At 40.3% G+C, this 144,179-nt stretch overlaps 3 protein-coding genes across 3 annotated transcripts in view; 1 reads left to right on the top strand and 2 right to left on the bottom strand.

The window, feature by feature from the left end:
• GFM1 (G elongation factor mitochondrial 1) overlaps positions 1-27,666 on the top strand; it is a 45,662-nt gene extending 17,996 nt beyond the window's left edge. The window contains exons 10-18 of the mRNA XM_049629637.1: positions 1,705-1,806; positions 3,433-3,489; positions 6,410-6,547; positions 7,427-7,509; positions 18,398-18,560; positions 20,207-20,351; positions 25,292-25,452; positions 26,430-26,483; positions 26,639-27,666. Of these exons, the coding sequence (XP_049485594.1) occupies positions 1,705-1,806; positions 3,433-3,489; positions 6,410-6,547; positions 7,427-7,509; positions 18,398-18,560; positions 20,207-20,351; positions 25,292-25,452; positions 26,430-26,483; positions 26,639-26,770 (1,035 nt within the window). The 3' untranslated portion in view covers positions 26,771-27,666. The remainder of the gene's footprint in view (positions 1-1,704; positions 1,807-3,432; positions 3,490-6,409; positions 6,548-7,426; positions 7,510-18,397; positions 18,561-20,206; positions 20,352-25,291; positions 25,453-26,429; positions 26,484-26,638) is intronic.
• On the bottom strand, positions 7,541-13,557 carry LXN (latexin). The gene is made up of 6 exons (XM_049629644.1): positions 13,252-13,557; positions 11,860-11,922; positions 10,619-10,796; positions 10,189-10,325; positions 8,126-8,188; positions 7,541-7,864 (listed from the first exon to the last, which is right to left on the bottom strand). The coding sequence occupies exons 1-6, from the start codon at positions 13,378-13,380 to the stop codon at positions 7,766-7,768; spliced, it is 669 nt and encodes a 222-aa protein (XP_049485601.1). The 5' UTR covers positions 13,381-13,557; the 3' UTR covers positions 7,541-7,765.
• Positions 27,667-40,142: 12,476 nt separating the features above from the next.
• On the bottom strand, positions 40,143-97,702 carry RARRES1 (retinoic acid receptor responder 1). Its single transcript, XM_049629206.1, has 7 exons — positions 97,234-97,702; positions 96,616-97,172; positions 79,291-79,353; positions 76,399-76,582; positions 72,223-72,359; positions 41,524-41,586; positions 40,143-40,962 (listed from the first exon to the last, which is right to left on the bottom strand). Exons 1-7 carry the CDS (start codon positions 97,700-97,702, stop codon positions 40,813-40,815), a joined length of 1,623 nt encoding a protein of 540 aa, XP_049485163.1. The 3' UTR covers positions 40,143-40,812.
• Between the last annotated feature and the right edge of the window lie 46,477 nt (positions 97,703-144,179).

The raw sequence follows: 144,179 nt of genomic DNA, 5'->3' as shown, positions 1-144,179 counted from the left end.
AGATCATGACCTGAGCCGAAGTCAGACACTTAACCGACTGAGTCACTCAGGTGCCCCTGCTATAATTCTGATGTCGCACTTTGGTATGGGCTAAATTACTAGATGTTAAGGACACATTTTATGCCACTGTTTGTGATTAGCTGTATTTCCTCAATGGCCAAGGTTAAGGAGAAAGGACGATTAGTTCCCTAAGACTCAGAACACAAGATTCAGCACCTTTCTCAAGAACTGCCATCACAAAGAGTGTGTAATAGGTGTTAGGACAACGTAAGTGGTTTTCAGAGGCAATTGAGAGTAATTAGTTCATACACAGTGTCCAACATTTCAGGGAATTAACTTTCACAAGTATGGCCTGTGTGAAAGCCCTATTTAACCCTAGAGCTTTTTATTCCTATTATAGAACCAGCCCCCGCAGAAGGACCTTATTGGTGCTGAAATCCATCTGAAGATTTAGAGCCTCTCAAGATCTTATCTGGGAAATAAACTTTGGTTTATGGCTTGAATTTTTGAATTGGTTCTGAATCTATCCATGCCTTCTGTGGTCTTTTAGGATTAAGTCTTGGTAGAAATGCTAAGTGTGTGAAGTTGTCTCCTCCTCCTGCTCTTTCCCAAGTCACTTCTATTCCTAGAGAGGTTTATTTGTCAGCAAAAGCTTATGACATTCAGAAATTTGTGGTAACCATAACTTTGTCTCTCCTGGAAGGTGAGTGAGCAGTCTTTCAAAATTGGATGCAATTGCTGTTTTGTGAGATAGGCAGCAGGGGGCATTATAGAGGGATTGGTGATTGTCACAGCCGTTTGTTTTTATGGGCCGGCCAGAGGCTAGGAGATGTGTTTATCTGTGTAAATGTTAGACTCAGGCACACTTGCTCATTCACAGCCACAGCTGTTATGAATGAACTGTCAATATAAGTGGACAAAAACTAGGAAACTTAAGAGGCACCAGTGCTTTGTTCTTGATTTCCTGTGTTTACTTGACTGCTTGCATCTGTGAGAAATTAAAATTATTTTAAGTACATGAGCTGAATTCCCCTGCCTTTGTTTTCAAAACTTCCTTTGCAGTTTTTCCTCTTACGTCTTTGTCATACATATGTCATTGTTGGACTGTGGCAACACGTATAATATACATCCTTTTTTGTTTGTTTTTTTATTTATCTTGAGAGAGAGAGCATGCACGCACACAAGTGCAGTGGAGGGGTAGGGAGAGGGGGAGAGAGAGAGAGAGGAGAGAAGAGAGAGAAGTAGGCTGTATGCTGTCAGTGCAGAGCCCGATGCAAGGCTCGATCTCACGACCATGAGATCATGTCCTGAGCCAAAATCCAGAGTCAGACACTTAACCTACTGAGCCACCCAGGTGTAATACATCCTTTTTAATCCATAGAAATCACTTTAGAAGTGTGAGGCTCTGTGTACTGTCACTACTACATATCCTCCAAATAATGATGCCATAGCTCTAAATGTCCATTTAAAGTAAAATCTTGTCAATCAAGATACGGTTTAAATAAAGGCCCTATTCAAGCTATATCTTGCTGTGGTTGATTGTTGGTATTGCACTGGTTCTATAATTCATTTTCTGTAGAATCCATGGTGAGATGCTGCCATACTTGTTTATGTACAATGTGTTTATTGTGTAATTACTTTTTAGTTACTATGTCCTGATTTGTATTACTTGCAAGCATTATTTTGTGTTATTTCTTTATTTAGGATGTTGAGGAAGTGTATGCTGGAGACATCTGTGCATTGTTTGGCATCGACTGTGCTAGCGGAGACACATTCACAAACAAAAATAATAGTGGCCTTTCTATGGTATGTCATTTCATTTCAAAGCTGTTTGTCATTTGAGTTTTAAAAGTCTTTGTTTTTATATAGTACATTTAGTACTTCAGAAAAAACAATCACAGAAGTTTTTATTTATTGCCACAGGCATCAGTAGATTTGTTGTGGGTGACTCTTTGGATGTCAGACAAATGCTCTATGTAAGTTATCTGGTTTTTCTTAGTAAAATAATTCCACGGTCCTGTTAGGTTTAGCCTGGAGGGAGAACTCTTCACTAGATACACCGGGACTGTGTAGTGCCGATTCCTCTGCTCTTAAGATCTGCCTCCCCATAGGGGATTCCCTTCTAATTCCTGTTGCCATAATCAGGCCGGTCCCAGTGGAGTGCCCCTTACTTACTAATCTAGCAGCCAGAGTGGACCCTTGCCTCAGTCCCCCCAGAGAACTGGAACATGTAGACTAGGGGATAACAGAGTAGAACCCTGCTTGAAGGAGAGGTGCAACTAAACAGTCTTACTGCAGACAGGCTGCCCTGTGGAACTCAATGGCTTTTCATCGCTGAAGGATCCCAAAGGAAAGAGCATGCTTGAGTAGTTCCTGCCTGTGAATCCCCTTCACTCATTTCCCTTTTTTGCGCCTGTAGGAGAGCAGGTTCTCTGACAGTAAAATCATCTGTTCAAGCTGAATTCAGTAAAGAAAGAATAGGAATACACAGGGGGATAGGAATTTGCAGTGAAGGAATTTATAGTGGGTTCTTTACATAAGAACTGGTCTATCCCTAATAGATGAGCACTATAATAGTTCCTGTATTATGTGACTCAGTCATAATCTTATAATTTAGTTTTTCTGTATAAAATAAATATTCTCTAATATCTATGGTTTTACATTTTGACTTAAGATACTACAAAAAAATCAAAATCTGTACAGGTTTTTGGGGGGATCTAGAGAAGAGGCATGTTTTGTAAACAAATATTATTGATAAGGCCTTCTCTAAATATTTGTCACTAATAATATGAGGGACTGGAGGTTGTGGGAAGTGCTTAGGCTTTGAAGCAAATAGACCTTGATTAGAGTCTCACCTTTGCCCTATACTCCTTACTGACTCTTGGCCAAGTTATTTTGTCTTCTTTCCAAGCCCTTAATAATTTAATTTGTAAAATGGGGATAATAACATCTGCTTGTCAGAGTTGTGATTGATTGAATGAGGTATCATACGTATAAAGAATCTAGTGCCCTTTCTCTGTTTTATCAGTGGTCATGGTATATTTTGATTAAATAAAGTAACTTATCAAAAGATGGCAACAGTACATGTAGCCACTAGCCAATAAGAAATTCCACATCTTGGCATTGGGTTCATTATGATTATGTTTAAACTGAATGTGTCAGTAAACTTAGAGGTCTTAAACAGTTAATAAATAATTTATTTTTGTTATTTGGGGAGGGAGGAGATAATGTAAATGTGTGCATTTATTAATGTATTATATTGATACATTTAATATGAAACAGACCACACTATATATCACACTATATATCGTCTAGCCTAAACATGTTGACTAGTATTTATACTTTTGTAAGTAGCACATTAAAATTAATTCATTCCTGGACCAAACAGTACTGTATTTGAATTCTTCTCTGTTCTTTTAAAAAATATTTTAGGAGTCAATTCATGTTCCTGATCCTGTCATTTCAATAGCAATGAAGCCTTCTAACAAGGTAGGAGATGGGTGTCAAACTCAGTATATCGCAGTAAAAACTTGAGCTCACAATGCATATAGTATCTTATGATAACCAGCAATCTCATGGTCTCTATTTCTTCTTTTGGTATTGAGATTACCTTTTTTTTTTTTTTTAATGTTTATTTATTTTGAGAGAGAGCATGCATGCATAAGCAGGGGAGGGGCAGAGAGAGAGAACTCCAAGCAGGCTCCACACTGTCAGTGCAAAGCCCGACTCAGGGCTCAATCCCAGGAACCCACAAGATCATGACCTAAGCTGAAATCAAGAGCTGGACGCTTAACCGACTGAGCCACCCAGGCGCCCCGAGATCACCTTTTAAAACTACCAGTCTGGGGGCATATGGGTGGCTCAGTTGCTTAAGGGTCTGACTCTTGGTTTCGGCTCAGGTCATGCATGATCTTGTGGCGTCGTGGGTTTGAGCCCCACATCAGGCTCTATACTGGAAGTGTGGAATCTGCTTGAGATTCTTTCCCCCCCTCTTTCTGCCCCTTTCCCACTTGCTTGCTCACTCTCTCTCTCTCTGAAAATAAATAAATAAACTTAAAAAAAAAACAACCAGTCTGTTGGTAGTAATTACTTTTCACACTATATCTGAAAAAATTGGTGGTATTAAAATTGGTACGAGACTGTGCTTTCCAACTCTTTACAGTATCACTAGCTCCAAAGTAATAAGAATATTTTCCTAGATTCACATCATAAAGGAATGAAAAGGGGAAACAGGGACATTTGTCTTAAGTTGTAGTAAAACCCCACTGAAGTACATTAGATTACTGTATAGAATAATTGCCTCATGGATTATAATACATCTCTGGATTTGTGGTAGTTAGGAAGTACATGTCTGGTTATAATGTGGAAAGCCTAAAACAAGACTGTTTTTCTTTCTATGATTGGACTTGATGTCATTTGCTTTTTATGTAACCAGAATTGCTTGAATAGGTTTAATTTGCATTGCTGTCATAACTGAGTCTTAAAGTTGCTTTGACATTCATAATAGTCATGTTAATATCGTAAATTGAAGTGAATTCATTCATGCATTGAGTGAACATTTTATGACCTCTTGTCATTTGGGAGCTATTGTTTACAGAACATACTCTGGTTTATTGTCTTGTGAATACATTAACAGGTACTACTTCCTCTTTTTTGAGGAAATGAGATTTTCCAGACCCTTCTCGATACAGAAAAGAGGATGTTGAGGGAGTAAGAAACATTAAATCCTTCCATATCAGAAATTTGAGAAAAGGCAAACCTTGCATCTTACCACACAGTGAAATGCCACAGTTCTAGGTACTTTGCAAAATTGTTTGTTTTTCCCTTCAGAACGTTCAGGGACAGAAGTTAATGATACTGTGCTTCTTCATTCCTAATTTAGAGTCTATGTAAGGTATTTAACTGTTGATAGTTCACAACAGTGGAGGGAAATCAAAGGCATCAGTATCTAAAAGGTTTTTTGGTGTCTTAGGGCCATCTGCTTGCTGGAGTAAAGTCAAATTTAATTCAAATAATGAAGTCACTGCATAAAGCTGTGAATCTCGATAGTGGGGCAGGGATGATTTTCTAGTAAGTTGAAAATACATAGTGTAGCGAAAAGGCAAGAGACTTCAGAGATCGACTGACCCAGGATTCAGTCCCAGCTTTGCCATGCACTAGCTCTGTGGCCTTGAGCAAGTCACTTCACCTTTCTACACCTAGTTTCCTCACCTGTGAAATGTGGATAATTCTGTCTTGCAGCATTGTAGTTAGAATTTGAGGAACATACACAGAGCATACACATATAGAATGATTCCATGCACATGTGATAGCTGTTAAATACTGGTGATCCAGGGTGTGTTAGTTTCCTATTGCTGCTAAGAAAGTACCACAAACTTGGTGGCTTAAAATAACACAAGTATATTCTTTTACAGTGTTAGAAATCTGAGGTAGTTCTTAATTGGCTAAAATCAAGGTATTGACAGAGCTGTTTTCCTTTCTGGAGGCTCCAGGGGACATTTTATTTTTAGCTAACTCAGATTGTTGGCAAAATCCAGCTCTTTGTGGCTGTTAGAACTGGGGTCCCCATTTCCCAGATGACGGTCACTAGAGGCTGCCCATCTTCCTGGGCTTATGTCTTGTCTTCAATGCTGTCAACCATGAAATGAGTCCCTTTTGTGCTTCAAATGTCTTCTGCCTCTTCTTCACTCATTCTGTCTCCCTGACTTAACCTTCTGTACTCCTCTTCCTTTTTAAAGATTCTTCAGATTCTTCATGGTAATTTCCCCATCTCAGTGTCTGTAACCTTAATCATATCTGTAAAGTCCCCTTCACCTCATAAAGTAAATTCACAGGTTTGGGAGGATTAGGGCATATCCTTAGAGGACCATTATTCTGCTTACCATGTATGGAATTACATCTAAGAAGAATAAAGGCACATCCAGCCACATCCAAGCAGGTTGTTTTGAAAGGGGGAAGTCCCATAGTGGCATTTGCCTTATTCTTGGTCTTAACTGTTCTGCTTGAAGCTACAGTCAAGTCTTGGTAAATATACTGATTCCTTTGATTGTGTATAGGATTTCTAAAACGTAACAGTAACATAGGTTCTTCTTTCCCCTTCATGGGCAGTTTTCCCCACAAGTGGATAGTTTCTGTATATCTGAGAATAGGAAAGGGCATAGGTAAGTCTTGGACTCTTGTTTTCTATCTTGTTATAGAAAGAATTCTATCAGCCAGCCATTCACTGCTGTCTTGACTGTGTGGTGTCCAAGCTCAAATAAATATTGAAAGGGTATGGCCTAGGAGCTAGGTGGGGATCATTGTTATTTCCTAGCTGTTAATGTATTTGATTTCATTCAGTAAAGTTCTTTCAACAGTCCTATTGCTTATCATGCTTAGTAAAATGTGTAATGACTTTCTGTTTTTAAAGAATGATCTGGAAAAATTTTCAAAAGGTATTAGCAGGTTTACAAGAGAAGACCCTACATTTAAAGTCCACTTCGACACTGAGAGCAAAGAGACAATCGTATCTGGAATGGGGGAATTACACCTGGAAATCTATGCTCAGGTAATGAATAACAAGAAAATTAACTTAAATTCATTGTATTTATGTTTCTGTTTTGTTACAAGTCAATAGTTCTCAGTCTAATGACTGTAAACTAATAGTAGTTCTTCAGACTTCATTCTGGTTTCTATCCAGATGTGGCATACTGTGTTACAAATGTTACTATGTGTTACAAGTTAATTCTTTTTGATTTCTGAATCCTTTTATTTGTAAAATATTGCAGACTGCTAGAATCAAGGCTCAGTATTTGCGATAAGACCATCCATCCATTCCCTATGTCATTGTTAGTTGGGTCAGGTAAATTCTGGACCCAGCCTTAGGGAGACCTCCTGTTGGGAGAGACCTGCTGAGGAATTTGGCCCATCAGTATCCACTCTTCAGGCCATTTCTTGCCTGTTTTCTTTTCAAGTTAGTGCTTGAAGATCATTAGAATATAGATAATAGAGTAGATGGGCCATATTTTCCTAGGAAAGTTCTTCTGTATCTGTGAATGAAAACAAAAGCTGTATGACTTACGATTAAAAATTCTGGTTGTGATCACATTTTAGAAGTTAAGACAGTAGAAAACTGACAACATTCCAGTGAATATGTAATAGTATAGAAAAAAGGTGTGAAGTTTTAGTGGATAGATTAGAGGTAAGTGTAAGTTCATGAGTCTTAAGTAGAATTCATTTACATAAAATCTTTAAAAGCAGTTTGTATTACTTAATATCATGTCTCTAACCTTTCTAAGATACTTAAGTGATTTAAAGTTTGTCTTTTTTTTTTTTATCTATTATGTTTAGACAAGTGCTTCAGAGGTAGTTAAGATTCTTAAGATTGTTCTTCTTTCAGTTTATTTTTTTAAACATACCAAAATATTATCTCCCCTGTTCTTTTTAGAGGATGGAAAGAGAATATGGCTGTCCTTGTGTCACAGGAAAGCCAAAGGTTGCTTTCAGGGAGACCATTACTGCCCCCGTCCCGTAAGTATGCAACACAAACGTACTAGGAGACTGGGACTGAAGCTTTTTATTATGGGATATACATACCACTATTAGTATTGGGACACTTTTACATCATGACACCGTTACAGAATCTGTATAGTTCTATACTGTAATGAAGACATTTATACAGAGTGACACTTTGCAATTTGGCCCCATAAGCTAGGGATCCATGAAGATCTGGAATACACAGCATTTATAAGCATGTTGACACTTCATCCAGCGTTAGGATCTTCATTTATTCCAGTTGTGCTTCCTTTGGCAGACGGCTGTTATGCTTTACTTTAGTACCGTATTGTGGATGCCAGAGAACTTGCATTTGCCAAGGAATAATCTCCTGCAAGTAAAGGAAACTAACGCTGTGATAAAATTCAGAAAACATTTAAGAAAACAGTGTTGGGTTTATAGGACAAAATAGTCTTTACAAAGAACAGCATAAAAGAAGTTAAATGGCTACCAGTATAATATACTTCAGCCTGGTATCTATTTTAATTTACATGAATTCTTACTTAGAGTCAGAATTATGACTTAGGCATACGCTGTGGCTACAAGTCTCCGTTTTCAAAGTCCCAACAGATAAAGGTAATAGGTACTTTACCTGAGATGCAATGTCATGAAGTAGAATGGTGTAGTCGAATTCAATGAAGTCATCATTTCTTTGCTATCATAAAAAATAAAAACCTGGTGTTTGAAACTTCATATCTTTGGCAGAAATGATATGTTCATTTTAAAATTGAGCTTTCATTACTAGATGATTATAATACTTGCATTTAATAAGTAAAAATTAAAAAATTGAATGTTATAATTTACTTAGCCTGATCAGATAAACTGTGTTCTTATAAAGTAAGTTTTATTTCAACCTACATTTTAAAATCATGATTTTCCACCTGGTACTCTAAAAGTTGTGTACCCTTGGGGTGCCTGGGTGGCTCAGTCTTTTCAGCAGACGACGCCTGGTGGTTCGGTTCATGATCTCATGGTTCGTGAGTTCAAGCCCCGTGTCGGGCTCCGCCCTGGCAGTGTGAAGCCTGCTTGGGATTCTTTTGCTCCCTATCTCTCTGCTCCTCCCTCACTCACACACACTCTCTCACAGAATAAATAAATGAATTTCGTGTACCCTTTTTAGGTTCTGGGCTGCGGTAGCTGCTTTAGAGTATTATGATTAAAGAGTGTCATTTAAGATTCCTTAATGTTTCCATTATGCAGAAAAGCATTATTTAAGGGATAAACTACTGGAATGAGTGTTTACATTAAAGGAAACCAATTTTATAATAGAAATTTTCTTTTTAAAAATTGAGAATAGTGAAACTTAATGAATGTAGTTATCTGGTTTTATAATTAAAGCTTTGTGCTGCTTATTGCTTTGGACACACAAAGTATTTATACCATGTACACCATATACACAGAAATACTGCATCCACAGACTTTAAACTACATTCACCAGAGATTTGCTGTACAAGGTTCTTGGCTTATCATCAATGTATTGAAACAAACCCTAGCCTCCGAGGGACAGCACGAGCTGCTGTGGCTCCTTTGGTTAACAGGGATATAAATGTGCAATAAACCTTTCTGCTGAAATTTTAGTTAATGCTTTAAAACTTGGATGAACGGTTACAGGAGTTTTCTTTCATAAAACTACTAGTACTGTCTTGTGTATATTTTGCTACAAAAACATGCCTTGAAAACCATGATTATGACTGTATAATTTCTGTAACCTGGACCTGTTACTCAATTATTTGAGGCCTCAGTACCCCTACAGGAATGTTGTAACCAAAGTTGATATCTACAGAAGTGCATTAGAAAAAGGCTGTTTCTGAAAATGTTGTAGATTTGTTAGGGATTTGGCATCATGTTGTGACAACTGTGATAGGGTGTTCTGCCCCCCAGTGCCCGTAGGTATCATGTGGTTACAAAAGCCTGTGGAGCAAAGGTGCTCCAGTTGCCTTGCAGTTTGTTACCAGCAAGCCAAAACAAGTCATGTGGAAAGTCCTTTTCACTGACAGAGCTCAGACTGTTTGTTGTGGTTTCTTTGTACTGTTTTTCTTTGTATCTTTTACATACCAACAGTTGACTTTTTAACCTCTTAATAAGGCTAAAATGTAAAGCTGACTTTATCTCCTTAAAGTCTTGAAAGAGGCAGTTCTCAATAGTCCTATCAGACTTGGAACACCAGGCTATCAACAAGAAACGGAGGTTGTAGATTATGGCTAAAGGGGTTATAAGAGAAACTTATATACAGCAAGCCTCACAAAGATTAAGATGGTAATATTTTTGTTCCGGCTGATCCCTGGGGCAAAAAAATGCCAGCATGTCTCTGAGTAACACTGGCACCACTGTTTCAATAGAGGAGGAAAACAGAGGTAGTTTCAGTATTGCATACCTATAGAAATTTGAACACAAAATTTAGATTGCCAAAGATATAATATTTTAAGCTGAGCACAAGAACTGAATGCTGTACTGCCTATAACTCAATATTTCACTCTCTTGGAAACTGCAGCTTCACTGTTTTTAGCCTTGGTTGTAAGTCTCACTCCTTCAAAATAACAGGCTCACTATTTTTAATATAAAATGACTAAAGGAACACTGTTTATCCAATTATAAATCATCACACTTTCTGTAAAATGAACTTTGTTAATAGTATATGTTATACAAATCACTTACCACTTGCTTGACAGTTTGTATTTTTACCATTTTATACCATGTGTTTTCAGTAGAATTCTGCCATATTATATAACCACAGGCAACCCAGGCTAAATGTCGAACTGGCTTCATTTCTGGAGATACATTTCCAAAACTGTCTGGGGAGGGAAACATTTATATGATAAATGGAATTACTTTATATATGCAGTATTAACCTTTAAGAAAATCTAAATCTAAGTCATGTCTTTGTTTCCTTCAAATGTGTACAGAATATAATTTAAGCCCTGGATCTACAAAGTTGCAAGGCCCTTTTTTGTTGAATTAGATTGGTAATGAATATTTTTGCAAAGGCCAGTCTATTTCCAACATAATGTTAACATCTAACAGTTTTGAGGATAATTAATACTGATCTTAAAGTTGAAAGGAAATTTTCCATGCCATATTTATATACCTGGAATATTTTGTGCTTCAAGTGGTTCCTTCATAGACTTGAGTCTTTGATAAAATGTGTTATCTTCTTTATCTGGGTTCTTTCCAATTTCTCCTTCAAAAGTGAAGTTGACTTCTGGTGCAGTATCTTGTCCCGTTAGAGGGTAAAGTACTTCAGCTGTACAGTTCAGTGTAACTTGCTGTTTGAAACATTTTGCAAAATATCTTTACATGTAGAAGGCCATCCATCACTAGCTGTCATTCTTGAGGTACAACATTAAAAGTGTTGGCCTTCTAATGGTGTTTGAAACTTCAGAGTGTCTATTACAGAGGTATCTAATTGGGTGTGGCCTACAGTTTTCTTAAAGATATCTAAAATAGATAACTTATTTTGTAACTTACAGGGTTTCATAATCTCATAAGTTCTTAAAACTTTAACTATTTCAGTATTAATGGGGTGTCCACTTGGAAGGCTAGATTTTAGTCTGATTTTATATACTACCTCTAGCCTTTGGTTACTTTTTAAGTCTTTCTGTTACTCCACTCTCTGCTTCTGAAATAACAGAAATGTTCTCAAACCCAGATATAGTAATCTTATCTACATATAAAGTTAGAAAATGTAGCATTGGTTCTGCTTTGAAAGATGGCTGTCTAGCAGCTTAGATGTCTTTTAATAAATCTCATGTTAGCCTGTATCTCTTCTGAATTATGCTCAATAAAAGGGCAAGCTTTTTATAAAATTTCAAGATGGTCGTGTTACAAATTGCAGTTCCTTTCTTTTAAGTTTGTCTCACTGGTTATTTGGCAGGAATGTATTTTTTTAAAATTTCCTTGCCCCATTACTGAAAGATTCTTACCTGACATGGTGGTATCATTTGGTCATTTTATTGCTCATAAATATCTTTCAACTAAATCCAAAACAGAATGAGAAAGGCAGACATATAAGAAAGTGATAATGACTGGAGAGCAAATTACTTCACTTGTTCATATTAGGCATAAGTTCAGACTGTCCTATGAGTATATAACATTTTTTTAAGGGAATTTATTTGAACTGAAATGTGTAGAGTCTTTGCTAACTAGCTCAATAGAATTACCTCATGTATCTCAATATATTTTAAAAAGCATAAAATCTGACCTATGCATAGTCATTATTTTTTTCAAGGCAGGGATTTCACAACAACTTAATACGATTTTATCAGCAAAGGTGATCTAAAATATTTCTAGAATCAAATTTTATTTAATAATAAAGGACATTTCACTTACTTTTTGGATAATTTCTTCCACAGAAAATTTAAGGCAATACTTATGTCCTCTTCCTGGAATATCCTATTAAGAAAACGTGATGAGTTATTACAACAGTAACTCAGTTCTTTGTATTGTTGGAAGAATACACTCTCATTTGGTTGGGGGCAGAGGGCTGACTGGCGGGGGTAAATGATCAAAGCCTTAGACCTTGAAAAAGGCATGTCACCATGTATAGAACTTCAGATTCAGGAAGTCCTCTATCAGGTTTATTTTGGATGAGAACAGAGAGGGGATTAAAAACATATATATATATATATATATATATATATATATATATATATATACATACATACATACAGGTTATAATTCACTTTTAATCATCAGAGGACTTCAGCCTCTGGATCTGTGATCCTAAATTCTCTACAAAAGAAATTGTGAAACATCTTTTGATTCTAAGACGAAAAACAGGATATACCAAAGAAAAGGTTTTCAGAAAGCCCTGTGTACCTTCCAAATCGTGTTCAATGAAGGTGAATTCCATTTTGGGGCAGATTACTGCAAAGTGGCTAGAGATGTTAAGTATTATTTTTACTTACACATTAGTGGACCTACAAAATGAAACTTTAGCAAGTAAGACAAATGTTTAGGTATTTCACTTTTGAATCAAAGATACAATTAAGAGTTTATACCTCATTATCTGGTGCAGTTTTGAAGTAACATCTACTCCCTGTCAGCTCTTATAGCCTATTAGTTGTATTTTACATCAGATAACTAAGCTTTTAGTAAAATGGAAACAAGGCTGGTTAGTGGTAACTTTGGCCGTAAGCATTTAATGTAACCCTTTGCCAGAGGGAGCACATCTTTTACAGCAGTCAGTGGCAGTGGTGTTTGGGTAATTAAAGAAACGCTTCAGCCCAGAATGCTTTTCTCTGACTTAGGTTGTCGGTTTCTCTTGCTTTTGCTTCCCCTTCATTTCGGTCAAAGGGTCTGGTAAGGATTGTTCTTAAATTTTAGGCAAAGAAGAATCGTTTGGAAGACGAGTTTTTGTTCAGATTAGCGTAGTAGATGAGAAAGACAGTAGCAGTTTTAAGGTTCTTTTGAATGATTCCTACAGGTTTCACTCTGTAAAGGGTAAAATGCCGCCCCACATTTAGAACATTTTCCCATTTCTTTGTAATAGTGCCTATTAAAAAACGGCCTCTGCCTTGCCAAGAAAAAAACAAACCGCCCTCACTGCCCTGGAGTGGCAACTATCTCCAGAACTGTTAACTTCCCTAGACTTGCCTAGTCCCCAAACGGGCAAGGGTGAAGTGGAAGGGAAGTCGCACGAAGAAAGAGGCTGAGACCCTCCGGAGTGGAGGGAAAGCGAGTAGGTGCGGGCCCCCGCCCGCTGCCGTCTGCTGGACTCACCTCCATGCTGGCTTGTTTGATAGTCTGCACCATAAACACCTTGTGGGGGGTCCCCTGCTGGTAGTTGATGCAATTCTCCGCCACCGAGGCCGCCCTGGAGGCCGGGAAGTGGGTCGGGGGGATTTCCATTCTTGGTGAGCGGCGGGTGGGTGAATGCACCGAGGCTCTGAGGCTCTAGCTTAAGGGACGGGACCCAACCGGTGCACAGAACCGGGGCTTCGCTGGTCCAGGCTCCTGCCGGGTAGCTGAGGTGGAAGAGTCGGCACGCCTGGTTCGGGCTGGGTGTGGGCAGGCTCGCCAGCTCCTACCGCCCCCCCCCCCAAGCCCCCCCCTTTCCTCCTTCCCTCCTTCCGATTCGGGAAGCTGCCGCGGGGCGCTGGCTCCTGCGGCACCGCCCTTTTGCTGCCCACGTTTACTCGCTGGTTCCGGCCAGGGCGAGGGTCCTGGCCTCCTTTCCGGCTGGAGGGGGTGGAGGTGTGGGGAGGTGGGTTAGGTTGGCAGGGACGTCTTCCTTTCATTGACCTTTACTGAAGTTCCAGGAGGGCTTTTCTATCCTTTTCCTTTATGGAGCGCCTCTGGGGATTCCGTTTTCCTCTCCATGGAAGAAGTATGGTTGCTTCACAGCCTGGAGCACACCTTCCTTGTGTGCAAAGGGACAAAGTGCAAAGGAGCTCTAGGTAGTGAGTTCATTACTACTTTCTTCTTCCCATTCTGAGAGTCCCAAGAGCCGGCTCTGTTTAATCCCCCCTTTCTGTGGGGTTTGCACCAATGCTGCCCAATCAGGGTATGAGAAACTGCAAACCATAGTATTAATGGGGATCAGGAGAAGTAAAAAATACACCCGCACCCCTCTCTCCCTTACTAACCTTAGAAAAATGAGGTTTTGCTATAAACCATGCTTCTTACTTTATTAATCACTTTGAAAATTTTACTTTAAGAATTAAAGCATAGGGGCGCCTGGGTGGCTCAGTCGGTTAAGTCAGACTCCTGGTTTCTGGTCAGGTCATGATCTCACCTCACCATTTGTGAGTTTGAGCCCTCATAGGGCTCTGTGCTAACAGTGCAGAGCCTGCTTTGGATTCTGTCTCTCCCTCTCTGCCCCTCCCCTGTTCGCTTGCTTGGTCTCTCAAAAAAAAAAAATTTTTTTTTAAGAATTAAAACATACTTAAAGCACTGCACTGAAGTAATTTCTAACAAAGGCAAGAGTTTTTAAAGCTGCTTAAGCAAGCACAAACTTTCAGTAGACAGTGCATTTTCATTCTCCAGTTTTCTTAATTACCTTCTTGTTTTAGTTTTCAAGGGCCTGGCTGTTGTTTGGATTTGCTCTAGATCAAGAAGTTAAGGTTCCTTTTTATCTGTATGGCCAAACCTTCACTTTAGCTTGTTGGCTTGGAAATAAAGATTCTTTGCTTTTTTCCTCAAAATAGATTTTTGAAGATTCTTTGGGTAATCATATGTGTTGTGGCACTTTTAAAAATAAGTTTAAAAATGTATTTGTAATGTCTTCCTCAAATACCCTCTTTAATTTACTAATAAAGTCCTTATTTGGAGTAAGTATATATTTTTAAAAACGTAAGGAGTGAGGCATTTCTGTCTTTTCTAGTTATATTAGCCAATAGCTGTCAAGTAAGTAGGGGATGAAGGGTTAGTTTCTCCTCTTAAGGCTTTTTCTCAAAAAAATTGAAGGTTGTTTTCCTTTTTGCGGGTGAGGAGGTGAGTCATTCATCTATCAGTCAACATCTTAGGTTTTCATTATGTGTGTGGGGGTGGGGTGTGTGTGTGTGTGAATTGTTTGAATCATGTGTTTCTATGATAATGTCCAGGAAAGAAAGGCTGAGTACATTCTGATGATACTGAAAGAGCTTGTTGCTGATAACATTTTTAGTTTCACAATTGCTAGTTAACATCTCCTGGCTATTACCTGTTAGAGTTGTGAGAAATACAATATGTGAGTTTCCTAGATAAAGTCACCATTTGAAGCTTCATGAGTATGGTTACTATCTTTGCAGGTCAAAGCTAATTATGTAGGTTGTAACATATTAGACATTTACTAACAGCACACATGCTAATTTATGTTCTTTTGTAAGTATAATTATCACTTTAAAACTTAACTTTAAATTATCACTTTAAAATGTTTTAACATTACTAAAATCATTTAAATAAAACATTTATTTACCTGGATGTTAAATAAACTGCATTAAGAGACTCTCATTCCTATATTTGAGTCCTTCAAATCTTATTTACTAAAGCTTTATGAATGGTTAGTCAAAAGTCTGTTATCCTCAGATTTGAATAATGTATGGGCTACCTTTAAAGTAACAATCATTGTGGCCCTCCGGGATCAGGTAAATTATTATAATTTTATATAACTACATGAACATAAAACTAAGTAAAAATGTCTATGGCTTGCAACCTTAGTACAACAATAAAATCAAAATAAATCTACAAAATAGAGATAAAACCAACACAGTTCTAACTAACATTAATTTTATCGTGAGAGATGATGTTTTGCCAAAACTAAATTGCCTTTCACAGCATGCCAGTGGTCTGATGGCAGGTATGGGTTCTTTTACCTTCAGCAGGCCTATTAGCTGCCTACCAAGTGATGTCTTAGTTCTCTCACTTCTTTTTTGAGCTATTATAAAGTCTGTCTTAGTGTACCAGCCTCTAATACCTTTTGAAGTGAATGCATCATTTGCAGGTTACATAAGTTTATATTCTTGTTAGCCTTCTAGGAAAATGTTTGATTAAGAGTATTGGTTTTGGTGCAAATCCTGGCTCTGCTGCTTAATAGCCGTATCATGTTGGGCAAGTTGTTTAGCTTCTCTGACCACAGGCTTTTCATCTGTAAAATGGTGATAGAAATTGTACACACGTCATAGTTTGTGGTGAAGAGTCAATAAAACAGTCCATAAAAACTGCTTAGCACAGCCTGGTACCTACATGTTCCATTATTTGGCATCTGCTTAGTTACGATTCAGACACGGTCCCTGCAACTGCATAGATTACTTGTTTGTGAACTGGTCCTTCAGAGCAGTGCCGTCCAATAGAACTTCATGCAGTGATGGAAATGTTCTGCCTGTGCTGCCCTGGACAGTAGCCACTTCCCACCTTTGACTGTTGACCACTTAAAATGTGACTAGTACAACTGAGGAACTGGATTTTTAATTTTTAAAAATTTTTAATTTAAATGTAAGCATCCCTGGTTAGTGATTAACCTATAGATAGCACAGGTCGAGAATATATTTGTACAGATGTTATATTATTATGTCAAGTTGAAAACAAAATTTTAAATGTCTGAGAGAACTTGTGCATACCCAAGAATTTGTCAGTGGACCATGGTTTTGGAATCCCTTCAGTAATTCTGTGGTGCTTTGGCAGCTGTTTCTCTTCTGCTTCTGTTCTCTTAGTTCTGAAAAATGGTTTTTCCCCTCCCAGGAAAATTAACCTTTCAGCATTTTGTTTTTCACAGCCCATCCTGAAAGTCTTGGCAGCTGGAATATTATATAAACGCAGTTTATCAGGCACATTCACACTTAGGCTTTTAATGAAATCTGCGTATTCCAAGCTGGCATCTCCTACCAAAATTAACATTTACTTCTTCCAAACCACTCACAGATCTGTATGTAATACACTCATTAATGTCCATTTACCTGCAGTTATCTGAGATAATTTTGATAGCGGCTGGCCTCCTTCATCTTAGGGTCTTGAGGAAGGTTTCATTAAAAAAAAATTTTTTTTTAATGTCTATTCATTTTTTTTGAGAGAGAGCGAGCAGGGGAGGGGCAGAGAGAGAGACACACACGAGAATCCGAAGCAGGCTCCAGGCTCCCAGCCACCAGCACAGAGCCTGATGGGGGGCTCAAACCCATGAACCGTGAGATCATGACCTGAGCCGAAGTCGACTGCCCAACCGACTGAGCCACCCAGGCGCCCCTAGGAAGGTTTCATTTTAAAGGAAGAAATGCCCTGCAGACAGTAGATACTCATGACATTTTTTTTTTCAGTGAAATAGTCTATGTTTACAAATGTTTAATATGCATATAAAGTGCATATTCTTTTTACGTCATCATTAGTGGTTTGAAGTAAACACTGAGCTGTCTATATATGTGTCTCTTTAAATGACTTAATGTTGGTCATTATTTTGCCATTATTCTTTTTGGGTGTTTATCCATCTGCAACTCTCTTCTCTGGTGTTCTATCACTCCATAACTTCCAAGTAGTAAACACAAATAGAAACCATCTGATTAAATTAACTGCAGAGCTCCTATTTTCAAGTGACTGTTTTCAGTTGTGGAGATTTAAGAAGAAAACACTGTGTCCCAGGGAAGGGAGGCATTCCAAAAGAAGAGGGTGAGTTCTTTGGAATGTAGGTTACAAGAACAAGAACCTTAGATGGACTTTTAATACTTTTACTTTCCTACTTATGAAGTAAAGAATTGGCATAATTAAACCCATGAATTACTTTGGTGTTGTATGCCACCATACTTATTCCAAGTAAAAACAGGAAAGAGAGAACTTTTCTTCCAATTTATTTTATTTTTGAGAGAGACAGAGAGACACAGTGTGAGTGGAGGAAGGGCAGAGAGAAAGTGAGACACAGAATCCAAAGCAGGCTTCAGGCTCCGAGCTGTCAGCACAGAGCCCAACGAGGGGCTCAAACTCATAAACCGTGAGATCATGACCTGAGGTGAAGTCGGACACCCAACCGACTGAGCCGCCCAGGCACCCCAGGAAAGAATGACTTTTTAAATAAATTTTGTAATGAAGTTTTATGGCAAGGTCATTATGTTCAAAGGAAGAAGTAAAGGGGCGCCTGGGTGGCTCAGTCAGTTAAGCGTCCGACTTCAGCTCAGGTCATGATCTCACGGTCCGTGAGTTCGAGCCCCGCGTCGGGCTCTGGGCTGATGGCTCAGAGCCTGGAGCCTGCTTCTGATTCTGTGTCTCCCTCTCTCTCTGCCCCTCCCCTGTTCATGCTCTGTCTCTCTCGGTCTCAAAAATAAATAAAAACGTAAAAAAAAAAAAAAGAAGAAGAAGAAGTAAAAATGGTGAAATGCGGTTTTTCATTTAAACCAGTAGGAGTTATTTCGTTTTGGTAATTACATAATGCTGTCTTAAATTTTTTTTCCTCCCAAATCACTTTCAGGTTTGAATTTACACATAAAAAACAATCTGGTGGTGCAGGCCAGTTTGGAAAAGTGATAGGTGTACTGGAGCCTCTGGACCCAGAGAACTACACTAAGTTGGAATTTTCAGATGAAACATTCGGGGCAAACATTCCAAAGCAGTTTGTGCCTGCAGTAGAAAAGGTAAAAACAAAAATAACTTTCTTACATTTTTTTCAACAAGCTTATTAATAAAGGTATGAAATCATGTATTTTTTAACAGTTTTATTTATGTAATCTCTGCACCCAGCGTGGGGCTTGAACTCACAACCCCGAGATCAAGAGTTGCATTCTATTCCGACTGAGCCAGCCAGGCACCCCTCAAATCATATTTCTATCACATTGTCTCCCATAGTTCATTTTAGTTACAGTCCTGCTTCTTTATCTGATTGTTAAGCTTTCTATCTGATTTAGAATCTTCAATTCATTAAGTTCAAGAGCTATAAATATATGCTATGACAATGTGGGGGAAGTCATTGTTTCTTAATCATAGTTATTATATTTCTTTTGATAAATTGAACCTACCTCATTAATTGTAATCAATAATTAAGATTCCCAACATCTCGGTTCTCCTGTCATCTCTGCTACTTATTAATGTCATCTTTGGTAAATCATGGTGTTCAGAGGCAGTTTCTTCAACTGAGAGTAAATAAAATACTTAAACCTCAATCCCTCACAAACTTGAGGACCAGATAATACTCTATGACATCTCTTTGTAAATTGCCAAGTGCTTTGCACATACAAGGGGTTAGTGCTTTGTTGGCTTATCAGGTCACAGGCTTTAAGACTGTTGTAAACCTTCAGCAACTGTCTGTTCTCATAGATTGAGATTTTTAGGTTTTCATTTACCCTTTTAACTTAGAAATATTTACTAATAGATTTTAATTTTGGCTTTAGTGGAGGAAGCATTTTTTGGGGGGATCAGTGTATTTCATTCATTATACTTAATTTCAAGACAATATTTTGTCATTCTCATACTTTTAAGTTGTCTTCTATTCTCCAAGATAAATGTAGGTGAAGGAGAGCATATATTTTTTTCAACATACAGAGTGTACGGTCTTGCAGTGTCATAAATACCTTGTATTGCATGTGCAGCCATGTGATTGCCAAGAAAAACTAACTTGAATTGGGGGAGCTCTACAAATATTTAAGTGAAATGACTGAAAAAGAATTGCAAGCTTATCAAATTATACCTTTAAAATATGTTTAGTTTATTATTTATCAGTCATACCTCAGTGAGGCTGTTTATTTTAAAAAAAGAACTGCATTAGGAAAAATAAAATTACTTTTGAATTCTGGTTCTTACTGACGTATATAATGCTAAAGCTATAATGTATGATCTGCCAATGAGGCGCAACAGGGATGGGTGTATGGTCGGAGCTCAGGTCATAGCTGTTGAGCCAATGCCAATTTTGATGGAGGTACTCTTACTTGCCTTTCCTCTGTTTCCTCCTTTTAAGATTAAGAGTAGACTGTCTGTATAATGGGTTATGACAGGTATGCAATTCCTGAAGATGGTAAGGGTTAGCACTCTCAGCATCATTTTTAAAACAGCTCACACCTTTAAATGATATGCTTTTCCAAGGTATTGTTCATCTAGATGCCACAGTGATAAAACTTAAATAGTTAAGGTGTTGAACTTTTTAAAACTTTTCTTTTTTTCTTGAGGGATTAAATGTAGTATTCATAAAAATGCTTAACTTCTAAACAGTAAAATGTTTGGGTATTCTTGGTAATTCATCTGCAAGTGAAATCCATTCACTCCAGAGGTTGTGTTCATTCATTAACAGGGGTTTTTGGATGCCTGTGAGAAAGGCCCCCTTTCTGGGCACAAGCTCTCTGGGCTCCGGTTTGTTCTGCAAGATGGGGCACATCACATGGTTGATTCCAATGAAATCTCTTTCATCCGCGCAGGAGAAGGTGCTCTCAAACAAGGTATTCTGAGTCCTGGCACTTGTTCCAACACTGTGTCTGTTTTCCCTGATAGACCTTCAGAGCCTCAGAGGGCAGCCCTGCCTTCGGTTTCAGTCTTGTCCCCCCAGAGCACTAGGCAACCCACCAGGGAACATGGCAGGTTCTGGACATATATTTATAGAATCGAAGTGAGGACAGGTTGCTGTGTTCTCTTTCTTACAAAATTAAAAGCCTACCTTGTTCTCATAAATTATCTAGTAATTTTTGTCTGCTTAAAATTTATAGATAATCTGTAAGTTCTGTTTTTAATAGGGAAAATAGAAATGATCGGAATTCTAAGAAATATTTTATAGAAACATTACAGTCATGCTATTTTTAGTGACTTATTTAGATGTCAGGAATTCCATAATTTATAAGTAATTTTCTTATGTATGATATTGTAGGCTTTTAGGTATTTTGAGGAGGATGGCAAAGTATTTTGAAAGAACTCGGTAAACTTTATTTACAGTGCAGACCTTGTGCAAAACTGCTAACATTGTGACCCTTTCTCGCACAGAATAAAGGTGTATTAAAACCCTGATGAACCAGAAACCTAAACAATGGCAAATATATCTGATCCATTGCTTTTTTTTTTTTCATGTTTGTTTATTGTTGAGAGAGAGAGTGCAAGTGGGTAAGGGGTAGAGAGAGAGGGAGATTCAGAATTGGAAGCAGGCTCCAGGCTCTGAGCACTCAGCATAGAGCCTGACACGGGGCTCGAGCTCACAAACCATGAGATCATGACCTAAGCCGAAGTCAGACACTCAACTGACTGAGCCACCCACGCGCCCCTGACCCATTGCTTTTAAAAGAGAAAAGCAAGTAACACAGCAATTTCACATCGGGGTTATTCAACAAAGGAACTTGAAACTTGTATATTGAACCCAGAAAGTTTATTCTCTTTGTCATCTCTTCTGTAGTCATTATTAATAATGTCCATAAGTGTCTTAACACAGGGCAATTATATTATGATTCACAAAACATCTCAGAAATATTTTTATCAAAGAGTATCAAAATGGACAGTGGAAAATCAGATAAATCATAGCACATTTTTTAAGCATTCTATAAATCACAGTTTTATTGATTCTGTATGAATTTTGGACTTCGATTTCATGTTGTTCTTCCATTTGCATCTATGATCAGGTGTGGGGCAGTGGTTGGAGAAGGTCGCTCATTTCTTGACCAGGCTCTAATTCCTTATATTACTTAAACCAGTGGAAGCCATTCATAATTTGTGTTTTAGTTTTTCACTTGTGAATAGGAGAGAAAATCCTTCATTTTCTTTATTTAAAAATGCAGTCAAAATCTGTGGTTTGGAAATCTTGTCATAATGTAAAGATTGTGTTGATAGGAAAATGGGAAATTAAGTCACAAAGAAAATAAGATTTTGTTAGGCATGATTCACATTAAAACACCTATCTCTTCCCCTCTAGGATGTTTATCACTTTAATATATATTAAGATAGACAAATTAATTATAATCACTTTATGTACTTTTTTCAGCTTTGTTGCAGTATAACTGACAAAATTGTAAGATATTTTAAGTGTACACATGATGATTTGATATACATATATATTGTGATACATTCTACAACTACAGTTAAGTTAGAAATCACCAATTGTTCTATGCTGGTTCTTGACTGGAAATTGGTAGCTTTCCTGAAGATAGAATTTACCCAAAGCCAGATAATTGGTATGGTTGTCAGTTAACAACTAGCCTTATCATCTTTTTTAATTGCTCCTGTATGAAATATAATTAAATGTAGATATATATGCCCATTATATACACATACATATCCATGAAAACAGTCTGTATGTGAATATTAACTAAACAGTTGAATATGTGCCATTTGCTTTTTTAATTATTTAAGTGTGATTAACTGCCTGGTGGGTGTGCACTAGATGGTAATTGGGAATTTTGTTTTTTGCCAGGTAAATGTGTAAATAAGCAGGATACTGGCATGAAAATTAATTACTTTGCTGTTTCCCCATCTGTTACTTAATCACCCATGACTAAAAGACAAAAGTGTATGAGGGTAAAAGGAAGTTCTTAGTTCAGTAAGAAAATCAACTTTTCATTCACATTCCTCTGTTGAATGCCATATGAGAGTTTGGGGGTAAAAACGTTAATAAATGAACCCCGTATCAGGGTAGCTGAGGCTTATGAGCTATTCTCTGTTATCAAAATTGGAAGAAAAATAATTCAAATTCTCAGGTATTTTTTCATTAAAAAAAATGAAAATTGGAACTGTGTTGAGTCACAGTTTAAACTTCGTCCCGGAGATTAATCAGTGACGTAACTAAAACTGAAATATAAAATTGGAGGTTCTGCTTGGCCACAGGTGTGACCATTGCCATCATTTTCTGTGGCCAGGTTTTACAAAAAGAACTATGCTTGGTCTCCCCAGAAACATCACACTTGTGGCAATCTACAAGAGAAAAGCCTGGAAATAAGGGTTAGCTCATTTAACTTGACAGTCCCCTTTCTTTGATCTCCTGCCCCATTATGTGATGGGCTTTGAGTTTAAATCCCAGCTCTGCTCCACATTTACTGTGTGGAGATGTGCAAGTCATTGGAACTTCCCCCAGGCTGCTTGGAGATAGTAATTCCACAGTATTAAACGAAAGAATGTAAAATTAAATATAAGAATGTATTTGAAAACACTTGAACATGCAGACTTGGGCAGTGAATGCTAATCACTCTTTCCTTCACGTTACCTTTGACTTAGTACTGTGACATGCCACCCATTCCCCAGCTTCTTGCCTCAAGTGGTCACAATAACATGTATCGATCACTTATGTGCTATGTATTATGCTGAGCATATCTTAATGTTCACAATGACCTTACAGTTGAGAAAACCTGGGACTCAGAGCAGTTAATTGAATGGCTCAAGGTTACATAATAGTGGCGGAGCTGAGAGTTAAACCCCAGACAAAAGTCCTAGCCTTTGACTACCGCCTCATATGGCTTCTTCAGAATCTGGCCTGGTGTTATCAGTGTTATTCCTGGCGGGCTGAAATAAAAAATAATATCCTGGTGTTATTCCTGGTGGGCTGAAATAAAAATAATATCCCCCCTGCCCACCACTTCAGACTTAAAAGTTCCCACGCTGATACTGGTATCTTTACTTGTTATCGTAAAAAGCCGTAGACCACATACGTGGATCTGCTTGAAGAAAAAAATGCTTTTAGGAGTTGGCTGCCATGTGACTATTAAATCTAGCAGGGTGAATTATCTCTGGGGTGTTGTCACAGAGGGTTAGAAGAAGGCGTGAGTAAGGACAAGATTCTTTGGAAGTGAGTCAGCCGGTGAATTGAGGGAGGAAGAAGGGTGTAAAAGGAGAAAAGCAGGATGTGAGAATATGAAACTGAGAACTGGACAGGACATCCTCAACAACTAAGTATGGGCACTGTGTACTTAGCCCTTCCTTCCCTTTAAAACTGACCCTTTCACAATCTAGCTCTTTCATGTTACTCACCTATGGAAAATACTAGATAGTGTGTACTAAATCTTGTCTGCACACATCTTCCTGGGTGCCTTTTTCTGCATTAATTGCATTTATTTAGAGCCAAGGAAGCTCTGCTGTTGTGAGAACCCAAGACGTCATGAGAAATAGAGCTGTTTCTACTGCATAGAATTGTTAGTCTGCTGTTTTGGATGTCTGTATAGGGTTCTCCGGGGCTTAGATGATGGAGCTTAGGAGTCTGCAAAGTTCAGTTATTTCTCTTTTTTAGAACAAAATTCACTAATTAGGACTAATTAGTCAAAGATAGGTCTGAGCTTTGATTTGAATTAGAAAATATTTCAAAGAGATCCAAGTATATTAAATTGCCTTCCTTATAGTTATTGCACTTAAGCTAAGAGTGTCTTTAGGAGAAGTGCTTTAATTAATATACAAGAATGATTGCTAATTAATTATAAACAAATTAATGCTGGGAAAACTATGATTATCTTAAAATATTTTGACATCTTTTCTGTGTTTTGCTTACAGTTTTTATTTAGAGATAATTCATCCAGTCTAAGGCTGAAGTAATACTCCATACTATCATAACATTAAATTTAAATATGAATGTTTGAAATTTTATTCTATTCTCTTCACATTGTTACAGTTAAACCTCAGTCAGCATTTGTCACAGTAAGAAGTATTCTGGTTACATATTAAAGGGGATAAAAAAGCAGCCTGGACACACACATTGGACATACACATTTTAATGCTTCAGTGTCTCTTAGCATCCAGGGTCTTTATTTTGCAGGTGAAGAAACTTGAGGCCTGGTTTCTTATTAGGGGCAGGGCAGAAACTTATGAGGGGCATATAACTTATTAGGGGCATATAACTTATTAGGGACAGGGCAGAAACTAGAACCCTGGTCTTCTGATTCTCAATACCATGTTGGAATTGTTTAGAAAAGGAAAGACAGATCTCAGGTGTGACTTGATAATTTTCTCCAAATATGTGATAAAAGTTATTTGATGATAAAAATAATCATCTTCTAGGGACCAACCATAAAGAATCAGTTTATCTGGTCAAAGACTTAACAGTTAGTTGTCTTTATTCCTGAAAGTATTCAGAGGGAGAAAATAAGTAACCCTCAACTGGATAGTTTAGATGGTAAAGGACTTGATTGAATGTTGCGTGAAGACCTCTTTTATATTATTCTCTGCAGCTTAGTAATGTTTAAGGATGAAAATAAAGTAATAGAAATATTAGTACTATAATTATGTATTATCTTATTGGAATTTCTGTTTAGGAGAGGGACTATTACTGCTACTAGAAAAAAGTCCAGGTCAAATATTTTAACCTTGTCACTCATGTGTATACCTTTGGAGGACACCCTCTATTTCCTTTTTGTATATCTAGTAGAAAAGAGTTACCATTTGTCTAAAGATTAATAAACTAATTTGTAAATTTTTTTTAATCCAGCTTTGGCAAATGCAACATTATGTATTCTTGAACCTATTATGTCTGTGGAAGTCATAGCCCCAAATGAATTTCAGGGACCAGTGATTGCGGGAATTAACAAGCGCCATGGGGTAATCACAGGACAAGATGGGATTGAGGACTATTTCACGCTGTATGCAGAGGTAAGTACTATTGGTCACTGACAATCTTGCTTTTAGTAACTACAGAAGGAAATGAAAGTTTGTTTTGGGACAGTGTAGAGCAAATTGACACATTATCCTGGTTACTTGAGTGTTGTATTTGCAGCTTAGATATGTGTGGCAATTTTTATGATTTGCTATTAGAGCAACTCTTAAGTTGCTAAGCTAAAAATAAGATTTATGTGTGCCTTTATGAATATGTCGTTTTCTTACATAGTTATGTGTCTTTCTCATTATAAGCTTTATTTGTATAGCTGTTTTATCATTTTCTCCCTGATTTACTGGGATCATATTGAAGTCCATTGCCTGCATATATCACATTACATAAGGCCGCCTAGAACACACTACTATCAGCATATTGAGGTGTCCAGAGGGAAGCTGTATTGACATTTTTATGGGAGAAACACTTCTCAGTGCTTGAGCTGCAGCCAGAGTGTGGAGGTTCTGAGGAGGGAAGGCCGTCAGTAGTGTCCACCCTGTGAAACAGAAAGATTTGGTTTCTAGTTGTGACTGTCAGATGAGTGTGTGTGTGTGTGTGTGTGTGTGTGTGTGTGTGTGTGTGTGTGTGTTATTTATTTTGAGACAGGGAGGGAGAGAGAAAGAGGAAGAGAGGGAGTACACCTGAGCTGGGGAGGGGCAGGGAGAGAGGGAGAGAGAGAATCCCTAGCAGGCTCCACGCTGTCAGTGCAGAGCCCTACATGGGACTCTGACCCATAAACCATGAGATCATGACCTGAGCCAAAATCAAGAGTTATATGCTTAACTGACTGAGCCACCCAGGCACCCCTCAAATGAAATTATTTTTAAATAAGGCTTTTACTTGCAGTAAAACAAAAATAGATTTCTCTGTCTTTTAATTCTTTTAAATCAAGAGACACCTAAGTCTAAAGGAATTACAAATCTTTTCTAAAATATTTTTCAATAAACAATACTAAAATATCTACTGTGTTTGTTTTCAGGTCCCTCTAAATGATATGTTTGGTTATTCCACTGAACTTAGGTCATGCACAGAGGTAAGCAGGTGTTTAAACTTTACTTTAGTGTTCTTTAAGAAACCACCCTACACAGCACTCAAAAATGTGAAATCTTGTCTTTGCATGACTTTTCCTTGGTAGTTGTACCACAACAAACAAACAAAATCTCTTTTGTTGTTGTTTTAATTTCTTAGGGAAAGGGAGAATACACAATGGAGTACTGCAGATATCAGCCATGTTCACCGGCCACACAAGAAGACCTCATCAATAAGTATTTAGAAGCTACAGGTCAACTTCCTGTAAAAAAAGGAAAAGCCAAGAACTAACTTCCCTCACTTTAAGCTTACTAGCTGTAACTGAATCTGCAAGATTTAGATACTTTAATGGATTCCAGTGGAAAGAACTCACGCTGGAACAAATTTTAGAAGCCCTTCCTATTATATTCAGGAACTTCTATTATATTCAAAGACAATTCTATGTATATCTCAACTCTGTTGATTGGTTTTATAGTTCATTGAAACACCTCAAATAAAATATGATTATTACTGAAATATATTTAATATTAAGGGAAGAGACTGATTTCAGTTATACTTCTAAACTTAGAACGGTATGTCAACTTCCTTTCTGAATTTTTTGTCCTAAGAATTTTCAGCATCTAGAAAAGCTAAAACAGTACAAAGAACAGGCCTGTACAATCCTCTAGACCTTATAATAATGAACAACCTTGTTAACAGTTTGTTCATCAAGTAATTATTTTGTCATATTTGCTTTATCTGTTTATATCTCATACCTTGTATTTAATTTTTTTAAATTATTGTTTTGCTCTGAACAATAATTTGAAAGTGAATTGCATGTATCATGACACTTCTTGGGGTGTCCTCTTTTAATGAGCAGGCTTTTTTGTGGAAGGCAGCTGTGCTCACCACTGTACCACCAACGCACACTTGAACAAACTTTTTTTGTTTAAGAGTGGATTTCATATGTTCTTAATAGAGAACATTTCTCAGATTCTTCATGGGGATATTAAAATGGCTAGTAAATTTCTAGCTGTTTTATATATAGGTGATTGCTTCAACTTGTGGCTTCTGCACATTTGTAACTGCCTGTTTTTATGTCAGTTTCTTGTGGACCTTTGAAATGAAAAGCAGATGCTTGCATATTTTATTCTTACCTATTTTAATCTCTCCGAAACTCTGAATAATAAAATATAATTTACATAGTTGCTGCCTTGTCAGTTTCATTCACTTGGTAAATGCTAGTTGAATTGGGGTCTGTTGGAATTTATCATATATTGTATTCACTGACATGGTGAAAGAACAAATGTTAAGTTTTTGTTTCTAGAATAGGTGGGACTTTCCCAGACAGTTCTACCATGTTGTTTAGAATTACTTCATCCCCAAATCATCTGATGTGACAGACATATCCTGGTCCTTTCCCTTAGTGGATGATAGAGATAAAATAATTATGTTAAATTCCTTTTTATTCTTGACTTATAGGTTTGGCTTTATAACTTAAGGTTTCTAGAAAAAGATTTTTTCAAGTATTGAGCATGTTTTCAAGGCATCTGCTAAATGCTTTAAATGCGCTATCTAATATAGTTTTCACAACCCTATGAAAGTTAGTACTATTACTGTGTCTGTTTTGTAATAGAGGAAGCAAAAACACAGAGAAGGTAAGTAATTCATCTAAAACCACACAGCTTGTTAAATTTTCAAGTTGATAAATAGCTGTATTCATCAAACCAAGTTCATTTTCCCTATGAATATGTGTGTTGCTGTATAGTAGCATCAAGCCTGAATAATACTGTTGCTTTGGCATTTCATCAGCCTCTTGTACCATTAATGATGACTTTGAAAATTGTTCCTGATGAGGAAATACCTTCCTAGAATTTAGCTCAGTTTCTCTGGCTATTGCCAATAGTTAGGAATATCGGAACTGTGATGGATAAATTTTGATGTGTTTTTAACTTGGTAAACGTTCTGCTTATAAAGACAGACCATCAGAAAAGAACCTAGATATTTAATCTAACACCAGCATTTCATAGGCAAAAACACAGGCTGGCTGATGGGAGTAACAAGAGTGGGATCACGTAGGGACAGATGTAGGAACAGAACCTGCATCTCTTGCCATCTCTTGCTAATTAGTTTGGTTAAAATTGGAAGAGACCGCATCCGAACCAAAGTCTGTAGCCAAAAAAAAAAAAAAGAATATTCTTAAATGAGCGTTTTTATCTATTACTCTAATGAAGGATAATTGTTGGCTAATATTTTTTTAATGTTTTATTTGTTTTTTTGAGAGAGAATGCAAGCCGGGAGGGGCAGAGAGAGAAGGGGACAGAGGATCCGAAGAGGGCGCTGCAAGAAAGACCGTATCACTTGTGTTGGAGACAAGTAACAGCTCTAGGCAGTCAGTATTGCAGTGATTCCCAACCCACTAATTCTGACTGCACTTTAAAAGTCACATGGGGAGTTTAAGAAGAAACTCCCATTTCCAGCCCCTAGATACTTGGATCCTTTGGATTCAAGATCTAAAGTTTTCCACCTGAGAGGCGCATGGGTGGGTCAGTCAGTTAAGCCTCCAACTTCGGCTCAAGTCATGATCTCATGGCTCAAGGGTTCGAGCCCCGTGTCATGCTCTGTGCTGACAGCTCAGCACCCAACTCACTCTCTCTCTCTCTCTCTTTCTCTGTCTCTCAAAAATAAACATTAAAAGTTAAAAAAATCATTAAAAGTTTTCCACTTCATTCGAATATACAGGAAAGTTTAAAGACCAGTATATCTTGCACCTCCAAGACATGAAATGGAAGATTTGTTTAGATGTGTTGTATTATTAATGTTCTTTTGTATGATGTTAGAGTTTGGGATATAGGTTCTCAGTTTGATAACTTTACCTTTAAAGAAATATGGTCAATTTTCCGCCATTTCTTTCCTCCTTGCTCACTTGCTTAGTTTTAAATCACTAAAATTTTATCAATTCTGAAGTGTTAGACTTTTTCATCTTTAATATTTTTAAAATCCGGATGAGTTTTTAAATTGATGCAAATGGAACCAGACATCCACGAGGTAGTAGTAAATTGTGACATGCAGAAGTATATCCCTTTATAGAAGACACCTATTTGCATTGCTAACACTATAAATTGTTGAATGAGAGCATTAATTGTTGCTTTTAAAGTGTCTTCAAATAACTAACACTGGAGTGCATCCTTGAAATAGTCTGTTGTATTTACAATTTATTGTGAGCATTCATTCATTCATTTATCCATTCAAATAAGTGCCAGGAAGCAAGTTAGGTGATAGTATGACTTTGAAAGCTAGGAAAGGTCACAGAACAGGTCATAAAATTTTCTAACCTGAGGGAAACTGTAGAATAAACTCTTATGTCATGAAGAACTGTCATTCAGGAGCAAATATAGAAACTTCCAACTGACTTTCAGAATGTGTTTCATTTCTAACAATTCATAATCCAGGTAAGAAAAAAGAAACTAGAAGTCAATGGAATGCAGACAAAATCCTGGTATTATTTTGTGTGTCTTAAAATTTTGAAAGTTCTAGAGATAAGGAAAATAAATGTGATGTTGTATATACCTGTTATTGGCTCAGTGACTTGGAAGAATTTAGACTTTTTTTTTTTAATTTAAGTTTATTTATTTTGAGAAAGAGCACAAGTGGGGGAGGGTCAGAGAAGTAGAGACAGAATCCCAAGCAGGCTTTGCAACATCAGTGCAGAGCCTGATACGGGGCTTGAACTAACGAACCGTGAGACCATGACCTGAGCTGAGATCAAGAGTCGGACCCTTAACCAACTTGCACCATCCTGGTGCCCTGGAAGAATTTAGGCTCTTAATGAAAACAAGACTTAGGGATTTTAAGAGTTTTTCATTTTATGTCAAGGCAGATGAAGTAATTTTTCTCTACAGTTAGCTGACAAAATCAATACTAGTAAAATTTGGTCAGCAATTTAAGATGTTCTAATAGTGATATTAGGAATATTTAGTTGGTTTAAATTTTGGATGTTTTATAAATTTAGACAATTGTGTTTGTGTGTTGTTTGTATGTGTAGAATTCCTCTTCATAATCTGTTATACTGAAATCTGTAAAAGGGTTAATATCTGATTGAATAATGGTCATTTGTGAGCTTAATCTCACTAATTTAAAAAATGCTTTTATGAGGAAGAGGACTTTGAGATAAGTGAGACTAGAAAGCTGAAAGCCCTTTCTGGCCCTTAATGTGATACTAAAAAGTTGATTTAAGATCACAGGACATTGAATATGCTATTACTATAATGCTCTCCAGACCTTTTTTGAAGATTACTTAGAGAACTTCAGGTAGAGGTTTTGGTTTTGACTTGGTCTTGTCATGATTTAATCGTTGTAGACCGATATTTTAGAAAAGGCCTTTTCTTTGCATTATTATATAGGTGGGAGATCTGGTGTTTCATTTAAATGATTGTTTCTGGTGCTTCAGAATACTTAATGGTTCTTTAAATCAGGCAGATTTTGGGGCGCCTGGGTGGCTCAGTCGGTTAAGCGTCCGACTTCAGCTCAGGTCACGATCTCACGTTCCGTGAGTTCGAGCCCCGCGTCGGGCTCTGGGCTGATGGCTCAGAGCCTGGAGCCTGCTTCCGATTCTGTGTCTCCCTCTCTCTCTGCCCCTCCCCCGTTCATGCTCTCTCTCTGTCCCAAAAATAAATAAACGTTAAAAAAAAAAAACCAAAAAACTTTAAATAAATCAGGCAGATTTTGGGAAGGTGAATACAAAGGATTGGGGTTTAAATAGATTAAACTAGATCTAAAAAGTAAAAATATATAAACTAGATCTAAAAAGTGACTGTATCATCCTAGTTTTTATTTTGTGATAGTCCATGTCTATAAAAATTTTTTGCTTCAGTATAAACTCTTCTAATTTTCTAACAGTGTAGACTTAAAAGTAATATTTTGGTATATTTTAAAGCTGATGCCTCCTACTCAGTTACTGGCCAAGGAACCTGGCTAACAAGTTTTGAGACCGATATAAGCATTCCATTAAATGGCCAAGGGCAGGCCACCCCACAATGTCCCGCTTTGGTATACTGATTATTTTGAATAAAAGTTGCTTAAGGGACAGACTATGCACAAGGACACTTGGACCATACCGTCTATGCCCCTGAAAGCAGGAAATAAATCATGCAAAAAGGCACCCTCTCTATAACACAAGGTAAAGACACAGCCTATCACCAGAGATAGGAAATTTAGAGCCAAAGCCAAGAAAGCTATACAGATAACCCTTGTTACTTGTTACTAATTTACTACCCCAGCCCAAATTCAGTTTAGAATTCTTTACTAATTGAAGCTCCCAAAGTTTTCTTTATCCCGTTAATTCCTCACAGATTGTTTGTTTATAAACTAAAAAAAAAACAAAACAAAAAAAAACCCAAAACTGCCCATATTTTTAGGTCTCAGTTGCATTATTGGGCCTCTCTGCACATGTAAAAAAACCTTTTTTTTCCCCCCTCTTGTTAATCTGTCTCATACCAATTAAATTCTTAGACTAGCTGGAAGAACCTTGATGGATAGAATAAAATTTAAAATCCTCCCCTACAGTTGGCATATTTGGCAGGATCAACTTCCACTGGAGAATTGCTCTGAAGATTGCAGTTTTGAAATATTGGGACATCTGATCAACCAGCAGAAGGTAAGATTTTTTACCATGTTAGCCTCCCAGAATCTGCAGAATCTAGTGGAGTGAGAGTAATGAGAATCTTTTTTTTTTTTCCTTTAGATTAGCAGGAAAAAATAATGTGGAACTAAGTCATTGGGCTTAGCAAGTCTTGGTAAAAATGTGGGTGAGTACTCTCGGTTTTAGTGATCCGTTTCCTCCCAGAGATGGTCTTGGTTTTCCTTTGTCTCTTTTGTGTCTTTTGTGTCATTTGTTATGAAAACAATCATAGGGCAGAAAGCAGGCATAGGTTCTAGAAGCCTGCTGTTTGAGCCAACCTCACAGAATGATGAAATAATGGTTCTTATCAGACTGCTGTCTGTTTAGATAAACTTTGCTGTGGGTTAATGTGCACATGAGGGAAAGGCTGTTGCCAGAGGAAATCTTGGAAGCCAAAGCTTCAAAATGGGTGGGCATGGGTTGAGCACTTAAAAGCTGCTAGAGTGCTCACCACCGAACTCAGGGACTCCCCTATGTTAGGAAAGTTGGTCACAGAACAGGTTAGATTGACAGTAAGTCATCTGCCAAACACTACACAATCCACAACCGCACGGCACATCCCTCCTGGGTATTTGGCTCTGAGAGACCCAACACTAAGCTAAAGCTTAGAAAGACCAGATGAGATTTTCCCTTTTATTCTGTCATATGTCCTAAGAGCTTGACTTTGTGGTCAGTAAGAATATTCTCTCTGGTCTTCGCCGCCTAGATGGTACTTACGGGGGGCACCTTGGTGGCCAAATAGACCTGGGTTCTGATATGTGCAGTTACAAGCAGCACTTTGTACTTTTTACAAGAACTTTGGCTGTGCCAGTTCTCAAGGGGAGTTTCTCATAAAACGTCCTGGTCCATAAGGTCCTGAGCCTTTGTCGTCTCGTCCTTCATTGCTTGTTAGTGTTGGAAAATTCCATTGTAGTTGTGCCTGCCTGGTGTCACAGATTAGCAGATCTATTCATTTTTGTGGGAGACCAGCAACACCATTTTCACTACAGCATCCTTACTGCCTGTGCAACAAAGTCCTTTGCTTAATTAGATAATTTGGGGGAGTAAACTTTTGTATGACAGGGGTTGCATCATCTATGCCCTGTCTCGGGACACATCTTGTACCTTTGATTAAGCCATAAAAGGTCTTATTGTTTTGAGTTGCTACTGAAATTAATAAGATCCTACTTGTCAGTGTCCAGAAGAGAGATCCTTTGAATTGGCTGAATTTGAAAGAAAAAAATTATTTATGGAGAGTTCTTATCTGATTAGTGTAATGACTAACCTGAGGGACTCCCTGGATGAAACGAAAAAAAAATTAGACTTAAGACATTAATGTCCAGGGGTGCCTGGGTGACTCGGTTGAGCGTCCAACTTCAGCTCAGGTCATGAGCCCCCAGTTCACCAGTTCAAGCCCCGCATCGGGCTCAGTGCTGACAGCTCAGAGCCTGGAGCATGCTTTGGATTCTGGGCCTCTCTCTCTGCACCACCTCCCACCTTACTTGTGCATTCTCTCTCTCTCTCTCTCTCTCTCTCACTCTCTCTCTCAAAAAAAAAAAAAGGACATTAGTGTCCACATCCAACATAAATTCGCTTTTTAAAAATCCAGCCCCATCTGCCTGTGTTAACTTTCCCTAGAAGATTTACAGAGAACACTCTGGTCTAATCTCTAGTTTTAAAGTAGGCTACTCAGGCTAGTTGTGCAAATGCTGAAAGCTAGAAAGGGAATTCAGCAGAATCACCTGGGACAGGCCATAGGGCTCGCTTTGCTGCAATCAGGCTCTTTCAGCTTTAGGCATTTCTGCGCAGTGACCTTCACAGATGTATCCTAGACCCCGCCATTATAAAAACTGCATGTCTCCTGAACAGCAGCAGATCCTGTGAATTAAAAAGCCTTTTTTCCTCCACTTTCAGAAGATCCTACCAAATTTAGAGAAGAATTAGATTAATGGTTATTTACAACCCCACTCACAGAGACCTTGACTGGCTTCTAAGGTGAGTTCTACCACCCCATGATTATACTATGGTTATTAGTCCAGGCAGTCCCCTGGAGAAACCCTCCCTTCAGAGAGGAAACAGAAGACCAAAATTTCTCATGGCCCTCCTACAAATGAATTGGGGAAGACCAATTTTCAGGCACTAATAGAAGCCAAGGTTAAATTCTATACTCAGAAAAAAGGCTTTTGTTAAAATGCTTGATACAGATTTTACAAAGGCATAATAAATCTTTTGATTCCCTTTTTAGTTGAAAATCTTCCTGCTATGAAAAACTAAAACTTTAATTAAAAAGGCAGATCAGGGTGCCTGGGTGGCTCAGTCGGTTAAGCGTCTGACTCTTGATTTTGGTTCAGGTCATGATCTCACGGTTCATGGGATCCAACCCCCCTCTGACAGCACAGAGCCTGCTTGGGATTCTCCGTCTCCCTCTCTCTCTGCCCCTCCCCTACTTTATCTCCAAATAAATAAGAAAATAAAAACTTTTAAAAAGGAAAAGGCAGGTCAACCCATAGATATTTAGGCTATAATTCATTTCTTTGAGGGACTTGGAAACAACAGTCTTTGTCTTACACATTGCTACAAAACCAGAAATGGAACTCTAGAAACCATTCAGGCCCACCCTGGGTTTTTTTTTTAGGTTTGAATTTTAATTCTAGTATAGTTAGAATATAGTATTATATCAGTTTCAGGTGTACAATATAGTGACTCAACAATTCCACACATTACTCAGTGCTCATCATGGTAAGTGAACTCTGAACCTATTTCACCCATCTGCCAACCCACCTTCCCTCTGGTAACCATTATTGTTCTCAGTTCTCTAAGTGTCTGTTTCTTGGTTTGTCTCTGTTTTTTCTTCTTTGCTCATCTATTTATTTCCTGAATTCCATATATGAGTGAAATCATATGGTATTTGTCTTTCTCTGATTTCTCTTAGCATGATACCCTCTAGCTCCACCCATGTCATTGCAAATGGCAAGAATTCATCCTTTATTACTAAATGGTATTGCTACGTGTGTGTACTACCTCTTCTTTATCCATTCATCTTCCAAGTGTTGGCTATTGTAAACGATGCTGCTATAAACATAGGGGTGCGTGTACTCTTTTGAATTAGTGTTTTTATATTTATGGGGTAAATACCCAGTAGTGCAATTACTGGATCATAGAGTAGTTCTATTTTTAACTTTCTGGAGAAACACCATAGTGTTTTCCAAAGTGGGTATACCAGTTTGCATTCCCACTAACGGTGCACAAGGGTTTTTTTTTTTTTTCTCCACAACCTCTCCAACACTTGTTGTTTCTTGTGTTTTTTATTTTAGCCATTCTGACAGGTGTGAGGTGATATCTCATTGTAGTTTTGATTTGTATTTCCCTGATGATGAGTGATGTTGAGCATCTTTTCATGTATCTGCTGGCCATCTGGATGTCTTTTTGGAGAAATGTCTGTTCATGTCTTCTGCCTGGTTTTAATTGGATTATTTGTTTTTGGGGAGTTGAGTTGTATCAGTTCTTTATATATTTTGGATACTAACCCTTTATCCAGTGTGTCATTTGCAAATATCTTTTCCCATTCAACAGTTTGTCTTTTAGTCTTGTTGCTTATTTCCTTTGCTGTGCAGAATCTTTTTATTTTGATGTAGTCCCAATAGTTTATTTTTGCTTTTATTTCACCGGAGATAGAATTTTAAAAAGGGAAAAGAGGCTTTTTTGAAATAAAAACTGCTAAAAAGGCTGTTATGCTGAGACTCTGGCACCTGTGATAGGAAGCCAGTATATCTCAGGGTGCCTAGGTGGCTCCGTCGGTTAAGCGTCCAACTCTTGATTTCTGCTCAGGTCCTGATCTCGCAGTTGGTGAGATAGAGCCCGCGTCTGGCTCTGCGCTGGCAGCTCCGAACGTGCTTAGGATTCTCTCTATGCGCCTCCCCTGCTTGCTCATGTTCTCTGGCTCTCTCTCATAAATAAATAAAATTATTTTTTTTAATGTTGTGAAAGGTTTATAGCAAAAGAAGCTCTGGAAAGGAATTTTATTTGTGTCCAGTACTGGCTAAGATTAAAATAAATTTCCTTAAGGATGTGTTTTATCAAAAGTACACTGTTGCAAAATTAGAATTTGGTTTTTCTCTGTTGAAAACAGGGGCACGTGGGTGGCTCAGTAAGTTTGCCTCAGGTCATGGTCTTGTGGTTCATGAGTTTGAGCCTGGTGTCAGTCTCTGTGCTGACAGCTCTGAGCCTGGAGCCTGCTTCAGCTTCTGTGTCTCCCTTTCTCTCTAACCCTCCCCCTCCTTGCACTCTCTCTCTCTCAAAAATAAACATTAAAAATAAAAAAAATTTTAAAAGGAAAACCTTTTCTTAAGTTCCTGATTTGCTTTTTATAAAATTTGTATACAAAGTTTTCCTTTACTTTTAATGTAATCTGCCTAGAAAAACAAAGATTCTATGTTTTGTCTCTGTTGGGTCTTTGATTATCAAAAAACCCAAGTCTCGTCTTACTATTAAAAGAGCTAAGCTTTACTCACAACTATATAACCTTCTGCACTTGCCTTTGAAATCTTTTATCACTTTGGTTAAACAGACAAGTATGGTTTCAGAATGATCTGTGAGCCTATTTAATCAAATGTTCAAACCTTCTGCTATTTTTTGAGAAACTTGCCAGGATTAAAGTCTAAAATGAAGTCTTTTGACCACAACCTTTTTTTTTTTTCTCCTTAACATTTATTTAGTTTTGAGAGAGCATGAGCATGAGCGAGGGGAGGGGCAGAGAGAGGGAGAGAGAATCCGAAGCAGGCTTCAGGCTCTGAGCTGTGGCTCAAACCCACGAACTGTGAGATCATGACCTGAGCCTGTCTGACACTTAACCGACTGAACCAGGTAGGTGCCCCTCTTTTGACCACAATCTAACTGAAATATTCCAGAGGGCCCACGGAACATTTCAGAAGATCTGTTCTCCATATAAAAAAGTAGGTATTAAGCTAATTGGGCTTATTTATCATGTTCAGTTACATTGGAAGAATTGTCAAAGAAGTGATACTAAACCCTCTTAGATTATATTTGTGTAGATATGTTATTAAAATGTTTTAAAAGTTGAATGAAATCTTATATGTGCTAGTATGTTATTATCTTGATGTGTTAGTTGTCACAGCAATAACCAAATTTATTCGTCAAATGCATTACAATTCATTCTAATCAGATATTTTACCATGGCCATTTTTTTTCAACATTTTTTTAAATGTTTTTATTTTTTGAGAGAGAATGAGAAAGGGAGAGGTGGAGAGGGAGGGAGACAGTGGATCCAAAGCAGGATCTGCACTGACAGCACAGAGCCTGATGTGGGGCTCAAACTCACAAACCATGAGATCATGACCTGAGCTGAAGTCAGACACTTACCAGACTGAGCCACCCAGGCACCCCTCCTCATGGCCATTTTTAAATCTTTTCTCATATACAAACAATTCTACTTTTACTTAGATGCTTTTACAAAAGCTTCCTGCAGATGGGTTTCATCTTCAGTGAGACTAGTGGAAACAATTCTGAGTACAGGTTTCTGATGACCTTAAGATTATAAAACTGAACTGGGTAAGAAGTTCTGGAACTAGTGGAAAAATTGGATTCAAGCAGCAGAAGAAATAATAACATAAGCCTGAATGAACTGAAGAGGATGATTATAATTTCTATGACATTTTTATTAGAACCATTAGTGATTTTTTTAATGTTTTGGGTTTTTTTTTTTTCAAATTTAAGGGAAGTTTTTCTCTTACACTATGACTTACAGCAATTTGATAAATGTTTCAATTTGTTCACAAAGGTATATTTTATCTTCTTTTCCCCCTACCTGATTGTTCCAGAGTTCCTAAACTCTCAGTGAGTATTCTTACATTTTCATAACAATTTTTATTTTCATAAGTTCAGTAAAAATCTGTTATCCTTGTAACAGGACACAATTGGAAACATTGGTTGTATTACCAAGGTTTTCACTGAAATGTCATATTTGAGGGAGACATGCATAGACTCAGACATGACCAGAACAGCTTTAAGGTTGACTGTATGGAATAAAGCTCCTTAGAAAAAGCTGGATACAGGTTTCCCAAGCAGTCTTTCTAAGTGAGTAAAGAAGGTCACTTCGTTGCAAGAACCTCAGGATTCTTTGGGGACCTCAAGAAGAGAGGACTTAACCCCCCAAACGATAGGTATTACAGGCGAGGTCTGATGGCAAATATTTGGCTTGGCCTCTGGGCCTTCAAAGGCTGTTAAAAGTTCAGTCAGAGATTCCTTACAAAAAGTTTAAGCAAAGCAGATTTAAAAGAGCCGGTATGATCCATCACTATTCTTGCTGTACTTCTGTAAATAATCAAGCCAAGTTTATTGAAACTATATTTATTCTGCAAATAAATTAGCCTTACTCTGGTAAAAATAAGGGTGAATATAGAGGGAAGAATTTTATTTCACTAACACACCTTTGTGTAAATTAGATTCTAATACAGTTCATTATAAACTGGACTAGATCCTGATTCCTTTTAGTTTCCTCTAGTGCCTGGCTACCGCCCTTCAAATGAGTGAATGAATGTCTTCTGTTTTTTTCCCATCCTTTTGACTTGGAATCATTTGAGAATTAAAACTTCTTTTTCTTGAAGCCCTGCCAACTGAATAGCAGATCACCATAACAGCTCATATATAATCTTCATGCCTGTTCTATGGGCCACTCAAAACCATCACCAGAAACATGCAAACTACAAAGAAAATCTGTCACATTGCCAGACCTGCCCTAAAAGCATCTATCTGAAGATGCTTTAAGCCTGCATCTAGAAATCCTCTTGACTAGCTACCCTCAGAACTCAGAAATGGGTTCACAATTTGGTTCAATCGTTAACCATTGTTTTTCTTTTATTTCCATAGAAGTGCCTCTTATTACATGATTATTTGAACCATAGGCTTAACGTTAAGACACCTGTGTTCTGAAATGAGTTTAAGTTGGTTGACCTATTGTCAGTATTAAGACACTGATTCAACAAGAAGGAATAGTCTACCAGCTCAACTTGTAATGTGTGAAACTTCCAGGGAAGCTTCGGTGGAAGGAACTGTAGGAGCCAAGGACAGGCTGCCCCAAAATGTCCTACTGTGGCATATTATTTTAAGTAAAAATTACTTAAGACCATGCAGGAGAGACACTGGGATCCCCTTCTGTCTTCCTGAAAGCAGGAAATAAATTCCCCCATGTGAAAAGGAAATAAATACCCTTCCTATATCACAAGGTAAAGAGACATCCTTATCAGAGATAGGAAATAGAGCAAAGAAGTCTGTACAGAAAACGTTTGTTACTTGTTACTGACTACCTGAACCCAAATTGTTTAGAATTCCTTATTAATTGGGGTGCCTGGGTGACTCAGTCGATTAAGTGTCCTACTTCAGCTTAGGTCATGATCTCACAGTTCGTGAGTTCAAGCCCTGCATCTGGCTCTGTGTTGACCACTCGGAGCCTGGAGCCTGCTTCAGATTCTGTGTGTCTCTCTCTCTCTGCCCCTCCCCTGCTCACACTCTAACAGTTAAAAAAAAAAAAAAAAAAGAATTCCTTAGCAATTGAAACTCCCAAAGTTTTCTTTGTCCTGTCAAGTCCTTCTAGATTTATACTCTGTCTTTAAAGGATAAAAATTGACTGCCTTCATTTCTTTAGGTCTCAAGTGCATTATTGAGCCTCTCTGCACATGTAGTAAAACTGTTTTATTTTCCTCCTGTTTATCTTCTCCTTTAATTCTTAGACCAGCTGGAAGAACCTTGATGGGTATAAAAAAATTTAAATTCTCCCCCTACAAAGGATAGGAATTTTGAGAGGCAAATGATGGCTATGTTTCCTGGATCACTTCTTCCTGCCTTGGGAGGTACTCCACTGAATTTGATTACGGTACATATTATATTTACTTTTATAAATTAATTTAGGCCAACACTGGGGTGCAAATTGTCATTATAGATGAAAATTGTACATATTTGATAGAATTTCAGTTACATCACCATTCCATTTAATACATTTGCAGACACTTTATCCATGAAACACTTTATTTATAAAATTTGAATTAAGCAATATTAAGAGTTCATTTAATTCAGTTTAGCACAAATTTTGCTTATGGATACAAATCTCTATAAACACACACTGAACACATTTTATATAGAAAAGTAGATATCAAAAAAAGAATACTTGCTTGAAATGATAAAAAAAAAATTAAAGTTTGTTCTAAACTGGTATTATTTTCCCTGCAATTTGCTTTCATTGAACTATATTATATTTTTTATATACTAAGTAGAAGGAATTTAGCAACAGAAAATAGTTGGCTTTGCTATGTTCAAAGTAATGAGAAATATAGCTTTAAAGGTAAGACCATCAATTTTTGTTTTGCTAAATACTTACTGATCCAATTACAGTATATACCAATTGATTGTTCTTTTACATTTTAGGGCTGAAACCCTGAGAAACTTGTGGAGTAAACTGTTTAGCGCTGACCAGAGTTCAGTATGCCTGTGTTCCCAGAATTAACAAAATAAACCAAACCAATCGAAAAACAAAAACCCCAGCATCTTTTGTTAAGTATTATAATTGCAGGCTTTCTAAAAAATATTAGAATACTTTATACCTTTCCTATTTTGCCAGAATGATTTACACTATTTAATAGAGTCATTTTGTTTAGAATTTGGTATAAGCAGACCTTTTTTCTTTTCAGAAATTATTGAGCTCTGTTGGTGCCACAGCTGAACCTTCTTCAGTTCCAGAGGCTTCTTCTGGTGTCTGTAGCTCTTGACAGTGGTACTTCACTTTAAGTGGTTTGCCAGGGTACCAGACCAAGTGAATACGACAAGGAATGATCTCCTGGAAAATAAGAGTTCTAAAGTACTATGATCTGCAAAAATTTCTGGCAAAAGCATTTCTGTATCAGAGGAGTGCTGACAATACTGACTCCGTCTTTGACCCTCCGTCTTGCTCATGTCTGTGCACTGACCTCCCTCAGGAACATGTTCCAGGCCCCTTGGAGGTAATATGCCCTGCCCCAAGTGCAGGAAGGCTTGTCTTGATCTCCCCTAATGTTTTGGTAACTAGCAGAGCTTGCCTAGTGCCCATGCCCCCAACCCTGATGGTACCACGAGGTCTGTGAAAATATTAGACCGCTGACCTCACCACAGTGACCTCTGCACATCCCCTTGCTCTATAAAATCTGTGCACTAACAGTTCAGACTTTGCAGAGAACAGCTGCGCAGCGCCTCGGTCATCACCTGCCGATCCTCCCGTCAGTAAGTCACCCTGACTAAAACTCCGTGTAAACTGGGTGCAGCTGCCTGCTGTTTTTTGGTCTCCAAGTGCCTTCTCAGTTTGTATGATACTTTACTGTTTCCCTCCTCTACCTTCTAACCTACATACAATTCTGTGTTTTACCTGTGTTGAGAATTCATGGAGTAGAACGGTATAATCAAAATCAATTGCATCGTCATTTGTTTTCTAGAGAAAGAAAAAGAGAATTAGTGTAATAAACGGGATAGATTTATATTAGTTCAGAGTTTGGAGGGCTTCTATCATTATAAATTCTTGTTTGAACGAGTGCCTTGAATCTCCTGCTGCCTCTTCAATCCTAGCCTCAGCTCCTTTAGTAGTAGCCTGCAGGCAAATATGAAAGCCAGGGTTCCTTACTGTTTTGTCACCAAGTTAGATGCAAATCTAGTTGACTATCTTACTATCACTTGTTCTAATATGTATGGCTAAGTCCTGTGGGAGTAGGGAGAATCTTTGGACAGCCTTTGGAGTCTAAATACTGTAGATGCACCTGCATTTGTAGGTCAACACCAATATGCCAGACACCTGGACAAGGGGCAGGGCAGGTGGCATTCTAAAATGCCACCATGGACCAAGTTCTGTGCTAAAAACTTTATACATTCGTCATGTAATTCTCTGTCTTGTAAGAATATGTACTGCGAGCCTGGCTTTACAGGGGAAGTAACTTGAGGTTACAGCTGGTAAATGAAAAATGGGGATTTGAACCCTGATTTACAATTTTCCTTTTAATTTAAATTCAGGTTAGTTAACATATAGTGTAATAATGGTTTTAGGAGTAGAGTTGAGTGACTCATCACATACATAAAACACCCAGTGCTCATCCCAACAGGTCCCCTTCTGAATGCCCATCACCCATTCATCCCACCCCACCCCCTTTTCCCCTCCAGCAACCCACATTCCTTAAGCACTGCTTCTAAAACCTGTATGCTGGATATTTATAGATAGGCAGGCAGACTATTTACCAGGTATTTGTATAGTTTAAAAATTGGTTTTACTTATAAACTTGAAGTATTTTCTCAAGCCAATACCTTTTTATTCTGTTTTGGAAAATAGTAATCCTGAAGAAAATTCTAGCGATGTCTAGAGTTTAGGCAAATCCTGAAACGATGGGTTTCCAACTTAATTTTATAAACTCTATTGCTAAATACACAGTGTTACATATTTTTTAATATAAAAGCTTGGATTATTATAATGCTTTTAAACCCTGTACCATTTAATTAAGACCTTCCTCAATAACATTATTAAACCTTTACAGTTTTGGTTTTATAGATTCTGCCTCCTCCAGGAGGAAGCACTCTTACCTCAAGCCCAAAAGCAGGGCTTATTAAAAAAACCAGAGAACGGGACACTGCACATCCCAGCCTGGCAAAGTATTCCCGGGTTGGGCTGCCCCCACCAAGTCAAGCTCTGCCGAGTAGTTATTTTTAATGTTATTCAGATATAATCTCCTTGGCTTCTATTCAAATTATCACAAATGCCAAAGCCTTATAATCCAAATTGATGATTTCCTGTCACATTTTCCAGTAATTCAGCACTTTCTTCTTCCTAGAGGCCGACTGGAAGTGTTTTGTTTGTTCCCTCTTCCTTACTCGTGATCTCCACCACAACCAGTGTGGTTTTAGTTGAGTCAGTAGGCTTATATTATTAGTATATGCTATCCAAAGTAGACTTCTTAGTCGAATAAATAAGGTAGATAACAAGGTTTCTATAATGCACCCTTGGCTAGCGGGAGCCTCTAGGTAGGGGAAGGCCTTGGGCTGACTGCTAGTGCGCGGAATAGTTTGGGGTGCTGATAGTGATTGGACGGTGGATAGTGTATGGACAGATAAGAGTTAGAACAATGCTCACTTTTCCTTTTCTCAATTCATACTTAAAGGTTAAGCGTGTAGGGAAAGTCCTCATCTGTTTTGTTTTGTTTTCCTAGCCACCAAATACCTCCCTTGCCCTTGGCACGGTCCTTATGGCATTAGGAATAACACCCGCTCTTCATTTCCAAAGTAGTAACTGTGCCAGTCAGATGGGTCTTACTTCGTATCTGTATTTTAGTCATTACCCCCTCTTCTTTCAGGCCTTGTTCATTTGGAACTGTGAGTTTGTAAGCCTGCACTTCCTTACACTGTTGCATTAAAAGGAGACTTTAACCCTGAGTGTAAAGGTAATAATTCCCACCCTTTAAAAAGCTTTTGAAAAACTATAATCTCTATACTTTGCTAAGCCACAGGGCACCTGCAGTCACTTCCTGCCTCTGTGTTGTCTTGGCTTTATCAGCCCCACCACCTTCCTGTAGCTTGTCTGCTAGAACAGTATATAGATCTGATCTCAGTGACTTTTTAAACACTGTTTCTTGTTTTGCTTGTTGCTGCGTTGCTTCTTTTGTGCATTGCTTCTTTTCCTGAGAGATCATGAGAATCCTTAGTGGCTACCAAATAGCAAAATCCGAACGTCTATGTGGATACGTGCATACTTTTCTTTAAGGAAACTGACAAAACAGGAAAGAGTATCCAGTGGAAAAAAGAAAGTGTCTTCAGCACATGGTGCTGGGAGAACTGGACAGCAACATGCAGAAGAATGAAACTAGACCACTTTCTTACACCATACCAACCTCAAAATGGATGAAAGACCTATGAGACAGGAAACCATCAAAACTCTAGAGGAGAAAGCAGGCAACAACCTCTTTGACCTCACCCATAGCAATTTCTTCCTCAACACACCTCCAAAGGCAAGGGAATTAAAAGCAAAAATGAACTATTGGGACCTCATCAGGATAAAGGGCTTCTGCACAGCAAAGGAAACAATCAATAAAACTAAAAGATAACCGATGGAATGCGAAAAGATATTTGCAAATGACATATCTAAATGTGTATCAACTTTGAAATCAAATTTACCAAGTGATTCAGTGATTTAGATTTTTGTTAATTTCAAAGACTTCAGTAAATTTGTTAATCCTCACTTAATAGGTCCTAAGAGTTGAAGTCATCTGCCTTGGGTGGCACAGCAAGCCAGTAACATTACTCAATTATTAGTTGTCTAAAACCAAAATCCCACAGGGTAAAAAAAAAAAAAAAAAGCTAAATTTCCTAAGTGATGGTTCTCCCTCTGCATTTAAAAAAAATTTTTTTTAATGTTTTTATTTTTGAAGGAGAGACAGAGCATGAGCAGCGGAGGAGCAGAGAGAGAGGGAGACACAGAATCTGAAACAGGCTCCAGGCTCTAAACTGTCAGCACAGAGCCCGACGTGGGGCTCGAACTCACAAACTGTGAGATCGTGACCTGAGCTGAAGGCGGACGCCCAACCAACTGAGCCACCCAGGCGCCCCCTGCATTTTTGTTTTCTTAACTCTACAATTACGTCGGTCCCAATTTGGGTGAGTGATATTAATGGACACATGATAGACATCAAAGGCCAGCTACAAGACAGAAATGGAGCTGCTGTATCTGGCCATACTGTGTCCCGGTGGTTGTTAGTTTGGTAGTGTGTTATGTACAATGGCAAATGAAAAGAAAGCACTGACATTAAAAGATCCTAAGGAGCAGGGAAGATGCCAGAGTGGGAAGACCCTAAGCTCCCTAATGTCATGGACACACCCAAGCAACAACCACATGTGTTACAGCTCACTCTGAAAACAACCTGAAGCCTGCAGAATAGAGCTTCCACAGCTGGTTGTAGAGAGGAGGCCACAACAAAAAGGCCAGCAGAGGGGCGCCTGGGAGGCTCAGTCGGTTAAGCATCTGATTTTGGCTCAGGTCATGAACTCACAGTTCGTGATTTCGAGCCCCACGTGGAGCTTGCTGCTGTCAGTGCAGAGCCTGGAGCCTGCTTCGGATTCTGTGTTTCCCTCTCTCTTGACCCCTCCCCTGCTTGTGCTTTCTCAAAGATGAATAAATAAACATTTATTAAAAAATGTTTAAAAATAAACAAAAAAAAAAGACGAGCAGAGGTGGAGACACAGTTGGGAAGCAGACCTGACATGACTAAGCACAAATGACAGGGATATCACAAGCACAGAAGAGTGAAAGGATCAGACCCCACACCAGGCACCCCTGGCCCTGGGCATCCACCCTGGAAAGAGTCTCCATAACATTTACCTATGAAATAAGTGGGGCTTAACTCTGGGAAAGATGGAGGGGCCACAGGAAATAAAGTTTCTGCCCTTCAAGAGCCAAGATGCTAAATAATAAGGCCAAGACATAGCACAAAAGGAGCACTTTGCAAAGCACCTGGCATATATGTGAAGGGAATTTAGTGACTGATTTTAGGACATGGGCCAAAGGGAAAGGGATCTACAGAAGATTTCTCCAGGAACAAAAGTGGTGGGTATCATTTTCTTGTCCTCCTCAGCCTAGACAATCAGATGCTTGTGGGAGCCAGTTCTGATCCTTTCCATCTACTTCGCCAGGACCATGTGCCCAACCTGGAGTTCCTTTGTAGACCCACCCAGCAGGCAATGCTGGTGAGGACCAGTGCCCCCTCAAAGTGATTCCTACCCTGGGGAGGGGAGGCAGAGATAACCCTACAAACCAGCATACCCACACTTCCTGGGGCTGGGCCTCTCATCTGTGCAGGGAGAAAGCCCCCTCGCACTTTGAGTGCCTATAGCTTGTGCAATGGCTAATTGCATACAGCCATGCTGAGGGCCAGCCCTGCCCACTAGTGATCCCACAGCCACTATAGACAGGACTCTCAACAGCATGAAGAGCAAACCTTTCCCAGTGTGCCCGCAATAGGCAAAACAGGTCACTGCACCAGCTGGGCTGAGGGCCAGCCCGGATCACTGGCATGCCTACAGCAATCACATCTTGGCAAAAAACAGGTGTGCACACAGCCCACACAGGAGGACATCCCTGGAGCATCTGATTCTGAAGATGGGTTGGGGGGATTGTGCTACAGGATATCACAGGACTGCTTCTATACAAGGCCACTACGTTCAAGCCCCAAAAGACTTAGACAAAATGAGGAGATAGAGGAATATATCCTAACTATAAGACAAAAATCACAGAAACTTAAGTGACCATCAACTTAATACAGCTATATATAATGTATGTATAATATATATATTATACATATATATGTGTTTTATATATATATATATATATATATATATATATATAAAATATACATTAATACCATGGTAACCACAAATCAGAAACTTGTAATAGATACACAGAATGAAAGAGAAAGCAATTCAAGCATAATACTAAAGAAAACCATTAAACCACAGGGGAAGAGAGCAAGAGCAGGAACATAGAGAACTACAAAAACAACCAGAAAACAATAAACAAAATAGCAATAAGTACATGTCCATCAATAATTACTTTAAATATAAATGTTCTAAAGGCTCCAGTCAAAAGATAGAGAGTGACTAAGTGGATAAAAAAGCAAGACCCATCTATACTCCACGTACAAGAGACTCACTTCAGACCTAAACACACAAGCAGACTGAAAGTGAAGAGATGAAAAATAATATTAAATGCAAATGGAAGCAACAAAAAAACCAGGGTAGCAATACTTAGACAAAATAGACTTTAAAACAAAGACTGTAGCAAGAGACAAAGAAGGACATTACATAATCAATTCCACAAGAGCATATAACATTAGTAAACATCTATGCAACGAATATAGGAGCATGTAAATACATGAAGCAAATATTAGCAGACATAAAGGGAAAACACAATAATAGTAGGGAACTTTCACACCCCACTTACGTCACTAAATGTATCATCCAGACAGAAAATCAATAAGGAAACAGGTTTTGATCAACATATTAGACCAGATGGATTTAAATTGTTGAGATTTGTTTTGTGGCCTAAAATGTGGTCTATACTAGAAAACGATTTGTGTACATCCAAATTATGTTTTTGGATGTAATATTCTGTGTACACAGAACAAAGCTCAAAGTCATTAGAAGGAAATAAAGACTAGACGGAAATAAGAAAAAAAAAATAGAAAAGATCAATGAAGCCAAGACCTGGTTCTTTGGAAAGATAAACAAAATTCATAAACCTTTAGCCAAGCTCATTAACAAGTAGAGAAGACTCAAATAAATTAGAAATGAAAGAATAAGTGACACCACATAAATACAAAAGTTTATAAAAAAAATACTAAGAAAAATTAAATGCCAACAAATTGAACAACCTAAAAAAATGCGTAAATTCCTAGAAAAATACAATCTTCCAAAACTGAATCAGGAAGAAATAGAAGTCAGAACAGACTGATAACTAGTAACAAAATTGAATCAGTTAAAAAAAAAAAAAAAAACCACCCCACAAGCAAAAGTCCAGGACCAGAAGCCTTCATAGGTGAATTCTACCAAACACTTGAAGAATTAATACGAATTCTCCTCAAACTATTATAAAAAATAGAAGGGGAGGGACAACTGGCAAGTTAATCTGAGTCTAGAATTATCCTGATGCCAAAACCAGACACTACAAGAAAAGAAAACTATAGGTCAATATTCCTGATGAATATAGATAGAAAAATAACAAAATATCAGCAAACTGAATTCAACAATACATTACAAGGATCATTCAGGGGGAGGGGCCAAGATGAAGGAACAGCATGGAAGTTTTTTTTTATGTCTGTCGTCCCTGAAATGCAGCCCGATCAACACTAACCATCTTGCACACCTAGAAAACTGATTTGAGGATTAACACAACAATCTGCCCAACCTGAACCACAGAACTTGGCAGGTACACAGCATGGAGAGGTGAACTAGGGGGGAGAGAAGCCACAGAGGGCAGGGAGCTGTTTTTGCTTGTGGAGAGAGGACGGAGATGGGGAGAGTATGGGAAAAGCTCTGCCCACACACACCCAAAAGCAGCTGGACAGAAAGTGGAAAAGTGGAAATAGCTGCAGGGCCTGAACAAAAAAAAGAAAGGAGAGGGTCTAAATTCCATTAAGACTCTACAAACAGGGGGAGCACAGAGTCTGAAACTCCACAGCTTGATACCCGGTGGTGCTCTGCTCCTGGGGATTCGCCCTTCCCACCAGAGAGTGAGGTCCAAGGGGTCTTCGGGCCACACAGGGGAGAGGCAGTTCCCCTGCTGGGAGGACATTTGGTAAAGGCTGTGTGGCTACCCCAGAGGCAAAGGTCCCAGCGGACCCCAGAGAACCACCATATTCATTGGTGCTAGAAGAAGGATGTTAATGGGAAAGCCTGGTGCCAGACATGTGTTGTGATTTTCCATAAACCCTGAAACGCTGCTGCTACAAGACCACACTAACTTTTTCTGGGGCAGACTGGCACCCAGCCGCAGTCTCTGGGCATTGGCAGCAGTGCAGTCTCGTCAGTGTTCCTGGGGGTGGGCCAGCACCTGGCCATTGCTCAGTGAGACCGTCCCCCAAAGGTCTGAGTGGGTCAAAGCCGCAGTCCCTTGGAAGTGAGGGTTTGGGAAACAGCCCATTTGAGATAAAACTCAGGAGAGAGGTGCTGTGTGGCAGGCTGACTGCTTGGTCACAGACAGTATAGAAGTGGGGAGTGGACGGAAGCTGGAGACAAAGGAGGGATGCCCGATTGCCAGTTGTGGAGAGCACAGAGTTCCAATACTAGAGGCTGGGTAGCTGGGTGACGCCATTTTCACTCCTCCCGCACATGCGCATACATGCCTACACTGCCACAGCAATCCACCCCAGTAAGCTGAGCAGTGCCATCTAGTGGATAATGGAGTCGTTACACTAAACCCCATCCAACTTGGCCAACAGCACTCTTGACAAACACAAGTCTCTCTGCCTGCTTAGTTTATGGGCTATAAAGTGCTTCATAGCTTGACTTCTACGGGAAACCTGCTGTAATTTCAATTGTATTTCATTGTTTGCTGGTCCTTTTATTCAACATTTTTTCTTATTCTTGAATACAGAAAGAAAAAAATATATATTTTTATTTTCCATTTTTATTAAAAAGATTTTTCTTTAATTTTTTTCTACTATATGTTTTACTTTTGTAAATTTTTAAATTCTACTTTGCTTTCATCATTTCATTTTATTATATTTTATTGTAGTCATTTTTAAAATTTTTCAAATGTTTTCCTTTTTTCTTTTCTTTTCTCATCTTTCCCTTTATCTCTAATCTATCAAGCTTCTTTCAACAACCAGACCAAAACACACCTAGGATCTAGCATCCTTCATTTGATTTCTTTCTGTTGTTTTTAATTTTTAATTTTTTTTACTTTATTGATTCCTTTTCTTCCTCCAAAATGATGAAACAAAGGAATTCATCCATAAGAAAGAATAGGAAGAAATGACACCCAGGGACTTAACACAGATACAAGCAAGATGTCTGAACCAGAATGTAGACTCATGATAAAAAGAATACTAGCTGGGGTTGAAAATAGATTAGAATCCATTTTTGTGGAGATAAAAGACATAAAAGCTAGTCAGGATGAAATAAAAAATGCTATAACTGAGCCGCAATCTCTAATGGATGCCACAGCGGCAAGGATGGATGAGGCAGAGCAGTGTATCAGCAATACAGAGGACAAACTTATGGAGAATAATGAAGCAGAAAGAAAGAAGGAGACTAAGGCAAAAGAGCATGAAATAAAAATTAGAGAACTCAGTGACTCATTAAAAAGGAATAACATCAGAATCATAGGGGTCCCAGAAGATGAAGAGAGAGAAAAAGGGGTAGAAAATATTTATGTGAGCAAATCATAGCAGAAAATGTTCCTAACCTGGGGAGACACAGACATCAAAATCCAGAAAGCACAGAGGAATCCCATTAGATTTAACAAAAATCAACCATCAACAAGGCATATCATAGTCAAATTCACAAAATACTCAGGCAAGGAAAGAATCATGAAAGCAGCAAGGGAAAAACAGTCCTTAACCTACAAGGGAAGACAGATCAGGTTCGCAGCAGACTTATCCACAGAAACTTGGCAGGCTAGAAAGGAGTGACAGGATATATTCAATATGCTGAATTGGAAAAATATGCTGCCAAGAATTCTTATCCAGCAAGGCTGTCAGTCAAAACAGAAGGAGAGATAAAGAGCTTCCCAGACAAACAAAAATTAAAGGAGTTTGTGACCACTAAACCAGCACTGCAAGAAATTTTAAGGGGGACTCTCTGAGAGGAGAAAAGATGGAAAAAAAAAAAAAAAAGACCAAAAGCAACAAAGACTGGAAAGGACCAGAGGATACACCATAAACTCCAACTCTACAAGCAACATAATGGCAATAAATTCATATCTTTCAGTACTTACTCTAAACATCAATGGACTAAATGCTCCAATCAAAAGACATAGGGTAACAGAATGGATAAGAAAACAAGACCCACCTATATGCTGTTTACAAGAGACCTACTTTAGACCTGAAGATACCTTCAGATTGAAAGTAAGGGGATGGAGAACCATCTATCATGCTAATGGTCGCCAAAAGAAAGCTGGAGTAGCCATCCTTAATATCAGATGATCCAGATTTTAATATAAAGACACTAACAAGGGATAAAGAATGTCATTATATCATAATTAAGGGGTCTATTCACCAAAAAGACCTAACAGTTGGAAACATGTATGCTCCAAACATGGAGGCACCCAAATATATAAATCAATTAATCACAAACATAAAGAAACTCATTGATAATAATACCATAATAGTAAGGGACTTCAACACCCCACTTACAGCAATGGACAGATCATCTAAACAGAAAATCAGCAAGGAAACAATGGATTTGAATGATATACTGGACCAGATGGACTTAACAGATACATTCAAAACATTTCATCCTAAAGCATCAGAATACACATTTTTCTCCAGTGCACATGGAACGTTCTCCAGAATAGATCACATACTGGGACACAAATCAGCCTTCAACAAGTACAAAAAGATCAAGATTATATATACCATGCATATTTTCAGACCACAACACTATGAAACTTGAAATCAACCACAAGAAAAAATTTGGAAAGATAAATACTTCGAGACTAAAGAACATCCTACTAAAGAATGAATGGGCCAACCAAGAAATTAAAGAGGAAATTAAAAAGTACATGGAAGCCAATGAAAATGATAACACCACAGCCCTAAACCTCTGGCACGCAGCAAAGGCAGTCATAAGAGAAGTATATAGCAATCCAGGCCTTCCTAAAGAAGGAAGGTCTCAGATACACAACCGAACCTTACACCTCAAAGAGCTGGAAAAAGAATAGCAAATAAAACCCCAAACCAGCAGAAGACAGGAAATAATAAAGATTAGAGCAGAAATCACTGCTATTGAAACCAAAAAAAAAAACAAAAAACAAAAAACAGTAGAACACATCAGTGAAACTAGGAGCTGGTTCTTTGAAAGAATTAACAAAATTGGTAAACCCCTAGCCAGTTTGATCAAAAAGAAAAAGAAAAGGACCCAAACAAATAAAATCAAGAATGAAAGAGTAGAGATCACAACCAACACCGCAGAAATACAAACAATAATAAGAATATTGTGAGCAATTACAGGCCAATAAAATGGGCAATCTGGAAGAAATGGACAAATTCCTAGAAACATATACACTACCAAAACTGAAATAGGAAGAAACAGAAAATTTGAACAGACACATAACCAGTAAAGAAATTGAATTAGTAATCAAAAATCTCCCAAAAAACGAGTCCAGGGCTGGATGGCTTTACAGCATAATTCTATCAAACATTTAAAGAAGAGTTAATACCTATTCTCTTGAAGCTGTTCCAAAATATAGACATGGAAGGAAAACTTCCAAACTCTTTCTATGAAGCCAGCATTACCTTGATTCCGAAACCAAAGACCTCACTAGAAAGGAGAACTATAGACCAATTTCCCTGATCCACATGGATGCAAAAAATCCTCAACAAGATACTAGTCAACCAATCCAACAATACATTAAAAGAATTGTTTACCATGACCAAGTGGGATTTATACCTGGGATGCAGGGATGGTTCAATTTCCTCAAAACAATCAATGTGAGGGGCGCCTGGGTGGCGCAGTCGGTTAAGCGTCCGACTTCAGCCAGGTCACGATCTCGCGATCCGTGAGTTCGAGCCCCGCGTCAGGCTCTGTGCTGATGGCTCAGAGCCTGGAGCCTGTTTCCGATTCTGTGTCTCCCTCTCTCTCTGCCCCTCCCCTGTTCATGCTCTGTCTCTCTCTGTCCCAAAAATAAATAAAAAACGTTGAAAAAAAAAAAAGTTAAAAAAAAAAAATCAATGTGATACATCACATCAATAAAAGAAAGGACAAGAACCACATGATCCTCTCAATAGATGCAGAGAAAGCATTTGACAAAATACAGCATCTTTTCTTGATAAAAACCCTCAAGAAAGTAGGGATAGAAGGGTCATACCTTGAGATCATTCAAGCCACATATGAAAGATCCACTGCTAATGTCATCCTCAGTGGGGAAAAACTGAGAGCTTTCCCCCTAAGGTCAGGAGCACAACAGGGGTGTCCACTCTTACAACTGTTATTCAACATAGTGTTGGAAGTCCTAGCCTCAGCAATCAGACAACACAAAGGAATAAAAGGCGTCCAAATCAGCCTGAAGGAGGTCAAACTTTCACTCTTTGCAAATGACATGATACTCTACATGGAAAATCCAAAAGATTCCTCCAAAAACTGTTAGAACTGATCCATGAATTCAGTAAAGTTGCAAGATATAAAATCAATGCACAGAAATCTGTTGCATTTCTATACACTAATAATGAAGCAACAGAAAGAGAAATCAAGGAATCGATTCCATTTACAACTGCACCAAAAACCATAAAATACCTAGGAATAAATCTACCCAGAGAGGTGAAAAATCTGTATACTGAAAACTATAGAAAGCTTATGAAAGAAACTGAAGAAAACACAAAAAAAATGGAAAAATATTCCATGTTCCTGGATTGGAAGAACAAACACTGTTAAAATGTAGATACTACCCAAAGTAATCTACATATTCAATGCAATCCCTATCAAAATAACACCAGCATTCTTCACAGAGCTAGAACAAACAATCCTAAATTTAAAAAATTAATGTTTTTATTTATTTTTGAAGGAGAAAGAGAGACAGAGCATGAGTGGGGTAGGAGCAGAGAGAGAAAGAGGGAGACACAGAATTCAAAGCAGGCTCCAGGTTCTAAGCTGTCAGCACAGAGCCCGATGCAGGGCTTGAACTCATGAACTGTGAGATCATGACCTGAGCCAAAGTCGGACACTTAACCAACTGAGCCACCCAGGTGCCCCAATCCTAAAATTTGTATGGAACCAGAAAAGACCACGAATAGCCAAAGCAATCTTGAAAAAGAAAACCAAACCTGGAGGCATCACATTCCCAGACTTGAAGACATATTACAAAGCTGTAATCATGAAGACATAAGATACTGGCACAAAAACAGACACTCAGATCAATGGAACAGAATAGAGAACCCAGAAATGGACCCACAAACATATGGCTAACTAATCTTTGACAAAGCAGTAAACTATCCAATGGAATAAAGACAGTCTCTTCAGCAAGTGATGCTGGGAAAACTGGACCACTTTCTTAACACCATACACAAAAATAAACTCAAAATGGATGAAAGACCTAAATGTAAGACAGGAAGCCATGAAAATCCTCTAGGAGAAATCAGGCAAAAACCTTTGACCTCAGCCACAGCAACTTCTTAATCAACATGTCTCCAGAGGCAAGGGAAACAAAAGTAAAAATTAACTATTGAGATCTCATCAAAATAAAAAGCTTCTGCCCAGCAAGGGAAACAATCAGCAAAACTAAAAGTTAGCAACTGACAGAATGGGAGAAGACATTTGCAAACAAAGGGTTAGTATCCAAAATCTATAAAGAACTTGACAAACTCAACACACAAAAAAACAAATTATCCAGTGAAGAAAAGTGCAAAAGATGTGAGCAGACAATTCTCCAAAGAAGACATCCAGATGGCCAACAGACACATGAAAAAAATCCTCAACATTAATCATCATCAGGGAAATACAAATCAAAACGACAATGAGATACCACCTCACACCAGGCAGAATGGCAACATTAACTCAGGAAACAACAGATGTTGGTGAGGATGCAGAGAGAGAGGATCTCTTTTGCGCTGCTGGTGGGAATGCAAATTGGTGCAGCCACTCTGGAAAGCAGTATGGAGGTTCTCAAAAAAATAAAAATAGAACTACTCTATGACCCAACAATCATACTACTAGGTATTTATCTAAAGGATACTGGTGTGCTGTTTTGAATGGGGCACATGTTTATAGCAGCTCTATCAGAGTACAGAAAGAGCCCAAATGTCGATTGATAGATGAACGGATAAAGAAAATGTGGTGTATATATACAATGGAATATTACTCAGCAATCAAAAAGAATGAAATCTTTCCATTTGCAACTACATGGATGGAACTGGAGGTTATTATGCTAAGCAAAATTAGAGAAAGACAAATATCATATGACTTCACTCATATGAGGACTGTAAGAGACAAAACAGATGAACATAAGGGAAGGGAAGCAAAAATAATATAAAAACAGGGAGGGGGACAAAACATTAGAGACTCTTAAATATGGAGAACAGAAGGTTACTAGAGGGGTGGTGGGAGGGGGATTGGCTAAATGGGTAAGGAGCATTAAGGAATCTACTCCTGAAATCATTGTTGCACCATATGCTAATGAACTTGGATGTAAATTAAACAATAAATAATTTTTTTAAAAAAAGGATCATTTATCACAATCAAGTGGGATCTATTCCAGAGATGCAAGGGTGGTTCAGTATTTTTAAATCAATGTTAACTCGTTAACAAGAGGAAGGATAAAAACCATATATTATCACTCCAACAGATGCAGAGAAGATATATGGCAAATTCAACATCTGGTCATGATAAAAAACCTCAACAAAGTAGGCTTAGAGAGAACATACCTCAACATAATAAAGGTGACTCACATGTGAAAAACCCACAGCTAACATCATACTCAATAGATCAGGAAGAAGAGAAGGATGTGCAGTCTCACCACTTTTATTCAGCATAAAGTCACATGAAGTCCTAGCTGCAGCAATCAGGCAAGAAAAAGAAATAGAAAGCATCCAGCTTGGTAAGGAAGAAGTAAAACTTTTGATATTTTAAGATAACCTGATACTCTATATAAAAAGACCTTACAGACTCCACCAAAAAACTATTAGAACTTAGAAATAACTTAAGTAAATTTGTAGGATACAAAATTAATATATAGAAATCTGTTGCATTTGTCTACACTAATAAGGAATTAGTAGAAAGCAAAATTAAGAAAATAATTCCACTGATGATTGCACCAAAAGAATAAAGTACATACGAATTGATTTAAATAAGGAATTGATTTAAACAAGATTTCAGATATACTCTGAAATCTACAAGACATTGATGAAAGAAATTGAAGATGTAACAAATGGAAAGATATATATCTTCATGAATTGGAAGCATGAGTATCATTAAAATGTCCCTAATACCCAAAGCAATCTACAAATTCAATGCAATCCCTATCAAAATACCAACAGTATTTTTCACAGAACTAGAATAACCTTAAATTTTATTTGAAACCACAAAGTACCCCAAATAGCCAAAGCAATCTTGAAAAAGAACAAAGATTTAAATATCTCAATTCCAGATTTCAAGATATGCTACACAGCACAATATTCAGAACAGTATGGTATTAGCACAAATATAGACACATACATCAATGGAACATGATAAAATGCCCAGAAATAAACCCACACTTATATGGTCAGTTAATCTACAAAAAGAAAGCAAGAATATACAATGGGAAAAAGACAGTCTTTTCAAAAAATGAAGCTGGGAAAATGAGATAGCTACATGCAAAAGAATGAAACTTGAGCTTTTCTACACCATAAACAAAAATATATTCAAAATGGATTAAAGACCCAAAAATGTGAGACCCGAAACCATAAAACTCCTAAAAGAAAACATAACAATTAACAAAACAAAAAGGCAACCTACTGAATGGGAGAATATTTCTACATGATTTATCCAATAAGGGGACTCATTCAACTCAACACCAAAAAAACCCACAAAATACAAAACAAAACAAACACCTCCAACCTTCCAATGAAAAAAATGGGCAGAAGAGGGGCATCTGGGTGGCTCAGTCTGTTAAGTGCTGGACTTTTCATTTCAGCTCAGGTCATGATCTCACAGTTTGTGACTTCAAGCCCCATGTTGGGTTCTGTGCTGATAGCACCCCCCCCTCCCCCAAACATTTTTTAAAACCGGGTAGAGGACATGAATAGACATTTCACAAATAGACCTACAGATGGCCAATGGACACATGAAAAGATGCTCTACATCACTGATCAACAGGGAAATTCAAATCAAAACCACAATGATAGATACCACCTCACACCTGTCAGAATGACTAGTATCAAAATGTTGGTGAGGATGTGGAGAAAAGGCAACCATCACGCACTGTTGGTGGGAATGTAAGTTAGTGCAACCACTGTGAAAACAGTATGGAAGTTCCTCAAAAATTTAAAATAGAAATACCATACAATCCAATAATTCCACTCCTAGATATTTACCCAAACAATATGAAAACATTAATTTGAATAGATAAATGCACCCCTATGTTAATTACAGCATTATTTATAGTAGCAAAGATATGGATACAACCTACGTATCCATCTATAGATGAATGGATAATAGAACAGGGAACTTTACTCAGCCATAAAAAAGAATGAAATTGCCATTTGTAATAACATGGATAAATCTAGAGAGTACTATTGTAAATGAATTCAGTCAGGCAGAGAAGGACACATACACCATATGATTTCACTTATATACGGAATGTAAAAAATAATGAAACAGATACATAAATACAGAGAACACACACTGCTCATTGCTAGAGGAGAGGGAGGTGGGGGCAGTAGGGAAATAGGTGAAGACCATTAAGAGGTACAAACTTCCAGTTGTAAAATAAATAAGTCACAGAGATGGAAAGTACAGCATAGTCAATATAGTCAATATTAAATTCTGTATTTTGACAAATGGTTACTATTCTTATAGTGACAAGCAGTAACGTATAGCCCTGTTGAATCATTATATTGTTTACCTGAAACTAATGAACACTGTACGTCAACTATACTTGAATAAGTAAATAAATCACTTCAATAAAACAGTGTTTGGAAAAAATTCATTTTTTCCCTCTGTTGTGTCTATATTGCTGTATTATTGTGTTTTTGTCTCACATTCATTACGATTTGTTCTAAATTATCTTGGCATAATTTTCTACACTGTAAACCAAAAAGTTTCCCCTAAACTTCCAGTTAAGGTAAAAGTATCTTGTATATATAACCATTGTGAGGAATAAGCTTAGGAATTCCCTGAGCCTGCATTGATGGGTTAATAAGGCATAAAGAATTACAAAGCCATAGGATGCTCACACCCAAGTTTGGGTAAACAACATTAGGTAAATAAGTATGGGGGGGGGGGGGCAAAGGCCCCAATACAAAGGTATATGAGGTAAATAAGATTAGGTATTCAGGGCAGATACCCCCCCTCCCCAATTTAGTACTATAGCAGAAAGCTGCTTTCACAGGAAGGAAGAACCAAATTAGGTAAACAGGTAAATAGGGCTATAGACTGCTGAAGGGTGAAGCTGCCCAGAGCAGAGCTAATTAGCAAAAGAAAGGTGCCTTGCTGACCCTGAGGTAGCATGCTCTGTCTTATCCCCTAGGCTAGCTAAGATAAACAAATGAGGTGCCTCATGGCCTCATGTCTGCCATTAACAACCATCTGCCTGGCGCCAGGATTTTGTTATATAGTGACCCAATTTTAATAATAAATAAACTGTATTTCTCATTGTCTGTTTTACAAGTGGCCCTTGAACAACACACCAAACTTACCATCGTTAATAATGCTTACTTGACCTTGTGTGAGGGTCCAGTATGGCAATGTGGGAAGACACTGAACTCACCTCCTCCATGGATACACGGAGTCAACACCCATATAGAGAACAATTCCTCTTAAGGAGCTTGAGGGGTGACTGAACAACTTATATACAACAAAAGATAAAGGGACCACAGAGAAAATGGCAGGAGACACGGTAACCTTGGGAACCCCAGCCCCAAGGCTGCAAAGTGCAGTGAGAAGGGATAATACTGATGGACTGGGAACAAATTCATCTGCCCTGAGCCACAGGAAAAAAAAAAAAATCCACAGATAAAGAGTTCAAAGACAGTTCTCTCCAGACTGTAGAGAAGAGTGGATGAACTTAGTGAGATCTTCAACAAATAGAAAATATAAAAATAGAACTAATCATAGTTGAAGAATACAATAACTGAAGTGAAAAACACACTGGGGAGAATCAACATCAGATTGGCAGATGCAGAAGAATGGGTCAGTGATCTGGAAGACACGGAAATGATAAGCAACCAAGCAAAACAGCAAAAGAAAAAAAAAGAATGAAAATAAAATCAGGACAGATTAAGGGATCTCTGAGACAACATCAAGGATACTAACATTAGCATTATAGGGATTCCAGAAAAAGAAGAAAGAAAGGGGCAGAAAACTTATGGGAAGAAAAAACAGGTGAAAATTTGGCTGATCTGGGGAAGAAAACAGACATCCAGTTCCAGGAAGTACAGAAAGACCCAAACAAGATGAACACAAGGAGGTACACCAAAACAAATAATTAAAATGTCAAAGATTAAAGATAAAGAGAATCTTAAAAGCAGCAGGAGAAAAGGGACTAGTGGAAATCCCATAGTTATCAGCTGATACTTCAGCGGAAAATGTGCAGGCCAGAAGTGGGTCATTCAAAATCCTGGGAAAAAAAACCTACAACCAAGAATACTATATCTGACAAGGTCATCATTCAGAATAAAAGGAGAAATAAACAGTTTCCCAAACAAAAGTTAAAGGAGTTTACCACTGCTAAGCTGACCTTATAAGAAATGTTAAAGGGACTTCCTTAAATGGAAAAAAAAAAAAAATACTAAGTAGAAGAAAAACGTGAAAGGAAAATATTCATGAGCAAAAGGAAACTTACAATAAAGTTTGTAGACCAATCACAGGTAACACTAGTACAAAGGTTAAAAGACAAAAGTAATAAAATCAATTATATCAAAAAAATTAGTTTAGGGACTCGTAAAATAAAAAGATGTAAATTATGGCAATATATACATAAAATGGGGGAAGAAGACTATAGTGCTTTTAGAATGTGTGTGAACTTGAGTGACTGATGAGGGAGCAGGAGGTAGGCTGAGAACAAAGCATAAGCTTAGCACACACCCCACCCCCACAGATGGTATATGTGTGATATTCCTTGGACACTCCCAGCTACCCAAAAATGGGAAAGGACAAAAAAAAAAAAAAAAAAAAAAAGTCAAACTGCTAACAGTCTCTACCAGTTTACAAGAAAAAGGCAGTATCATCATAGCTTAAAGTCCAGGAACTCCCTACTGTCTTAATGTTAATGTCTTGCTGGAGGGGAAAACAACTTTAGCTTAACAATAGCTAGACCTCCAGTAAATCTTTAGCAAGTGAAAGTCTCTTTGGAAACTCCCTCTTGATCCGGACTCCATAAAACAGATTGTCCCTCACAGTACAGCTCTTCCTGCCCAGAGGTCCTGTCTCTGTCCTTTAATAAAATCACTGTTTTGCACCAAAGACGTCTTCAAGAATTCTTTCTTGGCAGTCAGCTCCAGATTGCCCCTATCACCTCAAAACTTTGTCAAGACCATCAATTAATAGAGACTACTATATATTTAGATTATATATGAATCACATAGTAAACATATGTGAAAAACCTGTACTAGATAGCAAAAAAAAAAAGAGAAAGGAATCCAAGCATAACACTAAAGAAAGTCATCACAGGGGCACCTGGGTGGCTCAGTCAGTTAAGCATCCGATTTCAGCTCAGGTCATGATCTCAGGGTCCATGGGTTCCAGCCCCGCCTTGGGCTCTATGCTGACAGCTCAGAGCCTGGAGCCTGCTTCAGATTCTGTGTCTCCCTCTCTGCCCCTCCCCTGCTCACATCCTATCTCTCTCAAAAAATAAACATTAAAAAAAAATTTTTTTAAAAGTCATCACAAAGAAAGAGAACAAGAGGAATAGAGAAGAAATACAAAACAACCATAACAATGAACAAAACTGCACTAAGAACATACCAATTAATAACTTTAGATGTAAATGGCCTAATTGCCCCAATAAAAAGGTATTTTTAAATCCAGATTAAAAAAAAACCCATCTCTGTGCTACCTACAAGAGACTCACTTCAGACCTAAAGACACAAGCATACTGGAAAAAATACTCCCATCATTCAGGGATGATCAAAAAAAAAAGATATTCCTTCCATGCAAATGGAAGCAACAAAAAAGCCACGGTAGCAATACTTTCATCAGACAAAAATACACTTTAAAACAAAGACTATATAGCAAGAGACAAAGAAGGATACTACATAAAGATAAAGGGACAAATCCTACAAGATGAGGTAACAATTATAAATACCTATGCAACCAATATAGGAGCACCTAAATACATTCAACAAACATTAACAGATATAAAGGTAGAAACTCACAAATATTAAGACATAAAGGTAGAAATACAGTAATATGGTTGGCCTGAAACACAATATATAATCTTCAGTTTGAAAAGTACCTGGGGCTACATGAAAAACATGTATTTACTAATCTAAGAACATGCCCTGGAGGAATAGGGATCTTCAGGAGAGTTTTCAAGGAACAAAAGTGCTGGTACTGCCATTTCTCTTCCCCTCCCCCAGGCTAGATAGTAGGACACTTGCAGGAGCCAGTGCTAATACTCTCCATCTATCTTGCTAACATGATAGGTCCTGCCCCAAGCAACTCACCAGCAGCAGCAGGTGTCCCTCCAAAGCAGATCCTGCCCTACCACACCCTGCAAGCAACTCTCAGCTGGGACGGGTACCACCACTCCAAAGTGACTCCTGCCCTTGGAGAGGTGGGGAGACAACCCCACACACTGGAAAGCTTACAGTTCCTGCAGCTAGTCCTCTTTGCTAGCTGCCCATGGATCAAGTCTTGCCATGTTGGGTATGCCTGCAGCTGTGACAGAGAAGCAGACTGAAGACACCTGGTCTGACTACTGGTCCCATCCATCAGTGTGCCTGTGGCGGCCTCAGAGAAACCTCTCAACAAAAAATATGCTGCTGGTGCGGAGCCTGCTTGGGATTCTCTCTCCCTCTCTCTCTCTGCCCCTCCCCTGTTCTCTTTCTCTCTCAAAATAAATAAATAAACCTAAAGAAAAAAAAAAAAGACAAAGGGTGATGGAATGAATAAAAAAGCAAGACCCATCTCTATGCTGCCCACAAGGGACTCATTTCAGTCCTAGACACATGCAGACTGAAGGTGAAGATATAGAAAAAGCATTTATCATGCATATTGAGAGAAAAATAAAGGATAGCAATACTTATATCAGACAAAATACTTTTGAAAACAAAGACTTTAACGAGACAAAGAAGGACAGTATGCAATCAATCATAAAGGGAACAATCCAATAGGAAGTTATAAAAATTGTAAATATTTATGCACCAAACATATATAAACCAGCTAATAACAAACATAAAATAAGTAACTGCTAGTAATGCAGTAAGAGTAAGGTACTTTAACACCTAACTTACATAAATGGATAGACCATCCAAACAGATAATCAACAAAGAAACAGTGGCTTTGAATGAAACATTGGACCAGATGGATCTAACATATACATTCAGAGTATTCCATCCCAAAACAGCAGAATACGCATTCTTCTCATGTACACATGAAACATTATCCAAAATAGATCACATTTTAGGCTACAAAATCAGTCTCAACAAATTCAAAAAGATCAAAGTCATACCATGCATCTTTTCTTACCACAATGCTATGAAACTAGAAAGCAACCAGAAGAAAAAATCTGGAAAGACCACATACACATGAAGGTTAAATATGCTACTAAACAATGAATGGATCAACCAAGAAATCAAAGAGGAAATAAAAAATACACGAAGATAAATAAAAATACAACAGTCCAATATCTTTGGGATGCAGCAAAAGCTGTTCTAAGGGAGAAGTTGATAGCTATACAGGCCTACCTCAAGACGCAATAAAAATCTCAAACAACCTAACCTTACACCTAAAGGAGTGAGGAAAAAAACAAAACTCAAGCCAGTATAAGGAAGGAAATAATAAAGATTAGAGCAGAAATAAACAAAATAGACACTACAAAAAACAATACATCAATGAAACCAGGAGCTGGTTCTTTGAAAAAAATCAACAAAATTGATAAATCTTTAGTCAGACTCATTAAAATAAAAAGTGAGAAAGAAGACTCAAAAAGAATGAGAATTAAAAGAGGAGGAATAACAACTGACACCACAGAAATATAAAAGATTATAATATTATGAAACATTATATGCCAACAAACTGGTCAACCTAAAAGAAATAGATAAATTCCTAGAAACACGTAACTTCCCAAAACTGAATCAGGAAGAAAATAGAAAATTTGAACAAACTGATCACTAGCAATAACATTGAATCAGTAATCAAAAAACTTCCAACAAACATAAGTCTAGGACCAGAAGCCTTCACAGGTGAATTCTACTAAACATTTAAAAAAAGAGTTATACATATTCTTCTCAAAGCTATTTCAAAAAACAGGAGAGGAAAGAAAGCTTCCAAATTCATTTTATGAGCATTACCTTGATACCAAAACCAGATAAAGATGCTACAAAGAAAGAACTAGAGGCCAGTATCTCTGATGAACATAGACACAAACACCCTCAACAAAATATTACCAAGAAAGAAAGCTTACAAATTCATTTAATGAGCATTACCCCAATACCAACACCAGATAAAGACACTAAAAAGAAAGAACTACAGGTGAATATCTCTGATGAACAAAGATGCAAATATCCTCAACAAAAATTATGGAACTGAATCCAACAATACATTTAAAAAAGCATCCATCACAATCAAGTGGGATTTATTCCCGGGTTGCAAGGGTAGTTCAATATTTGCAAATCAATTACGGTGATTCATCCCATCAAAAGAGAAAGGATAAAAACCATATGATCATTTCAATAGATGCAGAAAAAGCATTTGACAAAGCACAACATACATTCATGATAAAAAGCCTCACTAAAATAGGCTTAGAGGGAACATACCTCAAGACAATAAAGGCCATGTATGAAAAACTCACAGCAAACATCATACTCAGTGATTAAATACAGAGCTTTTCCCCTAAGATCAGGAATAAGACAAGGATGTCCACTCTTCCCACTTTTATTCAACACAGTACTGGAGGGTGTACACAACAGCCAGACAAGAAAAAGAAATAAAAGGCATCCAAACTGGTAAGGAAGAAGTAAAACTTTCACTATTTGTAGTTGTTGTTGTTTTTTTGTTTTTTTGTTTTTTTGTTTTTTTTTTTTTTTTAATTTTAGAGAAAGAGCATGAGTTGAGGAGAAAGGCAGAGGGAGAGAAATAGAGAATGTTAAACTCCATGCTCAGCACAAAGCCCACCATGGGGTTTGATCCCACGAACCTGGGATCATGACCTGAGCTGAAATCAAGAGTTAGATGCTCAACTGACTGAGCCACCCAGCCACTCCAAACTTTCACTATTTATAAATGACATGATACTACATATAGAAAATCCTCAAGACTCCACCAAAAAACCCTACTAGAATTGATAAATGAATTCAGTAAGATTGTAGGGTACAAAAATCAATGCACAGAAATCTGTTACATTTTTATACACTAATAACGAAGCAGCAGAAAGAGAAATTAAGAAAACAATTCCATTTACAATTGCACCAAAAAGTATAAAATACCTAAGAATAAACTTAATCAAGGAGGTAAAGTTCCTATTCTCTGAAAACTATAAAGAATTGATTAATGAAATCGAAGACTACAGATAAAAAAGTAAAGACAGTCCGTGCTCATGAATTGGAAGGAACAATATTGTGAAAATTTCTATACCACCCAAAGCTATCTATACATTTATTGCAATCCCTATCAAAATACCAACAGCTTTTTTCATAAAACTAGAACAAATGATCCTAAAATTTGTATGGAAAAACAACAACAAAAGACCCTGAATAGCCAAAGCAATCTTGAAAAAGAAGAACAAAACTGGAGGTATCACAATCCCAGGTATCAAGATATATTACAAAGCTGTAGTCATCAAAGCAGTATGGTACTGGCACAAAAACAGACAATGGAACAGAATAGAAAGCCCAGAAATAAACCCATAATTATATGGTCAATTAACCTTCAACAAAGGAGGCAAGAATATACAATGGGAAAAAGTCAGTTTCTTCAACAAATGTGGTAAGAAAACTGGACAGCTATATTTAAGAAAGAATCAGGACCACTTTCTCACACTATACACAAAAGTAAACTAAAAACAGATTAAAGACCTAAATGTGAGACCTGAAAACATAAAAATCTTAGAAGAGAACACAGGCAGTAAATTCTTTGATATTGGCCATAGCAGTATTTGTCTAGATATGACTCCTGAGGCAAGGGAAACAAAAACAAAAATAGAGGTGCCTGGGTGGCTCAGTCAGTTGAACATCCAACAGGATCAGGTCATGATCTCACGGTCTGTGAGTTTGAGCCCCGCGTCAAGCTTGTCTCTCTTCTAAATGTTTTTAATTTAAAAAAAAAAAGCAAAAATAAACTATTGGGACTACATCAAAATAAAAAGCTTCTGCACAATGAAGGAAACAATCAACAAAACTAAAAGGCAACCTATGGAATGGGAGAAGATATTTGCCAATGACATGTCGGATAAAGGGCTAGTATCCAAAAATAAAAAGGACTGATACCACTCAACACACACACAAAAAACTGAATAATCCAATTAAAAATGGGCAGAAAACATGAGCAGACATTTCTATAGAAAAGACACACAGGGTGTGTGCCTGGGTGGCTCAGTCAGTGGAGCATCCAACTCTTGATTTTGGCTCAGTTCATGGTCCCAGGGTCATGGGATGGAGCCCTGTTTCAGGTTCTGCCCTGAGCGCAGAGCCTGCCTGCTGGCTCGCTCTCTCTCTTTCTCTCTCTCTCTCTCTCCTGCCCCTCTCCCCTGCTCATGCTCTCTCTCTAAAAAAAAAAAAAAAAAGACAGAGAGAAAGAAAGACATACAGGTCAGCCACTGTGGAAAACAGTATGGAGGTTCCTTAAAAAAATTAAAAATAGAAATACTATATGATCTGGTAATTCCACTACTGGGTATTTACCCAAAAATATAAAAACACTAATTTGAAAAGATATATACACTCCTATGTTTACTGCAACATTATTTACAATAGCCAAACTATGGAAGCAGCCCAAGTGTCCACTGATAGATAAATGGATAAAAAAATGTGGTATATATACATATAGTTGAATAATAGCAATGAAATCTTGCCATTTGCAACAACATGGATGGAGCTAGAGAGTATAATGCTAAGTGAAATAAGTCAGTCAGAGAAAGACAAATATCATATGATTTCACTCATTTGTATAGTTTAAGAAAACAAATGAATAAAGAACAAAAGAGACCAAAAATAAAAAGACTCTTAACTATAGAAAACAAACAGATGATTACCAGAGGGGAGGAGGGTGGGAGGATGGGTGAAATAGGTGATGGGGATTCAAGCATGTACTTATCATGATGAGGTAACGTACAGAAATGTTGAATCACTATATTGTACACCTGAAACTAATATAATACTGTTAACTATACTGGAATTATAATTTATTTATTATTTATTTTTTTAATGTGTATTTTTGAGAGAGAGAGAAAGAGAGAGCATGAGTGGGGGAGGGGCAGAGAGAGATGGAGACACAGAACCCGAAGCAGGCTCCAGGCTCTGAGCTGTCAGCACACAGCCCTATGCAGGGCTTGAACTCATGGACTATGAGATCATGACCTGAGCCAAAGTTGGACACTTAACCAACTGAGCCACCCAGATGCCCCAGCTATACTGGAATTATTATTTAAAACACACAAAGATATTTCAAAGTAAGCGGACTACAAAGAATGCCTGCATAAACAAACATCTGAGATAAAAAAAAAAAGAGAGATACCAATTGAATTTACGTTTATTTATTTATTTTGAGAGAGAGAGAGACAGAGAGAGACACAGAGAGAGGTGGGGGAGGAGGAGAGAGAGAGAGAAGAAAAAGAGAATCCCAAGCAGCTGACAGCACAGAGCTTGATGCGGGGCTTGAACTCACAAACCGTGAGATCATGACCTGAGCCAAAATCAAGAGATGGATGCTTAACTGACTAAGTCACACAGGTGCCCCCAATTGGTATCTCTTGAATAACTTTTCCTGAAAGAAGGGATTTATTTTGGGGGTTAATAAAGTCAAGTTTGTTTAGTGTTATCGAATGGCATAAAGGAACTAACAAAATGTACAAAAGGAATGTCACATATTCTTTAAAAAGTTTTGTTAAATTTTATTAATCAATTTAATACTGATAATAAAATAACAGACATCAAAACCAATGATGAAAAAAAAAAGAGGAACTTCATATGGAAAATAGCTTTTTAAAGGAACCAATGATAAAAAGAAATACAAATCTCAAACAACAAGCTTATACCTACAGGAACTAAAAAAAGAAGAACAAACAAAGCCAAAGCTAATAGAAGAAAGAAAGAAATATTAGAGCAGAAAGAAACGAAATAGAGACTAAAAAAACACAAAAAAACAAAAACCAGAAAAGATCAATGAAGCCAAGGGCTGCTTCTTTGAAAAAATAAGCAAAATTTATAACTCTTTAGCCAGAATCATCAATAAAAAAAATATTGATCTCAAATAAAATCAGAAATGAAGCAGAATAACTAATGACACTACAAAAATACAAAGGATTAGAAGAGAATATTATGAAAAAGTGTGTGCCAAAAATTAGACAACCTAGAAGAAATGGATAAATTTCTAGAAATACAATTCTCCAAAACTGAACCAGGAAGAAATAGAAAATCTGAACAGACCAATTACTAGTAATAAAATTCAATCAGTAATAATAAAAACTCCCAACAAAAGTCAGAACCAGGCTGGCATTACCCTGATACCAAAACCACATAAAGACACTACAAAGAAAACTAACAGGCCAATATTTCTAGTGAATATAGATGCAAAAATACTTAACATTATTAGCAAACTGATATCAACAATACATTAAAAAGATCATTCAACAATCGAGTGGGATTCATTCCAGGTATGCAACAGTGGTTCAAAATTCGCAAATCAAGCAACACGATACATCACATCAACATGATACAAGGGAAAGGATAAAAACCATATGATCATCTCTATAGATGTAGGAAAAACATCTGACAAAATATAACATCCATTCATGATTAAAAACTCTCAACAAAGTAGGAAACATCCCTCAACATATGAAAAGCCCACAGCTAACATCATACTCAATGGTAAAAAACTGAAAGATTGTCTTTAAGATCAAGAAGTAGAAAAGGATGTCCACTCTTACCACTTTTATTCAACATAGTACTGAAGTCCTACTTGCGTCAATTAGACAGGAAATAAAATCATCCAAATTGATAAGGAAGAAGTAAAACTTTCACTATTAGCAGATGACATGATACTGTATGTAGAAAACCATTAAGATTTTACCAAAAAATGATCAAAGTAAGTGAATTCAGTAAACTTGCAGGATACAAAACTAATTACAGAAATCTGCTGCATTTCTATACACTTATAATGAAGTAGCAGAATGAGAAGTTAAGAAAACAATCCCACTGACAATTATGCCAAAAAGAATAAAATACCTAGGAATAGATTTCACCAAGGAGGTGAAATACTTAAACTCTGAAATCTATAAGATACTGATGAAAGAAACTGAAGACAACACAAACAAATGGAAAGGTATATCATGTTTAGGAACTGGAAGAATTAATATTGTTAAAATGTTCATACTGCCCAAAGAAATCTACAGATTTAATGTAATCTCTATCAAAATACCAATAGTATTTTTCACAAAACTAGAACAAACAACCCTAAATTTGTATGGAACCACAAATAGCCAAAGCAATTTTGACAAAGAAAAACAAAACTAGAAGTATCACAATTCCAGGTTTCAAGATAAACTATAAAGCCACAGTAATCAAAACAGCATGGTACTTGTACAGAAATAGGCACATAGATCATTGGAACAGAACAGAGAACCCAGAAATAAACCCACACCTAAATGGTCAATTAATCTATGAAAAGTCAAAACTTTACAATGAGGAAAGGCAGTTTCTTCAACAAATGAAAGCTGGACAGCTACATACAAGAAGGAAACTGGACCACTTTCTTACACCACACACAAAAATAAACTCAAAATGGACTGAAGACCTAAATGTGACACCCGAAACCATAAAACTCCTAAAAGAAAGCACAGGCAATATGTTTTAGACACTGCTTTTAGCAACATATTTATGAATAGATCTCCTGAGGCAAGGGAAACAAAAGCAAAAATAAACTTTTGGGACTACACCAATATAAAAAGATTTTACACAGCAAAGAAAAACATCAACAAGACAAAAAGGCAACCTACTGAATGGGAGAAGATATTTAAAAGTGATTTCTCAGATAAGGAATAAATATCCAAAATATATAAAGGACTCTTTCAACTCAACACACAAAAAAATTCAATCTGATTAAAATTGGGCAGAGGCCTGAATGGACATTTCTCCAAAGAAAATATATAGGTGGCAAACAGACACATGAAAAGATACTCAACATCACTCATTATCAGGGAAATGCAAATCGAAACAACAATGAAATATCACCTTATACCTGTCAAAATGGCTAAAATAAAAAGACAGGAAATAAACAAGTGTCGGCGAGGAGGCGGAGAAAAGAGAACCCTCACACACTGCTGGTGTGAATGTGAATTGGTGCAACCACTATGGAAAACAGTATGGAGGCTCTTCAAAAAATTCAAAATAGAAATACCACATAATCCAGTAAGTCTACTATTTGGTATTTACCCAAAGAAAATGAAAATACTAAGAGGAGAAGATATACACACCTCTTGTTCACTGCAGCAGTTAACTAACATATGGAAGCAATCTAAGTGTCCATCAATAGATGAATATATAAGAAAGATGTGGTGTGGTATGGAATGGAATGGAATATTACTGAGCTATAAAAAAGAAGAAGATCTTGCCATTTGCAACAACATGGATGGACCTAAAGGGTACTATAGTAAATAAAAGTAAATAAAATAAGTAAGGCAGAGAAAGACACATACACTTATATTTGAATGTAGAAAAACAAAACAAAGAAAACAGACTCAGAAATCCAGAGAACTGGTGGTTTTCAGAGGTGGGGAATGGGCAAATTGGTGAATTAGGTGAAGGGGATTAAGAGGTATAAACTTCTCGTCATAAAATAAATTGTGGAGATGAAAAGTACAGCACATGGGGTACAGTCAATAATACTGTAAATAACGTTGAATGGTTATAGATGTGCTAACAACAGTTTTTGTGGTAAGCATTAGCTAATGTGTAGAATTGTCCAATCACTATGTTGTGCATCTGAAACTAATATAATATTGAGTATCAACTATACTGAAATAAAAATTTTTTTTTTAAAAATGCTTATTCGATGATGGGCAAATCTTTGTGCTCAGAAGATATTCACTGATGATCCATCCATAGGTGAATCTATGGCTTCATGCATCCATGAAGAAAATGGATTTTAGAAATTTGTACTTAAGGTTATCTGAGCTTGCCTCTCTTGGAGTAGTTGACTTTGTTTACTGTGCAAATGCCCCTCTCTCTGTCTACATCACACTTGCCTGACAGGAACCCCATATTGGGCTATATCCACCTCTGGCCTACTCCATGCCCACACCCAGACATCTCGGCATGACTGGTCCTCCTTGAAATTCATGAGCCCAGATCTTCAAGGGGCCTGCAGTGGCGCACAATGCCAGGTCCATGCATCCCCCACACTTCCAACACCTCCGCTCTTATCCTTCTCCGACCTGATGACTTTGTCTCTTTCGCTGAGAGCACAGAAGCAGTGAGAATTTCCAGGGGCTCCCGCCAGGATATCCAGCCCCCTATCAGCAACTATGCCATTGCTTGTCTGCCCTCCCTTCAGGTGAATTCCTCACATTCCTGTCTAAAAGCAGCTCCTAGATTGATCCTATTCTCTTGCCTACTCAAAGGTAGGAACTCCAACAGTTCTTCCTTTGCTTTCCTGTAAGTCCTACTTTGCCCCTCTCGACTGGATTTTTCTCAGCACGACATAAATATGCTGTTAAATCTCCCAGCCTAAAAATACAACAGAAAACAAACTCTCTTTCAACCCTATGCTCACCCATCCTGTAGCTATAGCCCCTTGTTTTCTGTTGATCCTCGTGTGCAGGATGGTTTAGTGTTGATCTGGCTGTATTTCATGGATGTGAGACACACAAAAAAACTTCCATGCTGTTCTGTCATCTTGGCTCCTCCGCCCCTTGCTTTCTTATACTCCCCTTTACAGCTAAATTCCTTGAAAGAGATGGAATGTCTATTTCTCTTTTCCCAGTCTCTCCCAACATATTCCGCTCAGGCTTTTGCCTGCAATGTGCCAGTGAGATAGCTCTTGACAAGCTCTCCAATGACTTCTGACAGCCTAAATCAAATGGTCAGTCTCAGGCCTCTTCACATACAATTCTCCAGCAGCACTGGATACAGCCAAGCCTCATCCTTAAAACACCTTCTTTTCTTATATCTTCAACCTCTAAAGTTACAAGTGTAGCAGGACTCTCTCAATACAGACCTTCTTTTCTCTATCTACACATTCTCTGTGATGTCATCCACTTTTGTGGCTTTAGATACTACACATGTGGTAGTTTAGTAGAATTTAGAATGCCCCAAATCAAGCTAATTTCTTCCCAGATCTGTTCCTCCTGCAGTCTTCCCCAGTCAGTAAATGAAGACTCTGTCCTTCCAGTTACTCAGGCCAAAGTTGTAAGACTTTTCTCATTCTCCGTGACTTTTTTCTCCGTGACTTTTCTCATTCTCAGATATACCCACATCAACAAATAGGGTTGGTCTAACTTCAAAATATATAAAGAATCCAAACACTTTTCACCACCTCCATGGCTACCACCTGGTCCAAGGCACCCCCAGACCTTGCCTAGATTTTTGCAATACTTTGCTGGTCTCCCTGACTCCACTCTTGTCTCTGTGTGGTCTGGTGTCAACATAGTAGCCACAATGATGGTATTGTAAGTCAGATCATATCACTCCTGGGCTAAAAACCTCTGAAGAGTAAAATACAAGGTCCTTCCACTGGCCTGCGAAGCCTTACAGGAGCTGGTCCTCTCCATTTGATTTCATTTCCCAGTACCCTCCCCTTGCTGACTCTGTTCCAGCCACAGTAACCTCACTGCTATTTCTCCAACCCATCAGCCACATTGATGCTTCAGTTCCCTCTGCCTGAAAAAAATCTTCCCTTGTGGAGGCTTGGCTCACTCACTTCTCCCAGGCCTCTGCCCCACTGCCACCCTGCTCAAGTTAGAGGGGCCTTATTTTAGACAATATAAGTAGTAATTCTAACAACACTTTGCATTCCCTTCTCCCTTACTTTTTTTATATAGCAATTACTACCACCTTTTGATACATATTAATTATTTATTAGTTCACCATCTTTGTCTTCTCTCACTAGAGTTTCAGTGAGGGCAGCTACACTGTGTTTTTTCTTCACTGCTATGTCCACGGTCTCTAAAACTATACCTGGCCCATTGCAGGCACAGAAATATTTATTGAATGAATGAAACTGTTGGCATAAAATTAGAAGTTCACATTAATTTAGTTTCAGAAAACTGCATTGGTTGTATCTCTTGTGACATAAAAATGACTTTCAGTTTTTTTCTTACCCATTGGTTAACGCTGCTGAGCTGTGCCATGTAGTAATGTAAAAACTGGGTTGTCTTTTCCCACATCACATAAGAGCCACCAAGAAAAGCCAAATCCCAAATGGGTCTCAGAGAGGGATCAATATGTCCATGGCTATCTGAGAGAAAGAAAATGAAAACACACTTGTGTTATGACATTTTGGGGACAAAATTTCAAATGTTTCAGTACTGAAATAGGGGCGTAACCTTAAGTCACATCCGTCATCTCTTACAGCAAGGCCTTGAGCTGGACACATGACTTGTTCTTACCTGTTTCTACATCATATGAAGATTTATGTGCTTCAATTTGTCCTACTGAGTAAAGCTACTATAAAAATCTTATTTGCTGTACTATATTAATGTACTATATTAGTACACTAGTATAGTATACTAGTACAAATGTATGATATTAATGCAAAGTAAGAGCTATAATGATACTCAAAGTTGAAGTCTTGTTAGTTGAGAAGCATCTTTAAATTAGATGGAAAAGTCTATCAATTATTTTTGCTACATTACCTTCTGTCTGGGTCTACAGTCAATGCGATGGTCTTTGCCAATCTCCAAATATCTTTATCTGATCATTGGCTTTAAAGCTAATCAATGAATTGGTAGTATTTCTGTCAGTGATTTTGAACACATGCAGAAATCAAGAGGGTTTTTCTGTGGTATTGTTTTTGGAATTGCAATCTTTTTATTTCAGCAAACACTTATAAAAACCTATTTAACTACACTGCTTGAGGTGGGGTTAGTACATTAACACATTACTTTTTGTGACTTTTAGGAACTCAAATTTTAGTAAGTGATTAATTTATGAGATAACTGTTCATGGACCAACATTTCATGAAAAATGGTGGAGATATTCTTAGCTTAAATATAAGCCCGATAATAGTATAATATGTAAGGAATAAGAACAAACTTACTAGGAAACTAATCCTTCTTGGTAAAATAATCATTAGCGTAAATTCTTCTCTGTACTGTGGAACTTGGCTGGTTTGTAATGGTAATCAATTCAAAGATCATTCACAGACTGCAGGGGTGATGGGAGGGACACGAAGATGGGTCCCTACCCTCTACTTGTCAACAGTGCAGAAACACAGCTGATACCTTCCGCAAGAGAAGGGGGATCAAAGATCTGATAGAGCACACGGAAGGGAGAGGGACCTTTGGGCTGGAGAGATTTGGGGCACACTTCACAGGGATGAGATTTGAGCTGAGCCCTGAATTCCTGTTGTGTAGGTAGGGATGGGGGGGAGACAGTGAAAGCTTCCTTCATCCAGCTCCCCATCACGTGATTCATCTTCCAGTGCCATTGTGAGTTCAACAAAACCCGTTACTAGAAAGCAAGCCGGTTACCCCAAACACTGTGAACAGCGTGGACAATTGAAAGTATAAATGCTGGCAGTGCTACTATAGAATCACTCAGGTGACAGGACTCTGGCTGGTTGTTCCCAGGTCTTCAGTCTTTTCCTTTGTAGAGTACTTGGGCTCATGTATAGGAAGTTCATAAATTCATCAGAAAAAGTGAAAACTGTACTCATAAAAAAAAAAAAACCCACAAATACCTTTTTTGGGGAAAAATAGTTTGGAGCAAGGATATCCTGAAATGGATTTAGATAGCCTCACCTAGCAACTGTAGAGCAAGCTGGACTACAAAACCCCAACGTCCTGGAGGAGTAAATGCTGAATAGAAGCTGCTGGGATTTGAACTGGTGAATCCGAGGAGATTGCCACAGTTTTGACTGACTTTTGTCTAAAACCGAGCCTCTTCCATTTTAATAGTTTTACAGACAAGCTATAAATAGTGCCATCATATGCTTCCGCTGAATTTAAAATGACAACAGAGGGGCGCCTGGGTGGCTCAGTCGGTTGAGTGTTTGACTTCAGGTCATGATCTCGCAGTTCATAGGTTCAAGCCCCATGTCGGGCTCTGTGCGGACAGCTCAGAGCCTGGAGCCTGCTTCAGATTCTGTGTCTCCCTCTCTCTCTGCCCCTCCCCCTGCTCATGCTCTGTCTCTCTGTCTCTCAAAAGTAAACATTAAAAATAATTTTAAATATGCTAACAGAACTTGTAAATTCTGTTAATAAAAAGGTGCCCTCTATTAAAAAAGTTTTTGGAGCTTCAAGCCACATTAAGTTACATTGTTACAGAATGATTCTTGTGGGCACATAGGACTTATTAACTGAACATAATGCAGTTAATCTGCACTATCATAAAGTGTCCAGGGGCGCCTGGGTGGCTCAGTTGGTTAGGCATCCGACTTTGGCTCAGGTCATGATCTCATGGTTTGTGAGTTTCAGCCCCGAGTCAGGCTTGCTGCTGCTTTAGAGCCTCTGTCCCTCTCTCTCTGCCCCTCCCCTAGCTGCGCATGTGTGCCTGCGAGTGCACTTTCTCTCCCTCACAAAAATAAATATTTCCAAAAAATAAAGTGTCCAAAAACTAGGGATCCTGTAGCAAATATTCAAAGAAAAGGTCCTATACAACTTCTAAAATTTGTGTTCTAAGGAAGATATATAAAATCTTATTTCCCCAGCCAATGCTAAAAGAGAAAAAAAATCCCTAAATAACTGTAGATTTTAAGCATTAGTCATTAGCCCATTTATTTCAGACACTACTAAATACATACAAATTCTACCACAATATAAGATTTGAATTGTTCCTCATAATTCTTTGGAACAGAATTCAAGTGGAGTTGTCAGAGAATTACTACGAGAAACATCCTAAAGCTTCTGAATTTTAGAAAGGTAAGGAGCAGTATTCTGCCTACAGGTTTGTTTGTTTTTTTTTTTTTTTTTTTTAATGTTTATTCATTTTTGAGAGACAGAGATAGAGCATGAGCAGGGGAGGGGCAGAGAGAGAAGGAGACACAGAATCTAAAGCAGGCTCCAGGCTCTGAGCTGTCAGCACAGACCCGGATGCGGGGCTCGAACCCACGGACTGTGAGATCATGACCTGCACTAAAGCCGGAAGCTCAACCAACTGAGCCACCCAGGCGCCCCTGCCTGCAGGTTTTTAAGAACACTTGGTCTCCACAAATGGACAGAGCACGGACGCACTCAAGAGTGAAGACCTCCGTTCCTTCCACGTTGACACGGGTCTGTTGTAGTTGCTGGGTAAACGAGTGAGCTGCGAGAGAGTGTGGGATGGGGGGGGGGGGGGGGGGGGCGCGGTGCTAGAGCGGTCATATGTCGAGCTCAATACCCAAGCACAAGTCCAGAGATGACTTTTGTGGTTTGGAAAATTGGATTTTCCAGTAAGTGCAGTCTCAACGGCCGCCCACATGCTCTCCTGAGCGCCAGAACAAACGAGCTGTGCTGCGCTTCAGCTGAGTCACTTCAGAGGGCAGGGCTCATTTCTTATTAAAGACGGCACCACTGCCCATTAGCTCTTGACCTATCTCCTAAAAGGAGATAAACTTGATTCCACTGCAGCCTCCGAGCAAGGCCCTGAGACAGGCTGGCTCTCCTAGCTCTGGTGTGGAAGTCTGTGATGGGCACAGTGGGGGTCTGGAATGGTGTCTAATCACTTAAAATTTCCAAAGCCGCTACCAGAAATCTTCAGAAACGTTGCCTCAGGCTCTGGGCTCAACTTGGAAAACTGCACCCCTACGTGCATATCCTATTATTACAAAGACCTCTACCTTTTCTTTGAAGACTCAGCTCTTGCCCTGACCCTTGTCTAGGATGGGAAGTGGGGAGATTAAAGGGGTACTGATAGCTCTTGAGGGCGTTACTATAGCTTCCTGGAGATAAAGAATAGGAAAAGGATACCTCTTCATTTTGTGTCAGTAACAAGGTCTACCACATTCTAAGATGAGTTCAAGTGCCACTATGGGGATAAAAATTTAAATGATCATTCTTTTTCTTTTTAATTTTTTTTTATGTTTTTATTTATTTTTGAGACAGAGAGAGACAGAGCATGAGCAGGGGAGGGGCAGAGAGAGAGGGAGACACAGAATCCGAAGCAGGCTCCAGGCTCCGAGCTGTCAGCACAGAGCCCGACGCGGGGCTCGAACTCACAGACTGTGAGATCATGACCTGAGCCGAAGCTGGATGCCCAACTGACTGAGCCACCCAGGCGCCCCATAAATAATCATTCTTTTTAAGATTTAGCAATTATATACATTCCTTAATATAGAAATTCCAGACACTGATTCATACCAGGTATGCTGACTACATCCAAGGGGGTTTTGAGTTGCTTCATGTGCTTGTAAAGCAGGTAATCCTCCTGTTGTCTTTTGTCCTTCTCAATGAGTCGTGTACAAGTCACATTAATGGCCGGTCTGGGTTTCTGATTCCTGAAAAACACTCGAGCGGAACATTTCCCCAAACGTTCCTCACCTTCCTGAAATAAAGATTTTGGAATTAAACACAATGGCTACTGATCCCTCCCCACCCACTCCAATACACAGATACATAAAAGACTGAGAAATTCCCTATATGTGGCAGGATGCATTGGCATTAATAGATGCAGGAGTCTTGGCTTTGTAGAAAGTGATTTGTGTGCTCACAACTGAATACAACAGTCCTTCACTATTTGCTCTTAAAGTGATTTCTGACAACCCCCTTATATAATCATGCTGGGCTTACTCCAAAGAAATATCATTGTTGTCTATTGAGTACTGCTTGGTTCAAACCTCAAGGATAGTGGGTACTTTATTCTCTACAGTGGACCAACAAAATGCTTAGCTGGACCTCAAGCTTGCTAACTCAAACTAAAAGATGACGCTGTCCCCACAGCCTCATACTGCTTTATGAAGTCGGTCCTCCTATTCCAATTTTACAGAGCGAGACACTGAATCTAAAGAGGAATTTACTCCATGTCTCACAGCTAGTAAACGGTAAGCCAGGAATTGAGCTCCTGTCTGATGCCAGAGCCCTGCCTCTATACTAATTCCATCTCTCTACTCCAGGATCTCATCTGAAAGGAATGTAGGCAGATGCCACCCAAATGGGACTAATTCAAGGGATGTTTTTGCATTCACATTTAAATGCAGACATCTGAGTATTCTGGGATCATCCCCACTTGGTTTCCAATCCAGAGACATCTGGATCTGGACAACTGGGTGCTGTAAGTAAACATCAAATGTAGGACTCAACTGTCAGTCCTTCTCCATCCTTACAGGTCACAGATTCCTTACCCCAACAACAAAAAAGCCAGGAACCTATTCCCAGAAAATTGCATGTATGCTCAGAGCATCAACACTGGGCCTAGAATTTGAGGAAGTTTGTGGCCACTAGTCATGGCCCCACCCAGACCCATCCATGGGCCCCTAGTTAAGAACTCCTGTTACAGAGTGCTTGGTTGAGCAGTTCACGTCTTTGTACTTTTACAGCTGTTTACACTGGATGGTCGTTTAACCTGGATGGCAACAACCAAAAAAGAAACGCCAACCAAAACTATTTTTTGGTTTCAACCAAAAAAGAAACAAAAAAGCACGAACAAATTTCAATCAAAATTGGATCTACTTAAAAAGCCCATTTCTAGCACAGTGCTAACTCAAAAAAACTGAGGTATGCTTTCCAGTGGTTGACTCCCCTCTCCCCCACCCTGAATCCCCTGAGTGCTAGTTTGAATGAGAAGGAGCTTTGGTGGTACATTAAAATCTGAATTATCGCCACAACATAGAAAAAAGGTGAAGGGGGCATCTGGAAGAGGCTTATGGAAGGCAGAAGAAGAGAGGGCTGGCACACAATCTCCTTTGATGTCTAAGCCGTTTCCAGGGAAGAGAAAAGGAACCAGTTTTGTTTTCTTTTTACTTTCCTTTTTGTCCCCTCAAAACAGCTCCACAGAATCAAAGCAAAGCACTCTCATCCTCTGAAATGGAACATTTCAATTAGCTAGCTATGCTCTTTACAGAAACCTATTGCCGGTCAAAATGATCTAGGAAATGTTTTCCCTTTAGCTTTAATCTAACACTTGCAGTTTGCAACGCTAGAATCAAAGGGGTCTTCTTTAAACTTTAAGAAAATGCTTAATTCTTAGGTGAAGTAGCAAAGTCAGAATACATTGTTATTTTGTTACAACTTGTTTCTATAGACTGGTAAGCATTCCTCCAGAAGACTCAGTCTGGGTTGCAAGGTGGGGGTCCTGCCCCCCTCATCCCCCAGGAAGGAAGCTCTGCCCCCCTGAGACACTTGAATGTGATGCCGCCTGCTCTGACTCAGCACCACACAGAGAGCATCTGGGCTGGTCTTCTCTCCACCCATGTTCCAGCTGCTGACGCCCAGTTTGGCCCAGCACATGGAAGTTCATCTGGCTCTAATTTCTGTGTGAGTCTTCTGTTTACTCCCTTCCCAAGAATGGACGGGTAAAGGAAACTTGGCAAACCTGGCCTGCTCGGTCAGGATTGTAGGGACTAATAATGCCTGTGGCATACGTTGGTACTGCTCTGTGTTTTACAGAAGACTTCTGTATGGAAGCTCCTGGGTTGGCCTCGTGCTAAATCGGCCCGCTAACAAGAAATGTCACCAGCTGACAGGAGGAAGGCAGGTTGACATTTGAGAGTGAGTCATTCTAAGCATTCAGAGGTGCTAGAAGAGACACCAAGGGGACTGTGAAATTTCCTCCCAGGGGCAAAGGAAGGAGGTGATGGTGGCTCTGTGGGCTGTTTTAAAAGTAGCCCTGCATAAGGCCATGACGTCGAAGGCCTTAAATACTGAGTTCCTGCCCAGCTCCATTCTCCAGTTCTGGAGAATAGAAAACGAAGCAGAACAAAACAAATGCAAACTTCCAGGGTCACTATATATTCAGATTTTCACCTTTTGTTTTTTAAAAAAATTTTAACATTTATTTTTGAGAGAGGGACAGAGTGAGCTGGGGGAGGGGCAGAGAGAGAGGGAGATACGGAATCCAAAGCCGGCTCCAGGCTCTGAGTTGTCAGCACAGAGCCCGACGTGGGGCTCGAACTCAGGAGCTGTGAGATCATGGCCTGAGCCAAAGTCAGATGCTCAACCGACTGAGCCACTCAGGCACCCCCAGATTTTCCCCCTTTAAAAAAATAAATCCATAGGAGTTGCTAATTGGATACTTCACCAATTATGGCAGCTTACCTCTGGGTTATAGCGATCTGTGGTAAACACCAGGTCAACCTGACATTCCTTCTTTGGATTAACCTGAAACATAGAAACCGAATCTTAGCCTGTTAGAAGTTCTGTTAACATCTTCCTATCCAAGAATCACTCTCTTGGGATACCATGGCATGCAAATGGCAGCTATAGCATTTATACTGGAATAAAATCAATGACGTTTTAGAAGGAGAGAATATCTCAAATTTTGGTCTCATCATGACACTCTGGTTGGTAGTTTGACACCTACAAAGGGGGGTTGAGAAAGGGAAACGGTTGTACTGAGGCAGCCAGGTGACTTTGTGAGAGCAGCTAGATGAGAAACAGACGCGTGCATGCGGGTTGGGGGTGAGCACCTCTCCACGGCCTTCCCTGGGCACAGGGCTGCAGCTGTGAGGCAGGCGGGGGCGGCAGGGGTGGTCAACAGGGGAGCCAGGAACAAGGGTGTACCCGGTAATAAATAAGGGGTTTTCTGATGGCGAAAAGTGAAGACAGAGAGGTGGGGCAGGAGTGGCTACTTTCTCTAAGGCGGCTGAGGAGCTGCCCTGAAGGGGGGCTCAGCTGAGCTGGAAGGGACAGCAGGGAAGCAGCCGCCCCCAGACCCAGCAGGCAGACAGGACCTGCCAGCGAGGCAGGAAGTCTGGGACAGGATGGAGTACCGACCCTGACGCTGAAGAAGTCCTCAGCTGTACGGCCTCTCCTTCCCCCAGCAGCTTTCACCAGCAAGCACACTTCTACACTTTGGGAATGCCTGGTTAGCCTTTTAGACTTGGTAATCACTTCCAATGCCTATTTTTAGAGTATACAAAGCCATATCACTGAGGCAATGTAAACGGTTTAGAAGAGCTTTATGCTATTTGCCATTAACCTTTTTTTTTTTTTTTTTTCAGAGAAAAATGATCATTCAGTACAAGGAATATTTTCTAGAGGACATTTCTGCTGCATGGAGCTGAAGTTATTTCATATAGTCTTAAGGTAGACTTTGGAAACATTGATTTCCTTTGAATCTTAGCCCAGGAACACAACAACCAAACAGGACTGTGATTTTAAATAGGCAGATATCATCCACTCCTAGTTCAGATCCTTAAAAAATTCTAGAAAGTTGGAGAATGGAGGGATAGGATTCTCTGGCAACTGTTTGTGTAAAGAATATTTAAACATGTGAAGGTATAGATGTTCCTGGGGCGGAGGGAGCCCCAAGAGCACTACACAGGGGCAGTTTTTTAGGGCTAATTTTCAACCTTGAAAAAGTTCTGGTGTAAGTTGAAATATTGATTTCAGTTTACAGAATTCATACACACAAATTTATCTTCACTCTCTTTCACTGTTTGCCGCAGACCATGCCAATCACAGGGTGGGGGTGGAGTGGGGAATGGGATACAAAGAAATACAACATCCAGTCCAGCCTTACCAGAGACCTACTTCTTGTGTGGGAACAGGCAAGTCAAGAGAGACATAGCGTGCTCATCAGTGTGGCTGACGGCTGCACAGGTGCAGGGTGCTAAGTGCGGAAGGCTTTCTATGGCGAGTAGGGCCTGAACCAGTTCTTTGAGGAAGAGGTACTGGCCAGGCAAGGATGTGGGAACAGAATATAGGGGCTGCCATTCCAGGGGAGGCAATGAAGCTAGAAAAAAGGCTGTGTGGGGAGGTTGGCACAAGGTCATGGAAAGTCTTTTTTTTTTTTTTTTTTTTTTTTGAGAGAGAGAGAGAGACCGAGAGCATGCAAGCAGAGGAGGGGCAGAGAGAGAAGGAGAGAGAGAGAATCCCAAGCAGGCTCCATGCTATCAGCACAGAGCCTGATGCAGGGCTCCAACCCATGAATCGTGAGGTCATGACCTGAGTCAAAATCCAAGAGTCGGATGCCTAGCTGATTGAGCCACCCAGGCATCCCTCACTTCTTTTTTATTTTTTTTAAATGAAGAGAATTTGGAACTTCATCCTGAACTTGGGGGTGTCCCAGTAAACATAACTACAGTAGTTAGAGTGTTGGGAAGCCTAAGATAGGGTATTAAAAGGGCTTAGTGCCTGGGTCAGGGTAAAAGTTTAGTGTATGTTCACTTATCGTTAGTAAAATCTATAGACGTGAAGGAGAGAAAAAAATCTGTGCTAGAAATGAGAGTCTGGCCACGTTCCAGGCTACGGAAGAATGTCAACACAGTCTCAAGGTTGCTTTTACTTTGGTTTACTCCTGCCTGGAGCTCCCTGTTTCCAAAACTCCAGAAGTTTGGGGTCTTTGCTGCCCAAGTTAAAGAAACACAGGGAACTGTGGGCTTGCTGCCTGTGACTCCCACACCACACCGGCACCCACAAAGAACCATTCCTCACAGAAGGCAGCACCTCTGCTTGCCAGCAGGTTCTATGCCTTGAATCATTTGTTGCACCAGCCATGGGGCCCTCTCCCCAGCTACATGGGGGACCTTTCATCTGCATAGAGGCCCCCTGAGTGCAGCCCTCCTGCACAGGAGTCAGGGACCCCCTCAGGCTGCTAGTGGGGGGATGGGTGGGATGGGCAGTGAGACAATTCATGAGAAAAGCAGGAGGAGGCAGAGTTGACAGGTACAACCTTTGGTCCCCAGGAACACGGGAGAGGAGTCCGAGGGCAGCTGAATGTTACAGAGGTAGATTCAGTGGAGGTAGAGTGGGTGAAGCCAGGGAATTGGATGTAAACCCCCAGGGGAGACATACGTGTACATAGAGAAGAATCCTGAGGACCACCAACCCTCAGATCAATAATACATTAGGGCATGCTTATTCACCATACACAAGGATTCACAAAGGTCTTTCTTATCCTTGACACAACTGTGCAGATTTTAAATAAACTACCCAAGATAGTATTTGAAAACAATTTTTTTTTTGGAAAACACATGGGGGCAAAGTGAGGTACATACTCTTTGTAGGGAAAGAAACAACTTGATTAACAAAGGCTGCAAGCTGAGTCAGAATGGAGCCTGTCCATTTGAAGAGTTATTTTCCTTGCTGATTTGATTTCCTTAGTTTGTTTTAATGAGGCACTCTTAAAAGCATCTACGTTTTGTCCAAAATAAGATTTTTATATTTTGGGTTGGACTTTATCATTTATCAAGACGCAGCGCTTTTATCTCCCAAAAAGGCCTCTCCCTCCTCCCTTGATGAGTCACGAGCTCCTCTGAGGTAGCTTTGCCGGTCCTCGTGAGATAAGGCCTATGGGCACCAGCAACAGGAGCCAGTGCCTTCTCTATCTGGGACAGTGTCTCGTGCTCCTCTGGCCTGGCTGCTGCAGGACTGTGTTTCACTCTGGCTGTATTTATTTTTTTGAGAGAGAGGGCACAAGTGAGTGAGGGGCAGAGAGAGAGAGAGAGAGAGAGAGAGAGAGAGAGAGAGAGAATTGGTGCTTACCCAAAGTGGGGCTTCTGCGTTACCTGCAGCAGGACTCAAACTCATGAACCGTGAGATCATGACCTGAGCTAAAGTCAGATGCTTAATGACTGAGCCACCCAGGTACCCTTTTATTTTTTAAAATATCTTATGTTTTAGGGGCACCTGGGTGGCTCAGTTGGTTAAGCATCCAACTTTGACTCAGGTCATGATCTCATGGCTCATGGGTTTGACCCCCATGTCGGGCTCTGTGCTGACAGCTCAGAGCCTGGAGCCTGTTTCACATTCTGTGTCTCCCTCTCTCTCTGCCCCTCCTCTGCTGGCTTTCTCTTTCTCTTTCTCTTTCTCTCTCTCTCTCGCTCTCTCTCTCAGAAATAAAAATATTAAAAAAATTTTTTTAAATGTCTTATGTTTTAAAGTAATCTCTACACCAAACATGGGGCTCGAACTCACAACCCCAAGATCAAAAGTCGCATGCTCTGACTGAGCCAGCCAGGCGTCCCTACTCTGGCTGTCTTTGATTAAAACTGTTCTGTGGTAACCTGGCCTTGGTTGTTCAACACCCAGTGCAGGATTCATAGTACTGTGCTGGGTGCTGGAACACAGGGGCAGAACAGTGGTAGCCCATGCCCTCAGGGCAATCAGTAGGGGAGAAGGACTTCAAGTGGATCACTGTAGAGCTGGTGATTTGATTACAGAGGACGGAAGAGCTGTGACAGGAGAACTGGAGGGCCGCTCCCGTCTAAGAATCAGGGAAATGAAATCTAAGCTCAACTGTGAAGATTGAGAAGGAAGGGACTTGGTGGGGTGGGGGGCGGTGCAGGCAAATCATTCCACATGGAAGGAACAGTGAGGAGGAAGGCCCTGAGGGACGGCGAGTGGGGCCAGAGGGCAGAGAGACCGGAGCTGGGACCAGGAGGGGCCGCCCTTCCTGGCAGGCTATGCTGAGGACTTCATCATAAGAGAAATGGGAAACCACGGACAGAAAGGAGAGATTTTTAAAAGATCCCTCTAGCTGTGGTGTGGAGAGTTGGTGCTGGAGTGCGGAGGTGTCCAGAGTGACTGCCGAAGGCTGGCGGAGGGGGTGGATGAAACAAGGTGGGGACAGTAGACATGGAGAGAAGTGGACAGTGGACAGAAAGGAGTGCTACACTAGAAGGTACACCATGAATGAATTCAAGGCCAGAAATAATCACTAGAATATAAGCTTCATAATAGGACAACATTATTAAACCGTCATTTAAATGATGCTTGTATTTACAGAACAACAACAGACACCCTGTTAGGTCTGTGCTGAGTACTGTTCTAAGCACTTCACATGTCTTAACTATGCTAACAGCTCTGAAGGCTGGTTCAAACTCATGAGTAATCAGAAATGCAAATTAAAGAATCAATGAGGTATCACTGTACAACTATTAGACCGACAATAAGTTAGAAAGTGGGTCAGGCTAGCTGCTGGCCAGGTTTGGGGGCTTGCCATTCGGCTGGTGGCAGAGTAGCCCGGCGCAGCCTGGCTAGGAGGCAGTCTGGCTCACTTGGCCAGATGAAGCTTCCATATACTCTACAAGCTAATACCCCACTTCTGGGTATGCATCCCAGAGAAACGGTGATACTGGTTCCAGGGGACTCAGGAGGAGGCTCCTCGAGGCACTGCTTCAAGGGGTAGGAGTTGGGAGGCGACCTGGTGTCTATCCCTGGGGGGTGGGCAGGTAAAATGGGAGTGCCCGCCACGGAGTGATGTTCAGCCGGATGGGGGGGGGGGCGGGGACAGGAAGCACACTAGCCCATACAGCAATGTACGTAGATTCTAAATGCTGTGAGTGAAAACAGAAACAAAAACATGTATGGCAGGATACCATTTGCAAATAAATTTTAAATAAAAATTTGCACCCAAACCAACAGTATCTTTTATAAGAATACTTACAAACAGATGAATATACAACCAGACTTTTTTGAGTGGATGCCCGTGGGAGGGTGGGGTGAATGGGAATGGAGATAGAAGAATAAATTCCAGAGGGGAGCCTCCACAGACCAAAGACAAAAACAGACCCTGATCTGAGGCATGATCCTCCCTCAGCTTTGTACCTGGGACCAAGAGCACATGAAATGGCTTTTAAAAAGACTGAAAGTCATTTAAAAATGTTAAGTCCAGGGGTGCCTGGGTAGCTCCGTCGGTTGAGCATCCGACTTTGGCTCAGGTCACGATCTCACGGTTCGTGGGTTCGAGCCCCACGTCAGGCTCTGTGCTGACAGCTCAGAGCCTGGAGCCTGCTTCAGTTTCTGTGTCTCCCTCTCTCCTGCCCCTCCCCCACTCACACTCTGTCTCCCTCTGTCTCAAAAATAAACAAACATTAAAAAAAATAAAAATTAAAAATGTTAAGTCGAGGGGCACCTGGGTGGCTCAGTCGGTTGAGCCTCCAACTTTGGCTCAGGTCATGATCTTGCGGTTCCTGAGTTCAAGCCCCGTGTTGGTCTCTGTGCTGACAGCTCAGAGCCTGGAGCCTGCTTTGGGTTCTGTGTCTCCCTCTCTCTCTCTCTCTGCACCTCTCCCACTCATGTTCTGTCTCTCTCATTCTCTCAAAAATAAATAAAAACATTAAAAAATAAATAAAAATGTTAAGTTCAAAGTAACACAGTATGGATATCCTCACCCCATATCTGAAACTTAGGTCTTTGTTTTTCACAGTTAGTGGGATTAGATTTGAGGAGTGTGGTAAACTCACTATACATGGTTTCAAATTTAGAAGTTCTGTTCCCGGCATGGAGCCAACCTCTTCAGGTTGGGTGGTCCTCCCTCTGCAGCTGGCACGAGGGTTGCTACAGCCACATGGTGCAAAGCTAATCCATTCATTCACAGCTATTAAAAAAAAAAAAAAAAAAAGGAAAAGGCTAAATAGACATTTTTTGAAAGAGCCCAACCTAAAACTGGGACAACAGTTCTGGCTTTTCTGAGGGAAGAAGTGTTCCTGGAATAGCAGGTCACAGTGCTCATACCCTTACGTCCCCACATTGCCCATGTGTCCAAATAGGAGACACATTAGGAAGTTTTATCTCTGTTTCTTAAAGCACAGCAAGAGGTACAACACACTACTCTAATATTTTCTGGAATATTCTTTCTTTCATGAAAAGTCAGCAAACAAAGCAAACGACCATGTGACTGTATAACCTGAATGAATTAGCAGCTCTTTGCTACAGATTTCTTTTTAATTATGTATAAAGGAGGATTTATGGGCTATAGCCTGGAACAAAATGCTTTATAATCAGGGACGACTAATGACATGGATTATATCTAATCTGGTGTGTGTGTGCATGTGTGTATTTTCTAGGTTTCTTGGTTTTGTCCCCTCTGGCCATGAGGAAAGGCAGCCACCTCCCATATGCACTTTCCACATGCTGAGCCTCACAAGGGCTCTTTAGGGGAATGATTAGCACTTTGACTTTGGGCTTCCCTTTCAGTAGGGAGGGAAACAGGCTGCTTTTAAAGTCCTGCTTGAGAAAGCGTACAAAGGAAAGTATGCAAAGGATGACTGAACTCAGCACACTAGGCTTTTGGGGGCAGGGTAAGAGAAATGCTCCTCGAATCCTTACCCAATCAGTATCAAGTACTCGCATGTGAAGCACCCTGCTAAGCCACCAGGAAAGGACAATGATAAAGCTATAATACATACAATGAGCTCTCACTACATGCTTCTTGTGGTTCTACACAGTGCCTTGTATGATCACATCACAAGAGCCCTTTGGGGTAGATACTACCGTTGCCCGTTTTAAAGATATAGAAATGGAGTCAACCACCCAAAGTCACAGAGCTAGTAAGTAATAAAGCCTGGCTCCTGATTGCTGCTTTTCCCTTATATGGCTCGGAGGTTGTACTAACAGAACCAGCATCCTCCAAGAGAGGGTGGAAAGAAAGCTCTGTAATGTGTGCATGGGGTGGGGGGAGGGGAGGGGGCAGGAGGAGGGTGACTGACTGGTTCCCACAGACAAGACCACCAAGCCTGGAAGGGAGACAGCCAGACCCGGCATGTGTATCAGTTTTCCAGGGCTGCTGTAACAAAGAACCACAAATTGGGTACCTTAACAGAAACTGATCCTCTCACAGTTCTGAAGGCTAGAAGTCCCAAATCAAACTGTTGTCAGGGCCATGCTCCCTTGGAGACACTGGGTGGAATCCCTCCATGCCTCTCCCCAGCTGGCTTCTGGTGGTAGCCGTCAATCCCCAACATCCCTTGGCTGCAGCGGCAACATTTCAGTCTCTGCTCTGTCTTTAAATGACATTTTCCCCTCTGTGTCTTCATGTGGTCATCTTCTATGGACATCAATCATCAGATGTAGAGCCCACGCTAATCTGGCATGGCCTCATCTTAACCCGACTGCATCTGCAGAGCCTCTATTTCCAGGGAGGGTCATGATCACAGGTAGGCGGATTAGGACTTCAATATATTTTTTTTTTGAGGACACCACAACCCACAACAGCATGGAAGTGAAGATGATCTGAGATTTTGCAAGCAGCCCTGGATACACTGTGGCAGGTAAGGTATAAAGGGGTGCACGAGCCAGTGCAGGTGGGGAATTCTCCAGGGAGGAGAGAGACCGAGAGAAAGGGAGCAGGCACCCAGTACAAGGAAGGGAGTGTGAGCCCTGGCATGGAGGTGAGCAGCCAGGTTGGGAAATTGGCAAGTTCATTGAGGGATATACTTGGGAGTCAAGGTTAAGAGGGTAGATTGGGGCCAGCTTAGAGAAGGCCTCTTATGGAGACTTTGTTCTGGATTGATGGCTCTAAAACAAGCTGCAACAGAGACTCTTAGAAGGCCTGCTAAAGCACAGCATGCTGGGCCTCACCTCCAGAATTCTGATTCAGCAAACGTGGGATGGGCCCTGAGAATCTGCACATTAATGAGTTCCAGGGGATTCTGCTGCTGCTGCTCTGGGGATGACCATTTCAGGCCTTCTCTCTAGGCGCAGAGTGAAATCACTGGGGCTCTGAGGGAGGGGTAGAAGTGACAAGTACCTCTCCATGTGACAGTCACTAGAATACAGCCGAATGGGGAACTGAGAACAGGACAATTCTGAGGGCCAGAGGCTATCATGAGGACCAAATGCAACGGAGGAATGTGAACTCAAGGTTTGGTTGATGTAGTGCTTCTGGCAATTAGGTCATGGGGCCTTATCCAAAGGATAAGGATACAAAAGTGCTGATTTGAAGGGATACATGACCCCCCATGTTTATAGCAGCACTATCAACAATAGCAAAGTTATGGAAAGAGCCCAAATGTCCATCAACTGACGAATGAATAAACAAGATGTGGTATGTGTGTGTGTATGTGTGTGTGTATATACACACACACATACACACACACACACACACACACAGAATGGAATATTACTTGGAATATTACTCAGCCATCAAAAAGAATGAAATCTTGCCATTTGCAACAATGTGGATGGAACTATATAGGGCATTATGGTAAGCAAAAGCAGTCAGAGGAAGACAAATATATGATTTCACACAAATGAAACTTAAGAAACACAAGAGATGAACATAGGGGAAGGGAAGGAAAAATAAGATAAAAACAGAGAAGGAGGAAAACTATAAGAGACTCTTAAATATAGAGAACAAACAGGGTTGCTAGAAGGTGGGGAGTGGGGATGGGTTAAATGGGTGATGGGCATTAAGGAGGACACTTGTTGGGATGAGTAATGGGTGTTATATGTAAGTAATAAATCACTAAATTCTACTCCTGAAACCATCAGTATACTATATGTTAACTAACTTGGATTTAAATAAATAAATTTTAAAAAATACTCTAGGGAAAAAAAAAAAAGTGAAGATGGTGGGTCTAGCCCCTGTTTCAGGGAGTGTAATCGGTAAGCTCTATGACAACACAGGATGTGCTCTATTGCAAGCAGGAGCATTCTAAGAAGGCACTCTGGACAGAAATAGTTCCAATTAACAAAACGTTGAAGAAAGTTCATTCCCTGCCTCCTATTACATGGAGAGCTACTTTGACACGTAAAGACATTTACATACGCATCAAGAAGTTAAAACTATCCATTCTAATACTCTACGAAGTCATGGCTTATTTTCAGTAAAAAAGCTGCTTAATATAAAACACAAAGGTTTGTTTTCATGTCAATGGATCAAATATTTTTCTTCCAGCGTGTATCTGGACTATCTTTATATTAGATACTACCCCATGTTTGTTTGTTTAAAGTCAAGTCACTGAAATATTGATGTGGATATTAGAAATAAACCTGAGGAACTTAATGAGGGATAGAGAATATTTATTTATTCCATTTTAGAAACCTAAGACTGCCTTTAAACTCACTCAAAACTTGGAGCCAAGTAAAGAGCAGGGATGGCATCCCCAAGAAGCTTTGCTGTCACCTGCCATGGGGAGGCCATGAAAATGCTGGGACTCTGGGGGTTTTTAAAGACACGATTCTGCCAAAAGCTAATCCTTAGAAAACAAAACCCTGTGCTTTGGAGAAACGCTGTCCTTGTTTTTCCTCTCTTTGCAGTTAGTTGTTAACCACAGTCCCTTCATGTGGCTTTAGAGGCAGTGGTGACAACTTTAAGTGTCATGCTTTCAGGTCAAGGGAGTGGGTGGTGGGGATGCCTCTAGCTGTCAACCAGTTCCCAGGTGATTCTAATATCCCCTCCCACACACACTGGGCCTTGCTGGCCTGAAAGACTCCACTTCTAAATGTCCCCTCCATCCTTCACATTTGGTAAGAAAATATAAATGCCATGCCATTTCAGTAAAAGCAAACGTCTTCATTTTGTAAGGTTAGTTTTATGAGTCAGGCTTAGTTGGAGACAAGCAAACAAATCATTTGTGGATAAAAATTGCTGTGTTCTTATGTTCTGGACAGAAAGAGCTTCAGTGTATTACATTATACTCTGGAATTATTGCACTTTCTGTCTCTTAGGCAATGCCAGATAAAGCAAATAGTCTATGGAGCAAAAGTCAGTGACCTTCAGATCACGCCCCATCCCATGGGGTCCAAGGAGACCTTTGCACGTGGACGCTTTGCTTTATTAGGTTAAGTAGCAGTGGATAGAAAGACACAGAATGCTGTTTAGCCAACTCTGGTTACAAGTTCTTGACCCTACTAAAGAAGTTAAAGTGGAAATGGCCAGAGACAGTGTTACCCTTGGTTTCCCCTCTAGCTCAGGGTGTGGCTAATTAGAAAAGGTGGTTGTAAGAGGGATACTAAGTGTTGGGTCCCCCTCATTCCTCTAGAAGGGCTGGAGTAGGTCAGGGCCTGGCCTAGCTTGTGTTCCAGAGGGCCAGTGGTCCCATCACCCTTCCAGTTACCTTTAATTTCATTGAACAAATACATAATAATTTGTCTCTTAAAGGACCCTCTGTCAGAAGAATGGAGGAAACAGAGGTTGTCTTCCATATTATAGAAACAGACATACTCCTGTTGAGGACCGAGAACAAAGCTGCCTACGGTCAAGTACCAAGACTGTGTGTAAAGGGCAGACAGGTTTGGAGGCGAGGAGATCACCAAGGCTGCAGAGATCAGCCAGACAAGAGGTGTGAGCAAGAGCTGCCATTTCTTGGGGACAGTCCCATGTCCAGAAGTGTGGTAAGTACTTGCATGAGCCCACAGCTACCCCAGAAACAGGGTGAGGTAGGCCAAATAATGGCCCCCAAAGATGCCCACCTCCTAATTCCTGGAACCTGTAAATATACTACTTAACATAGCAAAGGGACTTCACCAACCTGAGGCTTGAGGATCCTCCAGTTAAGGATCTTAAGACGGGCAGACATCCTGGATTATCCAGGTGGAATATTTGCAAGAGTTATTAGAAGCAGACAGGAATGAGGCACCTGTGTCTTCCTCTCTCTCTGACCCTCCTCTGCTCACGTTCTGTCTCTCTCTCTATCAAAAATAAACATTAAGAAAATGAAAAGAAGCAGATGGTAGTGTTGTATTCAGGAGATGCTTTGCTGCTGGCTTGGAAGATAGGAGCATGAGCCAAGAAACTGGACAAGGCAAGGACACAGATTCTCCCCTAGAGTCTCCAGAAGGAATGCAGCCCTTCCAACACCTTGATCTAGCCCAGGGAGACTCACTTGGACTTCTGACCCCCAGAATTGTAAGAAAATAAACGTGTGGAGTTTTTTAACCTACAAAGTTTGTGGTTGTTACAGCAATGAAACTAGTTATAGATGTTAGGGATTCTTTTTAAGATTTTTTTTAATGTTTATTTTTGAGAGAGAGAGCGAGCGAGTGAGCAGGGAAGGGGCCGAAAGAGAGGGAGACACAGAATCCAAAGCAGGCTCCAGGCTCTGAGCTGTGAGCACAGAGCCCGACGCGGGGCTCAAACGCATGAACTGGGAGATCAAGACCTGGGCCAAAGTCTGACGCTTAACTGACTGAGCCACCCACTAATATTAGTGATTCTTTATGTGTTCTGCATGGGCAGGTCCTTTTGTGACCATCGTGGTTTTACATACCCCTTGCACACAGTTACAAGACCCCTTGATAACTTGACTTTACTGGTTAGAAACATCCTGAATAACCAAAAGAAGTCACTTAGATTGCAGACTTGCTATGGCTACTGTTCTCAACCACTCCTGTGGGACCAGCTCTGTAAAAACTCCTTCAATTGAGGCACCACTGCAAAGGCAACTAAATGCCAAGGGTGCATGTGAGAGGATAAATCTCTGGGGTGACTCATTGTCCATACACTGAGATCAAAGGTCAGGTTGGATTTGGGACATTGTGTGTGTGTGCGTGTGTGTGTGTGTGTGTGTATTTAACATTCTGTGCCTCATTAATCAGTCATTTTAGTGTTGAGAATTTATATTCTATCTCCAGCAGAACAGCCTCGGCTGTTCAAGGAAGGATGTGCAACCAAGCCAGACTCCTGGTGGTTAGGTTCATGACCCACCGCCAGTGATCTTTAAATGGGGCCGCTGCTCATAATCTGTGATCACACACATCCCTGGCTATGACACCACATGTGGCAAGACAAGTGGAAAGTGTTGTGGGATGGTAAAAAAATGTTTATGGTTCAAAAACAATTCATTACAAGCTGGTCAAAAGCATTCCTACTTACTAGCTCATCTGGGTGCAGTTGGCTTGGGTGAGTGGGGCTAAGTGCCAAAGAGGCCAAGGCCTAAGTTTATCATCTGGGCCAGATGGCCTTTCCCATCCCATGCTAAACCCAGACTCTGCAGTCAGAGCCTGCAGACCAGATGGGTGCTGTAATGAGAGGATAGGTGGAGACCTTGGGTGCACCTGTGCCTTTTCAGCACAAGGGATGCCTGGGAAAGAAGTTGAGAGTGTATCTCTGTTTTGTGGTCTCAGGGTCATTATGTTTCATTTCCCAGAGCAGGGTGAGGGCACTGAGGAACACTATGCTCATCTTGCAAATCCCACTCGGGTTCTTTCGTGATGGCTGTAAAAGCAGTTAGGAGACTTCCTTAAGTGAAAGTATAGATTGGAAAGTGATAAAGGAAGGCTTTTCTTAGTAGAGCAAGTGCTCTCCTAAATGCCTGTGGCTCAGCAGACAGGCTCTGTGGGTGGGTACCCACAGTAGCCTAGCCTGTCTGTCCCACTGGTGGCCCGAGACTTACCCAAAGTCCATTGTTTTGCTCCCAAACTTGCTCCTGCCAGGTGTGCCTATTATCTAATTGCAAATTAACTGTCAGGTAAACTGGTGAAGTGTGGGTGTGAAATAGAAGTGTCATGTCCACAAAATCCAAGGTAAATTTGTAGAAGGAATTGATGAAGTCTCTAAAACTCTTGCTGTTGAATTGGGTGTGGGTGAGTCAAGACTGAGCAAGAAAGAAGAAAAAAGGGTAAAAGTAGAGGATTATGTGCTGTATCCTTTGCAAGTGCTCCCCTGCACTGTAAGTAAACCAAAATGAAAGACATGGATGATCCATAACGGCTGAGTTTTCTTGCTACAGAAACTGCAAGGGGTGACAGTTAAAAGGCCCTTGCCCTGTACCAAAAAATAGGTGATTCATTTATATTTATTGATTTTAATTTAAATAGAAACATTTGGGCCTAACATATGGGCCCAAATTTTAATTTAAATAGAAACATATGGGCCTAACCTCCCTCCCCTAAACAAATGAACCAAGAAATGTAAGAGGGCATTCACCCTAAGTGACCAATCCTCAAACAATGGCTGATTCCTGAATGGGTGCCTTTCTCATGAAGTATGTGCACACAAAGATCTTTAAATGTCAGGGAAGGGCTGGCTGGCCTCTCATCAACTGCTAGGGGAAGTGGTCTCAGTACTTGCTGAGACTTGTCTCACTGTAAGGGGCAACCTCTTAAGGGGAGGGAGGAGTCAGGAGTGGGGCTGATCCAGGATATCCTGGTTATCAACCCCAAACTCTCCCACCACTCTGCACTGTGGGTAATGAGGCTGTGCTACATGGTATCAGAAAAACGGAAGTTCCCTTGGTGGTGGAGGGTAGTGTAAAGCCAGAAAAGAGATGCCACCAGGTAGGGCAGTGAGGGAACACAAGCTGTGGTGTGTGGTCTCTCCCTACAATTAGTAAACAAAACAGAATGGCTCTTTCAGCAGCTAGCATTGATTTCGTTTCAAAACTTGGCTACATTTCCTACCACAGCTATCACTGCATTTCACCACGAGAGGGCAACAGTGTTTCTAAAATGAGGGATTTTTGCAGAACTAAGAAATCACTTAGAATCCAGGAAATTTCCAGGCTAGAAGAGATCTTAAAAATCATTTGGTTTACTGGCTTTCAAAATCTTCTTAGCTGAAACCAAAATCAAGAATCTCATTCTCCATAATCACCTAGTTCATACATGTATATTTGAAACACATCTTAGATACTATTTACTCTTACTTTTGCAACACACTCCAGTAGTTTGTATTCTAAACAATTTTGTTAAAACATCTACAACCTACTAAACTGATTTCTTAACCCACTATGGGGGCCATTATTTTGAAAACTCCTGACTTGGTCCCTGCTTCTCATCTTACAAAGGGGTGCAGGGACCTCATGGGTGGAGAGGGCTCCCTACTGGCTACACTTCTCACACATACCCAGCCACCTGCTCACCCTGGGCTCAGTCATGGATGAGGGACATTGTGTAGCAAGTGAGCACTCACTCTGGAAATGCACTGATTGAATCAAGAATGCAGACCCGTTTTGGGGATCTACTATTTTTTACTTCTTGTCCATACTATGACTGTTCTTGTAATTAAAGCAGAAATTCCTTAAGCCACTATGCTGAAAGTTCCATGCAGGTGGTGTCTGTGCTCCTTATTCAGGTAGCTGAGACACTGCTTCAAAACTGAGTGAATCTCAAAGAGGGTTTCCCCGATGATCCCAGCCCAATCTGAATTGGGGCCATAATGTGTAGCCCAGTGTCTGGCGCATAGTAAGTGCTCAACAAATAACTCATAGATAAATGGATCACCCTCAGACAGTATAATGGTAACTCACATTTTTATATTTTACCACTGGTACTTGTATCATCTTATAGAAAGAACTCTTAAAAATTGCCTAGCATGGTCGGCAGAACATGGATTATTTCCACTCCAAATGAGGGTATAACCAGAGAAGACATGATCTTTCTTCTCTAGGTTGTGTGGCTCACTGGAGGTAAAACAGGGGCTAGAATACGGGTTCCCTACAACACCACACCAACTGGTCACCCACATTCTGGAAAGGCAGCCCATGGCAGCTCCCCAGTAGAAACAGCACACACACTCAAGCCGCCCCGTGCTCTGCTTCTGCTACCCCGCAGGATTCTGGCAGGCCACTGCCACAAATTTAAGACACACTTTGCCCCTGGCTGCCTTGATCACCCTTGAAGTGGGGGGGGGTCTGTCTTCACTTAGTGGTGATGTTTCGAGGTGGCAGAGGAATGGAGGGAAAATTTCACCAAATTGCTGGGAAAAACTGAAAACACTTTAGCCTCTGGAAATTCTTGGCCCTGAAAGTCACTGAGCTCGCTTTCCTGGCTCCTTGATTTAAAAACACTGGGGCGCCTGGGTGGCTCAGTCGGTTAAGCAGCTGACTTCGGCTCAGGTCATGATCTCACGGTCCGTGAGTTCAAGCCCCGCGTCGGGCTCTGTGCTGACAGCTCGGAGCCTGGAGCCTGTTTCAGATTCTGTGTCTCCCTCTCTCTGACCCTCCCCCATTCATGCTCTGTCTCTCTCTGTCTCAAAAATAAATAAACGTTAAAAAAAAAAAAATTTAAAAACACTTATGGGGCTCCTGGGTGGCTCAGTCGGTTAAGCATCAGATAGGCTCAGGTCATGAACTGGTGGTTCGTGAGTTCGAGCCCTGCATTAGGCTCTGTGCTGACAACTCAGAGCCTGGAGCCTCCTTTGGGTTGATTCTGTGTCTCCCTCTCTGTTCCTCCCCCACTTGCATTCTTTCTCTCTTTCAAAAATAAAGATTAAAAAAATTTTTTTAAACATGTATAACCATTTTCAGAAGAAATGTAAAGGTAAACCAAATAACAATAGGAAGTTATCCTTTCTTAGGGTCAATGCCCTGGATTCCCCTACTTATTAACTCTTCCTCCCCCATCTCATGCATATCTGCCTCTAATGTGTTGATTTACTCCCCCACCGGTTTTTTGTTTGCTTGTTTTCGTCAAAAAGAGAATCTCCTTAAAATTCAGGAACGTTATACTATTACGGATGAAAAACACTGAGTTCTTTGTGGAAGAGAAGAGGAATTTTTACTTAACTCACTTGTGTTTTGAGAGCTTAGTTTGATTATTTTGTGAAAGATGCCAAGTATTTAATCTTTCTTTCAAGGGGATGACTAAATGCATAAAAAAACAAAGTGTTATTATTTAGCTTTTATGGTTTTGGAAGGAAGAAAATAATTCCTGAATTTGAAAACCGAGCTTGGTTTTCTGTAAGGAACCCTCCTCAATGAAAACCAGGGAGCAAATCTTCAGGGACACTCTTTTTGGGCTCTGGGAGGTGGCTACTTGGATAGAAAGTTCTCAAGCTCTGTTTCTGCACTTCTCTGTTGGACTAGTAAAACTGAACAACTTTCTCCCTGAGCCAGTAAGGATTGTCAAAACAGGTGAGGAGAGTAGGTTGCCTTTTTCTAGGAAAAATTTTATTTCAGCGGTCAATAAATTTAACAACCTCAGGTACAAGATTAAGTCTTTGACGAACCAAGGCTGAGTTTCCAAAATGTCCTCTCCACCTCTGTATCTGACACCAAGTCTAGAGCAATCTAGAACAAAAATCCTACTGCCACTCTTCAGAACTTACAGGAACTCCCGGGTGGCTCAGTCGGTTAAGTCGTTAAGGGTCATGCTCTTGGTTTCAGCTCAGGTCATGATCTCATGGTTCCTACAGCCAGAGCCTGGAAATTAGCAACCAAATAACGAGCTGCCAAATTCTCATTCATTGCATTCACAGGGAAAACAGCTCTGGTCCACTCACTCCCCTTAAGCAGACGCCAGTATTACCAAGGTTTCTGCCCAGGCCAACGCGTAAATTCCAACCACATTATCCTGAAGCCCTTGCAGGGTCGCCTGCAATTAAAAGGCACTCCGTCCACAGTCCGCAGGGGAACTGGCATAGTTTTTGGAAATCCCGCCCAGGACTTCTGCTGGGGCCATGGTGGGCCGCGCAGCGACCACCCCCTTCACAACCACCTCTGGGTACTCCCAGACAAGATCCAGCCTTGCCTTTGGGGCCTGTTCTTCAGTTTCCCCATGCACCTCTTTCCCAGGAATGGGAGCTGCCCTGTAAAAAAAAATCTATGGTCTCATAAATGCCGAAAGGGCCACCCAGCTTTCTGCGAACTGCGCACAACCACGGACCACTCCACGGCCTGAACACTTCGCGGCCGCCGATCTCCCCCAACGCCATACTCCTCACAGACCCACTCTCGGATCCGCCGCTGGGCGGGCAGGCGCGCACACAAGTGTCACAGCCCCCACGGTGCGCCGCCGCGTGGCGCCCGCACTCACCCTGGCGCGGCCCTCCAGCACGTCGGCCAGCACGCGCAGGGTGCTGGGCGAGCCCGCGCGGAAGTTGACGAAGTGCAGCGCCGCGCGCGCCGCCTGCTCCAGGAGTCCGCGCGGGAGCTCCGGGTCCCAGCGCCGAAGGGAGTCTTCGGGCTCCCCGGCCCCCGCGGGTGCCGCCGCCACCCCTTGCAGGGCGAGCGACAGCAGCAGCGCGAGCGGCAGAACCACGGCGCGCGGGCGCCCGGTCCCAGAGGCGGGCGGCGGTTGCAGGCGGGGCGGCATGGACGCGGGCGGGCGCGGCGTTCGACGGACAGGCTCCAAGTGAGCTGCGCCGGCGCTCGAGGAAATAAGGCCGCGGCGGGCCACTCCCCTCCGCCCTCCGGGCGGCCCGCTGCCCGGAGCCCGGGTCCGTGCCCGGCCGCGCCCTCTCGGCGCTGCTTCCAGCCCCTGGGCCCCTCCGCCCCGCCCCACTCCCACTCCGCCCGGGCCCCAGCTTCCCGGCTCGATGCCGGGACGCGGCGGCGCCTCCGCGACGCGGGGCCGGGGATGTCCAGCCCCGGCTGCGCTGGCAGGGGATGAGGGGGGCAATGGAGACTCCTTCCCCGACGGAGCACGACTTGCCCGCCGCCACCCTGCGCCGCGCCCCCAGCCCAGTCCGTGAGCCGGTTTCTCTCCTCTGCAGTTGCTGCGATTTCGAAACCCTTCGGATTTTAGAGAGAACCTGCTTCAGTTCTCCAAGGCTTGGAACTTCGGTTTCGCACACAGTGAAATTGGGGACCGTGGAGAGAAGTGGGAGAGACGCAGCCAGCATTGATGGGGGTCCCTGTGGCACAGTGACATTGGAACTGGGACAGGTCTTCAGAAAGCTGGGGCTGGAGAGGAGGCTGTAAGTGGTCAGCAGGACCTTCACCCCCTGGTCATTGCGGGGGTGGGGGTGGTTCAGGTGAAGACTCAGGCCCCTATTTGGTGAGGTCTTGGAGGGAAGCTGCTCCTCTAGAGAGCGAGCTGTCCCCTTGCTGCGCCTTCGAGAGGAAACCTGTAGCCCCAGAAGGTGCTGGTGCCATCTTGCCACCCTCAGGAAAGTAGGCATCAGGGTGAAGACAACTGGGGCGGGGGGGGGAGGCAGGAATGAGGCATGGAAAGAAATCAAGTCCTTGGAGATGATTTCAGGGTGAAATGAAGTCCTGCTGACTCAAGACCCACCTGAAGCCTGCCCTAGCTCTAGACTTTAGAGTTTTAAGAACCAATAAACCAAATGTATTATTTAAGCCAACTTGAGCATGATTTTGTTGTAACAGTTGAAGAATTCCTAATTTTTCTGCTAAGGCGGATACTACTAGCAGGAACCAAAGTTATAAGGCTGCCGTGTGTGTGTGTGTGCGTGTGTGTGTGTGTGTGTGTAAGGGGTCTGCTTGTGCCAGCACTGGAGGACAGTCTGGGACTACCTCAGCTACTCCCTACCTTGAGAAGACCCTATTGGCAGATCCCACCAACTTTGGGCTGAGCCAGCTGGTGAAGGTTAAGCTGGTTAAGGCCAGGCTGGTCCTTAAGGAGTGACAGCTCCCAGGCTGGAAAACGGTCAGCTCCAGTCTCTCAGGCTCTTCTCTAAGAAGAGCAGATCAGGAGGAGTGGGAGGGGGAAAAGACCCTGCAGGAAGAGAAGGAATCCGCTAGAGACTTGAACCTGGACCATGGCAAAAAGTCCTATCCAGAAGCACTGGGATGGATGGACTGTTTTGTAAAGGCCTGAGTACTCTTTATTGACAACTTAGTTTTCTCCCCGTCCCTCACCCCTGATATCACCAGTTGCAAGCATCCCCACACAGATGAAATCAATGATTAGAAAGCACAGATGATATCAATTATTAGGAAAATGATGAAAACATTTCCTATTCATACATGAGTGAGGCCACGGAATGTAACACCACAACTCCTTTCTGGACATTTGTGCAGAACGTCTAGAAGGACAATTGGAAACTGCTAACAGTGGTTGCCTCTGCAAGAGGGAGCTGGGGGTGGGAGGGGTTTACTTTAACTGCAAGTCTTTGGTTCTTTGCCATCATCTCTTGCTGGTAGCACAACAGTGGGGAGCTTGGACTTGGAGCCAGACCCCCAGCTTCACTAGTGTGAGCTGAGGCGTGACTCAACTGCTCTGCACTTTTTTGGTGCCTCCTAATGGTTTGCATCTGCTAATATCTGTACATACATAAAGCGCTTCCAACGGTGCTAGGCACACAGTAATGGCTAAGTGCGTGATTGTACTCTTTAGCCTTCTTAACCTATTATTAGAGCTATTAGCAAGCCAGAACATGTGATTCTATATCCCTTTTCTGTTCTCTTCAGCAGGTGAAAGTGAAGGGAGGTGGGATTGGGAGGAGTATATGGATAATCAATCCTTGACTACTGAAAGCTGTTTAACCAAAGCTCAGGTGTGACTGAGATGATCCTTTTCTCTGAGCCTTGGAACCAGGGACACTTGTGAAGAAAGTGTGGGTCACCTGGTTCCCTGGATCTGCATCCTGCATGCTCTAAGGTGACGTTAGTTTTTGTTTCAGTTAAGTCCTATAGATCTTTACATTTCCCATGCTATGTCCCCAGGCCTGTAATGTAGTAATTGTCCTAAAACCCCTGGAGGAAAGCACTTTGCTGGCAAGGAAAGAAAAGAAGCCCTGCTTGACAGTGAGCTGTTTGCATACAACATTTGGCTTTCTGCTCTCTCCCTTGAAGATACCTAGGACTCAGGGAGAAATTCATTGTCCTCAGCATGGGCCCATAAGCTACCTGATGCTCACACCAGCTGCAGCAAGTTTCCAGAGATGGGAACAAGACCCAGGGCTTGAAGCATCACACCTACACCCCACCAGATCCTCGGTAGCCAGGCAGAGGGCACCCGCAGTGCCAACGGCTCTAGAATGCAGGTCTGGGTTGGGATGGCTGTGATAGGTGTCTGAATCTGAGATTAAGGAGGGAGCCTTTCTAGCTTGAACTAGTAAGAATGAATTCTTTGAGATGCAGAACTGGAGATAAGGTTCTTTCTATTAAAGATGTGAGGGGCCTCTGGCGCTTTCTCAGCCTTAGCGCCATCTTCTTGGAAACCTCTGCACCATGAGAGCCAAGTGGAGGAAGAAGTGAATGCACAGGCTGAAGTGTAAAAGAAGAAAGATGAGGTAGAAGTCTGAGTAAACCGCTAGCTTGTACACCCACGGAGCCACAGGAGCAGAAATAAGGAAAGCCAGACGCCAGGGACACTGGTACCAATTGTTGGACTACACGCCTACTTTCTAGAACTTGATTCGGTGGATCTAGAACATCCATTGCCATCTAATTGCAACCACCACCTTTGAGAGACTTGCCTTGCTCATACCAAAACAGTCCCTTTTGGTCCTTTGCTTTGGACCTGTGACCTTTGGGACTAATTCTGTTTTCATTTGTGGTTGAATGTGACCCACGTACAATAAATCCACTCTTCTGCTGTCTTAGCTGGAGAAAAAATAAAATAAAAAAAATAAAAATGTGGTGCCTGTGTGGCTTAGTTGGTTGAGTGTCTGACTCTTGATTTCAGCTCAGGTCCTGATCTCACAGTTTGTGAGTTCAAGGCCTGCACTGGGCTCTGCACTGACAGGTGTGGAACCTGCTTGGGATTCTCTCCCTCCCTCTCACTTTGCCCCTCCCTTGCTTGCTCCCTCTCTCTCTCTCTCTCTCAAAATAAATAAATAAACTTTAAAAACTAAAAAAAAAATAAAAGAGATGTGATATAAAATAGAGTAGTTGCATTTATTACTGTCACCAAGGAAAGATTTCACATGACATAGTTTAGTTAGAGACTGAAATTGCTATGTTTGGAAGCCTCCAAATCCAAGTGGGTAAGGTAACCAGCACTATCCAAAATAACTTTAGAGTGAAAATGTTTCTCTATTTGCATTGTCTAATATGGGAGCCATTAGTTACGTGTAGTTACCACGTGTTTGAAATGTGGTTAGTGCAAGTGAAGAATGAATTTTTAATTTTATGTAATTTTAATTGATTTAAATATATATAGCCACTTGTGGCTGATTACCATACTAGACAGCACAGTTATAGACAACTGACTTCACTACAGGGTTGATTTGGGGAAAGAGGGAAAATAGTATTTTGGGGAGTTGTGTTTCAGATATGATGCTACATGCTTTCTGTAACAGAATTACCTCCTTCAATCTCCACAGTTTAGAGGACTAAACTGGAAGCCAGAGAGAGGTTACACGATTTGCCCAAGGTCTCATTACCAGCAAGGGTCAGGAAAGGGGTCCACACTCAGGTGTGGCCCATTGTTTCTCCAAGCACTATTTTGTACATTCCACAACCAGAGACTCAAGATGGAGGGGTTTGGATTACATAAAACAAAACAAAAAGCCTAAAGAGTGATGGGAAAATATGACTTTGTGGTCAGAGGAGTTGGGATTATTTTGTTTTGAGAGAAGAATACTGAAGGAGCCACTCAATCTTCAGTGTGAAATTCAAGGATCATTTTTTTAAAGGGGAGTAGTGGGTTGTCTCTGTTACCACTAATGAAAGCTTCCTTTTATTCTAGTTTTTCTTGGTTCTTTTTTTTTTTTTTAATTTTATTATTTTTTTTAACGTTTATTTATTTTTGAGACAGAGAGAGACAGAGTGTGAACAGGGGAGGGGCAGAGGGGGAGACAGACACAGAATCTGAAACAGGCTCCAGGCTCTGGGCTGTCAGCACAGAGCCTGACGCGGGGCTCGAACCCACAGACCGTGAGATCATGACCTGAGCCAAAGTCGGACGCTTAACCAACTGAGCCACCGAGGCGCCCCTTCTTGGTTCTGATGTGTGGGCATTTCTCATATCTCAGTGAGCCTGGCTAGACTTCAGGCCCTCAGGAGGAACTCAACAGCTTGGGCCTTAGGATGTTGTATGAGGAGCATTTGGGATGGCCAGAAACTGGTGGCATCTAAAGAAAATAAAAAGCATCAAGCTTCCTATATTCAAATTATTTGGTGATTGCAACACTGGTTGTTAGCTAAGGTACACAGTGAGTGGGGACAACCTATTTGCCTGACCACTCTTGATTCGGCGTCACTGCAGCATTTGAGCAGATTAATAGAACTGTTAGGCCGTTCTCTGTTCCACTTACCGTGTGAAACAATTCTTTTAAAATCCACCATGTGTTCACAGTTAAAACTGAAAGTAATTTAGATGGTGTGGCTTTGAGAAAAATTTCTTCTTTCGAAAAGATTTGACAAGCCCATTTTGACACAAAATTGCCAACAGATGTTTTTAAAAATGTAATGACACAAACGTGGTCAGTACCCAAGGTGTTGGATTTTGCAATTTTCCAAATAAGTCCTCATTTTTGCAAGTAATGCTAGTTAGGAATGCAACATCTTTATAGATCAATTATACATTTTCTAATGAATTTTGCTTGGCATTTTCCATCATTGATCCTTCCATCAATCACTTAGGACAGGATATTTGCCATTCCAAGAATGAATTAACATTCTACTTGATTTATAAACTGTGATGTAAAATAAATGACAAGTTGGGACTGTTTTAATTTTCCAAGCAAAAGATATTTAAGTAAAGCTTGAAATTGTAAAGTTTATTCTTTCTTGAGAAGATGCTATATTCATTACAGAGTGAAATAAAGAATTTTAAAGTTTTTTTTTCCCCTGGCGGTACTACTTAGGATTTCATGTTTTTCAAAGAAAAATCCCTAGTAATTGTTCATATTTGTATACCATGAACTCTCTGGAGTGATCGATTTTTGAAACTCTGTTTATGATGCTAGTGCTCACCACTAAACTTCATAGAGTATGTTATCAGGGCCAACTAAAACCAATTCCGCGTACCGCAGAGGACTGCATCTGCCCACGTATAGCAGCCTAGATAACAGGACAATGTGTTAGAAAACCCACGTTGTATTTTTTTCCCTTCTCACCATTCTTTCCACAGAGTACATGACAGGGCATGTGTCTAATAGTAAGAACAGAATACTGATACAGTAAATCACCTGACTGATAAATAGATGACACAATCGCCTAGACAACTTATATATAAGCAGACGTCAGGCAAGTTCCTTGCAATGTAATGACGCAGTAGGGGTAGCTTCAAGTTGGGAAGTTCTTCCAGAAAAGCTGCATTTGTGGTGGGTGTAGAAGAGTCAGCAAGTTGTGAGAACATCAAGTTGGGGGACTGTTCCAGGCAGAAGGGGTGGCGGCCTGAATGAATTGTAGGGAAGGCCAAGCTCAGGACAGCAGTGAAGCTGACTGGGATGGTGCCAGCAGCTACCTGAGGTAAAGGAAAAAGGCAGAAGACCCTGAAGCCCAGAAAGAGACATTTTGTTCTTAGAGGTTCCCCCAGAAGTTTCCACATGCCTAGGCTGAGAAGAATGCACAGTACACAGGGGTTCCTGGGTGGCTCAGTCAGTTAAGGGTCCAACTCTTGATTTCTGCTCAGGTCATGATCTCATATTTGTGAGTTGAGCCCTGAGTAGGGCTCTGTGCTGGCAGTGTGGAGCCTGCTCGGGGTTCTCTCTCTATGCCCCTCCCCCGCTCTCCCACAGTCTCTCCCTCACAAGCTTTCTCTCTCTCTCTCTCTCTCAAAATAAATAAACATTAAAAGAAAATTTTTAAAAATTACAAATAAAAGAATCCACAGTGCACAAAGTGAGTTAGATTATATGAACATTATTTTTTTGGAAATAAATAACTAGTTCAAAAATGGTTTTCACTGGTAAATAACAGAAATGATCAGACTTTAGGATAAGCAGACACTATTATGGATTATGGGCTATTATTTTGAGAGAGAGAGAGAGAGCATGAGCAGGGGAGGGGCAGAGAGAGAGAGAGAGAGAGAGAGAGAGAGAATCCCAAACAGGCTCCATGCTGTCAGTGCAGAGCCTGATGTGGGGCTCTATCTCATGAACCAGGAGATCATGACCTGAGCTGAAATCAAGGGATGCTCCACCAACAGAGCCACCCAGGCACCCCTCTACCTTTTGATTCTTAAAGGACTTAAAGTACAGAAGAGTGCAGAGGGTTCTGGTCTGAGAGGCAGGAGGAAAGACTTCTAGCCCAGCTCAGCCACCCTAACTGGCCTCAGCCTCTTCTGTATAAGATGCTGGTTTGGGGGTAAATTAGATGATAATCAGAAGGAAGAACCAGTATGGAACACTGTGATTATACTCTCCTTTAGCTGTGCCTCCCCATTGCAGAGAGGCTTGCTGGATTGTCCTTCCTTTGGACTAATCTCAGTGACATCTTCCCACCCTCTACAAGAAGCCCTGTGCTCTCTCCCCAGCATGCAGGTATCATACATGGACTTATTACCTATTTTATTTTATTATTATTTTATACTTCAGTAGTTCCTTTTTATTTACTTTACATTTTATTTATTTTTCAGCTTTTTTGGGGTTTTAAAAAATCCAAACAAAAAAAGACTGATAGTTTAATTTTTATGCCTATTTTCTGAATTAAATGAGACAATCAAATGTTTGAAATTTGATAAATGAGATGGCTCATGTTTTAGATTGTGAGTAAAGCAATGTGGCAGTCAGGATGGGCTAGGGTATGCTGCAATAGTGAACAATGCGTCAGTCTCAGGACTTAAAACAGCAAAGGTATATTGTGTTGCTCTCACTACCACTCCATCACAGGTTGGCTGGGGGCTGGCCTGTATCACTTGTTCCAGGGAGCAGGTGCTCCTTGCTGTGGTGGAGGGGAAAAGGAGCAGGGGGAATCGTGCTCAGGCTCTTAAAATTCCTGTCACATTTTACTGGCCAAAGCATGTCATGTGGCCATGCCTAAGTTCTTCAGGGGGTGGGAAGGTACAATATCATTACGTTTCCCAGGAAGTGGCAAGCTGGAAATATTTGGAACAGCACAAAGGTCTGCCACAACAGTAATTATTAGGCAAGGCCCTACCTACTCATAAGTCTTTTTGTATGTCATCTCAGTCTGCTAGGGCTGCCATAACAAAGCACCACAGACTGGGTGGAATGAACAGCAGAAATTAATTTTCTCACAACTCTGGAGGCTAGAAGTCTGAAATTAATGTCCTGGCAGAGTTGGTTTCATGTGAGGCCTCTCTCCTTGGTTTGCAGATAGCCACTTTTGCTGTCTCTTCCCGTGGTCTTCCCACTGTGTGTGTCTGTCTTAATCTCCTCTTTTTATAGGGACACCAGTCATAGTGGATTAAGGCCTGCCCTAATGACTTCATTTTACCTGAATTACCTATTTAAAAGTCCTATCTCCAAATATAGTCAGAAGTACTCGGGGTTAGGACTTCAACATGAATTTGGTGGGGACACAATTCAGCCCATAATAGATATGATATTAAAACTGGGGCCTGTCTCACTAAGTAAGGCTATAACAATGACGGGAATATGCAAAACTTTTCAGTGCATTTTATCCCTATAGTTGGGGCCAAAACTCTAATGAGATCAATTTCTGTCAATAAATCATTTTTTGCTATACCTTTCAAGACAGATAAAAAGACATGTTGTGATTAGAATAATAAAAGAAATAACATTAAGAACTACAAATTTAATTACAGGCCTGTGGAGGGTTTCCCTGATTCATCTCCTACCCTAAACTCTGAATTTATTACATAGTTCAGAGTCCTGATTTAACTTTTTACTGGCTTAAAAAATTTTTTTTTAATGTTTATTTATTTTTGAGAGAGAAAGAGACAAAGCATGAGCAGGGGAGGGGCAGAGAGAGAGAGCGAGTCATAGAACCTGAAACAGGTTCCAGGCTCTGAGCTGTCAACACAGAGCCTGACGCAGGGCTGGAACCCACAAACTGTGAAATCATGACCTGAGCTGAAGCCAGATGCTTAACCGACTGAGCCACCCAGGTGCCCCTTCTTTTTATTGGCTTTAATGGGTCTCTTGTGAAATGTGTTAGAAAGCCATAGAACGATTGCTCTTATTGAATACATCCCTGCTATTGGACAGTGACTTAGGCTAGTGGTTCTCAAACCTGTATATGCATCAGAATCCCAGTAGGTCCAGGATGGGCCTGAGGCTTTGCACTTCTGACCAGTTCCTAGGGGATGCTGATGCTGCTGGTACCACCCCAGGGATCAGACTTCAAACACCACTGGTTCAGGAAGTTGCAGTTGACATGATGGAGAACTACCTTCGTATACATCTCATCTCTGAGTGCTTGTGTGGGGGATGCCCGGAGGCAACCTGGTTAGTGTAGGTACACTCGTTGGCACCTTCCAAGCATGGGCTGACATGGGCTGAGCAAGACAGTCAGAACTGTCAATCGTCTAACCAGGACTAGCTGTTTTGTATTTCTTCATCGCGACACAAGCCATATATTACCCACTCTGCACAAGGCTGCTTCCTCTTAGCCCACTCTTCAATCATTTTGTTTTTGTTTTTAGAACACAGGGTCCTGCGTTAAAGAACATTCTTTTTAATAGTTATGCCAATTCCACCAAAGTCTTGAGAAAAAAAAAGACTTACCCAATCCTTTTTCCATGTCCAACTGGGCTGCTTTTCTTAAAGGAAAATCTCCTGGGCTCAATGTTAACTGTGACCACCTCTGCTTTGGGAGTCACAGAGCTCCTTGCCAAGACACAGCACTACAGCCTGCACTCACCCTCTTCTTGATGTCCGTGTGCCCTCCTGTTTAGGGCTGCATACTCAGGCTGTGCCATTAGGACTAGTGGTTTTTTTCGTTCCCTGAGAAGTGAGGTGGGGAGGTGACGAATGTATAGCGCAGAAGAGGTAGATGGGGGGGGGGGGACACTGCTTTCTGCCTACCCAATATCCATTCTCCTTTTCTTCCTTACTAGCTAAACCCCAGTATTGTTCAGGATTGCAATGTATCCATTGAATACTGCGCCAGGGCCCTTGCAGCTGGGGTAGCTGTGTGACCTGATCCTGTCCAATGACATCCAAGGGGTTTCCACACAATGCTTCCAGGATGGCTTTTAAAAGGGGTTTGGCTTAGGGGCACCTGGGTGGCTCAGTAGGTTAAGTGTCCGACTTCGGCTCAGGTCATGATCTCCCGGTCTGTGGTTTCAAGCTCCGCACTGGGCTCTGTGTTGACAGCTCAGAGCCTGGAGCTTGCTTTGGATTCTGTGTCTCCCTCTCTCTCTACTCCTCCCCCACTCGTGCTCTCTCTCTCTCTTTCTCTCTGTCTCAAAAGTGAATAAACATCAAAAAAAATTTTTTAAATAAAGAGGTTTGGCTTAGCTGGGGTGTTGTTATGGACCTTTGCCCTTCACCCCTTTCTTTTTTCCTTCCTGGAATGCAGATGGTAGGCTTGGAGATACAGCAGCCACTCTGCCACCACAGAAGCTATGCACCGAGGGAGGTGGAGCAGGAGAGAGAAGGACCTTGCCTCTCTAGTGGTATCCCCAAGTGGCTGCAGGACTCCAGACTCTCTTATGTGAGAAAACTAACCCCTGACCAGACAGGGCCTCTTTCCGTCAGGTTTTTGGTACTTGTGAGGGCTCTGCCTGCCTCAAGGAGCATGAAGTCCGGGAAAGAAGAGAAGTCATTGGGATGTATGTGAGCATGCTCCCTGATACTGACGACGATGGTGATGACAATTGTTAACCACCTTTTCCTGAGGACTTACTCTAGGTCGGGTACAATGCCATGTCTTAGATTGGTCATTTTACACATGACAGACCTAAGGCTCAGAGGGTATTTAATTTAATAATAAGCCCAAATCGCACAGCCAGGAAGTGGTGAAGGTGGGATTCTGGCCTGAGTCTGTCTGACCACTCCACCCTTCATCATGACTCTTGACCCCTCTAACTCTGGTTCCTAGGCTTCTGCCTTCGGTGTCTGGAGGTGGGTATTGAGGTTCATGGCTCTGGCACCCATAGCTTGGTATCTCTCTGTTATGGACTGAATGTTTGTGTTCCTCACCCTCCAAATTCATATGTTGGAGCCCTAGCCCCCACTGTTACGATATTTGGAGGTGGAACCTTTGAGAGATAATCGGGTTTAGATGAGGTTATGAGGGCAACACTATTCTCCATGAAGGGATAGTGTCCTTATCAGCAGAAGACAGACCAGAGCATGCTCCTTCTCTCCACCATGTGAGGACACGGTGAGAAGGTGACCACCTGCAAGCCAGGGAGAGAGACCGCACAGGTTTTAAACCTGGAAGTTCTGTGTCTGGAAACTCCCCTCAGTCCCAGGCAAACCAAGATGGTCAGTCACCTAACCTGTACCTCTTTACTCTTTTTCAGCTTACATAATGAATTTCCTAAAATGTTTCTGGTAGGGCAGGTATCTACTTCCACCTGATCCCCCTCTCTGGCAGACACTCCACTTTGTCAATGTCACTCTTAAGATGTAGCACCTGTGACAAAAGGAGAGCATCAATGTTGAGTTTAGCAGACCTGTCTGTCAATGTGTTCAATTTGTAACCAACTGTACTACACCATTGATGCACAACTGCATGTGTGATCAGTGAAAACCATTGGGCTTCTTTTCTGCCAAGTCAGGTGTCCCCACTCCCACCCTGGATTTGGCAATTGGCTTTTGCACCTGATGGTAGTTTGTTTTTAGTTTATTCTAGTTTAAGTTTTTGGTTTGGGCCCCATCATTGTTCCTGTTTAGGGGATGTGAATTATGAGCCTCTGGCCCCTCTTACCGGTGGTCTCATCCCTGTGTGTGGCTTCTGAACATTTGGTAAATGCATCTTCTATGCCCTCATCCAAATTGTTGATTAAAATGTTTAAGAACCTTGAGGGTCTGTCAGTCAATAACTTATAGTTTTCCCATTCAGCCACCTCGGAATAGATCTAATTGTGTTTGGGCCCTCAGGGGTAACCCTAGAGGCTTTTGCGCACATGTTCATAAAAAAATTGGGATCCCTTAGGGGCCAAAGCCTTTTCCAGAAAGCCTAGGGTGACATTGGGTCAACCCCACTCTGAATGAGCACAGATAATTGAGGCGTTGACCCTGTAATTATGTAGGCAGTACACTCCCAGCAGAGGCCTAATCTTCAGTTGACTCCCACTGCTACTCTGAGGTCTCTGACTCACCTCCTCTTACCTTCCATTATTTACCAAACTTCTGGGGGGATGAGATTGATTTTCTTTTTCTTTTTTTTAAACGTTTATTTATTTTTGAGACAGAGAGAGACAGAGCATGAACGGGGGAGGGGCAGAGAGAGAAGGAGACACAGAATCGGAAGCAGGCTCCAGGCTCTGAGCCATCAGCCCAGAGCCCGACAAGGGGCTCGAACTCACGGACCGCGAGATCGTGACCCGGGCTGAAGTCGGACGCTTAACCAACTGAGCCACCCAGGCGCCCCGAGATTGATTTTCTTAGTGTTTCAAGATTGTATTCCATCATAAAGAGACGGGTACAATGGGATATACCTTCCAGTGTAACCTTTTAGAATTTGTGTTTTAACTTTTTTATTCCTCTACATGTTCCTGTAAACTCAATTAAAATTGAGTTAATACCTATAGGCAAATGCCCAGATAGTAAGTGTGCAGTTCTATGAGTTTTGAAAAATGCATAGATCCATGTAGCCAGCGTTCTGACCAGAATACAGATCATGTCTATCACCCTAGAATGGTCCCCTTCCTCATTCCTCACAAATTCTATGGTCTAACACTCTAACAGATCTTAGACACTATGCAACTGTAACGGGAGGAGAATAAATATCCCCTAAAAATAAAATGAGACAGATATATGTGATTTATAAATACATACAGTTTAAAATTTGCCACCCCCTTCCATGACACAGGTGTTTACTATGTTGTTTTACCACATTGCATAATTTTCCTTAAATAGTTCAGTATGTCATACCAATTAAAGCATTTATTTCATGTTGTAACTTGTAGTATTTTTCAAATGTGTATATAAAATTGAATTGAAATGGAGACAATCTTCCTGATCATGAATGTCATTAGGTACGTAAGGACCCACATCATGGTGACTGACCGGCAGAACTGACCCATGAGGTCTACAATTGGGAGAGTTGCACACAGGTGTAGGGGTGGGTGCTGGCCAGCCTCCACCCCTGGTTTGTGTTGGCTGCTATTTATGGAGACCTGCATGTGTAAGAGCATCACTGACTGCTGTGGCTGACATACCTGCAGGTGTCTGTGGAATGTGAATGATTGGTGCGGCCTCATCTTGCAAATAATGAAGGCTTCTTTTGTTGTGGGAGATGAACTGGACTGGCCCATTCACCATAGGTAGACAGAAGACAACAACATTATGTAATTCCACATGATGAAGAAGGTTTCACATTGATTAGTATGACAGTGAGCTTAGGAAAACCCTGAGAAGTTCTTTAAGCCTGATAGCAAATTATGTTTTAGCTATCCTGTTTAGGTTCAGCTTTGGTGTTTTTGCCCAGCTATGGTTAGGTGACATTTAGATCACTGAGTAGCAATGAAGAAATATTAGAAACAACAATATAACCACCACCACCATAATAATAATAGTAACAATTTACTGACTGGTCATCATGCTGAATACTGCACTGAGGAGCTTATGTAGATCATTTAAATTAATTCCCATGGCGGCACCATTTATAGATGAAGTAATTGGGGTCAGACACGTTAAGTAACATGCCTAATAGGTTAAAAGCAGAATTTGTACCACGTATACCAGTCAGTGTCCCAGAAGAGAGCAGATGGCAAACTTAAATTGAGCAATTAGGAGCAAGTGTAAAAAAGGTGTGGGCAGGGCTTAGGGAAACCAAACTCCTAATATGGGTGCCATTGTACCCCTAGGCTGATAGGACACAGAAGGAACCTGGGGACAGTGAGGCTATGTGGAGAGGGCTCCTTCAGGAGCTGTGGACTTTGGTTGAAAGTCATAGCCAGTTATGGGAACACCCATGGATACTGAGAGAATAGATGCTCTGACTTCATAACATCTGCCTGCCTCCAGTCTGTTGGGCTCTTCATTGATAAACCCTATGGAAGCAAGAAAGTGGGGGTGGGATGGGGCTCTTGATGTAGTCAGTTACATGCCTTGAAAATATCTTCTCTCAGTCTATGCATTGTCTTTTTTTTTCATTTTATGTGTATTGACTTTTGTTCTACATATGTTTTACATTTTAATGTAATCAAATTTTTCTTTGGTGGCTTTTGCTTTTATATCTTATTTAGGAAATTTCTTTCCCACTTCAATGTCATAAAAATAACCTCTTATTTTCTTCTAAAGATATTAAGATGTTGTTTTCCACACATGAGTCTTTATCATACATAATTTTGAATATGTGTGTGAAAGTGATCTTCTTCCCAAATCTACAGTCAGTTGCCCCAGAACATTTTTTTAGTCTAAATTGTAATACCACCTCTGTCATAAGTGGATTTTCAAGGGCACTTGAGTGGTTCAGTCAGTTAAGCATCCAACTCTTGATTTCGGCTCAGGTTACAACACGGGGTTTGAGCTCATGTACCGTGAGATCATGACCTGAGCCAAAATCAAGAGTCAGATGCTTAACTGACTGAGCCACCCAGACACCAAAGTTTGCTAATATTTTATTAAAATTTTTGTTATCTTTCTTCAAATGTTTGGTAAAACAATTGTGAAACCATCAAAGATTGTTGCTTTCTTCTAAGTAGACTTTCCTTGTTTTTAAACAGCAGTGTTAGGTTCATGGCAAAATTGAGCAGAAAGAACAGAAAGTTCCTTCTACTCCCTTTCTTTCCCATCAAAGCTCCAGCCTCCCCAACTATCAACATCCCACAACCCAGAGTGGTAAGTTTATTATAAAGTGATAAACCTACACTGACACATCATTATCACCCAAAGTCCATAATTTATATTAGGATTCATTCTTGGTGTCGTACATTCTCTATGGGTTTTGATAAATGTATGATGACATGTATGCACCATTATCATATTATACAGAATACTTTCATTGCTCTAAAAATCCTCTGTGATCTGCCTGTTCATCCCTTCCAATCCCTAGCCCCTGGTAATCACTGATATTTTTACTGTCTCCTTAGTTTTGCCTTTTCCAAATGTCAGATAGTTGGAATCGTACAATATGCAGCCTTTTCAGATTGGCTTCTTTCATTAGTAATATGCATTTAACTTTTTTCCATGTCTTTTCATGGCTTTATATAGCTGATGGCTTGATAACACTGAATAATATTTCATTGTCTAGATGCACCAGTTTGTTTATTCATTTGCCTACCAAGTTTTGGTAATTGCTTCCAAGTTTGGGTAATAATAAACAAAGTTGCTATAAACACTTATGTACACATTTTTGTGTGGCTAAGTTTTCAGCTCCTTTGGGTAAATACCAAGAAGCGTGAATGCTGGATCATATGATAATATTATGTTTATAGCTTTGTAAGGAACCTCCAGACTATCATCCAAAGTAGCTGTACCATTTGAAGGATTGTTGCTTTTTTCAGGGGTTGACTTTTTTTTAAATTACTGATTCAACTTATTTTTATTTCAATTTATTAAAAAATTTTGAATGTTGGGGCGCCTGGGTGGCGCAGTTGGTTAAGCGTCCGACTTCAGCCAGGTCACGATCTCGCGGTCCGTGAGTTCGAGCCCTGCGTCAGGCTCTGGGCTGATGGCTCGGAGCCTGGAGCCTGTTTCCGATTCTGTGTCTCCCTCTCTCTCTGCCCCTCCCCCGTTCATGCTCTGTCTCTCTCTGTCCCAAAAATAAATAAAAAACGTTGAAAAAAAAATTTAAAAAAAAATTTTGAATGTTTATTTTTGAGAGAGAGAGAGAGAGCATAAGCATGGCAGAGCTGAAGTCAGATACTTAACTGACTGTGCTACCCAGGCACCCCATGATTCAATTTGTTTTTAAACATACAGATATTTTCAGGTTTTTTATTCTCCTTGATTTTTTATATTTTTCTAGAAAATTGTTTAGTATATCTAATTATTATTGTCATATTGTTCATAGTATTCTTTCATGACATTAAAAAGTTTCCTATGCCAATATTTATATTTACTTTCCATATTGTATGTTGATCTATGCCTTTTCTCATTGTAATTGACCAGTTTTGTGAGTTTATCCATTTTACAAGACATTGTAGAGTCAGCTTTTGATTTTATTAAACCTATTTAGCTTTTTTTTTAATTTCTAACTGAATTTTTTTTTTTTTTTTGACAGAGAGTGAGAGAGAGAGAGGCAGAGAGAGAGGGAGAGAGAGAGTCTTTAGCAGGCTCCATATCCAGCACAGAGCCCAACTCGGGGCTCAATCTCACAATTAACTGTGAGATCATGACCTGAGCTGAAATCAAGAGTCAGAGGCTTAACCAGCTGAGTCACCCAGGTGCCCTTAGTTATCTTTGTTTTTTAATTTCATTCATTTGTGCTCTTATATTTATTAGTTCTGTTGTATTTTATTTTATTATTATTTCAATAGTTTCTTGAACTGAATGCTTATATTTTAAAGTTTTTAGGGGTAGTTCAGTTAAGTATCTGACCTTGGCTCAGGTCATGATCTCATAGTTCGTGAGGCCAAGCTCTGCATCGGGATCTGAGCTGACAACTCAGCATGGAGTCTGTTTTGAATTCTGTGTCTCCCTCTCTCTCTGCCCCTGCCCACTCATGCTCTGTCTCTCTCTAACTCTCTCTCTCTCTCTACAATAAATAAACATTAAAAAATTAAAGTTTTAAATGTTTATTCTTTTCCAATATATCTAATTTCTTCTAAGTTTTGCATTAGTTTCATTCCATATGGGATATAGAATTTGGGGGCATCCACTTCTAAATATTTTATCATTTTTAAGCGATTTATTCTTTAATTCATGAAATATTTAGAAAACTGTTTCTCTCTCTCTTTTTTAAGATTTAAAAGAAAATTTTTAAGTAATCTCTACACCCAGTGTAGGGCTTGAACTTACAACCGTGAGATCAAGAGTCTCATGCTCCTCTGGAGCTCTGGAGTGGCTCAGTCCATTAAGCTTCTGACTCTTGATTTTGGCTCAGGTCATGAACTCACAGTTCCTGAGCTCAAGCCCTGAGTCAGACTCTGTGCTGACAGCGGGGAGTCTGCTTGGGATTCTCTCTCTCCCTCTCTCTCTATCTCTCTGCCCCTCCCCTGCTCTCTCTCTCTCTCTCTCTCTCTCTCAAAGTAAATAAATAAACATTTAAAAAAAGGATGCAGGAAGAAAGACTTATTTAATAAATTTGAGAGCCTAATCTCTCAATAAACACTTGGATGATATAGATGTGCCAGTTATATAACACATATAATTATATAGTAGGTGTAATACTTATAACACAATATATTTAGGTTTTCACTTTAGCATTTAACCTAACACCTATTTGCAACACTGCTTTTAAGCTTCATAGAAAGACTTCAATTATATATAATGTTTTAAAATTATCTTTAAAAAGTTCTATCCAATTGGCTGCAGTTACCAGTTAGGTCACACTGAGCTATCCTAGCTAACTTATTCTGTACTTGAGGAATTAGGAACCGAAAGGAATTATTTATTGTCAATTTGTGCCACTGTCTACAGAAACTGAGATCAGCTTTGACTAAGACAGATTGGCTGTGTACCAGCAGTTTGAGAATTTTCTTCCTGTTTTTTTTTTTTTAAGGTTTTTATAATATGTGGAACAGGGACTGTTCAATTTTCTTTACTATGGAATTACTACATCCTACTGGGCTGATTGCAATTTATTGGATCTGCCATCCCCACAGATGGGAGGCCACTGAAGACTTCAGCAGACCTCAGTTTGGGAATATAATCCCTCTGAATGAAGAAACCACAGTAATTAAAGTGTGCTATATTTGGAAGAAGTAGGATTGGGGTGAGGTAAAGTCTTTGTGTGCTAAAAACAAGATAGCCCTTTGGGTTCTTGATGAAGACAAGTTCATTTTAAATGCTTTAGACCATTTGACTTACTACTTAATAAGGGTGTACATTTAATTTACTTTACCCTGTCATAGTTCTGAACTCAGTGACTATTTGACTCATTTGGTTTTCTCAGACTGTTGTGTGGGGGTGGAATCTCTCCATTGAAGCACATCACATGTACCCTGTCTCTCTGAGCTGGCTCACCCCACCCTCTGCCAGCCCATCTTCTTCCTCTAACTCAAAACAGCACCTTGTGACTTTAATCAACATTTTTATCAATAAAGTTTATCTTCGAAATAATTATTTTTATTATTTGACAAACAGGATTGTTGATTTATACTAACCCCAGTTTGCATCAAAATACTGTATACATTATAGGCGATCCATAGAACTGGCTGGTTCAGACAGAAGTAATACTACTAATGATCCCCAACATTTTTGAGTATTTGCTCTATGACAGATACTTCAGGCTCTTATTTGATCCTCATGCCAATTCTGTGAAGAAAGAGCAGATCCTTTATTCTGAAATTTATAGCTTGGCAAGATTTGAATCCTCATTTACTGTAGCTGTGCTGGCTTGCATTGTTCAGATAATTTCTCTTGTTGTACTCTACTCTTTATGCTGACCTTGACCTTGAAATGTAAGGTAACTTGACGCCTTGAGAGAATGGTTCTTGAAGGTATAAAAATAATGTTTAAAATAATTACTTCCCACTTTGATGCAATTACAGGAATTTTTCTTCTCTTGATCATTTAGCAGCATGTCCAGAACAGACAGGACATACTTAAGTCACCTTATAACCACATGACAGAGGATAGAGAAGGAAAGACAAGTCCTAAGCTGTAAGGGAGGACTGGTTCATAGAGTAAATTAATAAATGACCAGAACCAGAGCTTCTGTTTCACAAAGTGCTGTGTAATGGAGAGAATATGAGATTTAGAAATAGATCAGGTTTGAAATCTGCTGCTTACTGATATCATCCTGGACACGTTACATAAGCTCTCCTAGCCTCAGCTATCTTGATAAAGGTATTAAAAAAGATATTTAAAAGGTTACTATAAAGTGAACAAAAGGAAGTTATAGTAAAAGAGTGAATGCAATCATGCATGTTTAATTTTGTGTTGATAGTAATGAGTAGGAGAACAGTAATACATGCAGGCTTTTATTTCTTCACCTGGCTACATTTCCTTACCAACACTGAGTATGGATGTATGCTTGTTACTGACTGTGAAGAGAGAGAGTGAAGGGCACCACTGAGTTCAGCTCTGGTACTGACGGGATGGGCTCTGTGTGTTGGTGGGAGGGGGGGCTTCGGGTTTCCTGCAAGGCGGTGGTGGCAGCAGGGGTGCTCCGGAGCCCTGGACACGCAGTGGTTGTGCACCCTGGTAACACCACTTTCCTTTTGCTCTTCTGGTAGCTGGAGGGTGATGGTGTCCTGCTACTGCCAATGTCTGTGTTAAATTTCCTATGTCTGACATACCCGAAGTGGGTTTGGTTTTCCCAACTGGACACTGAGTGATACGCCAACCTTTTCTTTCGACCTGGGATATTGAATGGTCCTTGGAACGTATTTAAATAAGTAATACTGCATTTTGTACAAACCTGAGAAGGCATAAGAAGTGTAAAAAGTACTTAAGAGATGGGGTGCTTGGATGACTCAGTTAAGAGTCCAACTGTTGATTTGGGCTCAGGTCATGATCTCATGGTTCATGAGATGGAGCCCGCATTGGGCTCTGTGCTGGGAGGGTGGAACCTGCTTGGAATTCTCTCTCTCTCCCTCTCTCTCTGCCCCTCCCCTGCTTGCACGTGCTCTCTCTCTCTCTCTCTCTCTCTCTCAACAATTCTTAGGAAATAAGTTGGGTTATATTTTAGAATAGTTTTAAGTGTTTTGTGGTCATCATGTTTATGTTTGAACTGTTCAGAAATTAGTTATGCTAAAATGTCATTGTAGCTTAAATAACTTAAGGTAATTTAAGTAAATAACCAATGCTTGAATGTAAAGGAAAATTTGATTTTCAAAGTTTTGATTATTAAACTTATAGGTTTTAATAAATTGAGCATTAAGCGAAATACAAAAAATGAGTGTCTTTCTGTGGGGAAATCTTAAAGATAATGAATGTGATCACCTTTTTTGTGGGTGTGTTAGAGATATTTATGGGTATTAAATGGATCATGGTCTGAAAAGCAGGATATACATTTTCTCTTTAAACAAATACTCAAATTTTATTGTCTTTTTCTTTCCGGATGGTAAAGAGTTATTCAGTCCATTCTGGATGTGAAGATAACTTTCTCCAGGGCTGAGAGGCAACATTCTCTTCTCTCTTTGGAGTGAAGATCAGACTGTTGGGTTTGATGAAGAATGAGCACCATCTGCCCTTGAGAACTGACGTGGTGAGGTCAGTCACTAACAATTGGGGTTCCTCACTGATCTGATTGGGCAATAAGTAGTCTTCCCAACAATAGGCCAACCACAGATATTGTGAGGGAAGAGAAGAGATGAAGCTTTTGGCTCAGAGGATAAAAGGGATAATGGCCAGAAGATGAGAGAGGTTCAGAAGTTATGGGAAACCAGGCAACCATGCTTCTTAAACAGGGGCCTTGGCCTAGAGGCAGCCTCAAGTGGGTCAAGTGAAGAACTATTTCCTAGGAGCCACAGTGTATCCACTGCCTTGACCAGGCAGTGTGCAGGATTTACATCATGGGTCTCCAATTATTGTTAGTTCTCTGGTGCCCAGTGGATCTTGGCCACTGAAACAGAAGTCTTGGCACCAGTCACAACAGTATCACAGCCTTATAATGTATCTAATACTTGGCAGAGCTGGCTTATCCCTGCTATTCTTTTCAGACAACATTGTCTTTGACAGCTCCACAGAAGTTGAGAAGAAAAACCACTTTAGATAAAGGAATTAAACTGGAAATTGAGGTGGCTTATTTCAGAGGAAAGAGGTCTTGGAACCCATCGGCTGCACAGAGAGCTCTGAAGAATGAGCACGTACACTGGTTGATTTTCATTTCCCGATCAGTCAAAGGGATAGTACATGAAAAGCAAGGAGAAATTTCTTTGTCTAATAGACTGAATAAAGATTCAAGTGTCATTTCACTAGATTTCTGGGGCAGTGAGAGGGTCTCTAATGGTAGAAAAAATTAGGAAGCTCAGTTATGTTGACTAGACTGCTCAACATTTGCCTGATGTTTAAAATGTCCAGGCACACCTGTCAGAATGGCTAAAATTAACAACTCAGGAAACAACAGATGTTGGTGAGGATGTGGAGAAAGGGGAACCCTCTTGCACTGTTGGTGGGAACACAAACTGGTGCAGCCACTCTGGAAAACAGTATGGAGGTTTTTCTTTTCTTTTTTTTTTTTTAATTTTTTTTAACGTTTATTTATTTTTGAGACAGAAAGAGACAGAGCATGAACGGGGGAGGGTCAGGGAGAGGGAGACACAGAATCCGAAACAGGCTCCAGGCTCTGAGCTGTCAGCACAGAGCCCGACGCGGGGCTCGTCCTCACAGACCGTGAGATCATGACCTGAGCCGAAGTTGGCCGCCTAACCGACTGAGCCACCCAGTCGCCCCTGGAGGTTTTTCAAAAAATTAAAAATAGAACTACCCCAACACCCAGCAATTGTGCTACTAGGTATTTATCCAAAGAATAAAAAAATGCTGATTCGAAGGGGCACATATACCCTGATGTTTATAGCAGTGCTATCAACAATAGACAAATTATGGAAAAAGCCCAAATGTCCACCGACTGATGAATGGATAGAGATATGGTATACATATACAATGGAATGCTACTACTCAGTGATCAAAAAGAATGAAATCTTGCCATTTGCAACAATGTGGATGGAGCTAAAGGGTATTATGCTAAGTGAAATAAGTAAGTCAGAGAAAGATGGATATCATATGATTTCACTCATATGTAGAATTTAAGAAACAAAACAGATGAACAGAGGGGAAAGGAAGGAAACATATAATAAAAACAGAAAGGGAGGCAAACCATAAGAGACTCTTGAAATTTTTTTTAATGTGTTATTTATTTTCGAGAGAGAGAGAGAGAGAGAGAGACAGAGCACCAGTGGGGTAGGGCATAGACACACACACACACACACACACACACACACACAGAAATTGAAACAGACTCCAAGCTCTGAGCTGTCAGCACAGAGCCCAACACAGGACTCGAACCCACGAACCACAAGACCATGACCTGAGCTGAAATCAGATGCTCAACTGACTGAGCCACCCAAGGGCCCCAAAGAGACTCTTAAATACAGAAAACAAACTGAGGGTTGCTGGAGAGGTATTGGGTGGGGGGATGGGCTAAATGGGTGGTGGGTATTAAGGAGGGGACTTGTTGGGATGGGCACTGGGGTGTTATATGTAAGTGATGAATCACTAAATTCTACTGCTGAAATCATTATTCCACTATATGTTAATTAACTTGGATTTAAATAAAAATAAAAATTTAAAAATATATAAATAAATAAATAAAATGGAAAAAAATGTCCAGTGAAAATAACTGAGTCCCTTTTAGTACCATGAGCTTATGATCATTTTCTTTCTTTTTGAAGGATGGAGATGCATGAATTGAAGTAATCAATATACTATTAAATTCCAGAGAACAAGGTATATAAGTCAACCTTTACAGTATAAAAATACAGATAAAAATCTGTATGTTGATTATAGCTTGTGCTGCAATGGTGGGTAGTGAACCCAAATATTACGTTTATAAGGGATGGAACAGCACTCTACCATTTATTAAGGCATCAAGCAGTTATTGAGTCTATGATGAACCTGTGCCAGGCATTAGGAAAAAACATGGTAAGCAAAACATACGTGAGCTTTGCCCTCATGGAGATCACATTTGAATGGAAGAGGAAGATGTTAATCAAATAATCACGCACATGACTGCATAATTGCAATATGTGATAAATTCTTGAGGAAAAGATACTTGGTTCTGGGAGAGGTAAACTAATCTGGGGCAGGACGTTCATTAAGGAACAGACCTTTCAGTTTTGATCTCAAGTACTAGAGTGAGCCATGAGCCAAGGCAAAGGGTGGGTGGGGCTGGAAAGTAGGGAACAGCCTGTACAGAACTCTGTGACAAGAAGTGCCCTCAGGGGATGCCTGAGGAGCTTACAGAAGACCAGTGTGCAGGAGGAAAAGTAGAAGGTGATGGTGAAGTGGGCAGGAGTCTATACCAAGTCCTGAACACCCTATTAGGATTGGTCTTTGTTCTAAGATTGACAGGAGGCCTGAGTGTTTAGCAGAGGTGTGACAAAATCAGACTGTGTCTGGAGAGAGTCAGTCTTGCTGCCCTGCTAGGAACATATAGGAAAAGGCACCCAGGAGCTCAGTGAGGAGGGTGTTACTGCAACATGTGGCACTCAGGATTGGTTTCTTCCTCTCCCCAATTTATTCATCAGCGAGAAGAACATCGGGTTACATGATACTTGTAGCAATAACCTTTCTCAGCAACTCGGTGCCCTGGGCCTATGGTAGGGCTTTGAGGGGCGTCCAAGGTTTCAACAGCACCCCAGGAGTGCTAAATATTGTTATTACTGACTCAAGGGGCATGAGGCCTCCTAAATAATAACTACCATGTCCTGCTGTACCCCATGTGCTTTTTGTCCTGTTTGAATTCTCTCCAACCCTAACTCCACTTTGCCTGAGAAAATGATCCTACAAAGCCCGAGGGGGCATGGCTATGGGCCCTACCTTAAGCAATCTTAATACTTCATGAAATTAATTTCTCTTTTCCTCTTTACTGACCCACAGAACTTTTACTTACATCATTTGGGGATTAATTATGAATTTTGAGGCAATGTCCATGTAAACTGATATGCTCTTTTAAACCATAACAGGGAGAAGTGAAGTTATTTTTCTCTGGTGTAATTATTAGTGGAGCTATTACTTTTTTTGTAGTGCTAATTTCTCATCACAAAATAATAAATAGTAACAACAAGATAATATTGTACCAACCTTCTATTCAGCAATCAACATAGTTTATTTTGGGACAAATGGTATTGAAAAAGTACTTTGTTCCTCTCCAATTAGAGAAATTCTTATCTTATCAAAAGAGATCAAATCTACTCTGTCCATCATCTTGGAACCCATGGAAGGTTGCCGGGAATAGGACTTCTAAAGCAGTAACTATGTCGGGGAGGCTGTGGTCCAGGGCTATTTTTGCTGGCAATGTCTCCAGAACCAGATAGAATACACAACTCTTTTTAAAACTGAAGTTGTTTGTTTATGCCTGACATGAAGCTGAATTCCATTTGGGCAAGAAATGTGTGTATGAGCATAAAGTACAACTCAGTGACTCCTGGCAGGAAACCGGGAGGAATCTGGAGAAAGACAACTCATGCCATGGAAACAGTGGCATGGTTTTTGCCAAACTGTGAAGCAGCCTTCCTGCTAAGGCCATTGCACATAGATTCCTTGCCATGTTGTACCCCCGAAGAATTTAAGCTTATTGAAAAGTAAATAAAATTGTGCATTTTTCTCTTGAAAAAACAAAAGATCAAATTCTGATGTGTTGGGAAGGACAAACAATAGAATATGGAGCTTTAAGGTGAAGGAAACACATTAGGGTCTTTCCTTCTGACCTGCCGTTTATGTCACATAGGCAGTCTGTCTGGAATGTCCTTCCACTTGCCATCTGCTCCATTTCCCCAGTGGGTCACTGATAGGCTGCTCTGCTGTCCCCAAGGGGCCTTTTATGGGGGCCCAGGAGAGTCCTTTCTAATGTGATGATACTGGTAGAGGTAAGACCCATTCTCGGAGAAAAAGCTAATCAGATGAAAATGTTGAGCAGCTTGAAGTCAGGACAGCGAGAGTAGGTCATGAATTCTATGGAGAATCATTAAAAGAGCTGCCATCCGCAAACTGGAGATCCAGGCGAGCTGGTAGTGTAGTTCTAGTTCAAGTGCCCAAGTGGACCGATGTTCCAGCTGGAAAACAGCCAGAGGGAGCGAGCAAATTCTCCCTTACTTCACCCTTTGTTCTATAGAGACGTCCAAAGGATGGGATGAGGCCCACTTGTACTGGGAAAGGTAATATGCTTCACTCAGTCTACTGATTCACATGTTAATCTCACCCAGAAACACCTTGACAGTCACACCCAGGAATGATGTCTGACCAAATATCTGGGTACCCCATGGCTCAGTCAAATTGGCACATAAATTATCACACTCTGATATTTTTAAGGTTAAAGAAAAAAGTAAGTTACAGAAAGTATATAGAGGTAAGATTTCATTTGTGTGAAATACATACGTGGGTTCATATAGACATGACCCACAGGTGACTGCACTAGTTCTTCTTAGGTGAGAGCCCTTGAGTGATTTGGGGGGGATACCATGACATGGGAGTGGATTGTGTGTAGGTATACATACACACAGATATATTTTTTTGGGGGGGGGAGAGAGAGAGAGAGAGAGAAAGAGAATCTAAAGCAGGCTCCACACCCAGCACAGAGCCCCACTCAGAGCTCAATGCCCGGCCCAATCTGACAACTGGGAGATCATGACCTGAGCCAAAATCAAGCCGGACGCTTAACCAACTGAGCCACTCAGACACCCCTACACACGGATATATTTGCAAAAGACAAAACTTATGAGATCGGCAGTGTCATCCTGATCAGTTATGCCAGTTTGTGTAAAACAAGGTGTGTGTGGGAATGAATAGAAAATTTCCATAAGGATACACAGGAAGTTGTTGACTGTGGTTCTCTCTGGGAGGCAGAAAGCTGGAGGTCAGGAGCAGTGGGAAGAGATTTTACTTTTCATTTTACATACTTCTATACTGTTAGGACTTTTTAACCACAATCACATTTTTAAAAATGAAAACTTCTTTAAAGTTTGTGTGTGTTTGTGCATGTTGTTTGTTTGTAATAGGCCCCTTTAGTATGATGGGCTGCAGCAAACCATGCTGATAGTGTGAGCTGAGGTTACAGACCTTGGTTTGGTCAGCTCTGTGGGCAGTTTTGGATGGGCATATTTCAACTAGAGTATTCAAAAAACTGCCAGTAAGGCCCCCCCACACTCACTAGGATGGCTGCTCTAAACAAAAACAAAAACAAAAACAAAAACAAACAAACAAACAAACAAACACAAAAGAAAAGATGGCACGGATGTGGAGAAATTGGAACCCCTGTTGGTGGGAATGTAAAATGATAAGCTGCTGTGGAAAACAATATAGATGTTCCTCAAGAAGTTAAAAATAAAATTACCATATGGCCTAGCAATTCCATTTTGGGTATATACTTAAAATAATTGAAAGCAGAGTATCAAAGGGATATTTATACACCCATGTTTATAGAAGCATTATTCACAATAGCTAAAACATGGAAGCAAACCAAGTGCCCACCAATAAATGACTGGATAAGCAAAATTTGGTATATACATGCAGCGGAATATTATTCACTCTCAAAATGGAAGGAAATTCTGCAACATGCTACAACATGGATGAACCTCGATGATATGCTAAGTGAAACAAGCCATTCACAAAAAGACAAATATTGTATGATTCACTTCCATGAGGTATGTAGAGTGTCAAAATTATTAAGACAGAAAGTATAATGATGGTTGGCAGGACCTGGGGAAAGGAGAGATGGGTAGTTATTGATTAATGAGTATAGAGTTTCAGTTTCACAAGATGACAATAGCTATGGGGATGGATGGTGATGACAGCTGCACAGTGTGAAGGTATTTAACACCACTGAACTGTGTGTGCACTTAAAAATAGTTGAGATAGTAGGGGTGCCTGGGTGGTTCAGTCGGTTAAATGTCCGACTTCGGCTCAGGTCATGATGTCACAGTCTGTGGGTTCATGCCCTGCATCGGGCTCTGTGCCGACAGCTCAGAGCCTGGAGCCTGCTTCAGATTCTGTGTCTCCCTCTTTCTCTGTCCCTCCCTCACTCATGCTCTGTCTGTCTCTCTCTCAAAAATAAAATAAGCCTTAAAAAATTTTAAAAATGACTGAGATGGTAAAGTTTATGTTATGTATATTTCAATACAATAACAAAAGAAAAAAATACAGTCAGACATGACTATGTCTTAAAAAATGAAAAGGAACAAATAAATCAATTTTAACGACAATAACAAAAGCTTCCAATACAATGGTTAAAGAAAAGTAAACCATTTCATCCTTTCTAGTGTGTGGAAATTCCAGAGAGGCTAGTCCTTGTCTAACTTAAGGAGACTTACTGAGGAGACATAAGTGGGATTGTCCTTTGGATGACCCTTTTGGGTCCCTTTCAGTTCCTGGCAACAAGCCACAGGGTGCAGGAGTCTCTCCCAGGACCTTCATGACTCAGCTTCCTTCCTGGCCCCCAGGACAGGGACCCCTAGTCAGCTGGTAGGAATTTATCTCCACTACTAGGCTTCCTGGCCATAAAAACCTCCAGTTACACCTTTAGTCAGGTTCTACCACCTGCTCTCAATCTCAAAGTCCATGGCAAAAGGGAGGGCCATAGGGGTTCTCTCTCTGGAGCATAAACCAGGCTGTGTCCAGCTGTGTCTAGCCTAAAGCATCTTTCTCAAATGACATGTGACTTGGGAATGACATGCATTCTCTTGCTGACCTTCCCCTATTCATTGAAACTGTACCGTGTGACACTGTGGGGTTTGTAGCAGCTCTTCACTTGACAACAACTTAAATAACTCTGGGGCAGGATTGTCGAATTGACCTTCCTGTGATGATGGAAATATTCTATAATCTGTCCTGCCTAATATGGTAGCCACTAGCCATTTGTGGCCGTTGAGCACCTGAAAGCAGGCAAGCGTGAGTGAGGAACTGAATTTTAAATTTTACTCAACTATAATTAATTTATATTTTAATAAGTACATGCAGCCAGTGCCTACTTTACTGGAGAGTGCTGCTCTAGGGACCTGACCAGAATGGATGTGTTAGCTTGGTTAAACTCTATCCTTGGAATGTTAAACTGACCTTCTTGAAATATGCTCTGATTCTTCAGTCGGAGAGCTATTAATGACTAGTTGTATCACTTAAAAATTTTTTATTTATTATTTTTTATTTTAGAGAGTGAGTGCATGCATGCATGCAAGCTGGGGAGAGGGGCAGAAGGAGACAGAGTGAGAATCTCAAGCAAGCTCCATGCTCAGCATGGAGCCTGACACAGGACCTGATCCCATGACCCTGGGATCATGACCTGAGCCAAAATCAAGAGTCAGACACTCAAGTGACTGAGCCACCCAGGCACCCTGTATTACTTTTAAATCAACTAACTAGTCCAGCAACTAACTAGTCAACAACACCCTTTCATTAACTCACAGCTTCCTTCAGGTATCACCATGTTTTCTCTTTCCCTTCACAGACAGAATTTTAAAATCATTAAAAATTTTTTAATTTATTTAATTTATTTTTTTTTATTTTAGAGAGAGAGAGTGTGTGTGAATGGGGGAGAGGGGCAGAGGGAGAGAAAGAATCTCAGGCAGGCTCCATGCTCAGCATGGAGCCCCACATGGGGCTCAATCTCACGACTCTGGGATCACGACCTGAGCCAAAAATCAAGAGTTGGATGCTCAACCAACTGAGCCACCCTGTGGTGCCCCAGAATTTTAAAATCATTTTCTATAACTGTTGGACATTTCCTCATTCTTGCTCACTCCTCAGTCCCTGCCACCTGACCTCCCATGACGCTCCTCTCAAAGCAGCTTCTCTCATCAAAGTCACCACAACTGCTGTGTTCATTTTCAAGAGCTGCCACCACAAAGTACCATAGACTGTGTGGCTTACACAACAGAAATTTAGTTTCTCATTGTTCTGGAGGTTGGCAGTCTGAGATCAAGGTGTTGGTGGGGCCAGTTTCTTCTGAGACCTCTTTCTTTGGCTTGCAGATAGCTGCCTTCTTGTGTCTTCACATGGTCATCCTTCTCTGTTTATCTATGTCCTAATATCTTCTTTTTATAATGACAGCAGTCATATCAGATAAAGTGCATCCATATGACCTCATTTTAACTTAATTAACTCTTCAAAGATCCTATTTCCAAATACAGTCACATTCTGAGGTACTAGGGATTAAGACTTCAACATATGAATTTTGGGGACACAATTCAACTCAAAACAACTGCTTTGGTGCTAAGTCCAACATATACTTTTCCACCCTTATGTCGCTTAATCTCTCAGCATCACTAGACAATGTTGTCCACCCACACCTACAAGTCTAGCTCCCTTGTTTCTGTGACTCCTGGTTTTTTTCCCCCACCTCTCTGGCTGTTTCCTCTTAATCTATGCTATAGATTCCTCTCTCTCTCACTCTCTCTCTCTGCTTATTTATTTATTTTGAGAGAGAGAGAAAATGTGAGCAGGGGAGGGGCAGAGAGAGAGAGAATCCCAAGTAGGCTCCATGCTGTCAGCACAGAGCCTGAATGGGCTCCATCCAATGAACCATGAGATCATGACCTGAGCCAAAATCAAGAGTCAGATGCTTAACTGACTGAGCCTCCTATGCTCTCCCCATCTCTTTTTTAATCTTGCTTTTAAATTTTGGTGCTCCTCGGGGGTTTGTCCTTGAATTCTCTTCTCCTTTTACATCTACTTCCATGGTTTTTGTTACCTTCTTTGTGCTGATGCTGTCCAAGTCCATGTCTTCAGCCCAGATTCTCTGATGAACTCTACACCTAAACACACAGCCATCTGATGGACATTTATTTGTCTCTTCTTGGCTGTTCTACAGGTAACTCAAATTCAACAGGTTCAAACTGAATCTATCATCTTCCTACCTTCTTCAAATCTGCTTTTCCTCTGTGAGCTCTAGCTCAGGGAATGGCATGTCTGTTTATCCAGCTGTTAATTCTAGGAGCCTGTAGCTTCATCGTGAATCCCCCGACCTCTCATCCACCATATCCATTCTCCTCACAACTATATATTCTGTCTCCTAAAAGACTTAAATTCTGCTGTTTTTCTTCATCTCCACAGCTGCTCTGTTGGTTTGATATTTCTAAAAAAATTTTTTTTTAACATTTATTGATTTATGAGACAAAGAGAGACAAAGCATGAACGGGGAGGGGCAGAGAGAGAGGGAGACACAGAATCGGAAGCAGGCTCCAGGCTCTGAGGTATCAGCCCAGAGCCCGACGTGGGGCTCGAACTCACGGACCGTGAGATCGTGACCTGAGCCGAAGTCGGACGCTCAACCGACTGAGCCTCCCAGGTGCCCCGGTTTGATATTTCTAAAATGCAAATGTAATTATGTTCCTAACCTGCTTAAAATACTTCAGTGACTTCCCATTTCTCTCAACATGAAGCCCAAACCTCCTAACATGCTTCCTCTGTGATGTGCCCCCTCTGTGATGTGTCTCTCACCCTCTCTCATCTCTTTTTCCTCCTTTTGCTTTCTCTGTTCCAGACTTAGCCCCAATACGTGACAGCATCTCTTACCTATGAGCCTTAACACATGCTGTTCCCCTGCTGGAGCTCTCTCCTGGCCCACCTGCTTTGGCCAGGTTTTAGTTCTTAGAGGACACTGTCCATGCTTGTCTGGGCCAAGTGTCCCTCTGAGTGCCCCACAGGACTCTAACTTCTAGCCTCTTCCATGAGACTACAAGTTCCTTAAAAGCAGAGATTGTGTCTGTCTTGTTTCTCACTGACACATAGTAGGTGCTCACCCCCCAGAGCAGAATCCTTAAATGGAGCATGGTGGTGGCTGACCTTCTTCCAATGAAATCTAAGGGGAGAAATCCAGCTGCTTTCTCCCACACAGAGATTTTCCTACACCACAAACCATGCTAACGAGCCTGTGCAGTTCACAGAAAATGGTAGCTGGAGCCCCATCCTCCTGGTGCTGGCCTCACAGAGGAGATTATTTGGAAGAGCCAGGAGACAGGCTTTTTTCCTTACACTTGAGACATACAGGCACTAGATTAATCAGCGTAAGCTGGTTCCCAGCCTCAAACAAAATAGGTAGAGTCTATGTAAGCTTGCAGGACGGCCAAGTATATTTGAAGAGAACACAAAATAGAACTCTCCAATGTTTTCATATTGTGGTAAGATAAGCTTATGGCAATCAGATGAATCATTCATCTAAAAATAATTATCCAGGGACTTTTTTATGCCAGGCTCTGTTGTGGATGCACACAGAAATGAGCACTCTACACACACAAAAGCAACCAGATCCTCAGAAATAACCATCCTATAGAGTTCAAGGGCCTTTTAAAGGTTCAGCTCCTCTTGTAATGATCTTATTTCCCAAAGGCAGGGACATTTAAATGCCAAGGGTATGCATTTGGTTAAAATGAAATATTTATAAAACTTAAAGAGTACTGTATCTCTGGATATTTCTGCAAAAGTAAATAATAGTAAAGTAGCCAGAGCTAAGGAAATTAAGACTTTATGTTTTGAGGTCTGAACCTCAAGTTCTAAGCCTCTAAATCTGAAGTGCAGAGTGAGACAAAGAATTCTCCTTTATTAGGTTATTCCTCCTAGGACATGGAAGGGGCTACTCTCGTGGGACCTGGTGGGGCTGGCAGTGGATGTGGTGCCATGGGAGGACACAGGAGTTGAGGCAGAGTTCCAGAATTTAGAAAAGACCAAAATGAGCTCAAAGCAGTGAAAGTTCTCTTAGTTACTCATGTATAATGGTTTGATCATTGTTCCATTGTTTCTTTGGGAAGAAATACCCCAAAGGGGGAAATCAATTGGCATCTGCAGCCATGGAGTAAGCAGAGCTGGAAAACAGCAACACCTCTGTCATTGCTCTCCTGGCAGCAAGACTGGTGAGATTTCATCACCAGAGGAACTGTTATTTTCCTGCTTTAAAGAGAAAGCACTAAGGCAAATATGAGAATGATTGTAGGGCGCCAGCCAAATCTGTGCTTTGTTGACTTTTTTTTAGTATTTATTTTGAGAAAGAGAGAGCACTGAAGGGTGAGAGAGAGAGAGAGAGAGAGAGAGAGAGAGAATCCAAAGCAGGCTCTGCACCATCAGTGCAGAGCCCTATGCAGGCTCAAACTCAGGATCCATGAGATCATGACCTGAGCCGAAATCAAGAGTTGACACTTCACTTAACTGACTGAGCCTGCCAGGCGCCCCAATGTGCTTTGTTGACTTTTGTCAACTTTGTTGACTTTTGTGACACTCTCTTCCCATCTTCCCATTTCCCATCTTCAGTGTGAGCAAAATACTTGGAAACAACTCTTTTCAGCTAGTATTGGGAAATTCATGCCTCCTTGCATCAGACCCTCATTCAGGTTATGAGTTCAAATCCCATAGTAACATTTCCTCTTGCACCCACTGTCTGTGGCTAATTATTTAAACTCATCTATTTACATTTTGCCTTCCCAAACAGATTGTAATATCTTTGAAAGCAGGAGTGTTCTTTGCACATTAGGGGTGCCCACTTCATATATAACAAAGCACACAACAGGCCATTATATCTGAGTGAATCAGAAAGAAGCACAGAGGCAAAATAGTGTTGGTCCTAGTTTGTTAGGCATTCACAATGCATGAAAAATAATGAGTTTTCTTGTTCATTCATTCTTTCTTTCATTCATTCAAACATGTACTGAGTGCCCGCTATGGTGGGTGGCTAGTGAAGCCACTCATAGTTCTTCATGTTGATGGGAAACACAGATGTGAGAGGCTCAGGGAATAGACCTGCTGTGCTAACACCCCAACTATCTGTGTGGGCTCTGGCTCTTTCCCTATTTGTTATGACACTTTTGGCTTAGAAAAAAAGGATGAACAAAGTTCAGATGAAGTTCATTGTGTGTGTTTGTGTGTTCCTTAGGGCTTCTACTTGGCAAATCTCAAGGGAGTACTTTGGCTGAACTCAGTGAACTAGAGAGAAAGAATCACTAAAGTCTGGGATTTTTTGACCAGAAAAATCCCCTGTGGTCTGACAGACTACCATTTCCCACATGGCCCTTCTCATCAGAGACACGGAAGTGTCACTTTCAACTAGCTAAGCTGTTTCTTCTGGATCTTTCTTCCATGTGTCTAAATAATATGCTTCCCTATTGATTTTTAAGATTTAGATATAAACTCTTGACTTCCTCCTATGAAAGATGAGGATTTAGCACCCTTGTTCTCCTCCTTCTTCCAATATAAATATATCATAATATTTGGTTAAATCACTCTTCAGTTAACACTGTTGTGATTATTGTAAGTATCTTCTCCAGTTAAGGCATGCAGCAACTAATAACAAAACATTATTATACAAAGGAAATCCCTGGATTTCAAAATAATCTTATGTCTTGGTTAATACCTGTCCCTAATGCTCTTCCAACTCTTTGTCAAAACCATTAATCTCATAATAGTTCAAATATGTCAAATAATCTGGTTATTTTTAAATTTTTATCATAATCCTTCTGGAGCCCACTGGCCTGTTCTGATGTATTATCTAACTTCCCTGTGTTGGATCCCTTATTCTTGGATCCTGTGTCTTCTTTTTTCCTGGTTTATTCCCTCATTTTGGTGGAGTACATTCTCAGGTAGTTTCTTTTAAAACATGGTTGGATTCTATTGAAAAAAATTTTCTTGTTTTTACATTTTTTTAAAACCGAGAAACATTTTTTCTACAAGCCAGTCTATTCTTTTTTTGTTGATACAATTATCTTTTATTACCTCTCTGAAGATACTGTGATTTTCCTGACAGTTTATTCTGCTCTTTGTGCTGTCTTGGTTTCCTCTGAATTTCTATATTTGATTAGGATTCCCAATAATCATTGCCTGTAAGTTTTTTCTTTGAGGAACTCAGTTTCCCTAAGAAGGAAACTTTGAGGCTGCTGCCTCAGGTGTCCAAGCTGGGCCACCAAGATTCTCAGAAGCAATGGGGAAGAGTTACTAGTGATTGTCACCATTCATTCAGCTTGCCACCTTGCCCTCAGTCTCCTTCTCCAGTATGTTTTCTGTTGGATGAGGGAGATGCCTGGTTGGTGGGGTGAAGAAGTGATCTAGGGATCTCCTTGCATTTAGTACAGGCTTTGAACCAGGACCCCACTTCCTGAGCAGTTCCTGGTGCCTCTGATCCTATGCCTTTCAGGGGCTCTATGAGGCTGATCTGTTAGCTTTCTGCCTCCTCTCTGCACCCCATGCCCAGTCTCTGAGTCATTCATCATTGGCTATCTCTTTTCCAGTTGCCAACACTGTGTTCACATCTCTCTTTCCATTCTTGTTGCCTTTAACAAAATCTTTATATCGTAATGAGGTTTTGGGAGGAAATAGAGGCAAAAAAGTGTGTTTAATGCACCATGTTTACTTGGATGGTTACCCCATCCTTCCTCAATGGAAAAAAAAAGTACTTAAAATAGATTCTATGGAAATTCTACCCACTTTGAGAATGTTATTAAACCTTCATGTTTCTAGTGCCCAGTTCACAACTCTCATAGAGCTGGTGTCTGCCATTTAAAAGGTGAGCAATTACTTTGAATGAATTCATTTGAATGAATAATATCAGGTGATCACTGATAGTGCTGCTAGTTCCTGGGGAAGCTAAAGGGCTCTGAACACTCAGAATAGGGGAGAGCATAGCAGGTGCAGTAAACTAGGGAACAGTGGCTTCCACATTTGGTTGCAAATTAGGATTGCTTGGGAAGATTCTAGAATTACAAATCCCTGGAGATCATTCCAGAACTAACTGAATCCTGTTCTCAGGGACTGGTTCTTGGGGAATCTGAATTTTTATGAAGCAACTGCCCACCTCTAGCCTTTTTGTTACATGAAAAAACAAACCTCTGATGTTTAAGGTACTGTTGATCACATTTTTTTTTGTTGCTTAGAACGGAGAGTATTCCTAACATATACAGTAAAACCTTGGTTTGTGAGTGTAATTCATTTCAGAAACATGCTTGTAATTCAAAACACTTGTATATCAAAGTGAATTTCAAGAAACATTGGCTCAGTTGTGATCACGTGACATCCAGCATCAAGTATTACTCATATTGCAAGACATCACTCATTTATCAAGTTAAGGTTTGTTAGAAATCCTTGTTCATCTTGCAGAACACTCACAGAACAAGTTACTTGCAATCCAAGGTTTTAGTGTACATGGGGCTCATGAGAATCTCAAAACACTTAGTGGAAAGGGTGACCATTCAGGGGAGTATGAGAGCAAACATCTCCAGGGATATGCAGCCAGCTGAGGGCCTCCTGGGGGAAGGGGTGGTAATGGGAAATGCTCCAAGATGCTCCCCAGGTTTTGAGTGCTGACCTACTCTTTCCTGTGTGCTCCTCCCTGTCCCTCCCCTCACCCATCCAGGAGACCTACACTAGTGCCTCTAGAGACACCGGGATGTGGTTGTTTGACAATTCCTCTAGCCTCTCTCCTTGTTCCATGTTTCTTTATGTGCTTCATGACCCAAGCCCCACCTTTTGATTCTCAAAAGCTATTTCAGCATTTTGAGAATGCTGAAGTCACATTTGTAATGCTGAGTCACAAAGCTCAGCATTAACCATTCTCAGCTCTTCTCAGTTCCTCTCTATGAACTTTACTCTTCCATGGGGTCACTTGCTCACTGTACAAGGAAATGGGGAAAAAACTCCACAGATGAATATCTCAAGATAATATCTAGCCATGTTTATTAATAGCCTGCCCACTGTTGCACCCACCTCCCAGACCTACCCTCAGCAAGAGAAGCTGAGCTTACTCCCTGAACCACTAGAGGCAGATTATGCAGGATCCTACAGAGATGGCAGAAATACAAAGAATTCTGGGGAAAGGGGAGTGGCTAGAACCCAAGGGAGGTCCCAGGGACTAAAGAATAGTAAGGGGAGGAGGCTTTTTTTCCTTGGGTGAAAGGAAGTAGGTGAACTCCAGGATCAAAGCCCCATCTCAGAGAGGCAGTGGGAGAAGGGATACCCCAAAAGAATGGTCCCCATCTTTGAAGATTAAAGTTAGGCAAATGTAGCAGAGTAATTTACTCCTCCTGGGGAAAAAAGTTTTGATGCAGACATTATGACCAATCACTTGAGAGTTTGCCCAAGTGGGCAATGTATATTAGGGTCATATGTGTGGGGTGACCACAGACAGGATCGAGAAGTCAAGGGATCCTCATGAAAAACAGCTCTTGGGGCAGAAATTAGTTATGACACAGGGAACTGAGTAATGTGCTCCTTACTGGGGAAGAGACCCACATTTTAAAATCCTCTACATATTTATGATCCTTTGGACCATAATCCTGGAGCTCTTCACTGTTATGAGTCTCTGATGAGGACTCCTGACGGGCCAGGTACCAAGATGCAACTGCACATTATGTTTATCTTTTGGCAATAAGACCAGGACTGGAGAATCCTAAGGCTGGGACCTGGCCTGGTGATCTGCTGATATTGAAAAGAATTCACTTAGAAAATTGCAGATGGAATGTAACAGTCTTGGTAAGGGTGTAATATTTGCATAGTGTTTTATTATTTTATTTTTTTTCTTCCTTCATCTTCAAATAACCTAATCTTTCATTTGTTAAATTTCAGAGGATCTCTTTGAACAAATTTTGTGTTTAAATTTCATTTTTTTTTTTTAATTTTTTTTTTCAACGTTTTTTATTTATTTTTTTTGGGACAGAGAGAGACAGAGCATGAACGGGGGAGGGGCAGAGAGAGAGGGAGACACAGAATCGGAAACAGGCTCCAGGCTCCGAGCCATCAGCCCAGAGCCTGACGCGGGGCTCGAACTCACGGACCGCGAGATCGTGACCTGGCTGAAGTCGGACGCTTAACCGACCGCGCCACCCAGGCGCCCCTTAAATTTCATTTTTTTGAGGAATGTAAATTATTTATTTTTTTTGATGTTTTTACTTTATTTTTTTCTCTCTGTATATGTTTTTTATTTTTTTTATTTATTTTTTTCAATATATGAAATTTATTGTCAAACTGGTTTCCATACAACACCCAGTGCTCATCCCAAAAGGTGCCCTCCTCAATACCCATCACCCACCCTCCCCTCCCTCCCACCCCCCATCAACCCTCAGTTTGTTCTCAGTGTTTAAGAGTCTCTTATGCTTTGGCTCTCTCCCACTCTAGCCTCTTTTTTTTTTTCTTCCCCTCCCCCATGGGTTTCTGTTAAGTTTCTCAGGATCCACGTAAGAGTGAAAACATATGGTATCTGTCTTTCTCTGTATGGTTTATTTCACTTAGCATCACACTCTCCAGTTCCATCCACATTGCTACAAAGGGCTGCATAGTGTTTCAACTGAAGTGCTGGAGATGTTTTCTAGAGATCTCACTAAGCAAGAGATCTAGCAGGATGGATACAGCTCACTGTCCAGCTGCTGCCCCTATCCAACTGTCCCTGAGGCAACTTCATGGCCGACTGGTGCTTAGGCAAGTCATGTGCTTTGTGATAAAGAGTTCAGAATTAGTAGTAATTCACTCAGATCAGTTTTGAACTTAATCAGTGATTTCCCTCAGTGGATTTCAGATCTGTCAATTTTTCAATTTTTGTATTTTGAAGCTAAGTTATTGGATGTTCAAGGATTTGGGATTGTGTTATATTCTACTGGATTCACCCCCTGATCATTATAAAGTGTCCCTCTTTCTTTGGGGTGTGGCTTCTTGCCTCACAGTTTACTTTGTCTGATATTAGAATAGCTATACTAGCTCCTTAGGGTGAATGTCTGCATGATGACTCTTTTTCCAATATCTCAGTTTCAACATTTCTGTGTTATTGTATTTAAAATGTGTCTAGGGGTGGCTCAGTTGGTTAAGCATCCAATTTTGGCTCAGGTCATGATCTTGCAGTTTGTGAGTTCAAGCCCCGCATTGGGCTATCTGCTGTCAGCACAGAGCTGGCTTTGGATCCTCTGTCCCCTTCTCTCTCCGCCCCTCCCCTGCCCATTCTCTCTTTTAGTCGCTCTCAAAATAAATAAATAAATAAATAAATAAACTTAAAAATGTGTCTATAGTTGAATGAGAGGGTCCAACACAGGGATGTATAAAGACCCTGAACTCACCTCTCACTGACACATCAATTCTACGCCTATTTCTAAAGCAATTCCTCCTGAAAAAGAACTGAGGTCTGACTGAATAGATTGTGCACAACAAAAGGTAGAGAGACCACATAGACAATAGCAAGAGAGATGGAGACACAGTAATGAAGGGAACCCCCACCCCTGATGCTATGAACTGCAGTGGTGAGGGATAGTACCTAGGAACCTTGAGTAGGTTCATCTGCCCTATAGCACAGGAAAAAAGAGCAGTTTAAAAGAGTAACTACAGTATAAAAGAACCAGCCCTAGAACCTTGCCAAATGGCAGGGGAGGTGCTGGAACTCTCTTCAGGCTCAGAGGGGCTGGCGAACACCAGTTTGTGTTCCTTCTCCACCTTAACAGTACACATGGGAACAGGGTCCAGGTGCCAAAGTCAGCCTGTCACCCCAGCAGCCCCTAGATCCGCAGTCTATACTAGCCCGGGTTGCTCTGGGGCACAGGAAAAAAAAAAAAAAGCCATGGTTTAAAAGAGCAAGTAGACCCAAAGCAGTGTACAGATTTGATGCAATCCCTATCAAAATACCAAACAGCATTTTTCGCAGAACTAGAAAAAACAATCCTAAAATTTGTATGGCACCACAGAAGACCTCAAAGAGCTGAAGCAATCTTGAGAAAGAAGAACAAAACTGGAGGTATTATAATCCCAGATTTGAAGATATACTACAAATTTTTAGTTATCAAAACTGTATGGTACTGCCATAAAAAGAGACAAGCAGATCAGTGGAACATGATGTATAGTCCAGTCATAAACTCACGCTTACATGGTCAATTAATCTACGACAAAGGAGACAAGAATACACAACGGGGGAAAGACAATCTCTTCAATAAATGGTGTTGAGAAAACTGGACAGCTACATGCAAAACAATGAAGCTGGACCACTTTCTTACACCATATCTAAAAACAAATGCAAACAGAGGTGCCTGGGTGGCTCAGTCGGTTGAGCGTCCACTTAGGCTCAGGTCATGATCTTGCAGTATGTGGGTTCCGGCCCTCGTCGGGCTCTGTGCTGACAGCTCACAGCCTGGAACCTGCTTCCGATTCTGTGTCTCCCTCTCTCTCTGCCCCTCCCCCACTTACAATCTGTCTCTCTCTCTCAAAATAAATAAACATAAAAAATGCAAATAAAATGGTTTAAGGGCCTACATATGAGGCCAGAAACCATACAACTTCTAGAAGAAAACATAGTCATTTCTTTGACACTGGCTTTAGCAACATTTTTCTAGCTTATCTCCTCAGGCAAGGGAAACAAAAGCTAAAATAAACAAATGGGACTAAATCAAACTGAAAAGCTTTTGCCCAGAGAATAAAGCCATCAACAAAGCAAAAGGCAACCTACTGATTGGGAGAAGATATTTGTAAATGAGATATCCAATAAGGGGTTAATATCCAAAATATATAAAGAACTTATACAACTCAACATCAAAAAAACAAAGAAGCAAACAAACCCAAATAATCCAATTAAAAATGGGCAGAACACCTGAATAGACATTTTTCCAAAGAAGACATACACAGATGGCAAACAGGCACATGAAAAGATGTTCAATATCACTCATCATCAGGAAATGCAAATCAAAACCACTATGAGATATCACCTTACACCTGTCAGAATGGTTAGAATCCAAAAGAGAAGATATAACAAGTGTTGGTAAGAATGTGGAAAAAAAAGGAACTCTGGTGCATTGTTGGTGGCAGTGTAACCTGGAGAACAGTATGGAGGTTCCTTCTCAAAATTAAAAATAGAAATATCATAAGATCCAGTAAGTCCACTACTGGATATTTACCTAAAGAAAAAGAGAACATTAATTGGAGAAGATATATGCCTCCCTCTGTTCATTGCAGCATTATCTACAATAGCTAAGATATGGAAGCAACCTAAGTGTCCACTGATAGATTAATGGATAAAGAGAAGTGATGGATAAAGAAGTGTATATATACATATATAATATTATGCAGCCATTAAAAAGAATGAGATCTTGTCATTTGTGAAAACATAAATGGACCTAGAGGGTGTCACACTAAGCGAAATAAGTCAAACAGAGAAAGACAAATACCATATAATTTCAGTTATACGTGGAATCCAGAAAACAAGACAAATGAACAAACAAAGCAGAAACAGATCGATGAATACGGAAAGCAAACTGGTGCCTGCCATAGGGAGGGACTTAGAAGGGTGGGCAAAATGGGTGGAGGGTAGTGGGAAGTACAAGCTTCCAGTTACAGAATGAGTAAGTCATGGGGATGAAAGGCCAGTATAGGGAATATAGTCAGTGGTGCTGTAATAATGTTTTATGGTGACAGATAGTAGCTATACTTGTAGTGAGCGTAGCATAACGTATAGAGGTGTCCAATCACTATGTTGTACAACTGAAACTAATGTGACATTGTGTGTCGACTCTACTTCAATAAAAAGAGTGTCTATTGCTTTTTTTATCCAGTGTTGCAGTTTGAGCTTTTTAACTTGGATTTAGAGAATTTATATTCATTATTGACTTAGTTGAGTTTATAGTGACTTATATTGTTTTCTAATTAACCCACCCGCTTTGTATTACATTTTTTTCCTTCCATTTTTTTGGATTAGTACGTTTTTTTATTATTCCATTTTGCCCCTTTACTAACTTGTGATAGTCCTCTTTATTGACTATTTTCATTTCGTCAGTGCTGATGTCTGACAACATATTAAGGCATTAGTTAGAATCCATGTTCTGGATTCCACAGATTAAAGAGGAAAAGTAGCAGACTTTCCCAGTTCTAAAAGGTGAGCAGTAGATGGTTTAAGCTTAGAAATTAATGGCTGGATGGATAAATAAAGATGGAGGGCTGAATCTGGTAATTCTTTGGAGGGATCCGTGAGATACACGGTTTTATAATGGAGGGGACTGCATTTGCAACAACAGAAAACACTATCAATGGGGTTTACTACAGTTGATTCCTTTAATTTGTATTCTGGTCTTGATCCATATAACCAATTGCTACTGGAAATTGCCACCAGATTACCTACGAGCATCTCAAATGCAACGTATCCTCCCTTACTCACTGCCCCAGCTCCCTCTCTCTCTCCTCTTCTCTCAGGCAACAGCACCACCATCCGCCAAGAACCTGGGCATCATATCTGACTTCTCTCTCTTACTCACCCATTTTCAGCACCAACTCTGATTCCTTCTGTATCTTAAAGGTTCCTCACATCTCTCCATCTTCACTTCCTCACCGACCCCACCTCTTCTCTGTTGCTTAACCACAGAATGCTGTGAAGTGGAGCGGTAACTCCATTTGCTAAATGAAGGAGCGTCCACGTCCACTACTGGCAGAAAACAAACATTTTAAGATACACAGTGAATACCTTCTAGCTCTATCAATTGGCCTTTTTTCAGATGCTAAAGAGGCGCCCACAAGGGACTGGGGCCGAGGGGTGTGGGGGTGGGGGAGAGGCCAGATTCGGCAAGATGGAGTAACAGAAGAGCATTGTAAAGGATTCAAGGTTTTAAATCTGTGGGTCCTATGCTAGCCTGTGCGCCTCTCTTCATGTTAGGAAACAGAAGATACTGTCTCTGGAGGTCATAATAACCAAAGTGAGCAAAACTCTGAAAGCCAATTTGCAATTCCCAAGTATATTGGCTATCTGGAATTTTCAGTGGACTTGATGGATCAGAGTAATGCAAAAATCAGGACCTCCAGCCTCAAGATTTTATAGCACCTATAAAACATGTTTTACAGTTTCGGCTCAATTTTATGCTGTTAAGCTAAACATTTGATATCATATGGCACTTTAAGCACATTGATTTATGGTAAGCCAGCAATTGCATCTGTAATAAAAAGTCCAAAGTATGGGTTTTAAAAGTAATCTACTGTATTTATTATTGACATAAACAGTTACCTGCAGTCCATTTGAACATCATCTTAGATTTAACTCATGTATTAAAGATATTATGTTTTCCACCCAGCAAGGTCATCACCAAGGTGAAAACTATATATGGTTGGAAATGAAAAAGATCAAATGGGTAATGATAAATATTTTAAAAATAAGTGACATATAGGATTTCATCTTTCTACATTCCTGATTAATAATCATATTCTGTTTATTTCATTTTTTTATACCCACCTCCTTCCCCCATACCTCAGCTCTGGCAACCGCTAATCTTTTCTTCATCTCTGTAATTTTGTTATTTCAAGAATGCTGTATAAATGGAATTATACAGTCTGTAACCTTTTGATATTGGCTTTTTCTTTTTTAATTCAACACAATTCCTGTGAGTTCTGTTTAATTTTATGTGGACTGTCTCATTCTTATTTCAGCATCATGGTTACAACTAGGGTGGCATAATTCAATTAATTTAAGAACTATTTCAATACATACCAAAGTAGAAGAGTCTAAATTCAAACTAATTTCATAACAGGGAACATTATAGTTGAGTCCACATTAAAGAGTGAGAGATGTTTACTTTTAGGCAGTGTCAGAGCAGGTCTGGACAAAGTGCATCTGGTTCATCTAAAGGACAGTTGGCAGCATAATTAAAAAACACACACTTTCCCTAATGTGAATTTAAGAGCTGCTTTAGTTACACATTTGGAAAAATTTATGAAACGATTCCATTTTCACTTTACATTTGCAGAATGTATGTTATTCAGTTTGTAAGCATTTATTGAGTTCATCCTGTGTATACAGAGTAAGCCCAAAAGTCATGGAAAAACAAAACTTGCATCAGCTAGCGGCACAGATTTGTATTGCCTTCTATTTTTTTAAGTTTATTTATTTATTCTGAGAGAGAGAGAGAGAGAGAAAGACCAAGCAAGTGAGGGAGGGGCAGAGACAGAAGGAAAGAGAATCTCAAGCAGGCTCTGCACTGTCAGCGCAGAGCCTGATGTGGGGCTCAAACTTTGACCTGAGCCAAAATAAAGAGTCAGGTGCTTAACCAACTGAGCCACCCAGGTGCCCTGTATTGCCTTCTTTGAATATTGTTCTTAAGATACAGTATGTGGGTTTATTTTATTTTTGGGGGGAGGGTTATTTTTGTTTTCACACACAAATTGAAAGTTTGACAAAGGCTCTTTCTTTTCAAATAACCCAACAAAGGGAAGGCTGCAATTTGAGGTAAGCTTATGTCAAGAATTGTTAGCAGGCCATGTCATGAGGTCCCCAAGACCAACCACGTTTAGTTATTCTCTAGAAGGACCCATAGGACTCAGCATAAGTCAGAGACATGGGTTTGATTTATTACAGAGAAAGGATAGACAGCACAATTAGCAAAGCAAAGGGAAAAGGTGCATTGGGTGAAGCCTGGAGGAAAACAGGCACAAGCTTCTAAAAGTCCTCTTCCAGTATAGTCACACAGGACACTCTGAATGCTCCCAGCATCAAGTTGTGACAATACATATATAATGTTGCCAATGAGGGAAGTCCATTAGAAGTCAATGCTTGGAGTTTTTCTTGAGGGCTGGTCACACAGTATTCTTTATCTAGCATATATTCAAATTCCAGACTACCAGAAGGAAAGCAGATGTTCAGCATAAGCTACATTATTTGCACAGTTGGGTTCAGTGAGGCACATTTATCAGTTAATGGGTGGGAACCCTCCTGAAATCTAAGTTCTAGATGCCAGAGAAGGAGCAACCTTGCAAGTTGGAGTTTTTCAAGGATAGTAGCTTAGGCCTGCCATGTTAACTCTTTTCTGTACATACTACTTATCATTCTGATCTCCATATGTCTAACTGCTATATCTTAGAACACAGGTGGGTAAGAGACAAAGGTTATCTGTTGACTCTCAGCTAAACTGTATAGCAGGGACAAATGAACATGTAAATGGCTAGGCAGACATGCCTCTTTCTCCCAGTGAGAGAAAAAAGAAAACCCGGCAACAAAAACCGACACACAAAACTTTTAGGGTAAGAATACTATCTGAAAAATGGACTGACATTTACTATCCTTATTGACAAAGTCTATACTGTGACTTGAGATACTGATAATGATACAGGAGGTATCCAGCTAATCAGACATTTAAAATATTGTTTTCATTTTAAAATCTCATCCTTTAAAATTTTCTTTTTTTATTATTTATTTTGAGAGAGACACAGCATGAGGGGGGAGGGGCAGAGAGAGAGAGGGAGAGAGAGAATCCCTCTGCTGGTGCAGAGCCTGATGCAGGGTTTGAACACCCAAAGTTGTGAGATCATGACCCGAGCTGAAATCAAGAATCAGACGCTTAACTGACTGAGCCACTCATCCTTTAGAATTTTTCTTATGTATTTGTTTATTACTATGAGATACCATAGTACCTATGAAATACCATTCAGCCTTACAAAAGAAGAAAATCCTGCCATTTGCAACTAGATGGATAAGCCTGGATGACATTACGCTAAGTGAAATAAGCTAGATACAGGAAGACAAATACACATGATCTCACTTATATGTGGAATTAAAAAAAAAATGGAACTTACAATAACAGAGTAGAAGTGTGGTTATTAGAGGCTGGAGTGGGGGTGGGAGAAAATGGGAGATATTGACCAAAGGGTACAAACTTTCAGTTCTAAGATGAGTGAGTTCTGAAGACCTAATGTACAGCATGGTGACTATAGTTAATAATAGTGTACTGTATACTTGACATTTGCTAAAAGAGTAGATTTCAAATGTTTTCACCACACACACACAAAACGAAAACTACGTGAAGTGACAGATATGTTAATTAGATCAATCGTATTAATACGTTCACAATATACACAAAATTCAAAACATCACATTGTATACCTAAATATATAGTTAGCCAAATCATAATTAAGCTTGGAAAAAAATAAGGAAATTGAAGCCTAAAGAGGTGAAGTTGACTTGTCCAAGGTGATGTAGAAGTTAGTTGTAGGGACAGGATAGAACCTGGATCATCCGTGAGCCACACAAGAGTATTTGACAAGGTGTGGGAAGCATGACAGCCACAGTTCTTTTGGGGAAAAGAATGAATGAGCTACATTTCTCCTTGTCTCTATTTTGTGTCAACTTGCGTTGACATCTTCTTTTTTTATATTCTTCCTCCCAGGGGTACTGACCTGTCACAGTTTGTCTTTTCTGGAGAGAGGGGACAGAGGGATTTATGCCCCCTTTTTTCTCTGGTGAGTGTGCATGGGATATTGCTAGTTAGACAATGGTTAGGAATATGTTAGCTCAGAACGTTTCATACTGCATTGTGTTAGATGTTATTTTACTCCTTTCCAAGTTAATAGGCTAGAATTAGAAAAAAATAAATTCGTCTGGATTAAAATTTTTTTTAATGTTTTATTTATTTTTGAGAGAGAGAGAGAGAGAGAGAGACAGAGTGTAAACGGCAGGGGGGTGGGGGGGGGCGGCGGGTAGGCAGAGAGAGAGGGAGACACATATTTGGAGCAGACTCCAGGCTCTGAGCTGTCAGCACAGAGCCTTATGCAGGGCTCAAGCCCACGAACCATGAGATCATGACCTGAGCTGAAGTTGGATGCTTAACTGATTAAGCCACCCAGGTGCCCTGGATTAAAAAAAATATCAGTAGTAATAATCTCTTATGTTTTCACAAGTCTTCCCCAGTTACAAAGTATTTCTCTCTGTAGTATAAATTGGTTATTGCTTAAACTACTGAATTTTGGTATAGTTTGCATAATCAGAAAAGAATGGAGGGTGCCTGGGTGGCAGTTGGTTGGGCATCCTGCTCTTGATTCAGCTCAGATCATGATCTCGTTTGTGGGAAGGAGCCCAGTATTGGGCTCTGCCCTGACAGCCTGGAGCCTGCTTGGAATTCTCTTTCTTCCTCTCTCTTTCATAAAGAGAAAAAAAAAAAAAAGAATGGATAAAATTATTGATTCTGTCCAGGAGAAATCAAGACTCAGAGATTTTGTTAAAAAAAATTTCTTTTTCTTTTTCTTTGTTTCTTTCTTTCACAGAGTGTGTGTACAAGCTGGGGAGGCACAGATAGGGAGGGAGAGAGAGAATCTTAAGCAAGTTCCATGCCCAGCATGGAGCCTGATGTGGGGCTCTATCTCACAACCGTGAGATCATGATGTTAGCCGAAATCGAGAGTCGGACACTTAACTGACTGAGCCATCTAGATGCCCCAAGATTCAGGGATTTTAAATGATGAATGTAGCAGAACTGAGTCCCAAACAAGGGCTTCAGATTCCACCCCACCACTACACTACAATACTTCTATGATTCTGCAGTATTAGTCTTTACACAGACTCTTACAAAAAGGGTGAAGGACTGATTCCAGGTAAATGATTTTATATCCCTCCTTCCTGTAATTTCAGTTTGAATTTTATGGTATTCTTATAACATAGACATCCTTTGTATAATTTAATGAGCTGATTCTAAAATATATGTGGAATATCAAAGGATACAGAATAGCCAAAACATTTTGAAAAAGGAGAATAAATCTGTAGAATTTATGCTCCTAATTCTAGGATGTACAAAAAAGCTTCATTAGTCAAGATGGAATGGTTTTAGAATAAGGATAGACTTACAGATAAATGGAATACAATAGATAGTCCAGATGTAGACCCATGTATATATGTCCAATTAATTGTTTACAAATGTACTAGGGTAATTCAATGGGGAAAGGATTATATTTCCAATAAATAATACTGGAGCAATTGGATGTATAAAAAGGAAAAAAAAAAAAGAACCTTGGCCCTTACCTCACTCCACATATAAAAAAAAGTTAACTAGAAATAACCCAGATAGATCTAAATATAGAGGCTAAGACAGTAAAACTTATGAAAAGAAATAAGAGGAGAAAAGTTTTGTGATCCTGAGTAAAGGGCAAGATGTCTTAGATAAGATACAGAAAAGCAGAAAGCATAAAAGAAAAAAAAATAGATTAACTGGGATTCATCAAAATTAAAAATATATATAATCTTAGAATATAGACGATGAGACTTCTGGAAAGGCCATGTGAGGAGGGGAGAAATAAACAATTCAATAATTATAGTTGGAGACTTTAATACCCTTCTTTCAATAATGGATAGAAGAATTAGGCAGAAAATCAAGAATGACATAAAAGATTTGAACAATAATATAAATCAACTAGATCTCGGTATCTCTAGAACACTCCCCCCAACAACAGCAGAATACACTTTCTTCTCAAGTGCATATGGTGCATTCCCCAGGATATATTATATAGTAGGCCACGAAGAAAGTGTCAGTAAATTTAAAAAGATTTAGGTCATACCTAGCATGTTTTCTAAGCACAATGGAATAAAATTAGAAATCAGTAACAGAAGGAAAGTTGGGAAATTCACAAATATGTGTAAGTTAAACAACATATTCCTAAATAACTAACAGGTCAAAGAAGAAATCACAAGGGAAATTAGAAAGTCCTTTGAAATAAATAAAAAACATAATACAATATGTAAAAGCTTATATGAAATCAGTCAATGTGATACAGCACGTCAATAAGAGAAAGGATTAAAACATATGATTATTTCAGTAAATGCAGAAAAAGCATTTGACAAAGTACAACATCCATTCATGATAAAACTCCCCAACAAAGTAGGTTTAGAGGGAATGGACCTCAACATAATAAAGTCCTTATATGAAAAGCCCACAGTTAATATTATACTGAGTATGATATATTAACTCTCAGGAAAACTGAGAGTTTTTCCTCTAAGGTCAGGAACAACACATGGATGTCCATTCTCACCACTTTTACTCAATGTAGTACTGTAGGTCCTGGCCACAACAATTAGACAACAAAAAGAAATAAAAGGCATCTAAATCAGTAGGGAAGAAGTAAAACTTTCATTATTTGCAGATGACATGGTACTATATACAGAAAATCCTAAAGACTCCACCAAAAATCTGCTAGAACTAATAAATGAATTC

The sequence above is a fragment of the Panthera uncia genome, chromosome C2 (assembly GCF_023721935.1).
Source record: "Panthera uncia isolate 11264 chromosome C2, Puncia_PCG_1.0, whole genome shotgun sequence".
NCBI lineage: Eukaryota > Metazoa > Chordata > Mammalia > Carnivora > Felidae > Panthera > Panthera uncia.
This window is presented reverse-complemented; position numbering and strand designations above follow the sequence as displayed.

Coding starts and splice junctions, on each gene's coding strand:
- LXN (XM_049629644.1), bottom strand. CDS start 13,380: ATGGAAATCCCCCCGACCCACTTCCCGGCCTCCAGGGCGGCCTCGGTG. Junction 11,923..13,251: donor TCAAACAAGCCAGCATGGAG/GTGAGTCCAGCA, acceptor TTTTCTTAATAG/GATATTCCAGGAAGAGGACA. Junction 7,865..8,125: donor TTCATGACATTGCATCTCAG/GTAAAGTACCTA, acceptor CTTTACTTGCAG/GAGATTATTCCTTGGCAAAT.
- RARRES1 (XM_049629206.1), bottom strand. CDS start 97,702: ATGCCTACTTTCCTGAGGGTGGCAAGATGGCACCAGCACCTTCTGGGG. Junction 79,354..96,615: donor TGCTGGAGGGCCGCGCCAGG/GTGAGTGCGGGC, acceptor TCTATGTTTCAG/GTTAATCCAAAGAAGGAATG. Junction 40,963..41,523: donor TCCATGAATTCTCAACACAG/GTAAAACACAGA, acceptor CTTATTTTCCAG/GAGATCATTCCTTGTCGTAT.